Source organism: Centruroides vittatus, unplaced genomic scaffold, assembly GCF_030686945.1.
Source record: "Centruroides vittatus isolate TY-2023 unplaced genomic scaffold, ASM3068694v2 contig_738, whole genome shotgun sequence".
Lineage (NCBI taxonomy): Eukaryota > Metazoa > Arthropoda > Arachnida > Scorpiones > Buthidae > Centruroides > Centruroides vittatus.
In genome coordinates this window covers 1-110668 of record NW_027122474.1, presented here as the reverse complement: position 1 = coordinate 110668, position 110668 = coordinate 1, and the positions used below count along the sequence as shown (strand labels likewise).

The 110668-nt window shown below is 31.6% G+C and overlaps 3 protein-coding genes across 3 annotated transcripts; 2 read left to right on the top strand and 1 right to left on the bottom strand.

Moving 5' to 3' along the window:
• The first annotated feature begins 362 nt into the window (after positions 1-362).
• Positions 363-16812, top strand: LOC136980912 (TP53-regulated inhibitor of apoptosis 1-like). The gene is made up of 3 exons (XM_067277112.1): positions 363-585; positions 6588-6670; positions 16580-16812. The coding sequence occupies exons 1-3, from the start codon at positions 442-444 to the stop codon at positions 16617-16619; spliced, it is 267 nt and encodes an 88-aa protein (XP_067133213.1). The 5' UTR covers positions 363-441; the 3' UTR covers positions 16620-16812.
• A 1807-nt stretch (positions 16813-18619) lies between these two features.
• On the top strand, positions 18620-68945 carry LOC136980966 (calcium/calmodulin-dependent protein kinase kinase 1). Its single transcript, XM_067277167.1, is given in 18 exon segments — positions 18620-18922; positions 32705-32774; positions 51028-51106; positions 55572-56193; positions 57385-57438; positions 57513-57564; positions 59896-60017; positions 60088-60124; positions 60198-60219; positions 60289-60382; positions 60384-60521; positions 60588-60687; positions 61118-61143; positions 61225-61352; positions 61417-61504; positions 65975-66103; positions 68303-68439; positions 68513-68945. Coding segments are annotated over 18 exon segments (2025 nt in total). The 5' UTR covers positions 18620-18883; the 3' UTR covers positions 68601-68945.
• An 851-nt stretch (positions 68946-69796) lies between these two features.
• On the bottom strand, positions 69797-106584 carry LOC136980969 (elongation factor Tu-like). Its single transcript, XM_067277169.1, has 11 exons — positions 106491-106584; positions 99461-99507; positions 92538-92724; positions 86995-87161; positions 82523-82627; positions 79926-80087; positions 79268-79400; positions 73562-73666; positions 71959-72110; positions 70141-70286; positions 69797-70063 (listed from the first exon to the last, which is right to left on the bottom strand). Exons 1-11 carry the CDS (start codon positions 106519-106521, stop codon positions 69877-69879), a joined length of 1422 nt encoding a protein of 473 aa, XP_067133270.1. The 5' UTR covers positions 106522-106584; the 3' UTR covers positions 69797-69876.
• Positions 106585-110668: the final 4084 nt, after the last annotated feature.

The following is a 110668-nucleotide window of genomic DNA, read 5'->3' as shown; positions in this document are numbered from 1 at the left end:
CAACTGTGCGCATTTATAGTAATATTCAGATTTCTTTTTTCTAAATTTTCCAATATAATGAACTTTTTACTTGTGATTTTAGAAAAAATTTCTCAAGTTTTTGTTAAATTTCGCCTCTATTAATATTTAATTACTATTATTTAACACTACGTGCATTTGATAAAATTTTCTATTATATATAGTATATGATATAAATATTACCGGTATAAGTTTATTAAAATATCCATTTGCATTAAAATAAATTTATATACAAATATTTAAAAATTAAATTTTTTATTTCTTTATATTAATAGAAAAAATAAAATTTTTATTACATAAAAATGTTTGTAATATTTTCACAACAGAGAGCGCTTTTGGCAAGATGGCGAATGATGTAAGGGAATGAACACGAGTGGTTTCTTTTAATAAGTCAATGATTGGAAATATTAAATGTGAAGCACGATGAACAGTGTAAGCAGCGAATGTGGAGAATTGAAGCGACAGTATGATTCTTGTTTTAATTCGTGGTTTGTTGATAAATTCCTGAAAGGAGAGAAAAATGATTCTTGTTCTGCATTATTCAAACTTTACCAAGATTGCGTCAAGGTATTCTTATTATTTAACATTTTGTTGTTATTAATTTATCAAGCATTCTTTGTATTTAAGAATAAATTTAAATATATGCACTTAGATTTGATACTAAAGAGCACGACATACAGCTTCGCCTGGTATTATGGGCCTTTGAGGCCCTTAGCCGCAATCCTTCTCCATCTCGTTCGGTCTCTGCCTGTCTCTGCCAATCTTTGATTCCGAGGTCTTCTTCAATGACCCATCTTTTCACCTTTTTCTGGGATGGCCTCTTGGTCTCTTCCCTTTCCCTTACAGTGGAACCCTCATGATGCTGTTGCTATTGTAGGTAGCTTACGACATGGCCTAGCCACTGTGATCTTCTGGCTTTAATCACTTGTGTGATCATGGGCTTGTCGTAGGTTGTCGGCAGTTCCTGGTTTGTTCTCCTCCATATTGGTTCTCTGTTGACCGTAATACCATTATCATCATAGTCTTCCGAGGAGTCAATCTTCTCATAACTAGAGACGACAGGATCTTGTATGTCACCTAGAGTAGGAAAATTGCCCTGTAGTTTTTACACTCCATTTTATCTCCTTTCTTATGGATGTGGATTACGACTGCTTCCTTCCATTCCATTGGCATTCTTCAGTGTCTCCAGATCTGCAGAATCAGATTATGGATTGTTTTTGCAAGCTGCTGCCCACCATATTTGATGAGCTTGGGTTTGATATTGCCAGTCCTTGCAGCTTTGTGATTATGGAAATTTTGTATGATAACCTGAATTTCACTCTGAGTAAGTTCTTTAACTTCTGATTGGTCAGTGTGTTTTGGGAGAAATGTATGGGGTCTGGACAGTTCAGGAGATCCTGGAAATATTCTTTCTATCCTTTGGAAACTTCCTGTTGGCTAATAACCTCCCACATGTATCCTTGATGACCAGGGGTTTTGGTCAATATGTGTTGTATAGAGTGTTAATGTCTCCGAAAAAGTCTCTCACTTTTTGCTTCTTATGATTATTCTCTGCTTCCTCAATGAAATCTGTGAGAAACTTTCTATTCTGCTGTCTAATAGTCATCTTAGAATGTTTTGTTGCCTTATCATATTGGTATTTAATGAGTTTGTCCAGCCAATTCATTCTTGCTTTTTTTTTATTTACCACTTCCACATATATGCTGTTAAACTATGGTTTCCTTGGCCTGTATACTCTAGGTAAGGTTTTTATGGCCATTTCTAAGATGGATGTATGCATGCATTTCTTTCTAGGCTTGGTCCCTTTCCATCTCTTCCATCATGTTCAGTTCTAGAGCCTTTTCTATTTCTTTCTGGTATTGTTGCCTGGTGTCATTAGCTTTGAGTTTATGTACTGTACATCGTATGAAAAATGATGGTTTTACTTGTCCTTTGTCATTACCTGGAGTTTCACTTTCATGCTGGCTTTCAACAGGAAGTGATCTTTTCCTGCTTCTGCTCCTCTGAGACTACGTATGTTTTTTATGCTATTACGATATCTCCAGTTAATGAGTATATGATCTATTTGGTTCCTTTTGCCATCTGGGGATACCCATGTCTGTTTGTGAATGGCTTTTCTAGGGAAATTAGCTATGGATTATCAGATCTCTAGTGCTGGCTAGGTTGATAAGTCGCTCTCTATTATCATTGGTTGTCTCATGCAGGCTTTCCTTTCCTATGGTGGGTTGGAAGTGCCACTCTTTCACTCTGCCTATTTTAGCATTAAGGTCCCCAAGAAGCATCATATTATGTCATGCATTGGAACTCCTGCCAGTGTGTTCTCCAGCTCCTCAAAGAATTTGTCTTTGTTTCCTCTGTTGCAAACTTCTGTGGGAGCCTGGGTGTTGACCAGTGTGATATTGAACCACCAGCCTCTCATTCTGAGCTTGGAAAGCCTCTCAGAAGCATTCAAATGCCAAAATCGAGTCCCATATATGCTTAGCTACAATGAAACCTGTGCCTAGTTCATATCTCGTATTTCCTCCATACAGGATCATGTTCTCCAAGGGGATTTTGCTGTCCCCACCCATTGTTTCTTGAATGACTGTAATGACTTATGAAGGCAATAGGAGAACTACAGAGATCTTATATCTCTGTAGTTCTCCTATTACCTTCATAAGTGCTCCTGCTCTATAAAGGCTTCTTACATTCCAATGTTCAGTCCATTTTTCCAGTTCAATTGTTGATTCCCTTTAAAGGCTGTCTGGTTGTTTTCTTGTGGATGTTTTATAACCATCCTGTTTTTTATATGGTGGGGTTGTTAGCCCCATGCAAACCCCCCAACCTGGAGGACCAGTGTATCTCTCTTTGTCTTTTCTCTCTCCTTTGACCTTTCCGGCATGGGAGACCCTACCATAGACCCTGAAGGCTATGCTGGCGGTAGCATAGCCCTCAGGGTCATTGAGAAATGCAAGCCCCACCACCACAACAAAGGTGGACATACAATGGTGGAGACGACATACAGCAGCTTGATTAAATTAATATGTATCAGTTAATTTGTCAATTACAGTAGCAATATATACACTTACAATATAAACATAATTTTTTTTTATCTTTAGTGATTTTTTTTGTATTGTGATCTAAGATAGATACAAATGCAGCTCTGATGCCGTTGGGACCATAATCGAGTAGTAGACTATGTCTATAAGAGTAAAAAGAGTCAAAGATTGTCATAGTTGTGCTGATGGTCTATATGTGATCCTTCGTGAGATAATATCCCCCAAATCCTACTTGTTAAACACAGATAGGCTTAACAGAGAGCCTAGTGTGCCTTTTATTGCACTCTGGAAGTAGTCTCTGAAATGGAATTTCTTGTTTGTGTACTTTTAGCTGTCTCTAGTCAAGTGGAAAACAGTTGAATTTTAGCATTGTTTTGAGAAATAGTTCCAGATTATTTTCACATATATTTTATTCCATTTTTGATAGTCTTCAAAACTACAGATAGACTGATTTTGGGGATCTTATGAAGGATCACATATAGATTGTTGGTTCCTTTTGACTTTTTACTGCTATGGTCGTGCTGTACAGCTCTGATAAGTTTCCCACTGCTTCACTCAGAGCTGTATTTGTATCCTAAGATATATATGTTTGTTTGATGTCTTTATTTTTGTCATGTGCATGACAAAAATAAACTGTTTTTTTTTTTTATGACCTAGATATTTGAGTCTATTTTAACTCTCATGAATTAGAATAAAATGTAAGTGGAAAAATGCATATGTGTAATAAAAATCATCTATGACATTTGATTAATAATTTATATAATTATTTTAATTGATAACTTTGTGAAATACATTGCAATGTTTTTCTTGACTTTTCAGTTTTTTTAAATTGAATTTAGTCACTTATAGTATGTGAATATTGAAAGCTATTTATATCTTTGTTTTTTAATTGTGCTATTATCACTTTATTTAATATTTAATCAATATTTTGAAATACAGTGGGTAATCTGTTAACGCAGTGGTCCCCATCCCCTGATCCGCAGACCAGTACCGGTCCGTGGATCATATGGTACCGGGCCGCCCAAGGAACATTAAATTATTTCCATTTTATTTACTGTGGTGTATTTCTCTCGGGTTTGTGCGACTTTCAATGGACGGGGAGCTGAGAGACGTCACCTAAAACCGTGAGTTAAAATGTTACACCAAAAAATGAATATAAAGTGATTTAACTGTATTTTATTTTGAAGGCATGTTTAAATACAATTAAATTAAAATTATTAAATCAAAACAATCTAAAATATAAACAATCAAACAATCATAATAAACAATCAGCAGGCTCCGGAAAAATTATCAAATGTTGACCGGTCCGCGGCAATAAAAACGTTGGGGACCACTGGGTTAACGAACATAATCCATTCCAAGACAATGTTCGCTATTTGAATTGTTCATTAACTGATTATCAATTTACCATAGATTTGATTTTAATGGGAATTTGATTAATTCGTTCTGGAATCCCAAAAAATAATATTAATAAATTATATACTTTCTTACTATGTTTATTTATATTTAATAATAATACATACATACACAGTCTTGCATTTTCATCAGTCTTTTTTTTTTTTTTTTCTTTTTTGTTGATCATTAAAGAATCTGTCCAATATCGATTGCTTTGCTCTTTGCATTCTTCAGGATATTTTGGAAGTAATTAATAGTATTGTCCTTATAGAGATCCCCAAGCCTATTAACCTCAATCTGGTTTGGATGCTGTTCTAAGACCATTGTTCTGACTAGGGTTTCTTATTTCCTGGTCTTTTGCTTGTCCCGGGATTTCGGGAAAAAGGTGAACTGTTTCCTGGAATATGATTAATTATTTTTAAAATATAAAAAATATTTTGAAATCAAATGATATACCATATATTACTGCAGATAAGACGATTTTTGGATAAGACAAGGCATAAATTTTCATCAAAGTTTTATAGTTTTAGCATATATCTGTTCTATAAGACGACCCCCAAACTATCAACAGCTTATGAATTTAGTTTAGATCAGCAATCATCATCTAGATAATAATACTGTATAGAGTATATGGAATTATGTCCTATTCGTAATTTTTCGAATGAACAAATTTTATTTTCTTGCATCTGGCAGCACTGCCTTGCGATTGTTGCAAACATTGGCACTGATTTGGGCATTCGGGCACCTTGACTATTGACAAAAATGTCGTATGGGCTATTCTATTTTGTGGACATACCCTACTCTACTAATTATCTCTCTACTAAAATAATTATGGTTTGTCCATTTTTTCCTCAGTAGCTCAATAAACATAACTTTTAATATTTATTTTGTTCTAGTATTTTTTTTATTGTTACATAATTCAATCTAATTTTTTTGTATCTGTCCTATAAGCAGACCCCAGATTTTGGGAGCCTTTTCTTACGATTAACTATCGTCTTACTGCAGAAATATACGGTAATTATTTTTTATTTTTAAAAGTAATTTAATATGTTAAATTAATATGTTAAACTCCTAAAGGTTCACAGGAAATTTATCAATATAGAACTTTTTAATTAATAGCACCGAGTCATTAAAAACATATGCGAGTTTTAAGTTATTACTATGTTTAAAAGTTAACATCATGCTTAGGTGTATAGGTGTTTATCATCTAGTTTTTTTAACATGTTAGAGTTGCACAAGATAAAGGTAGGTTTCCATTAATTCTTATTATAAAAAAAATATTTGTTTTTTTACAATTAATAGGTTTATATAAGAAATTGTTATGCAGAAAAAATGAATTAGAAATGAATCATATACACTTTGATATGTCAATAGATTCTATCAACATTTTTAACATACTGTATTTTGCTATTTCAGTCAGGTTTCTAATTATTAACAACAATATGTAGACTTCGTGGACCTAAACAGTGCATTTTTTAAACATAATTTGGAAAATTTTACATTTAAATAAAAGTATTTTTGAATTCTTTTCTCATGATCAAAGAAAATGTTTATAATACAAAATTTATATACTGTTGAAAATTCTGTAATGAATCATACACTCTTGAAATGATCTATGCACTAACTTTCTGTTTTAGTTTTAGAGTAAAACCAGGGAGATGCCTAGTCGGGAGAGATACCTAGAGGTTGTTTATTCAAGAGTATTCAAGTTTTTTCTACTGAGTATTAAGTCAGTAGAATAAGTCACTAGTCACTTTAGTGGTGACTAGTGACTTTAGTGGTGACTATGCTTAACGCTTTTGTGTTTCATTATTTGTCGAATGGTTATTCTGCTGATATTTTTGTTAAAAATAAGTTTATCGTCGCTCTATAAACTTTATTGCAACATTCACATTTATACAAAAGGTTTTGAAATTCGAATATATTTATGTGATATTTCTGTTTTATGTGAACATAGGGTTAGTTGGTTATGTTGTAGTTGATGCCAGAGGCTCTCCCGATAATTTTAGTCTAAAATATAGAAATAAGCATCTAACCCCATATGGTTTGAATGAGATGCCTAGTGGATTTAAAGGAGAGATGCATATTTTCTCTGAAATATTATATTACAAACTTAATTAAATTTATTAATTTTAGATGCCTACAGAATACAAAAGAAGGGAAACTGATGCCAATAGAGGAAAATGGGCCAAAAAAAGATTGTTCTTCCAGCTGAAAGAGTACGTATACTAATCGTCTAAATTACTATCAAGCAAGCAAAGAATTTAATATTCAATATTGTACTCTTCGCAAAAGACTTTGAAGATAGTAATTTAGCAAAGCATGGATCAAATTCAATGTTAATACAGTACAGTATCTATTACAGAGTATAATGAGTGTGAAAATACAAAAAGTGCAAAATGTTGGTTAAATTAAGTGTTAAATAAAATAGGTATCTCATCCTTAAGCATTGGGCAACTCCTGGAGGTAGATTCCCAAAGAGGATAAGTATCATTTCATTGCTACCACTCTGTTACATCAAGATTTTATTTAACTTTGTTCACCTTTATTAAAAGATAACCCTTAGCTGTATACACGTTATATATTTATTTCTTCCGGAACTCATGATTAAGTGAGTTATATGCGTCGATAAAAACTATGGGCATCTCACCCAGTTTTATCTTATATGAGTCTGCAGGCCCTTGTACTGTACATCCACTCTTCACTAAATGATCGAGTTCCATTTCTACAACTAGGTCATTAAACAAAGAGCTTAGTCATTTTTATTTATTCTAGATAAAAGTCTAAAGGAAACTCCAATTTGATAACTTAGTTTTAATTTACATCTCTGACATATTATAGAAAATAAAAATACAAGCAGCACAAATTATAAAAATGAGGTGCCAAAAAATTAAAGTTTATTCAATTCATTAAAAAAACTCGGACTAATATTTCAGCTATCAAATCCTTCAAATTGGATGCACAATAAAGTACAAATTTGTAAATGACATACTGTAAGTAGTCTTGGAGATTGCGAACGTTTCGTGTAGTGGATACTGACCGACTGCGGAAGCTAGACTAAGATTAAGAAGGATTTCCAGTGCTGAAGAGCTTGTCATTAAGTCCAAGAGGTCATTAAGAGGCTATACTTGTACTTAATCTGTGTTAATGATCAAAGTTCTTCAATACCTTACTAAGATAATACATTTGGGTGATGTGAGGCACCCTTGTTTTTTAAATCATGAATTATAAGTAATTATTTTTCTACTATTTTTTTTACAATTTATACTTTACACTTGATTCAGTCTTTAATAAAAATAAAAGCTTTATTTCTGTATTGAAATAAATAAAAGTTAAAATGTCAATAAATTTCAGCAAAATAATGTTATGAAATTAGGTGAAACCTGCTTTATAACTTTGATGAAATTCTATTTCTTTTTCTTTGATGAACTTTACTGTGAAATTATATGTAACCTGCTTGTAACCTACAAGTGATTTAAACTACTTGCGATCCTCCATTTGCCTCTACTGCTAGCAAAAACTACTAGTATGTTTACTTGTGATCCCTGCACAACTCAAAACATGCTAGACTTTGATAGAGCATAGAAAAAACTACAGTAGAACCTTGATTATCCGGACCTCTATTATCCGGATTCTCGATTATCCGGATTGTTCAAAATAAACCAAAATTGTACGAATTTGACAATTTGCACTTGGCGAATTGCGACACTATTTATGTACGTACGTGATGGAATGTATGGAACAAAATTTCGAAAAGACCATTAGTAAATTCCATTAACAGTAGAAAGTGGTATAGGAGACATTGCGAAAGCAATAGCACAAATTTCAATGTGTGTTGAATGTGACGAAGATGATGTAACCGAGTGGTTAAATTGCGATGCAAACGATCCTGGATTCCAAATTTTGAATGATGAGGAAATAATTAAAGAAATATCTGCCTAAGATGAACAAGATCGAGAAGACAAAGTGATTTGCGAAGTAAGAGATATCGGTTCTACATATTCTGAAGCTTTTCGGTGCTTAGATGTCGCCATGAAGTGGTTTGAGAGCTAAGAAGAGTGTAACTCAGGACAACTTATATGTCTTAAAAGTATTCGCGATTTAGCAGCTTCAAAAAGAACAGCTAGCTTTAAACAAAAATCGTTAATTGAATTTCTTAATAAAAAAGAATTTAATATTGAAGCTATGTGTAAATCTAGACAAATAAAAATTATTCATACTATATGCACTGTCAATTATTTTTTTCGATTATCCGGATTTTTCCTTATCCGGACTACCTTCATCCCCAATTAGTCCGGATAATAGAGGTTCTACTGTATAATGAAATGCAAAATAATAAGTGAGACAGACACGTCTTTTTGAAGAAGGACTTCTTTCTTCGAGGCCGTCCTTGGCTTGTGAAATCTCCATTGAAAAGCTATACAGGCATAAGAGTGAACACTAGTGGTACATATAAAATTTTCAGTGCAGGCACATTTCGTATTTCACAAATTTACCCTTAAGCATTTTTTCACTTCTACCAATTTCATATCTGTTATAAATTTAACTTAGAGTTTATATTAAAATACATTAAAATGTGGCAAACTGTTCACAATTAAACAACTATATATGGATTGATGAGGCACTATATTTATGTCATAAGTTTAGAGCTGTAGTTTTAATTTGTATTGTACTTGACGTATACAGTATATTGTAACAATTGACAGAATAACTTATGCAGGCAATGGCAATGTTATTAACATAGGCAAATCTCTTGAAAAAATATTGCTGTATAAATACTAAACAATTTATAAGTAAACCTTTTAAAAAATATTTTGTTCTACAGTTGTCAAATACAGATTTAATTGTAAGTTTAAATATGATTAGTTTTCTTAGAGTAACAATGTGGTAGTAGATAAGTAAATTTAAAATTATGAAAAGTAACTGTCTTTGCTACTCTTTCTGTCTATGACAGGTTGAGTCCTGTGTTAAATATTTTAACTTTTGACGGTCAATATTCTTTTATAACTGTTTGTTCTGGGGTTTTCTTTGTTTTAATTCTTGCATTCAAAGCTTGATGTCATGATCTATTCGAAATCATGCGAATAATTTATCCAAAAAAAACTACAATTATCTTGAGCCATTTGTAATTTTTCCATTATAATCCAATCCATTCCTAACTCGTTTTAATTTCTTTTATATTCTGTATAACTTATTTTATGAATTTCACTTGGATATTTCATTTTAAATACCATAAATACTTGCTCATCTGTTTTTTATTTATGAACCAAGACATTGTATCATATGTAGTGGTGTATATAACTATGGTATTAGAGAGCTTAAGTTCTAAATCCTTAGAGAGTTTATTCGACTTTCAAATTGAACAGGCAAACTCTATTATGGAATCTGTTGATTCACTAGAAATAATTAAGTATAGATTTGCAATTGGTTGAACTCGATAAATTAACTATTGAAAGTTTGAATGTCGAATAAACTCTCTAAGGAATTAGAGCTTAAACTCTCTAATATCATAGTTATATCTGTCATTACCCATGGTATAGTGTCTTAGTTCATAAATAAAAACAGATTAGCAAGGATTGATGGCATTTGAAATGAGATATCCAAGTGAAATTCATAGAATAAGTTATACAGAATATAAAAGAAATTAAAACAAGTTAGGAATGGATTGGATTATGTAATATTACAAATTTTAATAATACAATAATTAAACTACAAAGTAAGGCGATCACAAGAACAGATGACTTCCACGTCCGTTACACACATGTCCGGTCTAAAAAAGTGGTGACCTTTCTCTCCTCTCTCCCCTGTCCAAGCTTTTCCTTCCCCTTCGTGACCCCTCAGTTCTCCGAATTCTTGACCATCGCAGATGTGGAGTTAAAGGGGAGGGGTGCTAATGAATAGCAGATTTTAAACTCTGCTTACACCCCCCTTCTTAGCCTTGTCATCACCCCTGTGATGATACAATTTTATATTGGTAAGGTGAGCTATCTTTTTAGTTCCATTTTCCGTTCTATACATCACATTTTTAGGAATGTTGTCGTAGTATATTATTTTATCGATACGATACGGTCCTTTAATGTTCGGATGTTTTCCCCTCATACCACTCTGAACTAAAATCCAGGATCCAACTTTAATATTTACCAATGGTCCTGCATGCTTCCTATCATAATATTTTTTGATAGATTCTCTATATTTCTTTCGTTGTTCCTCGGTACGCTCCTTTTCATACGATTGTAAATCTGTAATTCCGAATTCGCTGTCAGCTTCCAGCTTAACAACTGTTCGTTGCCATTTGAATAATGGAGAGCAACCTAAAAAAGAGTTGTAGCTTCGGTTTTCGTGGCAAACTGCAGCATCCAAGCAATTTTTCCACCCACCTTTGAAATCTGGATAACAATTAAGGAATTTCTTGAGATCCCGTATCTTTCTCTCACACACTCCGTTCCCGGCAGCATGATAAGGTGATGTGGTTTTTAATGTGATATTCCTGTCTCTGGCCCATTGCTTGAAACTGTCCGATTTAAAGGTAGATCCGCAATCGCTGATGATAGTAGTTACATTATTGAATAATGGTAAATTATCCAAATAACGGATGACACTACGCACATCCTCCTTCATAGCTTTAGCATAAGTTATCCGTGTAGCTTCGTCTATGACCACTAGAAATGATTTAGTCATTCTTACCCCTTCACTGCGTTTCTGAAGCTCCGCAAAATCAATGTGTACTGTATTGAAGGGTATTTTCGATTGTGGGGGCAAATAGAGTTGGTCTTGACGGGGTCGGTATTTAAACTTGACGGATTGACATATCGGACAGGTCTGCACGTAACGTTGGATACTTTGTCTCATGTTAGGCCACCAGAACCGTGCCCTTAACTTGTAATAAGTCCTCCAAAACCCATCATGACCCCCACTGTCCGGATCGTCATGATACCGCTTCATAATGCTGTTTTGAATATTTTTCGGGACAATCAACCGGCCATTCTTGGTTTTTTTCCACTTGTGTTTGTCGATTTGGTGGACTGGCCTCGATTTCACGCGGGGATCATTATGATCTGTGACTAGACAATGATCCGATTTTGTCTGAGGGATCGGTAAACCCTTCCTTACTCGTTTTTTGGACCATTATCAATTTCATTCACGGAGGTAAAACTTCGGTTATCATGAATATTATTCCTTTTTTCAATTTTCCTCGGTACAGAGTTTTTTGTAGGTACCAATTTGCTCAATCCAACACGTAAGTTTTCTTTGTCGTTTAAATTGTGTTGAAGAAGAATAGCTTGCATATCCGCCGGTAGTCCACGTATTACCATGGTGATAAAGCTTTGTTCCCCAATATCCGGATATGCAAGTTGAATACGCCGTTGTTTTTCAAAATAATATTCCAATAGTGAACCACCACGATATTCCCACATATCCGCTAATATGGAAAGTTGGATCCGATTCTGTCCGAACGCACTAAGAAAAGAGTTTTTCCATTCCTCCCAATTATCACCGACCTTATCTAATACTCGAGAATTGTACCATTTCACGGCAATTCCTTCCAAATAATTTCGAAGGTTACGAATCTTTTGTTCGTCTGTAATCCAATTGTGAGATGCACACGCGTGTTCGTATGAAATTATCCAAACACGCGCTTCCTCCGATTTTCCATCATATTTTTCTATGTTGATCGTATCGCGAGATGAATTTAATGACATTTTTTTGATGGTTTGCCGAAAAGAGTTCATAATCTTCAACGTCTCGGCTTGTTGGCTCATGTACAGCTTTTGCAACTGAACCATTTGCGCCAACACATCCGACTTCGGGTCAGACGAACTGTCCGAGGCGACCGATCGTATTAAAGTTTTGTTAAGATAGAGCTCACCTTCTGTCTCCGATAATGAAATAGATAGTGTTCGATAATTCGTCATCGTCTGGATAGCAGTTTGAAAAACCGACGAGGTCGAAATTGCGGGATGATTTTCGATTCCTTGAAATTCTTGGTCGATTTCTGTCCATTCGTCTTCCCCTTCTAGTTGATATCGGGAGATAATGTAGGAGTCTTCGGTCTTCTGAACCAAAAATTTAAAAAGCATGATTCTACTATATAAATACAGCTGGGTACTGAAATCCTGTCGACTGCGCCAATTTGTAATATTACAAATTTTAATAATACAATAATTAAACTACAAAGTAAGGCGATCACAAGAACAGATGACTTCCACGTCCGTTACACACATGTCCGGTCTAAAAAAGTGGTGACCTTTCTCTCCTCTCTCCCCTGTCCAAGCTTTTCCTTCCCCTTCGTGACCCCTCAGTTCTCCGAATTCTTGACCATCGCAGATGTGGAGTTAAAGGGGAGGGGTGCTAATGAATAGCAGATTTTAAACTCTGCTTACAGATTATAACAGACAACTCAGGAAGACGACTGCTGTAGTGTGTTTTGAGCATATTATTAGCATTAATACGAGTAGATAATGACATCAAGCTCTGAATACAAGAATTAAAACAAAGTAAATAAAATCCGTGAATAAACAGTTACAAAAGAATTTTGAACACAAAATATTTTACAGTTTATCTATCTATGTGCATCTGGCACACATGGCACAGATGAACCTTATTATTGTAATAAAGCCATTTCATTTGATTAAGCTATAATAGAACCATTGAATATCATTATAAAATATGAATGGACGGTGGTGAAATAAATGCCATAAAATGAAACCTAAAAAATAAGTCCTGAAATTACAGAAACACTACCATTCAGTATATTCTGTAAATGAAAATAGTATAAAAATTGAAACTACTACTTTTCACCAAATGTGATTGTTTACATTAAAAGTTAAATAGACTAGGATTTGAAACTGATAGAAATTTCGGCTGTGTTTGGAAATATAACAAAAATATATACAAAAAAACTTAATAGTTAAAAAGATATAGCCTCTGAAACGAAAATTTAAATAATTTTAAATAAGTTTCAAAAGCTACTATATTCGAAATAGTAATCTATTTACATACTGGAATCTAGTTCATGTCAAGTAATAACTATTAATTACACCACTCGGGTGCACAATTTTATAATAGCTTCGATCGAGATTTGTTTCTATGTCCAAGACCTAAGGCAATCACTCGCATTGCGATAGTTTAGGAGAAATTTTTAACATCAACCGCCAATTATAAACAGTGGTGATTAATAAATCTGTTATTGTAAAGTTCCAAACTGTGATTAACTCATGACTGAATGGCGTTTATTTCTACTTTTGTCAAACTTTTACACATTCTGTGAGACAGTTCCAAACAACATACAAATGTTTTTTCGATCGAGAATATGAAGTAATATGCTTACAAAATTCTTATATTTGTTAAATGATAACAAATTTTTTTGTTCTTACAGTTTTTATTTTCGGTAAATAAATAGAAAACATAAATGTGAAGAAAAATTCAGATTTTCTTGTGAAATCAAAACAATAGTCTGTCTTTTCTTTTGCTTCTTTTCCACAAATGAAACAAATACGATTTCTCATATCTAACTGAAATAACTAAAAACGATTTTATTCCTAAAATTCCACTGCCAAAATTAATTTAACAATTGCGCTTCTCGATAAGAAAAACAGACATGGTGCATTCACTCTGTGTCTTTTGCCACGTGCTTCACCAATGTGCAGAAATTTTATTTTCCAAATTTAAAGATGCTACCCGAGTAGATAATGATATAATCGATTTAATGACGAAGTATCTTCATCAACATTGGATATTTTCCCATCTGTTTACACCTGTGCTTTTGCCGCGGGCATTTTTTTATGATTTTGGTTTATTTAGATCATAGATCTTTATTTTTGAGCTGATGAGTGACACAAATAAGTATTGAGAAAAAAACCATTAACAATTCTCAAAAGAAAATATAAAAAACTGTCTTTAGTTAGCTATTGTTTTAATTGAAATTATTGTGGACCTGCACAGTATAGTAATTACATGTAACATAATGAATAGGTATTAAATAAATGCATATACGTTATATGGTGTAACGTTTTAATTCCTTTATATATATTTCTATTATATTTGAATGGAAATAATTAAAAACATATTTTTCCAATTAATGGAATATTTAGGTGCATATTCCATATATTCACATTATCTGAAATCCCCAAAACTAAGGAAATAAGTATCGTATTTATTTGTAACTATTTACATTTATGCTTAATTTTTATCACGAATTTTTGGATGGGATTTTGAAATTAAATTAATTTTTAAAATTTATTACCGTATTTTACGGACTATAAGACGAATTTTTTTCTTTGAAAAATTGCCTCCAAAATTCAGGTGTGTCTTATAGTCCGTAGCATCTTATATGTATTTTATATGTATTTTTTTAAAAAAAAATGCTTAAAAATTAAAGTGCGTCTTATAGTCTGTAGCGTCTTATAGTCCGTAAAATATGATATTACTTAAAGCGTGAAATTTTAGTATGCATTACCTATATAAAGAAAAAAATCGTAATTAAAATAGTGTTTTTTATTTATTAGATAATAGCTTTCAAAGCGAATCAACATAATACTGTATTGTATTTGTAAATGCCGAATGCAAGAAGTTAGCATGGCGGCACTCAAAAAGCACGCGCCATTATCACATGGTTTCCTTTAGCCGAATTATAAATGAGAAATTTTCAATGTGTTTTCTTTCTTATAGCTTTTCGTGTAATGTGTTTAGACTCAATAACTCGGAAAATATGTTTTAATAAAAAATAATAAAAGTTTAATATTTTCTAGGGATATTTTTTTAATGCTATGAAAGTTAAACCTTACCCAACTGCCATTCTGGATGAGACGGGGGTTAATTTCAAAATTTCAAATGGAACCGCTCAATTTTTTATATATATTTTTGGATTTTCTATTACAAAATGATAAACTTATGGAGAACATTTTTTTCAAAACAATGATAATTTAAAAAATTACGATCGTGTATTTTCATACGTTTTGAAGGATTACGATTTAATTAATAAAAAGCAACTTTTTTTATGTGCTAATTAATATCTATTTATTTTTTTCTATTAACAAATGCTCAAAGACGTGGCTGTTTTCATCTAATCATTTCAGTAATGAGCAACAAAGTTTTCCCGAACGGACTGCGACACATCTAGTGTTATTTTAGAACTGCCAGCGCTTATTCTTTATATCTTGAATATTGTCATTGAGTTCTTAGTTTTATACAATTCCTTGAAAATAGAGGCCAAAGTCATTGTGTATATATAATAATTAATTTCGAGTTTAGAAACAAGTTCCAGTTATAGTCTTATACATTTTTATAAACTTAAATAATTTGAATATTTCTCATCAATCATAAAAAAAAAATGTTAGTGATTGCTTCATCTGTGAAAATCAGGTCATGTCATTAATGTCATCATTACTTACTTTGACATTTTTAATTTACTAAATGACACACTCATATCTGAGTTAGTTTTTCTTTAGTTAAAAATATTTTTAGAATCTTTTTGAATTCTAAAAAATATTTTTGAGATATCTGAATAATGATTTTTCACTTGTAAGACCTAGAGTAAATGTCCAAATTGACAAATTATTTATTTAAGTTTTATTATGTTATAATTTTAATCAATGCATGAGCAGTTAATATATTAAACATAGCCAAATCAGTTTCTGCATATGATGATTTTTCTTCAGAAAAACAAAAATACTTGAATTTATTAAATTCTCTCATTTTTCTTAAATTTAAACATAAATTAGACTGATTGTTACATGATAGGCAGAAGAATTTCTATTTTTATTATGGATTTATTGATGCTGTATTCCATTTGATTAGAATCAATTAAAACTAACTACATTTCATTTTCAGTTTTAAAGTCTTATCAGAAATACCTTGTTGTTATAATGAGCAAAGTTTTAATAAAGATTAAAATCTGGAGTAATGATAAGGGATTAAACAAAGTAAATACGTGAGTGCATTAATCGATAAGCTATCACAAGAAATGTTTGCAGAAGCTGTAGTTAATATTTAAATGTGGGATAAACTAAATAAGGTCAATAAGTATGCTATGCATTTCTTTAAATTAAAAATGTTATAAAATAAATAAATACATAAATTTTAATATCTACAAAAATCAAAATTATCTGACTTGTTTTTTTCTTTTCCAGAAAGCGATTCAAGAACAGAAGATTGAATTGTGGGAAATAGAACAAGACATATTAGGAACTGAAAAAGAAAAAAAGGCAAAATCAGAAAGAGGTGACAAGAATTCATGATTAAAACCTTTATGTAATTAAAAATGGACCATAACAACAAATTCTATCAGATCACTTAAATTGCCTTTCATTTATTCAAAAGAAGAATGTGATAATTAAATCAATTATGTTAAACATTTTTAAAATTTCAGTTTATTTATATCTAACATAAGTACTTAATTAATTCATTTTAATTAAATGAATCTTTACAACTCAGTATAAAATATCATCATATAAAATCACTTCATTTTATTAACTTTTTTTTTTGTGAAATTCTTTTATCTTTTGTTAAATTTTGATGCACAATTTTACTGTGTTACTGGGAACAATCAATAAATTTTGTCTTGAAATTTGATAAAACTAAAGTTTGAAGTTATTAAAATAAAACTTAAAATATATCAGAAAAATTTTTCTTTTCTTATAGCATAATTCTTTAAAAAATTTTGTATTATACCTAGTTTAAATTTTATAGATATAATTATTATGTATATATAATTTTATTAATAATGTACAAATAAGACAAAATGTATATTATATATCAAATAAATTTTTTTTATTTTGATCAAAACAATAGTATGAAGAATTAACAAATTAAAACATTATCTGAGTAGCATTTATTAAAATTTTAATTGGATGATTTATTTATGTACAATATTCAGTTACAGAGTAACAAATTAGCTGTATATATGACAAATTAATTAATATTTAATTCCTGTTGGCCTGGTATAGAAATTCAAATTAAATATTTTATTAGAATTATGTGACTAGTAAACCATTATAATTAATTATATTGGAAAAGAATTTTTTATATTATTATAACAATACCTGTTGTTTTGCATGCTTTTGGAATATTTGAGTGAATAGAAACATTACAGATTTGATAATATTTAATTAGCTTTTATTATAATGTAATTCTTCGACTGGTATTATTAACAATTTCAATAGATGACTGTCGAGTTTTATAGTGTTTTTAGTTATTATTTGCATAATAATAGTTTTTCTGAATATTATAGTAATATAATAATGATGATAAACTTTATTAGAAAAGAGAGTACAAGTTCCATTTCAAAGGGGAAGATAAATAAATAAACAAATTAAAAACAATTATTAGGCACAACTGATATTTATCATCAATAATGCTTTGCAACATCATAAGATACTAACAATATTGTTGTAGTTTTAAGTAGGAAACAAAAATTGTTCAGTCAAACGTATACTTGATTTAAATAGTCTGTGTTTTTTATATATTTGCTGTTTTATTAAACAGAATAATATTTGACAATTTTTTTTTTCTCATTTATCAGATTTTCATACATTATAGATCTGTATTGCTTTATAAGTAACAACATTTATGAAATACGTCAGAAATGGTAAGACGTCAAAGCCACACTTTCAAATTAACCATAGCAATGCCTGTCAGAATTTAAATATTCAAAATTGAGGAAGAGAGATGGTAGTACATTAAAAAATTTAAAATATCTAGTCTAATCAATATTTAAATGTATCAAATAGAAAAACTTTCATTTTCTCCACATAAATTTATTTTTCCAAAGATAATTCTGTAAATATATTAAGATTTTATGTATATAGCAATAATTTTTGTCTAATGTTCTAAATATACCACTTTTATGCTGCAATAAATCAACTCTCTCTCTCTATAAAAATTAAAAATTTAATATGAAAAGTTTTAAAAACTGATAACCAAATATATAAATATTTAAGAAACTATTTTAATATTAAAGTTTTAGAATTTTGCAAAAATAAAAATATTGATGATGAAAGTTTTTTTTTTTTTAAACAAAATAGAAGGGGGGAGGGGAAAAATCTAATAAAATTTTGACATGTAACGATTTAGTAAGTTTTACTTATTTGCAATATTTTTTTTCTTATCTGCCATATTTATTCAATTTTTAGCAACGAAACGAAACTCATAAAATTAATTATCATCGGGGAACCATTTTGTAAACTTAATTCGATTTAACACGTATTATAAATTTACTTTTTTCAATGGGTAACACGAGCCTTGGGAGAAATAAGTTGATACTAAAGCAAAAAGTTATGAAAACCATTTTGTGATATGAAACTTCCGTAAGCGAAGAGTGGGGAAGGAAACAGGCAGATGGAGGTAGCGCTGCTAAATGGACTGCTAACTTATGGATAGAGATAGGAGTTGTATGTCGTGACCATCTCACACCATCTCGTCAATGCTAGCGGCAGATGTTCCTATGTTTACCGTCATTTTTCTGTTTTACTAAGGTGAGTTATTTTATATCATAAAATATATAAAAGTTTAAAATGATTTATTGTAAGAATTATGTAAATAATTGATCTATCTGAAATTATTTATTTGCGCAAGTTTTACAAATGTTTAACTATTAAAATTGATTTTAATGTATAAACAAACATGAAGTTAAAGATTTAAATATTTAGTTTATATATAAATTAAAATTACAAGATGATTAATATTTAAAGAAGCTTGATTAATTTTCATTAATAATTAAGACAGCCCTGTTAACTTTAAAGACAATACTTTTAAATGAGCGCCTTTATTGTATTATAATACAATTTACATAGATTTACGTAATGTATAATAATAATAATAATATTATTTTTTTAATATTTAAAGATAGCTCTAATTTCATCTTGGTTCCAAACTGACATATATAAGATGGTATCGATCGATTCAAAGGAATTTCTATCGCTCCATAGCTAAAAGCCTTAATAAGTTCAGCTGGTAGATATTTAATATCTGGCATGACATACTCCCTTCTACTCACTAATTGTATTTGCACATCTGCTGCTTTTGGTGCAAAATTTTGACACTTCTAAATATTTCAGAACTTTTAAGGTCAACACACACAAAATTTCGACTAATACTATATTCATTGACTCCCCTACCCTCTATTGTTTGGGGTGTTCTTCTTTACACCTGTCAGGTTTGCTTCAACAGGTAACACGTTCCAAGTCACGAGTTAATATTTGAATTTCCTTTACAGTATGTCATTTTATCCTATTATATTGAGCTTATCGAGTTTATATTCAAAGAATAAACTTGCATTTTTTTTAGCATTATCGACATATTTCGTCCTCCCGTGAACAGTATTTCTATTCACTTTTTACGTAGAAAAATCAATTTATTAATCATATATACGTATATAAATATATTAAGAGTACTTTTAGATAAAGATAATAACCGTATAACGCGCAATTACTCTAAAAACTTGAGCTATATTTTTATTTTATTCCCTCTTTTCCGTTATACAAATAGACAATTCAAATATTTGAAAACGACATCTGAAACTCCTCAGCAGCGAATTTTATAGTTTATAAAAGATGACACATCATTTCTTTCTTGGAAAAAATCATTTAAATCCATAAAATTCGACTTAAATATATTCTAAGTCGAATGCCTAGTAAAGTGTCATGTGACAATAAGAAAAAGAGAAAAAATACATATAAAAGCTCTAAAAATATCTACATACGTTGTATTTTCTAAATTTACAAAAGCTGCTATCATCCTATAAAACTTTTATATGGAAAAAAGAAAACAAAATTGGAAAATCCTTACAACGTTTTAAATTTTTTTTTTAAAAAAAAGTACGATTTTCATATGGAAATAGCTAAAAACGTTCTTAGAGGCTTAAAAATCCTGTTTTTCTTAGTTTAATAGTTATATCGCCAATAGTTATCGAATTTGTTATAAAAAGGAAATATGTTATCGGAGTTGTTATTGGATATTGATATCGATTTATAAGCTCTCTCCTTTCCTCAATAAAATAAAAAAAGAATACATATGTTGGAAGAAATATATATATATAGAGAGAAATTGTATGTATGAGTGTGTATATATTTTTGAAATTTAAGCATTTTTTTTTTCCTGCGGTAAATTTTCGTATTATACAAGGTTTTTATTTATTTTTTACTTTATAGTTTGTTGAATAAACATTGCTGTTTATTTTCTTAATTAAGGAAAGGAAAATATTTTTAATTAATAATATACAAAATAATAAAATTCGAATTGATGTCCGCAAAAAATAAAAATTGCTGGAAGTGGGTGTTACACACGTTCAGAAGAATGATTTTTCAGTACCATACTGGAGGTTATACAATGTTTTTGAATTTTTTTTTAAATTGAATAAATATTTTAAATTATATTAAACACATTTTAATTTACTTATATGTCTTTATATTAATTACATTTATAAATCTTGTTTAAGATGAATGGCGGGTGAAGCTTTATAATTTTTTATTTTTTCCAGTGAATAAAAGACTGTTTTCTTTGTTGTTTTTATAAAAAAAATATATGTTTTTGAAAATTCTAAAAAATAAATTATTGTTGAAAAAATGTGCTAAACATGTTTAAATTTTCATTTTTTAATATTCTTGTTGTGTAAAGTATTCAAAATTTATAATAAAATTTGAAATTTTAAAGAGTTTTTGAATGTATTTGTAGATATTTCGTTGTTTAAGTTCATTTATAATTTTTTTTAATGAAAAGAAAGAATATAAATTTCATAAAACTGTAGATTTATCGTTAATCATGTTATTTTATTTCATATTCAGAAGAAATTTCCAGCAACGTGAATATGTGCAATTCCTAAACGACATTTCATTAAACAAAAGCGCATAAATGTGTATGAGTTATTTGTTATATTAAACATCTTTTATTAATAAAATATTTCAAAATATTAATAACTCATTGTTCCTCAATTTGAAAAGAAATATTTGTTTGATTATTTTCAAGTTCTTGAAATTTTAATTATTCAAATGCAGTTACATCTGTGATTTACTACATTCTTTTGAATACTTATCAACTTCTATACCTTACGGAGTAGACAAAAAACATCGCACCAGCTGATTCTGCAATATTTGACGGTTTAGGTTAGGAATCCTCAAACTTTGTCTGCCGACTTGTTCAAAGATTCCTCGATTTTTTATCGACTTTCCTCATTTTATTTTAACTTATCTTATACAGTTACTAATAATAAAAATAAGTTAATCCGAGCTGCTATTAATCCATCCATCCATTTTTGTAGAAAAGATCTATTTGGTGTTTAAATTTAAATTATCCTGAACTGTCACATACATAATCCATTGGACTAACAATTGTTAATGAACCGCTTTCAATCGATTTCCGACTAATTTTCTGCCCCTGAAAATGCCTTATCGATCTCGTCCACTTTGGGGATACCTGGTATAGATAATCGATAGTAATTTTTTCGAAATCGTAGTCGCCGTGCATTCCGATCCCTTTCTCGTAGGGCTAAATCTTACCGTGGCTCCTATGAAAAATAACGTAAAGTTTAAGTTTCAAAGTCGCAAAGCACCAAAGACACCAAAGCAGAGAAGTCTGGTACAATTTCCCCACCAATGTTTATGACGTGTCCAGCCGCTTCCTCTTTGAATATTTTAACCCATCAAAAAGATTTTGTACTAATTTTGAGTCGCTTTACGACTTTTTAATTTAAACTGTGCCGCATCTTTTTTAAAAGCGGAGAGAAGACTTAGGGTCAGTTTACGCACAACAGTGACGTGCTGGCACAGTGCAGTAAGCATCGATAAATATCATACATAGCCAATCAGAATTTCATGTACGATACTTGTATTGACAGAATACAGATCACGTGTCGTAGATGAAACTCTGATTGGCTATGTGTGATATTTATCGATGTTTATGCACCAAACGGTCACTGTGCCGGCACGTCACTGTTGTGTGTAAATCGACTCTTAGCCCCGTGAGAAAAGTGGTCAGGAGTGTAGGAAACTACGTCATCGAATAGCCCACTACCGATTACTTATACTCTCGAATACTTGTATTCAACTAATACGTAGCAGAAGCCAAATAAGCTTGGTGCGATGTTTTGTCAACAGTGTATAGTGCTGAAAAAATTACATTGTTGAAGCCATTCAATTACTTCTTTGACTAAACCTGATGATATGACACAAGAACAATGAAAATGATCAAAATTAATCACTTGTTCTTGTTGACTGAACATGATTTCAGGCAGCCCTCGGCTTACACTACGTTCTCGGACACACATTACTTTTTACAATAGCGGACATCTCGGAATCACTACTGTGTTCCGAGCAAGAGGTCAAAACAGTTTGTCCTTGCATTAGGGCGTGCGTCAACGTGTTGTGTGTTTTGCCAATTTATTTGTTTATGTTTAAATATGTCGTTCTTATAAATCGATAAACGGAGAGATTGCAGTGTTGATACGAACAAAAAGAAATTAAGGACTCAAAATTCATACGATCGAGACAAAGAAATAAATAAACGTTCTGAAAACGATGAATCTTTTGCTTCAATTGGACGTTTGTACGGTGTAAACAGATCTACGATATAGTCAGTTTTGAAAAATAAGAGTAAAATTAAGGAATACGTTCAAAATTGTGGAAATATATCTTCAAAGATTGTTTACGAAAGACACAGCATGTTATAGAAATCTTTATCAAGAAAAGAAAGAGTGGTATTCAACAAATTCTCGATAAGTTTATAAAGAAAACACTCGAAAGCACTTAAACACGCCTCGTTAACTTATATATACATGTTGATAAATAAATACTTTAAAACACAGTTTTTTGTGCATATTTTTTTAGATCCCTCTACTTTCGAACATTTGACATTTGCGCACACTTTCAGGAACCATTTATGTGCGAAAGTCGAAGGCCGCTTGTATATCTTAAATGTGATATTTTTAAATTAAACAATACAACAAAGTCGTAAAGTTGAAAAAATTGATCATCAGCTTCTCATCCATCTTTAGCAACATCTCAGTTAATTAAAAAAATAAAAAAGGAATTAATACTGCATAATGAGTTCTTTATAAAATTATCCCTAAGCATTGAGTGACCAGAATGTTAAAACAGAATTCAAATTTCTTGATTTAGCAAAACAAAACTCTTCTCCATGAACTAACATTAAAAACATTTGTATAATGATGCAACAAGAACTTCACACTTGTCATAAATATTTTGCTGATTATATTTGAAAAACTACTTTACTATTGAATATTAATTCTTTTCATCTCTATGTCCTTACTGTTTTACATTTCTATGTCTATATTGTCTACTTGGATCTTGTTTATTAATAGGACTTAATGCTGGTGAAGTTGCTGATTAGCAATGAGAGATCTTAGTCAAAAGTCAAAGCGAATTATCTCCTCCCTTTGCTAATCAGCAACTTCACCTGCATTAAGTCCTATTAATAAACAAGATCCAAGTAGACAATATAAACACAGAAAATATGTTTGCATCTTGTACTACAATATAATAAATATAATGTTATGCAATTAAAAAAGTGATGAACACATGGTTGTTGAGAGGAGATAGTTTGGGATTTAGTGTTAGGATTCACTATGGGCCTGGTGTCGCTCATAGTGGCTCCTAATACTATAAGTATTAAAGATTTTTTGTTAGTAAAATGAAGACTGTCCCTTATTAATAAAGAGACATTCTCAATGCATTTCATTTGTTTAAAAAAGGACTGCATTTGCCATTTTTTAAACCAGAGGCCCCATACCGAGTTTTTGACGCCTGCTTATAATTGGTAGTACTGTTGTACTTAGTGTATCATTAGTGTTTTCAATTTTTCCTTGTGATTGTGTATGATCATATTCATCTACAAGATTTGCCATCTATTTATTTACTGGAAGACAAATAAATACTCGGAACTGGTAAAAAAATAATAATAATAAACTGCAATGTGCCAAAAGCAATTATCCCGAGATACATTTTAAAATAAAATACCTAAAATGTTTCTGCTTTTGACAAGCCAAATAAGAATTCCACAATCTGTTAATGTAATTTCATATAAAATTAAACTTCCCATTTGTCTCAAGGCTTCTTCAGATCGTTTTGAACAAAAGGCTTCGGACTAATGACAAAACGTATTAAATGAGAACAGAAATACCAACAAAATGGACCAAAGATACTACGTTAATGAAATACTCCATCAATACATTAATCCCATTTAAATTACGATCATTACAATGGTTATAACAGCTATTAATGCTGAAAGTAAATTCAAACCCAAAAATTAGAAAGCAACAATAAAAATCACAACTACCGAATATCCCAAACTTTTCAACGTATCGACCACATTGTTAAATTAAATATTCATAAAAGATGGGTAATGCTTTAAGGAAATACTTTAGCAGTTGAAGTACATTTCTTAATCCCAGTTTGAGGTGGAGTTTAAAGTTATTAAAAAGTAATTAATCGAGGCCTTTTCCTTGTTTTATAGATATAGATAACATTAAATGACTCAAATGCCATTAGAGTTGGTGTGCAGTTGTACTGCAGAGTGTCTAACTTATAATTAAAGTATACCACTTTAGATCATTCTGGAGACAAAACCGTCAGACACACGAAATATTTTAGTCACGTTTATCTCGACACGGGGAAAATTATGCACAATTATGGTTTCAAAAATAATCAGTTTTCGTCGATGGTGGTCTATAACGGCGTCACTGTCGCAGCGGCAGCAAAAAACTGTTCAACATGCTTTTTGTCACTTTATCATATTGCGATCGAGTTATCACATCAGCAACATCCGAGTGAAACATGTCAGAATTAATGAGACTTATTTTCCTTTTAATTTGCCCCTTTATTTCTGGTAAATACGCAACTCCGCCTATATAAACTCTGCTTTTCAAATAGCCCCCTAAACAGAAGTTACAAGGTGTGAGATGAGATGAACGAGCAGTCCATTGCATTGTAAAAGACTGACTGAGCACCCTTTCATCACAATGGATATTGCACCATCTTGCATAAACGTGATGTTACTCGAACGTTCTCTCTTCTGTAGTTTACTGCTCCTTGTTAAATTCGGCAGTGCAACAGCTGTGCCGAAGCGGAAGCATCCGAGTAGTAAGTTTACAACAAAAAATTCTACAGCGATGACGAAACAACATGGCGTCTGTACAGTTTAAATAACTCGTCGAAGTGAGATTATAAGCAATGTTAATAGATGTAAAAGTACTCTTTTCCCAGTAACGAAAGATAATGACATTTAACTAAAATGCAAAAGTATTTTAAGAGTAAAGAAAGTTTTTAGCATGTTCTTATATCGCAGCTGTTGTGACGCTGCTGCAGTGGCGTAGCGTAGTGGGGGCGGCAGGGGCGGCAAAATTTTCCTCCGCCCTGGGCGGCTGACACCCACGCTACGCCACTGCGCTGCTGCCAACAGCAAGGTCTATATAAGAAGGTCAGGACACGCGTACTGGAGCCACCATTTTGGGCCTTTTCGAGTCGCATGTTTAAAACGAACTTGTACGAGCAGTCAGTTTTATACGACATCAATTAAACTAAAATTGCATAAATTAGTTTAATTGATGTCGTATAAAACTGACTGCTCGTACAAGTTTGTTTTAAACATGCGACTCGAAAAGGCCCAAAATGGTGGCTCCAGTACGCGTGTCCTGACCTTCTTATATAGTCCTTGGCCAACAGTGGCGCCGTTATAGACACCTAGCGGCGAAATTTGTAACTAATTTTGAAAATGTCTATGGTTTTCCGTGTCCAGATAGATCGATAAAATTTTCTAGGTATGTTTATCTATCTCTAAAGTGCTTTACCGTACGTTAATTATAGACACCATGTGTCAAAATTATCAAACAAAAAGTAATCACTAGGTGGCGAAATACCAATTTTTCAAAATTTAAATTAATTTTAATAAGTTCGTATTTTAAAAATTTGTTTTATTCTTATTTTTGTCATTTTTATTTCTTTTCCGGCAATTTCCGATAACAGTTTTAAATTGAATCGCGTAAATATAGACAAAATGAATTGTTGAAATGTGCGAAACATTTTTCTAAAAAAAAAAAAAAACAATTCAGTTAAATTTAAGCTTAATAAAATTGTTTAGATTGAAACGAAAAGGATCGAGAATAAAATCAATGTACATTACAAATAAAGAAAAATTGGACGTTTATATGAGATAGAAAATAGCCTTCGTTAGAAAAATTGAAGTTTACTTTAAAGTTAAGCTTTCGCAATGGAAGAGAATAGAAATACTGTAATTGTAAACTAAAACAAAAGAACAGATATTTATTATTTGAAGGCACTTGATAGAGAGTTTAATTTAACTTCATTGATAGAAAAGGGAGAAAAACGGTCTTAAAAAAAAAAAATTCGAGAAATTGCAATTTCTGTTAACAGATGGCATCATTCGTGCAACTACAATAATTGTATTATTTTTTTATAATTAACGTTAAACAAAAGTAAAATTTTATTTATTGTGAAAAATATTCTATTTTGGAATTTTTATTAATTTAATTATCGTAAACAATTTTTTATCAATTTGACTTTAAAAAAAAACTACATAAAACTGATCTAATAAAGAAAAGACGTAATTTATGAGGAAAAAAAGATATTTTCGTTATTATTCAATTATGGTCGACTATAATAAGATTAATGAGGAATGGATTACAGGTTTTATAGCCTTATCTGGCTGTAAAAGTTGTAAAATATTCGAATTACTCGAAAATTATATTTTATAACGTGAAGAAGACAATTTTAAGAATTTTATAGATGTAATTGACGTCATTATAGTAATGACCAATGATAGACGAGGATTATTAGAAATTGTTGCAGTCTGATTGGTTTATGAACTAATTACGTCAGATATGAGTATAAGCGTGTAATTTTTTTTGTTGTTAGTAACAAGAAAAGTTTACTAATTAAGACTTTAAAATAATTTAACTTTAACATTATTATTTATTTACATTTTCAATTAGTTTCGTTTTAAACCGAATTAGTTGGAATATTGTAATTAATTAATTGTTAATTGTTATTAATAAAAAATGAAAGGAATATAATAAATCGCATTATTTTAAAAGATTTCTTTATGAAATAATTATAAAGAAATAAGTTTGTAATTATTATTTAATTTATTAAGGTTTAATCACCTCATACATGCAAGTATTAATTATTTGTTTGAACAATAGGACTTTATAAGAATAAAATTTTTAAAAATCTTTGAATAAATCTTTAAATAAAATTTTAATTTTTAAATACTTTTCAGTTTTCAATTTTTTCCCTTTTTTAAATAAATATTTAATAATAATTTTAAAATAAATAATTAATAAAATATGTTTAAAAATTCTGCTGATTTATTCTTACATTTTAAAATCTTAACCACGTATGCTTTGTTTTATAAATACATATTTTATTAATAAAATATTATGTAAACAATATGGAATTTTTAAAAAATTATTTCCAACAATTTAAATTTAACATTTTGATGAAGATATTCTTGTAATTAAGACTTCAAAATTAATTTATTAATGAGGAATTTGTCCAGAAATTTGAATTTTAAGTTGGCATATGTTTAGAATTTAATTAATGCTCTTCTAATAGATATTAATGTATTTAAACAATACCCATTATTAGATGAATTAATTTATAAATTTTCCTTTTAATTCTTATTATCATTCAAACCTCTTTAAATTATTGAAATTTATATTGCCATTCGAACAGCGTTTATATTAATAAATAAGAAAGTCAAGCATTATAATTTTAAGTAGATTTTCCTATTAAATAATAACTTAGGATGTGTAATAATTTAACGATAAAATATTCGATTACAAGTGTATACTTTAAGATAAACAAATAGTTAAATGATGTATTGAAAATTACGTCAGATATTTTTAAAATAAAAATTACTTTAAAACGAAGAAAATATTATTAAAAAAAGTAATTTAAATTTATTTTTTATTGGCGCCATCTGTACTCAGAAATCTCAAATAAAAGATGAAATATTTCGTATAAATAAATGAAAATTGCTAAAAATTTTCCGAATATGAATAATTAAATTGTTGCCGTCGTGCTTGCTACTCAGTGTGGCATTAATTTCTTATGATAGGTTCCTCGAAAGCTGTAAATGATGTCACGCGCTATGACATCAAAAGGAAGGGATGAAAAAATGTCTGGTGACAGGAAACCAGTTTTTGAGTGTCATATCGAAAATATATATATATATATATATATACATGATTTTTATTCATTCATAACAAAATGATTATTTTTTTAATATATAAACCATGTCGAAATTTCTTAGATATTTTTGGATGAAATTTTTATGTGAAGGAATTATTGATTTATTGTATAACTTTCAAGAACTCATGAAAAATATGACATATTGTTCTTCTGGAGATTTTGAAAGATAAGATATACTGCTTTTAGGAATTTTCAAAACTAGTGACACAGCACACCGCTCTCGAATTTTATTTTATTTTATTCTCATCCTACGACAATACTAACTTCAAGGGTTTTTGAAGGTTACATTAATATACGGTGTTACGTTTGAATACTGTCGAAAATTAGAGCAAACTTTTCAGGAAATACTTAAATGATATCTTCGAAAAGTTGTTCTTTTAGAATTTCCCGAATGTTTTTGAATTATGCTAGAGAAACGACACGGGTTGCAAAGATTTTTGATGGGTGCAACACGAGCTTCTAAGATTTTTCAGGGCACAATATGACTTTCATAGGTTTTTGAACTGGGCAATATAACTATTGGAAAATTGCATTATGTAATTCGAAAAAAAAAACATATTGTATCTTCAAAAATCTTTAAAATTCATGCTGCGCGTATGAAAAAAAAAATCTTTGTAAGTAATTTTCAGGGCAATTTCAACGATACAAAATAACGATTTATTGATTTTTTTAAAGGTATGATATATTGTGTTTATGCTGCTTCATTCAAAAATTACTAAACAGTTTTTTTTTTCTTTTCTTTTTTTTTAAAAAGTTACAATACATCACGTCAAAGAAGAGAGAGTTTAAAAATTGGTAACAACGTATGGCGCCATTTTATGAATAAATAAAGTGTAGACTCAATAAAAATTCCATTAAAATATTTTTATTTTTTTCCTGCTATCTAAAATTGATTTTTCTCGTAATTGATTCTCAATACGAAAAATCACATTATCGTAGAAAAGATGTATAGCATTCATGGTTTTTAAAGAAAGAAAAGTGGGGTAAGCAATAACTATTCTTCAATCGGTAATGCACGAGGCAGCAAACTAACAACCCTTATAAGTCTGTAATTTTTATTCGAAGGACATCAACCGAACTTTTTAGAAAGTTATTATTAAGTTTATAAAATAGTTATACCAATTTGATTTCCTTATTTTCCTTCTTTATTGCTCTTTGAATGTAATCACGCAACCCAAATCTCTAACTAAACGAATTTCTCTTCCCTGTTTTTCTTCGTGGTTTTAGTATAAAATTAATTTATATAATAAATTATCATGTGGAGAAAATTGCTATATATATTTTTTAATAAGGAACAAAGGTTTAACGAGTTTTCCTAAATTAAATTTTGATGGAAAAATATATAAAATATGCCATAAATGTCTGGATGATAAAGTAAAGTATGCTTAAATCAGTTTATTCATTTATTTATCAGAGATTTTAGTTGATTTAATTTGAAAATCGATATTAATATATTAAAGAATTCAGGAAAATTATATCAAAGAAATGTAAACAAAATAATGTAAATATTCTGACAGTTGATTCGTTTAATATAAAATTCAATTTTTTTTAAATGAAATTTTGATAAAATTAATCAATAAAACTGTCTAAATATGACAAGAATATCTGCATTTCATATAACTTTTGCATATATATATTTAGTTTAATTTTTGGGGATTTTAATTTATTACATATTTTACGTTATTATTTCCTCCGGAATGGAGACACTGTCTCAGAAATCTGTCACCACAATTTGAATTTCATCATACCGAAATAGTTATTAAGTTAAAGGAAAGATATCACACAGCGAATTCTTTTTTCTTTTCTCTTCGTAAATTGAACATTTGATCAAATTTCAATTCTAGAAACAAATGTTATTTCCATTAAAATATTTCACGTGTGTGGTAATTCAAGAATCTACCATAATTTAAAAAATACTCGAAAGATTCCCGAACTGATGTTTTTTTAATGCAAATTCAATTTAATTAAATTTATTGAAGTGTCGAAAAAATTATTTGTCTTCAAAATTGAATCTTTTGATGGTTTAAAACTAGCGAAAGATTCGGCTAGCCATTTTAAACGATGAAATAAAAAGAAGTATCTACGTTGACGATCTCAAATTTACTGTATATAAATATATTTGCCATTGCATTCAGATAATTTTGTAGTGTGATATAGAAGATTCTGTACTAATCTAAATTTAATAAAGTTTATTAATATACGCGTAAAGTACGTCACGAAATTTACACTTAATATATTAGTTCCTTAATCTTTATTGCGTATAGAATCAAGACCTGAGAGATGAGATGGACCCAGAGCATTCATGATTATAGAATTCCATTCCCCTCCAAAATCTATAAAAATGTATGGATAAATCGATAAAAAACAGATTTTTTTTTAATAATTTAAAAATGATATCTAAAGCAATTTTAATTTATACGCCATGTTTCTTAGAAACTTAAATTTTGAAGACTGAGTCTAGGGTCCGATTCAAATGGCTCCATACTCAGAGGTTCTACTGACTCTTTCTTCCGGAGCCTCTACAGATGTGAAATATTACAATTAAATTTAGTTTTAATTTATAATACAGAGGAAAAATTATTAAATCGTTATTTTTCGTGTCAAAGAGTTACCGAGCGGATAAAAACACCGAACACATGTCACGGATTCGAACCTCACCAACGGATTAGCCACGCGGAGTTTCCGGGGTTTCTTCACGTGTTTAACACCTAAATAAGGGGTCACTTTATGTAATAAACAGGGCTCCTATTTAGGTGTTGCGTTGCCTTATTCCAACAGTCCAATCCATCATTTTCTAACTCGATTACACCGAAAGTTCATAAATAAAACATATCTAATCAGCATTATACACCAAAATCGAAACATTTTAGTCTCTGATGTATCCACTAACAAAGTTTTGTGTGTTTGATATCAAACATATCCTTGTTAGAAGAAATTAATAAATAAATAATCCACGTTGACCTAATCATGTCGACATTGAGAAAGTAAGATACGTCCGCTACGATAAAATATTGCGATATTTCGATTTATATTTTAGTTTTCTCCTCCATATTTTATCATTTCGATTCCATGTTTTAGCAAGCGTAGCAAGTCTTTTGTCATTTCCTTGATTATTTTAAATGGTTTTATTACTATTAAATTTAGTGGAGCATGAAAGTTTTCGGACAGCACTCGTGTTCTTTCAATGATTGATGAAAGTAAGCCACCATATTAACCGTGTCAAACATTAATATGGCGATAACGTAGATTAATCTCCGAAAACGGTAGTTTTAACATTAGCATCATTTGGGAGGATCACTTTGGGTGGTATTTTAACACAGTTAAAGAGATCCGTAAAGTTAATACTAGGAGCTGTATATATATTTTTTTATTTTATAATATTGGGTTATCGTCAAAAGTTGTGAAGTGAGTAAATATGCTTCTCGAGAAGTAAAGTATAAATATATAACCGCTGAAGTACGTCCAAGAGGAGGATAACTCTGAGAAATCTCAAAGTAAATAGGGGACACTTCAGAAAAAATCAGAAGAGAAAAATGTTTTCTGTCGGATCAACTTACAAAATATGACATTGTTGTGTACAGTATCAAAAGTTATAGATTTGTAAAATAAAAATAAAAGGAGGGGGAGGTTAAAGAAAATAAAACAAATATTTATGCGTATTAGAATATAAATATATAAAAAATTATAGCTTTTATATTTATTATTTACAAGTTGGAATGGTATAAAATTCAAATATAAACATCAGAATAAAATATAAGAACTGCATTATATGAAAATAATGCTCTTATATTTATATATTCTAAGTATTAACGAAAAGAAATTGAATTTTATTTATTTATTTTTTAATACAAAATAAAAATTAAAATAAGTAAACATAAAAAATAGAATTCGAAAAACATTTTTCAAATTTAAATTAGTTTCTTTTTTATTTTAAAAATACATTAAATATATTTTTAAAATGTTTCTTGTTAATACAATGAAATTAATTTTCATAATAATAATAATAATAATAATAATAATATAATTTTAATTTTTCAGATCAATTTGGTTAAAAATGAAAGAGAATTAAAGATATTTTATAATTTAAGAAGACCAAAAATGGGTGGAAGTGAGTGTTTATTTTCAATTTATTTTTAATATACAGGTATTACAAATATCAATAATACCTGTATTATTGATATTTGTATCGTATGAATTAAATATCAATAATATTTAATTCATACGATTTATTAATTATAATTTGTATCAATTTGTAATTATTACGTGTATCAATTACTTCAGCAGTATTTAAAAAATTTGATAAACTTCTTAACCTTATTATTGTTATATTTATCGTTTATGTAACAGCAAAAATATTATAAAAACTTATTAATTTGTCAGCGGCTAGTGAATTTAATCTCTTGATTTAAAAATTAAAAAAAACCAAGCGAAATTCTACAAGAGTATTAAATTACAATCGAGTATCGAATATCATTAAATTGTATTCATAATTTTTAAAGTTGTATAATAATCTAATTTACTTAAACGTCTTTAAACATAAAATTTGAATTTTTTTCCTTAATTATATCATTAAATTTCGTTGACATTTAAGAGAAATGGCGATAATTCCGTCCAATCGATTGAATTCGCAAATATGGAGCCGTATTTACAAACTCTACTCCATTGAGCGGAGTAATTATTCGTGTATACATATGTATACATTATACATATTAGTGAGGATTTAATAAGGATCAACTGCTATTTACATGTGATAATGTGTACTTAATTGATTTTCTATTATATCTGATAGGGCATTTAAACTATTGTTCGGTGCCTTGAAGATTTTGTGCAAAATATCACGCGATTCGTCGTTTCGGGTGAGCAAATCTCCATTTTCTTTTCTTTTCAAGCTAGAATGAGGATTTTTTCAGCACTTTTTACGAATTTCTTACCAATAAAAATATTTATTTGTATATTTTTTTCTTATATATTTACATACATTACGCTTAATGGATCATACATCTGGATAAGAATAAATTTATATTTAAATTGAATATAAGCTCTTTTTAATGGATCTTTTTGTCTGATAAAATAAATTTGTTTCGATATAATGAAAAAAATCTATAAAAATAATTAAATATGTAAAAAGTCGAGAAATTTTCAATTTAAATTTTAAAATTTCGAAATTGGCCAATCAGCAACGAATTCCCCTATCGTACTGTTATTTTTCTGTACTTCAAACGAAATAGTAAATTTATTATTTATTATTAATCTACTACATGACTGGTATAGTGATTGATTAATGATAAGTTTGTTATTTATGATCATCTTTCTTTTGAACATTTGTAATCGGACTATTTAAAATTAATTTAAATACAGTATTTTTTATTTTTTATTTTAGCGCTCCCTGTCGGCAATTGTAGATTTAATTTTAAAAATAAAATATTTAGTAATTATAATGTAAACAGGAATATTAAAAATACAAGAATTTAAAGTAGAAAATAATTATATTCTGTCATTGTTTTAAATTTATTATTTATAGAATACGAAAGTAATTATCCGATACACCCACTAAACTTCTAAGAAATATATATAGGCCTATATATATGGACGATTTTCATTGGTTGTAAATTTTCATACTCTCTAATCTCTACCATAAACCTGTTTAAAATTTATTTTAATACTTTTTATTCGATAATTAGTAATAAATTGTATTTAGAAACTTTTTATAATATTAAATTGCTGGGTTTTGGAATTTCTTCTGCTAATACACTTAACTCCTTAATAAGTCGTGATTTCTCTTAATTGGAAGTTTGTGAACACACAACTCTGACCAAACCCACAAATCACCAACAGTTTCCTATTGTTACTATAAGTTATGAGATTTAAAAAAAGACATTTTGATTAATAAATTTTAAAAAATCACGTTTAATGTCAAATTTTTGACACAGTTTTAGTAAATCGAGAAGAAATTGGCAAGATTTAACTCGGTATCTATCGCAAGTCCCACTTTTCTCGTCGACACAGAGTTTAAAGTTACAAAAAGTGATGAATCAAACAATATATGTACTCATTAAAACGCTTAAAATCGAATTTATCGAATGAAATTCATAAGCGGTATTTTATTATAATGGATCAAAACACAAATCGTAATTGCGCGAACGAATCAAAAAATAATTTTATCGACTATCGAACAAAGCCGGCATTTTCGAATATTTAAATCGCTGCGATCACGTGACGAATCGGCGTTAAGGAACGTCGTCGCCCGCCGTTCACCCCTCTACGACGAGTGGTTCGTTCCACTACTGGCCGGCGTAAAGGGAAGCGTATACTCTCAAACCGCGTGCATGTTCAACAGCCAAGGATGTCGCCACCCGTTTACAGAGTAGACTATCGAAGCAATTGTTTCGGCCAATCGGATTTGTGTATTTAATCGCCGACGGTTCGATTGGTTAACGGAAATATGAAATTTTAAATTGTTATCCTCGTTAGCAGATGTCGACTTATGATCTGGGTGAGTTATTTTATGCAAATTCTTTAGTATTTAACTAATTGCTTAATGATTATATTTAAAATATAAATAAAACATCATTTCTACGAAAAATACGTTCAAAAAATAGAAAAAAATAATCAATAAATGTTTCGGTTGTGTTGTAACTTTTTGAAATTTAAAAATTTTTAAATTTATAATGCATTTATATGTATAATGAAAGTAAAGTTATGAAGGACCTTGGCCCGGTTATGTGTGTTTTATCTAAGTGGAGATCTGGCGATTGTTTGTTTTTGCGAAAAATTCGAGCGAGTTTTCGCGTTACAGATACGTTATTCTCGAGAACGATGCATCACGGTATAGGCAAAATAAAAAAACGAATTCCTACACACAAATCATCATTCCACACACAAAAAATCCTCGCGCCGGTTGTGCAAACTAATCGAAAAATTGGAAAAATGCAAGAATTTCTAGTGCATTTCAGTTCTTTTAATGAGATGTCAATGTTGACTTAGTCTACCTTCCGAATGATATATTTCATCTATTATATGCTTTATTTTATTTTTAAAAAATACACAGGCGAAGTTAATTTATTGATTTCCGTCAAGATAAGAAGATTTTCTACATTTTATAAATCTTATTTCTAATTTAATTAAATAGCGGCAATCTCCTTCAGGATTTTTCTAAGCTTGCCCGAAAGATAAGCAATAAGTGAATAAGACTACACGTTTTTTTTTTTTTTTTTAATCCAGCTTAACAAAATATAGTCGAAAATAATATATTAAATCACCACGTGTTTTGTCCCATGGAAGAATTTAGGGTTCATGTTACCCTTGGTGCCAAGATGGCGGCTCGTCTCTGATTCCAGCAAGGAAACAGTGGGACGCACGTTCTAACCTATTCTAATAATTTGGTTTGCTAATAATTATGGTAATTTATTAGAATAGGTTAGAACGTGCGTCTCACTGTTTCCTTGCTGGAATCAGAGACGAGCCGCCATCTTGGCACCAAGGGTAACATTACCCAAATTGTTAAAATCAAATATTTCTGACTTTTGAGCAATTAAATAGCCGATTGGCAAATAAAAACAAATTAAATTTATTATCTTATTAAAATAAATCCTCCTTTAAAAAGTTCGTTTTATTACATCGAAAATCTTTATGGCTTTTACCTATATTTTCTATTGATTTAAAAAAATTTTTTGTTTGTTTTATAAAAGGTAAAACAAAGGTTCTTTCTTAAAAGGTAAATAATAATTATATATTTTAATAATAGAGATTATAATAGAGGGATATTTTAATGACCTCATTGTTACTAAGCATACTTTTCAGTTTACTGTGATGAATTTCTTTTATTGTTAATAATAATGTTAAATGCTATAAAATGTATACTTTATATATAAATATAAACATTTTATAGGCTTATATTTGGCTAAAGTACATATGTACTGTACAATGTACTGTACATACACACACACACATTTTTCTTCTAACATTATTTTTATCTCTGCTTCTGTTATTAGTTATATTATTATTATTTTATTAGCAGAAACCAATGATATTTTCAGATTAACTGTCTTATTAGAAGCAGTTTTCCATTATCAGAGGCATTTGTGGAATGTTTTTTTTTTTTTTTGCTGTCGCGATAATTATAAAAATATCACATTGTATCTTGTTAACTAGATCAATAATGCTATTAGAAAATTCTCTCTTACTAATTTTCCCTTTAAGTTTCTTGTGGATTAAGGGAATTTTCCCTTAATATATTCTTTAGTAAATAAAATTAATTAACACGCTGCATATTTTAGGTGTAACGACACTACCGTAGAAAGTATTATTACTGCGGTAACGAGCTTTAAAATAATTATTATATTTATAAATAGTTGAAATTAAAAATTTATTTTCTAGACGATAACTCAAGAAAAGTTTAATTATAATTTTAAAGGAAATTGTGAAATAAATTTATATATTATACGTGAAGTTTAGTAACTGATAAGTTTTCCTACCAGGAATTTCTACAATATTTACGTTTAGCAATCTATAACCGACCGGTATTTATCTTAGTTTCATTTCAGAAAATAAGAGATTAAACTCGACTATATCGAGGTATAGGTGCTATATTTACTGTGTCAATAGTAAGGAGTACAATGACATCAATTTATAAAGAAAATTTTTCTAAGGAAGAGTAACTTCCCTTTTCCTTACAAAGGAAATAAACTCGCTAATTCCGTGTTCAAAAAATTTATCGCGAATTCGATCTGCATAGAATATGCAGGATTTCTTCTTATTATTATTATTATTTTTTTACCCTTTTTTTCCCTTCTTTTTATTCGCTTTTTAGCCAGGAGCGAATGTAAAACCCCGGGAGAAAAATCGATGGAACAGGCAAAATTCACAATAGAGAAATACGCGGACATTCGAAGAACGTGGTAATTTAAATCTTTCGACTTTGATTGAAGGCGAATTGAAAAAGAAGAAGAAGAAAAAAAAATAAAAATAAAAAACCATTTTCCCGAAGAGACAGAATCGTTTTCTTTAAAACGATTTATATAGATATATATATGCAAAATCCTCCATTGTTAAAAGATACCGGCGTTCAATTTTACACGTCTCCAGACAAGTCTTTAGTACAAAGAGTCGCTCGATTTATTAAGTTTCGAATACCATTTTCGCGTTCGGGGAGCGAATGTTACGTTGTGTCGGATGTCCTCTTTATATTGGACAGAACGAACGGGGGCTTAAGATCTCCCCGGTGACATCACACGCACAAACACACATTTAAATTTACTTGTTCCAACTTCAAAACGCTGTCTTTTAAAAAAATTTTCGATTGCAAACGTAGTTTATTCGACCATCCGCAATATAATCCTCGTGTTTATTTTAATTAATCAAAATATTTTAAATTTTTGAGTGGGCGCCCCTTTGAATTCTTACGGTTTCTACTGCTATTCTTTATATATAGCCTATATATACTCTAGATTTCGGAATAGTAAGTCCGTTGTGGATTACTATCGATTGAATGCGGAATCTTTCTTTCTCTTTTGATCTCGAATTTTATTATCGTGTCGTCAAAGAATCGAATGTTGGAAGAGAGTCACATTTTTATTTACGACTTAAGAGAGGAGTTGCTTGTTTTATGTAATAAGTAAGCTTAGGAAGGAAGTAATTGAGTTTTTTTTAGGTACATTTTTATTGGTACTCTGTACTACGAGAAAGTTACAACGATGACGTTTTATAATACTTCTCTTCATTGGATAGAAGAAACCGTACGGTGCCGGTTTTATATCGATTTTAAAAAAAAAAGTGAAACGACGTATTACGAAACATTATCGAATTTACGAGTTAATAAAAAAGATTTTTAATGTCCGTTGAGAAATAAAAGTGTACGGGACGATTCAAAGAGAAGTATGATTCGGCATTGAAGAATACTTCTCTTATTTTATCCTGCTCTAAAGAAATTCCAGTCGATCGAGCTCCAATGCCGAATTTATGCCGAATTACCAAAGAACTTTAGAGAATAAATAACGTTTACTGTGAATTTACAGCTCCAACATGGCGGTTCTGTAATTGTTTATGCGCTGCAACGAGACTGCCTTATATTGTTCTGCGTAATTTAAGTTAGTATGCCATTCTGTAAATGGGATCAGTTGTGTTTTATTGTAAACTACGTTATTATTATCTCTGATACAGTGTTTCTGTTGTAAAGCCACCGATAACTATAGTCATAAAGGCCTTTTGTAATGCGCCGTTTGATCCGATGTAGTTAGTATTCTGAATTGTATCGTTGACATACTGAAGTACTAAGATACGTTGAATGTATAAGGATTTACTACAATTAGGAACTATATAAAAGCATTAAAAATTAAATTTTTGCGATAAGACAGCGAAATTTTTTAAGACAAGTAAAATCTTCTTTGATTGATAATTAGATTAGGAAGCTCGATCGTGATTTTGGTTTATAAATAAATAATTTTAATAGGTTAAATTTTCTATTTATTCGGAAAATACTAAATGCGTAGAGAATATAAATCCATAAAATAGGAAACGTCAGCATGAATAAGTAATAACTTAAGAGTTTTTGATTCGGATTCTTAGTTTAATAGTTTAATATATATATATATATATATATATATATACACGTAGAATGTTCTACTCGGAGATTAAGAATATTTTTATAAATATTTAAACTCGATGTAAGTAGCCAGACTTACTTTTTTTTTATATAATTCATAAGGTGATAAATAAAAAATAAAGTTAACTTTTCTATTTTATCCATTGTAGTTTCCTCCCTTCTAATTTAAAACCTCCAAAGACAGTTTTCTAATTAAGATCGAATTGGTTGAAAAGATAGTGATTCCTCTTTTCCGGTTTAATTAATGACGATGGCATCTTCGTCACCTTTTTCCTCTTTATCCGTCAAATCTCTGGTGATTCCTGATTTAATGAACAGTATTAGAAAAGATCCTTTTTTTCTTCTTTAAATAAAGAATTTCTCGCTTAGTTTTAACTAAAAGGTGTTTTTGATAGTAAATAACGGCTATAGAAGTCTTCGGATCTCTTTTAAATTCTCCCGAAAGCTTTCTTCAAATCGTGCAAAAGGGAACCGTGAAAAGAAACTATGCATGAAGAATGTGAAAGAAGGGAGTCTTCTACGAATCATAACTTGCAGAATCTCCACGATAAAACGTAGAAAAGGTCATTTAAATAAAAAAAAATAATAATAATAATAAGTAAAGTTTTTAAAAATTAATTATCTTTAACATCGATTCATAAAGAATAAACGACAAGTGAAATTCGGTACCCTTATGTGTCGCGTAATCGAGGTTGTAGTAGTGTATTGTCTTCTTCAATTTCCATCAATCTTCAATCATTGTCTCACGGGACTTCGTTTGTCGTTTCTAAAGTGATAAATTTAGAAACTTCTCGATCTTTAACAATAAGAATGTAGTGGAAATCCGCTGTTGGATCACTGTAAACTGCACGTTTGGATCTCTAAAGACTCCACCGAGATCGGTGTTACTCTAAAAGATCGGTTAAATTTCCGAACGAAAGACTTACAACTCGCTGGGGAAGGGTTAGAAACGCGCACCGAAGAGCAAAATTACCTTAACTGGCATTTTTTAAATTCGTTACACCGCATCTTTAACTATTGTATTACGTTTTCCGGATGGCGGCAACGCCGCGACGTTCCGAAAGGAGTCTTAAATAGATGAAAATAAGGTTGTTGAACCCGAATCGGTAGTGTGTACGAAGTTGCGAAATCTCCTATTTAAAATACAGGGATTTATAACTTTACGTCGGGGGGAGGGTTTGCCTTTTATCCTTAACATATTAGTGGCTCCGTTGGGAAGATATTTTAAGTTTCACAAATATGGAGAAAACGTGGAGGAGAACTTAATAAACAGACTACTTCGAAGTTAAATTAGAATGACCTTTTAACAAAATTGAGCTAGGAAAATTCCGATTAACTAATCGTTCACGTGATGTTGTGCGTCACGTATAAGACACAAAAATAACTCGGAGAATTTAAAGAGAAGAATAAGAAGAAATAAAAAGGAAAAGAATGGAAATAACAAGGGATTATTTTCAACCATTTTTATTTTGCTTTAATATATATATATATCTTTCCTATTTAATTAATGACGATCGAGACAAACTTCCACTGTATGTATGTATCAGAAAATGCTCTTATCTCGTATGAGTTTTCCTCTTCGTAACTTTTTTTTTTTAAGTTTTATGATTTATTTTGATATTAAAAATCTATACCGTAACTCTATATCTTTAGTGTAATTACGAAACATTATTTTTTTTTAATATTAATTAATTAACGAAGGGAATGCGTAACGTTTCTCGAACAGCTGACTAACTTTTAACTGGGTAAACTCTTCCTTCTTTTTTCCTCCATCTAAACTATCTAAAACACATCATTACTGGAGGAGAAGCATCATTTGGCCCGATCAAACTATTTTAAAACCATTTAGGTGCTACAAAACGACTTCAGAATAGAAGTTTTTTTTTTTTTTTTTTTTCTAGTGGACATCTTCGTTGTTTTTAGAAGCATTTATCGATAGATTGGGTGGAGAAGAAAGATTTCTTCACCGCGAATTTAAGTGAAAAGTTTCGACCCGTGTAAAGTGCGCGTTGGAGCATGTTGCATCTCAATCCCCGTTAAGCTCTCGTAGTGACACGCCTCTTAATGAAACCATTCATTTTTCTCACCCCAAAATCGATTTTTTTTTCTCCCCTTCACCTCATAAATAATTCAAAAGTAATTAGCGACTAGATCTTACTTTTATTAGGAAATATGTACTGTGTAAGTTATAAATATATTTATATATTCACACCTTAAAAAATAATAATAATCTAATGTTTAGTTAGTACAGTAGCACGAAAGATTAAGTCCTGTTTTTTTTTTTTTTATATAAGTAATTTTAGGAAGAATTTTTGTTATTTTTAGAGTAAAGAAAGTCGTGAGATTCGAGTAAATCTTTAATTTAATCGTTACTTTTGTTTTTTTTTAAATAATAATCAAAATATACGTGCATTTTAAATGTAAAATTCAGAAAAGTAAATTTTTTTTGCTAGTAAAATGCATGAAATAATCCTTCATTTTCTTTCTTTTATATATATATATATATTTGTGCAATTAAATCTTCTCTGATTAAACTTGATCGATATTACGTCGTATCTGATTTTATTTTAATAAAAAAGAATGGAAAAAAAGTAACACTTAAGCACGCAAATCATTTAAAAAAATGCAATTTCGCAACGAATACATTTTGTAACTGAACGACGACGAATTGCTTTGGAATAAAAATAATTCCCCAATGTTAAATATTAGATTAACGTTTAAAAATGTGGGTTTTCTTCTTCTTTTTTTCAATTGTTGCTGTAGTAGCATTACAATCATCTTTAACAATTTAGCCTGTTAGAACGTTATAATAGTATTTTAATTACTATTCCGGCGATAACGAAATGATTTAAATACGTGTTTTTGCCGTTGGAAATATCGAAATTTCGAGTCAGAAATAACCGAAACTATAGTAACAGCTTAAATACTGCATCAAGCAATTACTTAGTTTCGATTAGCGACATCGTGGCATTCGATGCGGGAGTAGAGAAATGCCACTTATTTGTCGTAACGAATGCCCGAACACTGCCTTTGTTAATGCGTTTTAAAAATGGAAATTTTATCGCTAGTCGTTCTTCGACACTAAAAATAAATGGCTAAAGATTATCTTGGTGCTTTTACAGAAATTCTTACTCCTACAGTAGCGTACTTAACTTATAAATAGGATGCGGTAAAGTTCACAAACAGGCCGATTGATTGATCGAATGCTGTCAATTTTAATTATTTCCGCAGCGATAAACACGCAAAAATCGGTTCACTTTATCAATACCGTCGTGACAAATCGGAGATTACTCCTTTTTTTCCCTTCTTTCCCCACAAAATTCCATTGATAATCGCGTAAAGTTATCAATCTCCGATTGTGTAGTCATAACTGGCAGACCACGTCCAATTAGTACAGAGTCTTTCTCGCGGATTGTTGCTACAATAGAGCTTTTTGTTCTCGAACAGTACTTAAAATTACTGACGGGGAGAAGAATAATAAAAGTAAAAAATCGCTATTATTTAATAATGGAACTACGTGGGTCGTTACGCTTATTACTGTAACAGCATCATCATTGTTTAAGCTTAAAAAATAATAATAAAATTGTTTTTTTAAGGTAATTTGAAGATAGGAAACCACAAAATGTACCTTAATCTCGACATTAAATAAAAATTGTAAACTAAACTAGGGAGGTAATTCTTAGAAAATTTATTGGAATGTTCCTTGTTACTGCTACGATAACAGGGACATTGAGAGGGAATGTTGGGGATTTTTCCCCGAATTCGATTAAAATTTAGGAACCCGTACGTATAAAATTAACGTTAAGGCTCCTGTTTATTAATAAAGTAATATTCTATTTTAAAAAAGGGGCAAAAGGGGCCCGCACTGCCCCCAGGCCCCGTACCAAGCTTCGAATGTCCTCGAACAGTAAACAAACTTAAACACGAGAATTGAAAAATACAGAAAGCTGTAATTAAATTATCGCCGGTGTGTTCGGTAATGGATTAATGTCATCACACCGCCGGTTTATGACGTAATTTAACGTAATGTTAATTAACGAACGATGTGATGCGGCTACCGAGATAAAGCGTTACTTCATTTATGAGGTAATTTATCTTTTATTTTCGATTTTTTTTTCAAATTTATTACAGACACTTTCTCTAGATAAACGCATTAAAGAGGATTACACGGGTTATAATCCCGTATACAGGTATTATCAGGAACGGGACCTTTGTCGCCCTAGGAGAAAGTTTGTACTACTTCACGCTGTTCCACTTTCGTTGTTGGGTTCGGATCGATTTTGGTAGCACAGTTGACCTCATTCGAAACAGAACAGCTACCTCGTCATACACGGACAAACCTTCTGATAATTAGGACTCGTAATGTAACCCCGTAAATCCTTAGCTAATCCTAGGGATTAAATTACACTGCTAAAGAGGCGATTATCCCTAACCAGGTAGGATAGACACTTCTGTACTATAATTAGCTAAGATTTCATTTAATTAACTTATATATTTTACGAGATATATCTAAAAAATTATATATATATATATATATATTGTGATTTATTGTGCAATTATTTCGTCAAACTGTTGACATAATTGGGTTTAACTAGGAGATGTGGAGGGATGAAGACTACACTCGACCTTGCATCTTCTAAAAAAGAATGCTTCCGGCATTACGTTGTTTGAATCTTGATCGTTTGTCCTGATTTGGTCGTCTCTTTTTCAGGGAGGTTAACATATATTTATTGCTGCTTTACGTCTTTATTAACGTGGCCAAATTTACTGCTATAGTAGTGTTGCCCCCCTCTGTAAGACGAAACGAAAAATCCCCCCAACTATCCTACTACTGGCTTTTCTTCTTATTAAGGGCTGATTTTTTATGCTACTGCAGTCGTATAAACTTACAAATATAATTGTTTAACTAGATTATCAAGTTACATAATAATCCCAACCGATAGACGTGAGTTAAAGTTATAAAATGAAGGTAACAAATGCTATTTATGGTACTAGTTTGTCCAGTTTAGTCGCTACTACTACATTAATAAACGAGAATTTAGGGAATATCATTTGTTTTAATTGTTCCCATTAATTTAGTAACTCGTAAATCAATGTAAGTACTATTATTTTCTTAATATTTAGCGTTTAATAAATGACGTATGGTATTATTATAATACCGTTTTAATTAATAACTTTTTCTTTTATTCTGTAGCAGAAAACTCATTACACTCGAATTAATTGGTTTAGATGTTAATAGAGCAATATTCATTCACTTAATGGAAGGTTATTTAGATGATGCGGCTGACATTTTTGAGTGCTTACTATTATGGTAACAAGCGGAGGAGGGGAGGGCCATGCTTATAAAATATACATAATTACATGCCAAACAGCTTTTAAAAAATTCCTAATTATCATTAATTACTTAAAGGAAGTGTGCTTTAAAAAATTTGTTACCCTAGAAGCGCGTGATCACCACGATAATTCGACTCTTTTAATACATCAATGCTGCCATAACAATAACCTTGTCGTTGTTGTTATAATAGCAAACAATAAGGAAGAGATAAATTAATTCGACTAGAGAAAACACGATAAATCTGTTTAGATTTTTCCTTATACTAATTGTTAAGTCACGTGTTTTTTAATATCCTGCTAGCAAAAAAAAAAAAAACAAAACGGAGGAGAAACCTTCGAGAAATTTGATTGATAGATTATTACGGTTCAAAGGTCGCGCGGCTGCGGTCAACAGAACTATATTAGCCGTTTTAATTAACCGAAAATGGCAAGTTAATTGCGTAAAGATAATTGATACCGAAAACAGACAGACAAACAGGCAGACGGATTGCGCTTTTTTGTATTAGTACTACCAGATGCATAAGGAAATAAAAGAAGTTTAAGAGGAAAAATAGGGGAATAACAATCGATTGAACGTTGGACGAATGCCAATTTTCATCGGGGTATTCCCCCCCCCGTCTCTTTCAATTTACGGCATCGGCCACGTCACGTGACTCTGGAAATAATAATAATAATAATCACTTATTAAGGGTTTTAGATTCTCTTAAATATTCGCTAAATTCCCCAATTTATCTTCGCTACAGTAGAAGGAATCTATTGATTTACGATATTAGTCGAGGCGTGTTTACGTAGGCTATATCAGAGTTTACTCGGTAGGTATTGTTAAAACAATGCGATATTTTTGAGATTTGACAATGTAAACAAGGCCCATTCAATTCTCCAAAGGTTAAAAGGAAAACAAAAAGCCTGGAAACAACACTTGGCAAACCTCCAAATGTCGCCAAATAAAATGGTTGATGTTACGTCAGTACTTGGCTTCTCACCTCCCTGTAGTAAACTATGTTAATGTTTTACGTGTTTTCTCCTTTGATCTATAGTCTAGCGAATTGTTTCTATATACTTATACATTAAATTATGGAAAGTTTATTTATTTCTTTTAAAGAAAACTTAGATTATTTGACCAGAATAATTCGCTGTTAGGTCTGTCTTACAAACAATACGTGAAGGAGAAACGGGAGATAAATAAAAGTGGAAGAGAAACAGATTAGTCCGATAAACAGGAGAGGAAAATGGATTGCCTACCGAATAGATACGGAAGGAAAAAAAAAATCTAAATGGAAATAGAAGAAAAGGAGCATTTACCAGACAGATAGGAAGAAACAAACATTACTAAATGGATACAGGAGAAAGGAGCGCTAACCGACGGAGATAGGCACGTTTCGGGAGGTGTTTTTCCCGAATAAGTATAAGATAAAAGTTTAGTAAATTGCCAGAAAATAAAAAATAAAAAAAAGATATACATTACTATTAAAAGAATTAAATTAAAATTTTATTAAAGACGGAGGAGGATTGTTTAACAAGAGGAAGAAGGGCGTAGCTAACTAAATATAGGTAAGAAAACAAGGAACAGTATAGTAAACAGATGGAATAACAGGAAATTTGACTAATCAAAATAAGAAAAAAATGAATGTATTAATGTTGAGTAATATTAGAAATGAATATTTTAGAAGTAAAAAGGAATACCCTGATTAAATACACGTGGGAGGAGACGGTGTACTTTTACAAGCAATTCGAAAAAAAAAAAAAAACACAGAAGAAACAGGAGAATTGAAATAAAAAACAAGAGCGAATTTTAATCATTAATTAATCAAATTTTTATGTAGTTTGATTTAGTTTTTGTGGCTAGAAATTAAACAGGAAGAAAAATCGAAGACAATTGATTTATACGCAGCTTATACATACTTGTACCGTATAAGATAATTAGATTACCATAACCCAATAAATTTTCCTTTCTTTAGAATTATTTAATGAATAGTTTAATAACGTTACGCTTCACTTAACCGGTTTACTAAAATATAATTGGAAGGGAAATTTTCCATCTCCTACGATCCACGTAGATACAGAGAGAGAGAGAGGATTTCTTTGAGTCTTGTATCCAGAAAGAATAGGAAAATATAAAACGATTTTTAGGAATTATTGGCGCGGATAGAAAATGAGAGGATCGGATTAGGCTATCTTCACTCTATTTTACCGTAAAGGAAATATATTTTTGATTCAATTTCGTAGAGCAGAAATTCTCTGCAATTTATTTTCCTTAAATCTAAATCCTGGTATGTACAGTACATATTTAAAGGTCTTGTATAATTAATGAATCCTTCTCTTCGTTAATCCATTAGATCCGTAAACAAACGAAAGCGTTAATCCGTTAATATTTTCATCTGTTTATAAATTCTCACTTTCCAATTATACAAATACCTTCTAGTAATGCAATATTATGCTTTTTTTTTTCGCATTATACTAGAATGTCTCGTTCTATCTTCACGTTATTATTTCCCCCTTATTCTCTTTGACTACACTACATCTTTTTCTGCGTGTGTGTTTTCCTTCTCCCATATCGTCCTCTTCCTCCTCTTCATCTCATCCCTTTTACTCACCATTACGTATTCGTCTCTTCATAATTTCTATGTAATCTTCTTCAATTTAGATAGAACACTCTCTGTCCATCTCGGGTAATTCATCAAGATACTCTTTTCTTAAATCTCTCTCATAACTTTCTGTTTATACATATATTTTGTCGTGTCTTTGCCATCGATTTTTTTTTTCTTAAATATCTGTTTTAATAGAATATTCGTTCTTAAATCGGTTATTGATAAGAATATCCCACTAATCTGCTTAACGGAATATTTTTCTTTTACTTCTACTTAACGCCGCCGCCGCCATTTTTATTTTTTATTTCACTTCTACTCAATAGATTTATAGATTAGTCCACTACTATTTGAAAACGTTTCGTTTTATCTCTGTCAGACAGCGTATACTTTTTTCCCTCCTCGACATCCGTTTTGTGAAATGTTATCTTTGTTTTCTTTTTTAGCCGAGTTCCTTTTCCTATCCGAGATCTTTACCATTTTAAAACTAAAGGTCTTGGTTCCTAGGTGCGGACACTACGCACCGGCGACAGCTAATTTCATTTCACGATTGGAGAACTTCGGTAATTTATTATTAATCACCTTAGTTATTAATAATTCCGACTACTGTGCATCGAATCTGGTGCACCCGACGGATTACTTTGGATGAACGGGTGAAAGATCATTCACCCGTTTCTTGCAGCAAACCATCGAAGAATATTCCGGTGTATTATAGGTAACGCTCGAAACTTTTCATCATAAAAGAATCGCATAAACTATCTAATGGATTCGTGTGCGAGTGTGATAATCCCGAAGTAACGTGTCTCTAAACATCGATATCGGGACGAGAAACTCGAGGAAACGTCAATAAAAATCGATTTTCTGTAAGTACACAAGGTAGAATTTTTACGTTGTTTACTTTCTTCGACTGTTTATTACTGTTTGTGTTATTTTAAAGTATAGATATTCGCATTCACCCCGCACAACATTATTATAGACACTTTTTTTTTCTTTTTTAAGAAGTACTTTCGAATCGAATCTGCAGCGAAAGTTTCTCCTCTCGGATGGAACTTTGTTGACAATGAAGTGATGGCGCGGAAACGATAACTAAATAAACTTTAATCGAATTGTTTACCGAGTAATTTCGGTTAGATGTTATCGACGGCACAGAAAAGAAGTTAAATTCTTAAGAAAAATAATGGTAAAAAGGAATCTCTCTATACGTGGAATCTCTGAAGGAACACTATTCCACACCTGCTCTATTCCTCCGAAGGAACACCGCTCCTACATTTTCTGTACTACTGTTTATTATTTAAAAATTGTTTGTTTACTTCTTAATTTATTATTATAGTTACGTATACGTATTTTAAAATTGCGCCACGTTTCGTGTACAGGAAATTTCTAGCTAAGGCGTATAGGATATCGATCCGAAGGCCAAAGTGTTCATTAAAGAGATTACTACTTCAGATTCGTGTCCAGGAAAGATTCGTTTAATCTTTTTGATTCACTAACGAAGGAAGAAGTTGCAATCGTTGCTTTGCTCGATCACGTAACGACTACGAATGCAATTACGAAGAGAGAGGAGTTTGTACACGGCTTCGCTCGTTACGCTTAATTGAAATGTTTTCAAGACGGAGCATAAATTTCGGATTTTTTAACATAGAAACTAAGTCATACATTTAGTTTCTACGAAACTCGTACTAATTTTTACTCTTACTTCCAGTAATTTATCTTATTTTTTAAAAGTAACAGCGAGTTAGTGTCCTAAACTATCGATAAGTATAATAAAATCGTCCACTCTACAATTGAAATTTTAGAGATGCATTCGGTAAATATTTTCCATTTTTTGCAAGAGGAAAGGTCTTCCAATTTCTTTATTGTTTCTTTTCTTATAGAAGAGAGTAATATCATTATATTTGGATAACCATCATAAAACTTTCAAATGATGCGGAGGAGGAGGAGGAGGAGGAGGAGGATGTTTCAAAAACGCAGTTGTAGACGGAGTGGGAGCACAAATATCGAGGATGTGGGACGAAGATAGGCTACATTTCACGACGAGAAACACTAATAGACAAATAAAGAAAGTAATAAAAATCTATCGCTTACTTGACTTATTAAGTTTAGAAGTGCCGAAGCGTTACCACTCGGTAAGATATTGCGACCGCGATGATCCTTTCTAGAAAATTGCGAGAGAGAAAACAAAATAATTTGCTATCGAAGCGTATTAAATTCTTAATAACTAGAAACGGATACCACGAAATCACTTAACATTAAAAGCTTTACTTTTTGTGTGTGTGTGTGTGTGTAGACAATGTAAAGTGTATCGATTTAACCGAAACTGGAGAAGACTTAGAGTCGCGGGATGCGAAAATAAATATGTAAATATTGAAGTAGGGAAGTTTAACACGGGTTTTAACAATGGCGGAAGTTGGGCACAAAACCCGAATTCAATTCATTTAGGAAGAGCGACAGACGTTTGGCATTCTGCACGCATTCGTAAATTGTTTACTCCACTCATTAAACGGGCACACACGGAAGTGGAATGTACTGTACAAAACATCGATTAAAACGTATAAAAGGAAGAGGGTACATCTGTATATCTACTACCGGATCGTTGCTATAGTAACAAAATTCGATATTCCCAAACACCTGTAGGACTATTATATAATTTATATATATATATATATTGTATACAATTCTACAGTTATGACAATAATATTTATTAAATAAAATATCGATTGTTAGTTTATAAAACTCGAATTTTAATTACGTTTACGCATCTTAATTGTAGTTTGGAATTTTTAATTTAATTCCCATTAATCGGATTTAATTCCCCTTCCAAGGGATGGATACTCGGTGGCGATGTTACTTTATTTACAATTGCTCCGGTTATTAAAGGAGATTTAATATTGTTTAATAAGGCAAAAATAAAGTCGAGTGGATTTTTCTGTGTTGCGAGATTTAATTGGCTCGTAGCCGATAAATTAAGAAGTTGGACGAGTTTCAATAGGAGAAGGGTGCGGATGAAACAATTAGTGGCTTTTACGAATAATAACGTAAAAGGGTTCTAAGGGAGTGAATTTATTTAAAAGAATTATATTATATAAACTTGGAATTAAGAGAGATGGGAATGGATAATGAGGAAGGAAGAGGTAGGAAATTTAAGAGGAGGAGGAGGAGGAAAAGAAATAAAAATTCCGGGACTGAAAGGAATTAAGGAAAATCTATAAGGAAATTGGAGATGTTAAGTACATATTTGTATATTTTTCTCTTCTTTTAACCGAACAGAAGGGAAACTATAAGAAGCTTCGTACGTATACGCGCGCTTTATTGGTTTATTTATTCTTTTTAAATAAAGCAACTCGGTAGAGAATGTTCTACCTTCGATTGTAACGATCTTCCTCCGCAAAGTTTTAGTATATTTCTAGAAAGTAAATTGGAAAAAGTCCGGATAAATTGACTGGATTTGATGCACGCACGATACATATTTCTGTATACAACTAAATCACAATTTGAAATTACTCCCTACCATAACAAGAGCATATAATAATAATAAGGGTATAAAACTAGGCAAATCTCTTCTTCTACGTCATTTATAACACACTCTTTTTTTAAAATAAATGTAAATGCAGTACGGAGGTTACGACAGACCTCGGGCTTCTGCGAGTCACGTGACGGGAGAGATAAACGTCACGTGACGGCGGCCGAGTCGAAACCTTTGCACATGTGGCGACGTATCGCGAAGCTCGATAGAACCGGGGAGTAGTAGATAGCGATAGATGCCGTGTGGTTACCAAACACCACTTTTTTGGTAACCAACAATTATTATTATTATTATTTTTATCCGTTCGGTATTGTTACAGCCGCAAGTTGCCTGTGTCAGACGTGGACGGACGTGGAGAATAGGAAAGTCAAAGCGCCAAAAATAGGAGAATTTCATAGGTGAGTAGGGTCTTCTTCTGTTAACCGATTTCAAACAAATTTAATTAACTCGATGCTTTTATCAGTTCGATTCCTTCCGTAGATTTTAATGCAGCTAAAACCCTAAAATCATCTTTGGTGTGGTCTAAAACACCACACAGTGGTCGGGAAGTGTTACGTAATTAAATTAGTCGTAATCTACACGTTAAACTTTCTTCCCCGTTGACAATCCGTCGACAAAAGTAAAGCGTGTCACTCCCCTCTTTTTTTAACACGTACTTTTCTCCCACCCTTTTGACAAATGTCCTTGCAGTTTAACCGGGCGATAGATTGATAATGGATTGACATCTACTCCTTTTCTCCTTGTCTTTATATCGGGTAACGGGTAGTGTGTGTATATTTAGGTCTAAATATCTATAACTATGTCCCAATAACTACAAAAAGACGTTTACTTGTAACAATTAATAGAGATTTTTCGACATCTTGCCGCCTGTCTCTAGTCTCCAATAATCTTTTCATTGATCTTTTTTTCTATACTGTCGGTCATTGGGTACTTTCTTAATCTCTTTTTAGGGAGTTAGCTTACTTTTTGCCTCCAGTTTTTCCCCCGTTTGTTCCTTCGTAAACCCATTTGTGCTCTCTTTGTATACAGAATCTTGCGTGTGTAGTCTCTTTGTAAGAGGATCCTTTAGGGAAAACGCCAAAGGACTTCGGGTTTTCCCGAAGGAATAGATTAAGGAAATTCGTGTTTCCTTTATTCCTTAATGTTTTTTCATTACCTTAATTTACTCATTAGGTTTTTTATACACGAATTAGGCTGGAAAAGTATTACGGCATCAATTACAGGAAATTAAAAACGTAGAAAACTTCCCTGTTGTAAGTAACATCAGCTCAAACAATGCAATTTTACCTTTGTTTTTTTAAACTTCTAAATTACTGGAAACATTATAACTATTATCGAGTTTTCCTTACAATAAAAAGAATTTAAAGGAAGATTGATCATTCTTTTCCACGATTTCCTAAAAGAATTTTTTAATATTCTGTATAATAACAATAATAATAATTCTACAAGGGAATTTACATTCGCACCGCGTACACGCGTAAATAAATTGAAGGAATCGTACAAAATATTAAATAACTTATTATTATTATTATTATTATTATTTTAATATTAAATTTTACAAATACAATGTAATATTTTGAATATTTCTCTGCATCTATCATACTTTAATGCATAAAGAAAAATTTTACGATCGTTTAACTACGAATTTCTGTAATATTTTTATTTAATTATCTTAAATAGCATCTTGTTTACTGTTTTAAATATCAGTCACAAATGTTTTAATTCCCATTCTCAAAAAAATTCAATATTATTATTATTATTATTATCATTTTTTTAAAAGAAGTTACAGAAGAAATTACATTTTCCAGCTATTGTTATTGTTATTATAACAACAATTACTTAAATATTTAATGTATATATATAGTTCCAGAGGTATTTTATAATTAATTCCGAGATATTTTGAAGTGGAAGATCATTTTTTTGACATGTTTTTAGAAGGAAAAAAAAGTATTGTGTGCAGTTTTTCTTAACAAGAAAGCTACAAGAGTAATAACTTGTAAATACTCCATTCACACACAGCTGTTAAGAATTACAAGAAAATGGCAGAAGTTCGGCAATTTCCGTGGAAGATTAGACGAGAAAATTGCTACAAAAACCTTTTAAAAAATCCACGTTTTTGTATAAAAATACGGAAGATCTTTGCGTAATTTACTTCATTTCCTTATATATATATATATGTTTTTCTTGCAGAGGCGTGAAATTAATTAATTGCATTGTATATTACGATATACCCAGTGGTGATATTCGGCGGGTTCGCACAGGTTCGGCCGAACCCGTTGTTAAAATTTTCAGTTTCCCGAACCTTGTTAAACACACGGAACATTTCTCAGTGGGTTTGTTTTTTTTTTTTTTTTTTTTTTTTTTTTTAAATATATTAAAATATGCGTATTATACTCTACTAAACTAGAGCCTTATACCCCGTTCGTACCGAGCATTTCAATCTAGATTGTGAGCAAGGTCAGGGAGTATGTCTTGGTGCGATCTCTCTCGATCGTTTCAATCGAGGTTTAATCGCGATCGATTCAAGAGAGTTCTTGATCCAGTCATAAGAGAGATCCCAGAATGGCACGCGCGCGAGATAATACAAGATGGCTGTCGAACACGTGTCGGGCTATGGACAGCGAAAAAAAAAAGTATAATGTATCTCGAGAGATGATGACACGTGTGTATTTCCAGAAGCGTCATTTCGCGGTAAAGATTACCCCTGCTTAAAAAAAAAGGTCGACAGCCCTAAAATATTATCGTTACCTGCCCTTCACCCATGGCTCGTTACGTTCCAAGTACGCCACTGATTGTTCGATATACGGTTGCAAGAAAAGGTGTTGTATTTATTATTTCTATTCAAAACTTCCATTTCATTTGTCGGTGATTGTCAGGGAAAAATTTTCTGCTAGCGAACCCCTTGTTAAATTTTTCGAATATCACCACTGGATATACCGAATAATACATGTTGATACAATAGCGTATTTATATAATAATAATAATAATAATAATAAAAGTAGAGCGAGTTGGTTTTTGCGCGCTTGTTTACATCGATTTTACAATTTCCTCTTCTTCAATTTATTTATTTTTTCTGGTATTTACGGTTTAAATGGCGAAGATGATGTATTTACGTACAAGTAAAATGTTCGTAGTTTAATATATATGTATATAAATGCCGTTTTATGCCTGAGACGAAAAGCGCTCTTTTCCGGAATATTAATGACAAGAAATAAAAAGTAAAGAGAGAGAACTTTCCATTTTTCTGATGATTTTTCCTGCGGAAAAACAGAACTTTTTTTTTTGTTTTTTACGAATATTTAAAGTAGCGAAATCGTAAATCTTCTTCCTGTTTACTCGCGATGAGTACTGAAACTACAGAATATAGCTTAATACAGTATACGTGGGTCGATTTATTCGGGCCCCCTCGGTTTTTCGGGGTCTTACACACTCCCGAGATGTCTAGAACCTCTTAGTGGTAATCGTAACTGTTCATATACGTTCGGGTAGGTATACTAAGGGCCTCAAAAAAGATCTATCTTTTCGCCGGGCCCTTTGTGCTCCTACCCTTCCATTTTCGAAGTCTCTAGTATATTAGAACATAAAAGAAAAGCTTAAATAGTTGGTTCCGATTTATAACGAGGTGGTGTAAATTTGAGGCCTGGCCGGTCCCCCCGCCATAAGGCCCGAGTTTAATAATAATATAGTAATAGTATTAGGTGGAATTAATCACTTATTGGAAGAGTGGGAGAAGAGATTGATTTGTTTATCGGACATTAACTAAAATGATCCGGTGACAATGATCGATGCCGAGATAATTAGGTTTTCACTTAGCAAAACAATGCAAATCATTTATTCCCCGATTTATTTTATAGTTGAAATTTTGTCGGGAAAACGTTCATTTAAATAATTAAAATTTACTTCGTCAAATTTTCAAAACTTTTCCAGCTCAAATTTAGAGTAAATCGGAGTAAACAATTCGCTTCCTTTCTGTTTTTTCCTCCTTTAGTTTTCATTAAATAATATGGATTTTTTTTCCTTTCCATTCCCTGCGAAAGTCCTTTCTTTTAATGTGGCACATTCCTCTTCTAATTGAAGATTAGTGAAGATTTATAACTTGCATCTGAAGTGAACGATTTGTTTCCATTAAAAATTCTGTGGAAGATTTTTTTTTTTTTTTAAATAATTATTCTCCATTTTGCTTTTGTTATTTAAGGTAATACGGAAAAAATTATTCGGGAGAAATTTAATTATTTTCTAGAATCCATTTTCTTGCAGCCGATTCGCGACGTTGTTAGAAAGCTTATCTCTTACTGGGTCATTTCTAACGGAATTAAGCCACTGAAATATTTATATGGAGAACTTTGCCGCTTTTCAGCAATATAATAAAGATTTTTTCTTGGAAGTTTTGATGAAATATTTATGAAATAACTAAGATTTTGGTTTCCATAACTTAGTTTTGGATTGTTATACGAAGGAGAGCAATTGTTATCTGGATGGCGTTTATGCGGCGGCTTTCCAGAAATATTTAATAATATATTGCTGGAAATCATCTCGGTTTTTTATGTTGTTGTAAAGCTTTTACTACTAAACAATAATAATAATGCAACAATGCACGCCATATTTTTCAGGTTTAATTAGGGGCCGGTCCTTTATCTAATGCGTTTCCGGTAAACGACCATTAATATAAATACTTTACGAAATTTTAATGACAAAACTTTCATTCAAAATTACTCTTTTCCATCGATTGGGGGTTTTAGTAAACGAATCGCGTGCCGTAAACAATTAAAATACACAGTAGCAAAGATCAATACAGAGGAACAGGATGTATAACGTTTTTTTTTTGTTGTTGTTATTGTTTAATAAGTTTCTTCTTTTGTCCAGAAGGAAGTGCGTAACAGAGTCGAGAGAAGATACAGAACTGGCGTACGGACAGAATGCATATCCGAAATTGGAAACGGCTATGCCAAGAATCGCCGATAGTAGAGATGATGACGAAGACGACGATGATAAAGAACAAAAGAACTCTGTCCCCCGCCAGGACGATCGAGAGAATGGAACGGGAGGAGGGGGTTCGGATCGGGTGCCACTCGATCGGTGTTCTGTAAACGAAAACGCTCGATCGGAAGGCGATCTGGTTCGGTCCGTCGACGAGTTAACGCTGGACACGAAATGGAAGAGGATACCCAGAAAGACGTCACTTCCCGTCCACGTGGAAAACGAAAAAGACGGAGAGGAAGAATTGTGGGGTGCACTTAGAACGTTTACTAAATGCGCACGATCCAGACTACCCAGAATAACTTACAGCCAGTCCCAAGACAGCCATATGGTGTACTGCAGTCACGAAAGGCCGATTTATCCTTCTTTACCCTTTTCCCCTTTCTGTTCCCCCAGCTCTTCCCCCCACCTTCGACGCCATACTCGCGAATGTCGTCGAGTGTCAATCGAAGCTCATCATAATTACTTGCAGCTCAATCAATATCGTTTGAAAGGTGAAATTGGTTTGGTAAGTTAATTTGTCTACCTTTTTTTTCTTTTCGGTTATTAACCCGGTGTGATTTACTAAAATATAAAATATTCGTTTCGTTTCTAATTAACATTTTACTTTATTTATACGCAATTTCCCTTCACACCGTGCAAATGTGGGTGCTCCGGCTCCTTAACGCGCGCCCCGACGTTAATCAATCGGCCATTATGTCGATATCGCGTGTCCGATCTTCAAAAATTGTTATATTTGGGTGGATAATTTCGAAACTTCGGCAACCATCCAGTGTTATCGACCTAGAGTAACTGGAAACCTCACACTATCAACAGTAGTGTAATTGTGTCATAACCACGTCGGCGGAGGAGGAAGAATAATATATCTGATGACTCGTCCGAGAGGACATTGTTCTTAATGAATTGAATACAATTTGTTAAATTCCTGTAGCTACTGTTAATTATCGTCATTTAAGCGAATTGTCTGGAGAGACTCGATACGTATATTATGACATACACAGCAATAAACACGCTCGTTATTGTGTACCAAAAATAAATTTCAAAACGTCGGCATTCTGCAGTCAATTATACATGCCAAATTTGTTACGTCAGCTAACGAGACATTCTTCGCCTTCTGTTAAACACGAGAATAATTCGAAATTAAATTTTATTTATTTATTTATTTATTACACCTCGAAACGCGGAAGGCTACAAATTGCAATGGCTTTGGGCCTGCCAATTACTTCTAAACCTAATTAGGCTCTGTAAATATATAACTTTTATGCCGTTTGACTCGGTAGATGATGATGATAATACGTCGATTATATAATTATATATTCTTTTGAGTGTTTGTGTTTATGAAGTCGGGACGTTTAAACGCGTGCGTGTCCACAAAGCGAGTAACAATTTGAAGTTTTTAATGGCGATGGTAAAAAATTCTTCTCGCGGTCACGCCCGATAAATTTAAAGACGTGTTTAACATTTTACGAGGGCGAAGGGGTGGTAATTAAAAGCGCCTCACCCGAAACGACTTAATTGTCCTCTGTGGAAGAGGAGGAATTTTCGTTTAATTTGTAAGGAACTATCGGCCAACCGAACCCGCCCAGTGTAGACGCACGGGCGACCACACCCAAATACAGTTTATCATTCAATATTGCATTAAACGAATAATATTACATAAAGCAATATAATAATCATCCGCATCGATTTGGTCTTTCAGGGATCCTACGGAATCGTCAAATTGGCGTACAACGAGGACGACGATAGCCATTATGTAAGTGTAAAAACTACATCGTTGAAGATGGCAGGGAGAAATATTTTAAAAAAATAACAACAATTTTCAATTAGGCAATGAAGATTTTATCGAAAAAGAAACTGATGAAGAGAGCCGGAATGTTCGGTGAGTGTGTTTCCTCCCCTCTTTCTTTATAAGAACCAGGAATGCTCGAACTCCGTGGAGGAGTTTAAGTGTACTTCATACACTTGGCGTTACAATGTCGTAAAGGGGAGGGGAGGGAGGGAAAAAACGCATAAATAAACGATGATACAGACGTTGGAGTGGCACAATCACTCGACATCGGAGATGGCAAAATCGATGAAGCATCGAGCTAGAACGTTAATGATTATATCTCATCTGGGTAATATTTAGAGTCGCAACTCGTGTATTTCGTAGTGGACGATTATTCTCCGTTGCCGCAGTTAGGGGAATTGTGTGCCACTCTGGCACGATACGAAGAGTGATAGATGAGAGTACCTTATAGAAAGTGGGCGCCGCATACTTCACTTTCCATCCCTTTAACCTTGAGAGGGAAAAAATTGGAATCGATAGCGCGTGAATTTCCGTATCTAAATTAACTCGTTTGGTAATTAAAAAAAAAAGGATTTAGGAAGTAATTAATGCGATATTCGCGTGCGCCGTCGATGCGGCATGTACGCGTTACGTCATTCCTTTTATTTTCACGTACGATTATTCCGCATCTTTCCATTAGAAAATGTAAATGAGGCGCGAATAATATCGCTGGCGACACGCGCTCGGAAGGAACGTTGATTATTAAGGACCCGCACGTGCGTGACCGTGACAAAAGAGGAATAGGATGTTTTTCTTTAACGTGTGGGTGGAATCGGCAATTAGTTTTAAATTCGGAAATTACGATGCGGCCGAGGACGTTGTTACGTTAATATATACCTTATATAATATAGGGTATACTTAATATATATATATTTTTTCTTTTTCCCTGGTCCGTCTGGCGAACTAGCGACTTCGGAGAGTTTAAATGGATAAAATGGTGACTCGTTGGCGCTTTAAAATTCCGGTTCCGAAAAGGTTCCAATTATTTCGGAGACGAAGAGCGTGTCAAATCGTCTTTCACGCTGACGTGATGCGGAATTTCGAGTGGTGTTAATATGGGATACAAGATAATTTTATGGGAGGTTAAAGTTAGGTTTATCTGTAATTGGGCTGTAATTTTTAAATTACAGACTTAGATTGCCACTCTCGTCCGTCACAAATATTGAAGTCGTAATATCACTAGAAAAGCGTTAAAAGCACATAAAATCATATTAAAATTTGTACATTTACAGTAAATGTTAATATAACCATCATAAATCCTAGAGAACGAAACGTGAAAACATCTGTGTTTCTGTGTCGTCGTCTTATTTAGCGGTCTTTAAGTGTTCGTTATTGGCAAGTAAATTCGACTTACGTCGCCTCTCCCGGAACCGATTTCAGACGTAAGGCGAGGTATACCTGTATACGAATCGGAAGTCACGTGATTTTTTTAAAAATTGCAGCCCGGCATTGTGACGATATTAGGGGTTGTCCGTATTTTTCTTGAAATTTTTACACCTCCTCCCCTTTTCGGACGTCCAACAAAACTCGACCTCTTTAAAGCCTCGTCACTTTATGAATGACGAATACCCTAAGTAGAAACGAAATATACGAGACATTTTAAAATAAATATAACAAAATGCGTAAACTATATAATGATTAAGACGAGGGGAGGGGAAGACATCCGCCGAAACTCAACCTCCCCCTCCAGTGCTGACGTCATTTATCACCATAAGTAATCGTTATTTATTAAAATTTTCGTGAGAGGGGAAAAAGGAGTAGGTTCGAACCCATTATAATTCAAATTTCATTTGCTTTTTACGTTTCCCACATATTACGCGAGATTTCCTTCTCGGCACCGAAGTAACGATCCAAATTATTATTATTTTGGGTCATATCTCGGACGGTAACACAGGCCACACTTTCGATAACACTACAATTCACTCGCTTTCCATTTTCCGTGATGTTTAACGGCAATTTCTGTCGATTTGTGACGCTATTGTTTAACTGGGTATTGTCTCCCCGGTGTCGGAAATACTCGTCCTTCAAAAATCTTTTCTTTTTCTCGTTCGATACGGCGAGTGATGGGAGCCACGCGTCGTTCTTCTCGTTACTTTAACGACCAGTACAAAGTCTAAGAAAAGCATGTGTTTAATCCGTGTGTAAATCCCATCTCGTGACGCACGTCTCGATTATTCAGTTTGTTTAGGTAGTAATGCGGTGTTTATATTCACAGGCTCCTTTCTACAAGAGAGTTTGTGTATAGGGAACTCCTTTCTCTTTATATATTTATATAAAGATGTATAAAATATGTGAAGTGGGACGAGATAAAGACGTTATTCGATACGTCGGCGGAGAATGTAATAAAGCGAAAGTAATAATTTACATTTTAACTCTCCGAAGGTCGCCTTCCTCCTCCCAGAGACGGAAAAAGGAAGAGCATCACAAATCCCATAGAGCAAGTGTACAGAGAAATCGCCATTCTTAAGAAGTTGAATCACCCCAACGTTGTGAACTTAATAGAGGTATATTTTATTAATACTTTATCCATAAACTCTGTAGATTCTCACCCTACCCTGTCTATTATACTTTCAGGTTTTAAATGATCCCGACGAGGATAATTTATACATGGGTAAGAATAGCCACGTTATGCGCAATTAATTTAAAACACGAGAGAGTTAAATTATTATTTTAAATATTTACAGTGTTTGAGTTATTAGAAAAGGGGTAAGTATGTTAATGGCAGGACGCCTTTAATGTTTACGAATTATTGGTTCCTCCGTTTTGTTCGGACAGGCCGGTGGTAGAAATCCCGACAGACAATCCGTTACAGGAGATGCAGGCGTGGCAATATTTCAGAGATGTGGTTTTGGGATAGAATATTGTAAGTGTTGTTTATGCATACGAGTTAGTAAACACATTCTTTTGTCATTTATTTTTTCTTTGTCCCTGTAGTACACTGTCAGAAGATAGTACACAGAGACATCAAGCCTTCGAATCTTCTCCTGAATGACAATGGTAGAGTTCAGGTAGTCCCCGCTTCTTTGGAATAGGTTATTCTTAAAAATTTTTCAGTAATGCCATGGAATTTTCAGATTTCGGATTTCGGCGTGTGTAATCAGTTCGAAGGAATGGACGCCCTGCTCTCGGACACCGCCGGGACGCCCGCCTTTGTGGCACCCGAAGCACTGAAAGGTAGCATCTCTCTTTCTTGTAAACTAAAGAAGAGTCGGAGATTAGCATTAAAAATCCACGGGACGGTTCGTTTAATCTTTACAAATATTTAACCTTCGCTTCTCCCGAAATAATAATCGATACATTTATTAAATTACGCTCGAGGAGAGAGAGTTTTGGATATTACAAAGTCAAATAAATAATCGAAACGTCCCTCGGAGCTATGTTTATAATTCCGATAAAGTACAAACTTTATCCAATGTAATTTATTCTCGCTAATTAGATCTGTCCTTTCTTCTAATTAAATAGGGAGAACTATTGGTTTTATTTTTTTGGAATCAAGTGATCAATATCAAAATCACTTTAATCCTAAATTAATGATTTTATAAATGAATAGATCAAGTATTTGAAAATCAATATGTTGACTTTTTAAAAAAAATTTTCATTTCAGAGAACCTGGACACATACAGTGGAAAGGTAGGCTTTTAAAGTTTGGCTAATTTAAACAAAATTGTGAAATGTCACCAAACTAAAACAACATTTCGTTCTGATCCTCAGGCTTTAGATATATGGCAGATGGGAGTGACGTTATATTCTTTTGTTTACGGCCAAGTGCCTTTTCACGACGATAACATATTAAATCTTTATAATAAAATTAAGAACGATCCGCTCGGGTTTCCCGACAAGTAAGCCGTTTTTGTTATTAAACGATCCGATAAAAGTGTTACTTATTTTAAAAATTACATACAGGCCTGCGATAAGCAATAATCTAAAAGATCTTCTGAAACGTATGCTAGAAAAGGAACCCGAGAAAAGGATTAAGTTATCGGAGATAAAGGTAACATTATTTGTTTTGCTTGCTATAAAATAAATTTCTTAGAGTAAATGATTAAAAATATATATAAAAAGACCAAAACATTATATCAAATATGAGCTGATAATACTGTAATAGTAATTTTATCAGTTTTTTTCTTGTTATTGAATGGTTAGAATTGCATCACAACAGGCTTATTTACTGCATAAACATTGATCTGACTGGTTACAACATATTACCAAAATTACGTTAATGTACTGTACATTATACTGTACTGTTGTCGCATTGAAAAATATATATATATAAAAACAAAAATGCAAATGGACATAGAATTTGTGTCTACTTGTGTATCTGTGCACTGTGTGCTATCCAAACTGTTTTCATTCTGCTAGCAAGCGGGGGCAGGGGGGCAGAGGGGCAGCTGCCCTCCCCTAGAAATTTGAAAAAATTATTTAAATGCTAAGTTTTAATTAAAATAATCTTCTTAGGCTTCTTGTAAGTTAAAAAAAGTGTTTTAATTAAGATATTTCTTTTCCGGTACATAGTAAATGATTAAAACTTTATGAATCGTTTTTATTTTACCTATATACAATTCATATCCTCTATCAATTTACATCATCTTGCCTCCCCTGGCCCATTGGCTGGCGTTGTCCTTGTCTGCTAGTAATGTTCCAGCCAAAAACAAAAACATACATAATATATATTAATTTGACAAATTTTTAAAGATATGATACACATACATACTACATTTATGTAATTTTTCTAGTCATTTTTGACTTAATTATAAAGCAAACTCCATTTAACCCAAACAACCCAGTACAATAATTAATTTGGATTGGCGAGTGCACTGTATTGCTAGATATTCTTACGTTGGTAAGGTATTTTCTCTTCTGTACACAATGCTTGGCCAAAAGTATTCCAACATGAATAAAATGCAATGCGACAATGCGATTTACCATTAAATCATGTTTGTTTACATTTTTTTAAAATTTTGCCAAATCAATGGTTAATATATATATATACTGTAAAGATTGTTTTTAATTTCAAATTGTGAAAGAAAGACACAAATCACTGGAAAAAAGTATCAGACATAGAATAATAATAATATTAACATTTTTCATTATTTAGTTGGACCTTTTATATCCCTGATAACATTTAATTCTCATGGGAATGGACTTTTCCAAGTTATTGCACATACTTAGATAATTTCAAACCAACTGTCATACAGAACAGTCTTTGATTTCAGTTTCATTGTTGGCTTCTTTTCATCAAGCTTTTTCAGAATGGCCCAAATGTTCTCAATAATAATCAAATATGAGCTACTGGCTGGCCAAGAAAGGGATTTATGGAAGCACATTGCAAAAAGACTATGATTCGTCGATCTTGATGGCAAGAAGCATTATCCTGCTGAAACACCAAACTGTTTGTGTATGGAAAGGTGAAAGGCTTCTAAAACTTCTTCATACACTTCAGCATTCATTATGCTCTTCAATATAAACTTATTTCTGGTTCCTGTTTGAAATGTAGCCCCCAAATCATGAAACTGGTTGGAAATTTTGTTTTGCTTATCAAACTGTCATTTTTAAATTTTTCATGCAAGTGCCTCCAGACAGATTTCCTTATGTCATTCCCGCAATTAATGCAAATTTGGCTTTCGCCCGAGAATACACTGGCCCATTGCAAGCAGTATTATTTGTTGTTTTGTCAGATATGGTTTTGTTTTCACTTTGCAAAAAGAGAATTCCATTTTGTTTTGCTCTGTTGTGAACAGTACGATCATATATATGTATTTGGTACTTTCTGCATTCAGTTGTTTTGAAGATGCTCTTCTCATGAACATGAGAATTTTTCTCAGAGCAATCTTTCCTTTTAAATGTTCTGTCCTGAATAATTTCTCTTTTAATCTTTGTAGTTTTTGGTGTTTTTTAAAAAACATTCAGTCCAGTAAAAAATTTAATACATCAGCAAATGTTGATTTATTAAATTTCTAATGCAACCACACGATGTATTTAAACCTGAAGGAGGTCTCAGATGGAGATCAAAAACATTTGTTGATGTATTAAATTTCCTTACTGGACTGAATGTAGGTTTTTAGTCTGTTTAATATTGATATGCTGTCCAGTGGAAGAAAGCACGCTTTGTAATCTTTTTTTTTTCATATAATAGACCAGTGATTCTCAAACTTTTTCGATCCACTGCCCCCTTTGTTCCATAAAGTTATACCCAACACCTCCTAATCCCTAAGCTCTTGTGTGAGAAAGGATTGGAAATATTCTTAGGAAAATTTTCTATGAATCTCACACTTTGTGTCCTTACCGTACATTGTTCTCAACATCTGGAAACCATTAAACGCAATGTTTCCTCTTATCCATTTAACAGAGGAAAGTGAACAGCTGTCAGTGACCCCAACTTTTGCCTTTGATCACCATTCAGTACCCTGTCTCCAGTGCCCCCCTAGATTTACTCACCACCCACAAGAAGGCATTATCGCCCACTTTGAGAAACGCTGTAATAGACTGTTGAAAGAGAAATTCCAATAATTTTTGCAAATTTACTCTGAATTTTCTTAATTAGTCTTCTGATGTCAGAATGATATTCTGCAACTTGAGTCCTGAGGGTACAGAAGTATTCATAAAATGTTTAAACTGTTTGTATGCACCATTTGACATTTTGCATAAGTGAATTCAATATTTCATAGCTTGTTTTAATACTTTCTCCTAGTGATTTGTACGTTCAAAAACTTTTCTCCAATACTTTACATTTTGGCATAATTTTTCTCCTGTGTGTGAATAAAAAACAATTGTAGAGACTAGTGTGTGTGTATATATATATATAAAACCATATCCATTAATATTATAGCTTTTCTTCTTCTTTTTTAATAAATGCAGTTTTAATAGGAAATTGTATTCAAACATGAACAACACACACTGCAATTTGTCAGGGGTTGTAGGTTCATCCAGAAATACCAGAAATATTTCTTAACATCTTACATATTTACCGTATTCTACATTTTTCATTTTTATATATTTATTCCATAGTTGCTTATTGTATAGTTAGGCCAATTGTTATAAAATACTATTCATATATTTTTTAATTATTTCCATCATTACATACCTTCTATTACAAATCGTGAATATTTTGTATCTATGTTATACAATTAATGAACTTATAGGAAATATCTTGTGCTATCTGGCTACACTTGATAGTATCAGGAAATTAATAAAGATTTACTTGATGATATTCTCAACAATATTTCAGCTAACTTAAATATGGAACCAGTAACAATGAAACAAATGAAAGATAAATCTTCAACATTTTAAAATATGTAACATTAAAAACATGACAGTGACAACAATGTAACACTGACATTAAATTAATTTTAGAAACTTCTGCTATTAAGTAAAATTTATAGAAATATTTTTATTACAATTACTTTATATAGGAGTGTTATTTTTATTCTAAGCTTCATAACAAATGCTTTGAAAATTCTTTACTGTTTTAAAAAATAGAACCAAATTAAAAAAATAAATAGGCAAGTTTATTTCTTTTCTAAAGAATATTCGGAACTTAATTATATATGTATTAAGCCAGAAACAGGTGTAAAATCAAGTGACAGAAATAGACAATGCTATTTTATATACATATGGTACATTCTTTTTTTTGTACAGAACAGTTTAATATAGAGGAGGGAGGAATAATTCCAACCACAAAACACACACATTGTCTTTGCACATGTATTACATAAACAGAATAGTTGTCACTAATAATTTTAGATGATAGTCTAAAAGAAAACAAGGTCCCCTATACAATGAAGATAGTTGAGAAGATATTGATTAAGGGACAATTTGGGAGGAGGCTGTTTTGTGGGTCTCCTCAATGCTAGATTTAACTCCAAATGGGGCATTTCCAAGAGTTGTAATAAGTGCCATTGACTTTCATAATTTTTGTAAGCAAGAAATTTTTATGCAACTGAGCACATTTCACATACACAATCTGCTCTGAAAATTTTATTGAAATCCATTCATTGATCGCACAATAATGAATTTTATTCCTTAAATTCTGTGTGTTACTTTGATCTTTATACATTGGAAATAATTTAAAACAAGCATCCCCTTGGATTACTACTACTAATGTGAGTTGCTATACTGCCCATACTCTGCTAAAAACACGAATACTTGACAAGTTCATTTTCTGATATATCAAGTATTAAAACATTCTCACAAACACTGCAGCCATTTAGTCAAAGAGCATAAAGTACCAATGTAACAATATGATGATACTAATTTAAGTTGGTATAAGAAACTTTTTAAGTACTAAAATTTTCTGTCAACAAAAGAAACAGGATAAAGCAATTTTCTACTTTTTTTCTGTTTCCATTCACAGTAATGCTGTAGCCTATTTATACATGTGTTTCTGGTTTAGTCTATAAAATGGTTACTTAATTCTTTTTTCCTCTCGTGGGCAACAAATTTCATTCTTGTTTATTATAATTAGACTCATACTTGGGTGACACAAGACGGCTTGTGTCCTCTACCTTCGCAAGAAGAGAACTGCGTCGTGGTCGAAGTTACTCAAGAAGAGATAGACCAATGCGTTCGCTCGATTCCTAAACTGGATACTCTGGTGAGACAAGTTTTGTTATTGTTTTCTTTCATAAATTTCTTTAAAACTGCAATATGAAACAGTAACAGTAACAGCATGAAAAGCAGAAACACGGTTTAATTAGTCAATTATAGTGATATATGCAACAAAAATTACAAAATTTGGAAAAAATTCTTTTTCTTCAAAAGTTATAATTAAACTTTTACTTTTCTTTTATATATGATATTTACATATGCATTTTGCTAGCAAAATCTTAATGATTTTTGAATATTAAACTTACACTAGAACTCATTATCATTTAAAGTCGTCTACGTGGACGTTATTTATTAATAGGACCTTGTACTGGTGTATTGGCACAGTAATGAGAGTTAATTCAGTAAAATTTCTTTATTTTATCACCTGTAGTAGCAATATCCGTACACATTTTACACGTGTTTCGGGCTAGCATGCCCCTCATCAGCAGTATTACCACTATGTATGTGAATACATATCTCAATTCTGAGTATGAATAGATGTTTTTCGTTTTACAATTACAGAGATTGTGTAAATACGTATTTCGACTTAATACGTGAAACACGTGTAAAATGTGTACGGATATTGCTACTACAGGTGATAAAATAAAGAAATTTTACTGAATTAACTCTCATTACTGTGCCAATACACCAGTACAAGGTCCTATTAATAAATAACGTCCACGTAGACGACTTTAAATGATAATAAATTGTAAGGACAGTAAGGCTTTTCTAATTACACTAGAACTGTTCATTCACTAATGTACAATATTTATAATGAATATTTCTCTGAAAAAGATGGCAGGTATGTTTTGTGGAATGATGACAGAATATCCTGAATACTAATGTCCTTATATAATAGCAGAAAAAAAAGTCAGATACAATATACTTTCAAGTTACTGAGAGACTGTACAGTCCATTTTACAAAATCAACTCACTATTAAAAACTTTTGTACAAATGTAAATCCTCTCATTAATTTTAATGAAGGAAATTAATCCTTACAATGCTTATTTTGCTTTTTATAAATCTTAAGATTTTTTTTTTTAAAACAAAATAAGCAAGCAAGTTAGTAACCTTTTATACAATGCTTTGCTATTTATCATTGAAAACGAAAATACTTCTTTCATTAATTTGAACATTTGGGCAATTTTGCTTGCTAAAAGTAATGGCAGCCTTCAATAGTCGTGGCTTTGCTGGAACATCTTAGTCTTCATATGAGGACCAAGATGTTTACTGTTTCAGAAAGATTGGCAATAAAATACTTTTGTCATGCATTTTGAGCATATCAAAATAGGTCAGACTGATGAGGGGCTACTGTGTATGGCTAAGTTTAAAAATTATACCTTTCACTTTTTTTGGCAAAAATCTTACTTTTTATCCTTGAAAATCATACACCTGCAAATTTTGTATTTCACGATTTATTATGGAAGTGTGGTATATTTTGGTAAGGAGAATTACTTACCACAATGTTAATCTCTACATTTTTATAAATATTCAAACACAATGTATTTAAATTTAAAAAACTGCTAATTTATGTAATGAGAATTTTTAAAAATTTCATAGTCAACTTGCCTTAAATCAAACACATTTTGCCAGAATTTGTTATACTGAACTGTAAATTATCCTCAAACCCCAAGAAATATAACCCTATTTCCAATAATGGTTGCTTTTCACACCTTGACATGATCAATAAAATGTAATACGTAATGTTCCATTTTGAGTATAATGGATTTTCTTCTCCTAATAAGCAAAATCCAGAGTTAAATACATGTACAAACATCATGGTATAAATTTGCTAACTTTCCTGCCAATGTCCTACAGGAAAGTAGCGCACTGATTATTGGCAGAAAGCTACTTCTGGTTGTTATACTCAATGTGCTGAAAAGTGGTATCAAAACAAACAAAGATGAATGAGTTTTTTTTTTTTAACAAATTGTGAAGTCAAGTGAAGTGAAAATGAGTATATGTGCTGTACTTTGCCTCTTTTTGTGCCATATAGTTTTCATCAGCTTTGTACATTATGCATACAACAATCTCGTAACATATGCATTCTACAGAATAAAAGATAGAAATACCTGTACTTGAAATTACCCTCTTATATACAGGGGTAACAGATATTTTTCTGGGTATGTGGGTGATCTGTTAAAACAAGATCTACTGAAAATTTTAATATATATATATATATTTTTGTATATATACTTTTGATAGATTCTAGTTAAAAGTATGCTGAAGAAGCATTCATTTGGTCATCCTTTCCGAGAGAGTCCAATCTTCAATCGAGGACTCTTGCATAAGACTGGAAGGTCAAATTCAGCTCCTTCTGCATATGGATTGTTACTTGAAAGGTGAAACATTTGAACAATTTTTACAAGTACTTTACTTAAGCATGTTTTGTTAACACATTTTATATTTTGATAGGAAAGTGTCGGGAGAAATTACTCTTCCCAGTCTGAGCGAAACCAGCCCCATCAGTCCTGGAGAAAGATTTGAGGTTGATGGAAGTTAATTTTTTGTCCCAATTTTATACGAAAAGGGACCATTCAGACTAAATATATGGGCAGCTTAATTTTCTCTATTAACAGATGCACTCATTACATTGTATATACATACATTTATGTATATTTTCAGCGATATAATGTGCCAAGCCAGAGATGCAAGAACATTTTATCAGTGATTATTTGTGATTCTTCAAATGCACGAACAGCAATATTCAATTTTAATAGAAATGGGATAATTCCTTCAAAAAAAAAAAAAAAAAAAAAAATAGCATTCCATCATGTGAAGCTATGCAGAAACTGAATTTATGGTGCCATTTCAAATTAATTTCTTTCAATGCCTGAATAGATTATAAGGTGAAAACAAATCTCAAAGGAATATTCCCATTTCTAACTAGTAAACTTTAATTTCCCAACCTAATTGCCCAATCTGTAATAACTGTGCCTTTTCTAATCCTAATCCTTGAGAAAAGATAATAATTAGAATGTACGAGCATGGAAATTGAATATGTATGGTGGCAGCGCTGTGAAAAATCAAATGAAGGCAATAATATCTTTAAGATGTTCATAAATTTTACAAACTTTATGCACTTTTAGCACAATTATATATTTATATATGATATATCATTTACGCTGCCCAACATTTTTTTTTTAACACGTGCTTTACAACTTGTGCCTCCAATTTTGTCTGCTCATATTCATAACTGTAAAAAAAATTTGTGCTTTTTACATAACTACACAACTTTAACGATTCCATCTAACTTAACTGGTTTAAACCAAATTTTAATTTTCTGTGAACAGTGTGTGATTTAATATTAATACATTTACCATAAATGATGTAGATGCTAGCAATATTTTTTTCAGATGCTGACAAACAATATGTAATTTTTTAACAAATTATCTATGTTTAGCATTATTTCACTACAGAATGTGAAAAATTATCTTGCTAGTATCAATATCATGTAATTATTGTATATATTTTTCCAGCTTTTTTTGTGCCAAATGTTTTATTATCAAATTTGTGGTCTCATGTACATAATTTTTATCTATCATCTCAAATTTTTACCATTTCCTATCCTAATTATGATACATAAAGTTTTCACAATATATTATACTTGTTAGAATTCAAATTAATATTGCTTTGTATACATTTAAATTTTGCATATTTGCTCACAAAATAAAAAAAAAAAAATTAAACAAGAAACAGTTGTACTCAATTAAGAAAAACTACATGTAATTTTTATTTTAAAGAATACTAAATTTCTTTTATACTTTGCACATAGATGTTTATTTTGCATTTTCGAGTTCTTTCATTCTTTTTTTCTTTGATTTTTGAAGATCGGCTTTTTCTTCGTGTGTTAAGGAAGGTAATAATTTAGTAATGACTCCCGTGCCAAGTGTACGTTTACCAGCACGCAAGGTGAATTTTTGACCTTGCTCCATTACCATAGATTTATATAATCTTAATTCTACCCTAAATAAAAAATTCAGCCAATAAAAAATTTGTCTAGCTGATTTTGTCAATATTTATAATAATAAAATTCTACTTACGAAGCATCTTCGCCAGGCATCACCATCTCTTTATCCCTTAAGTAGATACCTGTTGTGCAGTCCCATGTTCTTGAATACATATGAGGCTTAGAATATGGCAAAATTGGGTTTTCTTGTCCACCTTCATCCTTATTCAATACATAGATCTACAGAACAAGACAAATGTAAAACACCCTCTTTTTTTTTTTATCAAGAAGCTGAGCATAATGAAAGATCTGATGATTCAAGGAATGTTTTGAACTGTTATGGAAACCTTGTATGATGATAAGCTGAATAATAATAGTATTTTTTACTCAAATCTTATTGTTTCTTGATACTTTAAAACAGGAGTGGGCAATATTTTTCTTTGTAAGGGCCACATTTAAAATTTTTGAACTGATGTGGGCTGTACATGGAGAAAAAGGGGGCAAACACAATTATTATGTTTATACTTTATTCATATTTGATTAAAAATTATTTGATTTTTGTCACTGATGTGAACATAATATTTTGGAAAATATTTGGTTGAATATTAGTCATTGCTAGTTTTAGTTTTCATATGACTCTGTTAGTAAAAAGTAAAACAAGAAATTAAGTTGTAGAAAATAACAACAGAATATTTGCTGCATACTTCCTTAAATTGGGAAATTGATTTATTTATCAATATTTTGTGCAATGCGGGCCACACAAAGTATTAATGCAGGCTGCCAGTCACCCATTCCTTCTTTGAAGTTACATGAAATGGATTTGTTGATTTTATTTTTTTAAATTAACATTTGGCAGTCATCAAAGCAATATAAAAATTAAACTGTAGTCAGCAATCTGTTACAGATGTCACCTACAATTAGTCTTGTAAAATGAAGTGTTATTAACAAAAGCCAGAAACCATTTCATTCAAATTGCATAATATAGGTAAAAAATTTTTCAGTTTATTCAGGTTAACAGCTAAATTCTAATTCTGTAACTTCTGGACTCAGAGTATAGACTAACTAGATACTGTATTTTTTAATTTTTTTTTACAATTTTTGGTGTTTCATTGTTTGGAAGGTAGCTGTGACAATATAAGAAACAATTATATGTATTTTTGTAATATAATATCAGACTTAATCTTTTTGAAATTTTGTGACATTCAATGAGAACCATTGCTCTAGAAGAATTAACTCATTCCCAGGTGTAAAAATAGACAACTATTATTTGCATAAAAACATGAAACAATAAAGCTGTTCAGTTAGAATAAATCTGTCACAAAAAAAAAAAAAAAAAAAAAAAAATTTTAATACAGTAGACTTCCAATTATCCAACCACAAGTATTCATTAACATACTGTAATTTGATATTCTCTCTAATTTGTTAAATCTACAGTGTATACCATACATACCTAATATTACTATCCTAATTCAATAACAGTTGGGGGCAGTAAAAGATCACATTTATTTATTGAAATATTTAATTGAAAATATTACTGGAAGTTAAGTAGATTTCATTCATAGCTGAGGAATTATATTTATTTAAATAAAATAGAAATGTATCTAGAAAATGAAATCAATTCATTGTTCTTTTGGGGTCTATTAGTGTTACTTCTAAATGAAGTTCCTAAAGATTGATTATGCAAAATATGATAATATTTAACTATAGTATTAAATAATAGATGAAGAAAGCACTTATATGTTTGTTTGACAATCCTTCAGCAAATATTTTAATTTATATCAAGATCTAATTAACTGAATTAAAATAACTACATTTTGAATTTTAAGTTAGTTAATTTATGTTCATAAAACTGACAGTTAAAAACCCACTAAATATACAGGATATATTAAAAATTTTCCAATTTATAACATACCTGTGCTTCGCAATGGTTACAAGATGTACAAGTACCAGGTTTACTCAGAATCATACCACGTCTAACATCATCTCTCTTAATTCCACGGATCAATGCTCCTAATTGATCTCCTGCTTGTGCTTCATCCAAAGTTTTATGGTATGTTTCAATACCTAATACATATTTTAAAACATAGTACAATCCACAAAATTGTAAAAGCTACATTATATATCTAGATTTTTCTATATTTACAATGATGATAATTTCCTGCATGTAGAAGCATTTTAATATTCATTACATATCATATTGCCCTATTAGAAGTCTATCTTTATCTTTTTATCCCTTTTTTGGTTGAATTGACCTAACAGAAGCCCTTTTATTGTATCACATTTTTGTATTGAGAAATTGGTATTTTAATATATAGTACAATGCATTCTAAGGAAATTCAAACTTCGTTTCTTTTCTTTCGTGGTGGCGGGAGAAAGTGCGTCGGCACGGGCTCGGCCCGTAAAGGTCCACCGTATCGCCCGCGCCTCTCCCATCGGCTAGCGTCCCGACTGAATCCCCCCGCCTTTCGACTTTCGAGGGCCCACCCGTTTACCTCGAAGTGGTTTCACGTACTTATCGTTGCCGCGGCTAGGGGGGATTCTGACTTAGATTCTGTGCTTGGTCGAGCGGCCAGTGGTGCGAAGCTACCATCCGTGGGATTATGACTGAACGCCTCTGAGTCAGAATCCCCCCTAGCTGCGGCAATGATAAGTACGTGAAACCGCTTCGAGGTAAACGGGTGGGCCCTCGAAAGTCGAAAGGCGGGGGGATTCAGTCGGGACGCTAGCCGACGGGAGAGGCGCGGGCGATACGGCGGACCTTTACGGGCCGAGCCCGCGCCGCGACTCCCGGCGTGCCGACGCACTTTCTCCCGCCCAGTAGTACGCCGCGACCGGTGGAGTCACTTCTAAGCGTCAGTCGTAAGGGCTGGTGGCTGAAGGTGGCCGGCTTTCCTCTCCTCGGAGGGATCGCCGGTGTTATATCTGTCCGCCCCGGACGTGTCGCTCCACCGAGGCACGACACCAACCGAATAAAAAGGATGAAAAATTCGCCCAGTGTTTAAGTTTACGTCACTACATTGTGTCTTCGAAAGAAAAGAAACAAAAAGAAAATACAAAACACGGTTTCCTCAAGATAGAAATTCAAACTTTTTTTTAATACTAATGACTACATTTAGCATCAATTAGGGAAAAGGCATTGTAGAACTATTTATAGCTCCAGCAGTTACTGAATTTGCTGTAACTTTTCCATAAAGGAGAGGAGAGAATTGCAATCCAATATTTTTTATCAATTTGTATTATAGCTATATCTATATATATAGGATAAGATTAACAGTATCAGTAACAAAGTTTTTAAAATGTGCTTTATGTGTAGTTTCTTCTTATAATAATATATAGACTTTTTTCATCTTTATTTATTTATTTTGAAAAAATTTTAACAACCAAGGGAACTTCTAATAGGGACAATACAGTTCATAATCTTTAAATATCCTGATTAAATCTAATATAATAAATTAAATAATACTAATTTAAATATATACTTATTATTGAATTTTTATTTAAAAATATTTACTAACCTGTAATTGTCGTTTTTACAACTTTATCATAACCCATAATTTCACATTCCATACCCTTTTTAGCTATGCCTCTTTCAACACGTCCAGTCACTACAGTACCTCTTCCTAGAAAAATTTGTTTAGTAAAAGCTCAATTTAAAAAAATTTAGATCAATGTGCTTGGAATACAGTTAAATTTTAAAGATAGGATGGATAAGCTAAATTATAACAAACAATTATGATAGTATTTGTCATTTATAGAAATTAAAGGGAAAAAAAACTTTAGAAACTAAACAAGAAAAGTTCAGCTTCTAATCTTGTTTAATAATGAAAATTAGATCATGATCTTTAGGAGAAAATAATAAAATACAACAAACAAGAACTTTAAATTTAAAGTACTTATTAATATATAAACCAATTTAAGGTCATCTACAGAAAATTTATAAAACAATTTTGCTAGTTTACATAACCAAAGTTCATATAATATTTACATACTGAGAGAAACAGTGTAACATGATTAAACAAAAGGTTTGGAGATTAAAAATGTCTGCTGGACATTAACTTTCATGTTTTCAGTACTTTTACATCTTTAGGCTATATTAATTTGAATACAAAGATGAAATATTTTATATAAATGCTGGCAACTTTATAAGCACTTGACTATAGTTGCAGAATAAGCTCACTATATATTAATATTATATTTTTATCAACTATCATCTTTTTAATTGCAGATAATTAACAACTTATAATTAGAAAACGTAAAAAATGGATGAATTTATATTATGTTTTTTTAAATGTGAATTTGTTTACTATGTACACTGCATTACTACAAACACAACAAACTACTTCAAACAACCTTTACTCTGCAGTTAAATTATTTCTTTACTCTAACATTTTCGGTTAGCTTTACTAACCCTCTTCAGGATTGACAAAAAAACAGTTATTTCGAAGAATACGTTCAAAAAACTCTTTACAATTTAGAATGCTTTTAAACTTTCCAGCTGCGCAATCTCAGATCATTCTTTCACAGCTGCATACCGGCCGCTCTCCAAGCGGATGGGATTCGATACGATTCTTTAAAATTAATGCTTTGCCCTTTTTCATTATACTTGTTAATACACCGTGCCTCCGTATATTTAAGTTGCCTTATATTTGCCACTTTCTGTAAATTTTTGCATCGTCCCAGTTGATAGACACCTCGTCTGGATCCGCTATCGCATAGTTGGCTAATGCCATAACTGGTTGCCTGCATCTTAATTTCTTTTATGTTCCTCTATCCTTACCGCCAGCGATCTCTTCGTGGCCCCCATATAATACAGCTCTGTATTTCGCCTTTTATCCTGCACTGGTATTCAGTAAACCCCTGGAATTTTCATTCTGTCTATGGGCGCTTTGTCGTTCCGTAGCAACTGAAATACAGTAGGGTTCCTCCTGTATGCTATTTTTTTTATTCTTCTCTGTTCTTATTCTTCTATATATGTTGCTTAATTGAGCTCTATATTCCATTATGGTAAATTCTCCCTTTTTCTTTACGCTTGTTATTACCTTTCTCTATTTCTTGCACCAACCATTTTATTTTGGTACTCTTTATTCCTATACTTTCTGCTATTTTCTTGATGTACTTTACCTCCCTTCTTGTGTCTTGCATCCTGCTACAATGCGTGTATGCTCTTCTAAGCAGTGCTCTGAAGACTGCCAACTTGTAGTTTGTTGGGTCATGGGAAGTCCATGGTATCATCTCTGGAATGTACGATGGTTTACGATACTCTTTAGTAGCTATTTTTCCTTCTTCCTCCACTTCTATATCTATGTCAAGGAAATGTATTTTTCTATGGCTCTGCTGTTCTATTTCTAGCTCCAGCCCGAAGATGATGTTTATATCTCGACTAAATTTTTCCACGTCTGGCTTCTCCTTCCATATAATACATACATCATCTACATATCTTGCATACAGCAATATTTTTCCTTCATATTTGTGCAATTTGCTACTTTCCAGAGATCTTACTACTAATTTGCATAATAACCCTGACACAGGGCTACCCATTGGTACGCCCCTATGCTGCTTGTATGTAGTATCTTCAAACTTGAAGAACGATGAAAAAGTGGCTAAGTGCGCCAATTCTAATATTTGCCTTCTTACTTTTGCTGCATTTTCCACCTTCTCTAATAAAAAATCCCTCAAGTGACAAAAACATAGCTCCAACTTTACTGATGGGTACATTGCCTTAAAATCGAACACTGTCATGTAGCTTTTATCGCTTAATTTCAATTGCTTTAACTTCTGTATTACCTCTACTGCCTGAATTACGCTATACTGATGTGCAGGCTTGTTTATCATAATAAATTCTTTGAGCTTCTTTTCTAGCATTATCGTAGGAACACAGCATTTATCTACCACCGGCCTTATGCTTTTTCCTGGTTTATGGGTCTTTGCAAACCCGAATAGTCTTGGAACGGCCAGGGAGGATATGATAATCTTCATCATTCGCAGTTGCCTAGCCAAAGTTGTCTTACTAAACCATTTTACTCTTGCTTGCATCTGGTCTATGATCTTTGGGTGCGTTACTTTGCTGCATACCGGCCGCTATGCAGCTGTGAAAGAATGATCTGAGATTGCACAGCCGGAAAGTTTAAAAGCACTCTAAATTGTAAAGAGTTTTTCAAACGTATTTTTTGTCAATCTTGAAGAGGGTTAGTAAAGCTAACCAAAAACGTTAGAGTAAAGGAATAATTTAACTGCAGAGTAAAGATTGTTTGAAGTAGTTTGTTGTGTGAATTTGTTTTTTATTGAATTTTATTACTTTGAGTTATTTAAAAAGTTGAATTAATAAATTAAAATCTTGTTTGATGTCACACCTCTGGAACTTTATAGTCAATTATATAAGCCAAAGATAGTTACTGAAAGAACTTGAAAACATTTGTTTAAATAAAAAATATCTGTTGGACATTAGAAATAACTACAGGTAACCCCCGTATAACACGGGAGTTATGTTCCAAAAAATTGCCATGTTATGCGAATCTGTGTTATACGAAACAAAGAACTGGTGCGAAAAGGGGGGTTAGGTTCCAAAAATTAAAAACATGCTGTTAAATCCTTCTTTAAATCAGATTTATGATTCACAAAAAGCCGATGAAGGCATTGGGGCATACAAAATTACAAATAAAAATAATAATATACTGAATATTATACTGTAAAAATATAAAATAATTTATATTGTTAATTTAAATAATTGCTAGGGGTGCCCCTAGTGGCCATTTTTGGCATACAGTGATAGAATCCAGTTTTTCAGCTTTATATAGTAGATTTTTTTATGGGTAAAATGCTTATTTAAGTAAATATTTTACCAGAGATTATTCATCCTATATGATGATCTCAGCATGAGAATCATCAACTGGTAACAGTTTTTAATACATTTCATGTTGTACGAGGGTTTTACCTAATTCCCAAACTATGTTAGAGTGAACCCATGCTATAAAAGCACTGTGTTATTCGGGGGATGTTCCCAATTCTCGAACCATGTTAGAGTGAATCCGTGCTATAGAAATGCCGTGTTATATGGGGGTTACCTGTATTATCCAAATATTTATTTCCCAGTGTATCCGTTTTGCTTCATTTCTCTAATAATTAATTTCTAAATTAATTTATCAAGGAGTTTATTCTCTAAAATCAACATAATTCTAAACAATAAGAATCAAAATTTGAGAAAAATACTAAATGCGTATTTTTTGATCATATCAAAACATTTCACTGTATTGTTAGACTAAATATGTTTTATTATACAGTTTTTAATTTTCAAATTTTCAAAATACAATAGAACTCTGATTAACTAAATGTCCAATTATCTTGTAACAGCACTGTGTTGGCTACATTGGCAATGCCCAAGTCAGGACTGACACCACCTGTGAATTTAGGTACACAGTAACCTTCTGAATAATTATCTCATGAGCAGTTGCATATGAGGGAATGAATGGGCTTAAGATGGAGGAGGGAGTTGAGAGACTGCACATCAGAAATAACACATTACACTATGTATTTAACCATAAAACAACAAATATTTATTTTTCAAGAGAAAAATCACAAGAAAAATGAAATAGAGGGAGAGCCTAAACCTTTATGCACACCTATATGAGTGTGTGTTTACAACTGCATACACAGGTTGATAAATACCTGCATCTGTAATGTTTAACAATCACTTGGATGTCCTGAAGGCTTGTTATGAGGAGTCTTGAATCCAAAGTCCAGAATATGTAATATCCACAACAATTGTTCATAGCTCAGAATGGCTAAGGTCCAGTGGAAATGGCAGGAAATCAGTAAGATCAGTAGTGGAGTGTGATGGATATAAGCAAACACTTCAACATTTAAACGGGCAGGTGAACTCTCTCTTGATCTTCCTTCCCCTCTAGTTTTATTTGGGGTTATTTCCCCTGCTTTTCTGATGACCATATGGTCATGACCATGATGAAGGTCATGCAGGGAGCTGGTGATTAGTCCAATCCCCAATTTTTTTGTGAGACTTCCTTCAATGAGTAGTAGTATTGGAATGTGTCACCCACAAACAAAGTGTTATTGGTTATTGGTAGGAAAATCTTGCAAATTTCCTCCATTGAATTTGCTAATTTGACTTAAATAAAATTATTTTAATCTTATTTAATTTTTGTTCAAAAAAGAGGAAGACTATCAAAATTACAAAAATACTAGCCCAGGTTCTCATAATCTGAACCAATACTTGCCCTCCTTTCTCTCTTCCCCACTGACATCACACTGCAATTCTCTTATGTTTGCTGTGAATGCAACTCTGATCATACCTATGAGTTTGCAAAAATGGAAATGTATTGTTGTTACCATGGCAGAAAATGTTGAGATTATCAATGTCAGTGTACTGTTTCAGATAGTGTAAAAAATGGTGACAATACTGCAGTTTGCCTTTGCTATGGAAAGTAGTTTGCTGTGACAGATTTAAATGATCAGTAAGGATGCTACTTGAACTTGATAAATAAATACAGTACATGTACAATACTATGCTGCTATCTTGTAATTTCACTCTTCATATGTTAGTTCACTTATCTGAAGTTTCAACTATCCCAAACACCTACAGAATGAATCTATTTAGATAACCAGAGTTCTACTGTATGCATTGTACAAATAAGAATTATAATTTCATAAGCAGAATTTATTACAAGAATATAAGTATATAATTATTTACACTGTTGTGACACTATCATACCAGCATAATGATATAATTAAATAGTAAGTTTTTGAAAATGTTATATTGGAATTTTTATACATGCGATAAAGAAGAAAATTTAGGCATTTTGAACTATTTAGAAATATTGTGTAATAAACTATCACTTATTCTCTAATTTCATTTAGGAAATTTTATATCCTTTGTATTTAGTTTTAAGATTTTTCGCTCTACCATGACTGAAATGAAATAACCAATACACAAGTCATGTGTATTGGTTATTTCATTATGACAATCATCTCTGACTTGTATTAAGTTCACATCTTTTGAATAAAATTGTATTTTCAACATCTGAAAAATTATTAACATTGTTATTTAATTTTCTAAACTTTCACAACAAAATTTTAAACAATGCTATTATGTACCTTTGTAAATAAAATAATGTTGCATAAATTCATATTAATTGATGACAATTTGCCATTTAATAACTATTATAAAATTATTTTTCATTTAAAAATATATTCAAATAAACAGAACTTACCCACAATAGAATAAACATGTTCAATTGGAAGAAGAAATGGCTTGTCTAAATCTCTAACTGGTGTAGGTACGTAGTCATCAACAACATCTAATAATTTTAATATTGAATTTTTACCAAGTTCCTCATTCTTTCCCTGTTTAAATCAAAAATTATTAGTATTATCTTTCCTTTTTATAATTAAAATATCAAATTATTAAACATTATAAATTATAATGTTGTAATACATTAGCTAAATTTTATATGTTATGATATAAGATTATTGTTTATATATCATTTGGTAGAGTAGACCAAATGCCAATAACATTCTACTTTGCAATGCTAAGAACATTTAAATGAATTTTTTTTGTCTTACCATTTATTATTATTATTGTTTAGTTATTTAATATATAAATTATATATAATTAATGCTGTTTACAAAGAATTATTTAAATCACAACAAATAAGTAAAGATCATCCAGGGACATTGTAAAATTCTAGGGATGGATCACTGAAGATATAGCATAAAATAGTTGTTATTTTAAATTGAAAAATGAATAGATTGCTAAAATTTTCTTAAAATATTACCTTGTTCATTTATAGAAATAATATTTTAATTTGTAAGAAAGCGAAAACCATTAACAAAATACTGCAAAGTTTTAAATTAAATTTTGACACTTACTTCTAGGGCATTTAATGCAGATCCAATCACTACTGGAACTTCATCCCCTTTATATCCCAATTCTGACATTAATTCTCTTAGTTCAATTTCAACCAATTCCAAAGTTTCAGTGTCTGTTGCATCAGCTTTGTTAATAAAAACAACAATATGCTCTACTCCTATCTACAAATATAACATTTTTCTTTTTTTCAGTTTAAGAATAAAAATTTTCTAACTTAAATTATGTTATTCAATTGTAACAATATTATAATTTAAGAAATTTTAAGTCATAAAATAAGTTTACAACAATAAAAATTATAAATTAATAAAATATGCAATAATAAATTTTAATATACAGAAGAAAAATGTAAATATGTTGTATTTAAGAGATATTTTAAAGCTCTAAAACTTTATATAAAATATTATACAAATACTACTTCAAAATACATTTTCTTATAAGTAAATAAATAACTTACTTGAAAATACTTATACAAATATCCTCTTTTCTCATAACCTCTCACACACATTTTGTTATATATATTCAGAAAATTTATTCTAAGAGTTACTCCCCATTAACCAGTCCTCTCAAAAATTCCGTAATTTATTTTCTTATCAATATACTGTGTTAAATTTTTAAGATTTACTATATCAAGTAAACATTAATTCAAAACGAAAACAACTTCATAATGAAACACGGTGAATATTAATAATTTTGCATAAACTTTATTAATAAAATAAGGAAAATATTTATTCAGATTATTTGTATTTCACTTTATAAACATAAAAATTTAGTCCAAATAAATTTTGTATTTAAAAGATGTCATATAGAATTTTATTTTCAAGAAAATAATCTTGAAAATAAAATTCTATACAACTTATACACAGTAAAATGAACAGAGTAATTCCTTTTAAGTTATTCTTCACATAGTTTACTATATATTTTATGTCCTTCATTTCATGACCATAGAGAATATAAATGTTAAATATGATGACTACCATGAAAGTTATAAAAGAAAAATGGAATTTTTTTTTACAAATCTCTAAGTTTTATTATTATACTTATAGTTATCTTAATAAATCATTAAAATGAAAATAAACTTTCATGTATAAACCTAGTATGTAAAATTTTTATTAAATTGTTATTATAGTAAAACCTTACTAAGTTTGAACTGCATTAACAACAACCAAGCACTAAGGGAACATATTATGTAGAGTTTTCTATATAATGTGGTCTTGTTAAATCAAAACTGTTGGTACTCTTAATTCATACCTATTTTTCTATGTATCCCAACCCTTTCTTACATCTGTTATGTTCATTTTCTCTTATATTCCATATGAATACAGACAATTAAGATAAACACTACAGTTCCATGCCAAATGCAACATCACATTATAATTTCATGTCACATCTTTTTACTGATATAGTATGTTACTGTTGTTTTGTGATTGGACACAAAGGAGCACCTTGACAATGCACTCAAGTGTGCCATAAATTATTACAAAAGTGTGTACAGGTTTTGTGAATAAATTCTTGAGAAATGTCTTGATAAAGTGAAATTTAAGGCTACAGAAAATTTTGAGAAAATTGGGTATTAAACTTGTTAACTCTGACTTAACAAGTTTCACTGTATATAGAGAGCAATCTTTCAATAAACATAATATAAATCATGTACAAAATGAAGATTTATTACCCAAATAATCCAAAAAGTACTCCAAAATAAATATGTTTAACAAACTTTGTACAGTTTATTTCTGCATAAATTCTGAAATAAATGCTTTTTCCTAAATAATTCAATATGGAGTTTTTATAATTTTACAATATTCAATTTTCAAAAAAAGAGCAAAGAATAACTCAAAATTATACAGTACTTATAAAAAGGGAATGTGGCAATATATTAGATAGCACAGGAAAATGTAGAGCTTGTATCAGAAATCATTTATTATCCTAATAAAATCAAATTGAGTTGGTCAGAGAAAATTTCAGAAAATGTTTAAAGCCCAGTAGGCTTCTAACAGGGACATTCGTTATCTGATAATTTTGGAAAAATTCCATTATCATCCCATTAAAGACACCAGATTTGTTTTTTTGATAATTTCTGAGAATAAAGTGCTTAATTCTAATAATAAATACAAAAAATTATAACTTTATTTGAAGTGTAAATGATTCTTGAAACTTGAAAGATCATGTATGATTGGATTTTAACTAAATTAGTCAATGCAGTAATAATATTTTACAAAAGGCTGTTACAATAATAAATACAATGGTTATAAAACACAAATGATATACAAAAGAAAAATTACATTGATAACTTTTATTAATAAAAAAATTAGAAGCTGAAAAAAATAAAATAAAATATATTAGTAATGCACGAAACAGTTAGCATAAACATATTATTATAAACTCAAAAATAAAATGAAAATTTCCACTTTTAATAAATTATTAAAAGTGGGCTACATCTATTTTTAAAAGTGAAAATGGATGGCAACAAAGACGAGAGAAGTTTAATAGTTTGTTTATGTAATTATTAGGAAAAGTTTACTGACTTTGATACTATGAAGAATGTACTGTACAATATATTACATTTTTATCTATGCTAAAGAAAACATAAAAGCAGTACCTGCTTTGCTAAAATCAAGTGTTCTCTTGTTTGTGGCATTGCACCATCTGTGGCAGCAACAACCAAAATTGCACCATCCATCTGAGCAGTACCTGTTATCATATTCTGTAAATAAAAATTTTATATTGTAATAAAGTTTAATAAATAACATTATAAATATTGTTAATTGTAAACTTGGAATGTTGAAGTAGAAGTTTTCTTAAAAAGGAGGGGGACTAAAAAAGTGCTCCTAAAAATGTATAAAAGTAAACCCATCACATTTTATTTTGCATAAAAGTATACATGGAACATGTAAAACTCAAGGAAATGATAGACAATTCAAATCAGTCACTTTTGAAATACAATTCATCAGTTTCGCAGTTTACAAACAGAAAAGCATTCTACTTGCAAACACACAGTCATTCTATATTCATCATTATGATCAGCTCAGACTACACAAGGAAAGTAAATCTTTCATCTGCAAAAAAGATCTCTCAATATCAACAGATAAGAGCATATCTGGTTTCCACTAAAAACTCCAGGTTTTGTGACTGAGGAGATTCAAGAATTATATTTTGAATATCCAGATTTTGGCTCGGGGAATATTCCAATTTTTCTAATCGAATCCATTCATCCATCCATCTGGTTTTTAGCATGTTTAAAAGTCAATTGCTTCTCAGATCACTTTCCTCAAGCTTAGAAACTGAACTGCACAGGAACTTATATGAATAAACTTGTATGAGTGTATAGTTCCTTTAATATGGCTTCTTGTTTCAACAGATTCTTAGGTTTCATTGTGGCCATTGAAGACTTTTCATCTAGTTTATCAATGAATACTTCTATGGATAAAAGATTTTCAACATAAAAAACATGGCACCTGAATCCATGTGCCATACCTGGTAATCACAAAGCTTATGGGAGTGTAAAGAGCAATCTGTGACTGAATTTACCCATTCAAGACCATGTCCAAGTATACTTGTTTGCATAGTAGTACATTTTTTAACTGATAGATAACATCAATTCTGACAGAATTTTGACATATCTGATGAGGTCATGAGCTGACTGACTGACCAGTCTTCTTGCCTCTGTCATGATCTTTTAATATTTTTTCTGCACAGACTCAGTTAGCATAAACAACTAAGTTGGAGCTTGTAGCAAGAGTTGATTCTAAAATGGTGATTCCAAATAGAAAATTTAATTTGTAATAAAAAATTAAATTCTTTTATTTATACAGATCAGTTATTAATGACATGAGTGATTTTTCATTTAGTTAAAGAATTAATGAAGTATTAATTATAATTATTAAATTTAATAAGAGATGCCTCCTAATGTATACCTCTACGCCAAATCACTTGACATTTAATTAATAATTAGTAGCATTAATATAACCTGATGTAATCTGACAACCATGTAAGGTTGCCGACCGGTGGTGATGGGGGCTCGAAAACCAACTCCTCAGCACCAGTGTAATTTTGGGCGAAAATTCCACTTCACTGACACCGGTGTGAGGTTGCCGTCTCTTAGGTGGAAATAGTTAATCCTGCATCAGGATGAACCTAAGGGAAGTTTGCATGTGAGCTGTGATGGAGGAGGCAAATGATGACAAGTGTTTTCACAAAAGAAAGCCATTTATTTGGTAACATTTATGCTTATATTGACACTTGACAATTTCACTTCTTTATAGTCCTTCGGAGTGAAGAGAACTTCGAACTAGGTCGTAGCTCCAGGGTGGACGAGATGGAATCACTGGGCGATGCTGCTGATTGGTGAGATGGTGTTGCGGCATCCTAGGTGATAGCACAACACAACTTAGTAGTCACAACTTTTTGCTTAATCCAGAGGAGACCATCCTTTGATCTAGAAGTTCTGATTTTTAGTTTTTCTCCCACTGTTCGTATTTCCGATTGGCCCCTTGTCCCATTCTTCACCCCAATTGGTCTCTCTTTTGTTTCCAGGTGAAAACCGAAACAAACTTGGGTCATGGAAAGGTCCAATTCGAGGTGTCTATTCAACACCTTTTTATCAACTATGCTCGGAAATTGTTGATAAAACCATAAGACTCACGCTCATAATTTAACCCTTGTTTGTGATTTCTGCCGTCTTGGAACTTTAATGATCATACACGATGTTTCTCTATCCATCAAATCTTTCCCCTTTTCCGAAATTGTTTTCCTATATTGACTATTTATGATGCTTGAGTCAGAGTTCTACCATTCAGTTTGACATTGACAGATCGTTTAACACGTGTTGGAGTCATCCTGGAACTCATTTATATTTTGTGTTGCATTGTTTAGATCAAGGGTTTTCTCTCTCTCTCTCTCTTTTATATAATCTATCATTATAATTTAAACACACGAATTCTGCAATTTACACGATTTTGGATTTCATCTAGGACCTCACAATCATTTGGTAAACTTCACATAAATATTATAAGACACAAGGTGATGTTTTGAGCCTTTTCTTTGGCCAAAAGTTGCAGCTTTTATGTTGTAAAAAATGGTAGCTATTCATTGCTTCATTGACAATATATACCAATGATAAAATAACTTGAATATTTTGAAAAGTATTTTAAGACAGTTTGTCAAAATGGGAAAAAAATTTTATAACTAATTACACACAGTTATGTTATTAAGCAATAAAGGTAAATAAATTTAATTCCTTCCTAATAAAAGCCACTCTGATATATCTATACTCAAACAAGTTATTACATTTTAAACATATATCAATACAGTCAAACCTCGGTTTTCAAACTTAATTCATTCCTAAAAGTTGTTCAAAAACCAATTTGTTCTAAAACTGAAATAAATTAATCCACTCCTGATCCCCAACAAAGTCCTTTTTGTTTTTTTACCTTTCTAGATGTTTTTCATGCATAAAAATGCCACAAATGCAATAATATTTTATATAATATATTATCATCCATATGTATATCTACAGTGGAACCTCGCTTAATGAGCACAATTCATTCCAGAATCCAATGCAAAACAATTTTTCCGATATAAATTAATGTAAAATACGATAATGCATTCTACCTCCCAAAAAAATACTCAAATACTTTATGTATAACGTTTATTCAAAGAAAATTATACAATATACCTTGTTAAGGAGCATGAATCATCATCATCTTTTCTTGTAGTGCAGAATGAACCAACCTGAAATGTGAATTTGATTTGCAGAAAAAAAAAAAAAAACAAAAACATCAGATAATATGTCTGATAAATATGCCAAATTCTTGGGCTATGTGAAGGCTATAATTAAATATTAGCAATTAATTAATTTGACTAAACGTAGGCAGTTTTGCTGCTATCTCAGATTAAATTTAATACAAGATGGTAGCAAAACTGCCTACCTCTAGTAAAATTAAACAATTTCTAATATTTAATTATAGCCCAAGAATTTGGCATATTGTTTGGCACATTTATTATATAACGGGCTGTGGTTATTGATGTTATATGTAATATGTGTGAACACAAGTTTGGAAAAATATGTTATCACAAGTGACACTAAGATGCTAGCAGAATGAGTGCTAAACACAAACTGATGGAGCATGCGAACAATCCAAGACAGCCCTTCTCGTCACTCATTAGGCAAAACGTCGCTCGTTAAGCAAGTCAATTTTTACAAATTTGTCTTGCTCGTTAAGTGAGGTTCCACTGTATATCTATTCTATACATATATTAAAAGTAAAATGTTCAGTCACTGCCAACCAAAACCAACACTTGAACAAAGTGCTATAAATAGAGACTCAACTCTGACTGACTGCATGAAATACTTTCTGAAATATTGTTTCAATTGATTTGTTTTCAATTTTAATTTAAATTAATTAATTAAGATTTTATTTTTGAGTTCAGTTTCAATGTAGTTTCAGAGTTTTAATTACTATTTTCATATTTAATTATTATTTTTAGTTTTAATTAACTAGTTACCTAGTATTAATAAATATTAATTATTATTATTATAATATATATTATAATATTAATAAATTTTTTGTTTTTTAATTTAACATGAGCATATTTAAACACAAACTCTTGAATGCCTTTTATATTACATCAATGTCAATTAACATGATTTTTATTAATTAATTTGATTTAAATTCAATTGCTGAATGTATCAAAAAATGGAAATAGTATCTTTCTTGTATGTACATTGAAATTAATTTAAATAGTATCATCATCAATGATTTGTACATGATGTCTAATGATGCGAGGTGATCTCGGTGTCAATAACTTCTGAGTTGGTAGTCCTGTCAGTGATTAGTTCGGCTGTTGACTTTCTTTAACGTAGGAAGTATAGGAAGTTGACCATCAATCGCCTTCTAATCTGGCTGGCTCTTGCTGGGTAGCTTGTTTGGCAACCAAATTATCTTTTGGCAACTAGGGCAAATATGAGTTCAAAATTTTGTTCTTAAACTGAATTGTTCAAAACCCAAGGTTTGACTGTATCATGTTTAACACATAATAATAATAATAATAATAATAAATATATAGATTTACTTTTATGTAATCTGCATGACCAGGGCAATCTGTATGACTGTAATGGCGAACGTCAGTGGCATATTCTACGTGGGCAACGTTAATAGTAATTCCACGAGCCCTTTCTTCAGGTGCATTATCAATGTCTTCATATTTATGTAATTTTGCCATTTTCTTTTCAGCTAAAACTATTTAATGAAAAAACGATATATAAATTAAATTAATACATTTATTATAGATAGTAAATAAATCAATGAAATAAAGTGAATAATATGTTATTTATAATAAACTATTTTTTTTTATAACAGTGTCAATTTGAGATATAATCCCAATTTAAAAATTTACCATTTAGGAAATCCTTGTTATAAAATTTGTAATCCATGTTTTAGCAATAAAAATGTTATTCATTTTATGAAAAGGTCATCAATTTCTATATCGAATTTATTGCTAAAAATCCATTTAAAAATAAAATATGTTCTATTACAATATTGCCCAAACTTTTTCAGCTAAAAACCTCCTTAACAATTCAATTTTGTTCCACAATTTCTATCAACTTAAAATCTCAAACACCTTAGATCAAAGGAAGCGGCATGTATATCACTACTTTGGAAGAACACCGGCACAACTCAAAAAAGTGCGATTTTTTTGATTATGTCATAATCAAAATGTAGTAAATTTTGATGTGTAAAAGTGTCATAAAAGTAACTTGCATATATGGCCACTAGGAAGCAGTTATGTGAGTGTTGAATAAGTGATAAGTGATATTCAGTTAAATCTTTGAATGGGATTTTCTCAAAACTAGTTATTTTGAGTTGTGCCGGTTTTCTTCCAAAGTAGCAATATATGAAGGATGGAATGCAGGCTTAACAAATATACAATAGTGAAATTTACACTAGTGTATCTAAGAAATAGATGGTATTTCTTGCTATTTTGTTCCAGACAACTAATCCTTTAAACTAAGTATAAATATATTGTAATTCACTTTGCTGTCAATAAATTTTAGTTTAAGATCATCCTTGTCATCTTTCAATGAAGTGCACAAATTAATTTTGTAATTTTAACTTAAGTTAAAAAATTAATTTGTGAATTTCTTAATCTAAACTTTCAAATCTGCCAAAATTAATAAAGATACACAAAAAACATTTTTAATAATAAAGAAATTATTTCATAAAGGAAGCTAAATTCAGTTTCAAATGCATTCCCCAGTAAGAAACATTATTCTAGCTTTAATTTAAACATAAAAATTTTATTTTTAAAAAATAGTCTAAAATATCAAAAGAATGGAAAAAATAATCTATATACAACATTTATTTTGAAACAAATCTATTTAGTTGAAACTTATTGAATTAAAATAATATTTCGATATAGAAATTGGTGATATTTTCATCAAATGAACAACATTTATTGCTAAAACATGTTATTTATAGTAAACTAGCTGTGTTACCTGCCATTGACAGGAGATACTTATTTTGTGAAATTATATTTACTTACCTAAAGAGTAAATCCGCAGAGAATTGTTTGTTACAGATTCATAATATTCCTATAAAAGATGTGGAATATTTTCTAAACAAACTTATTGAATAACCTCCTAAAATACAACATTTTGTGTTTTATTATCAGAGGCACAAATGAACAGAGATTTGCAGCTAATAACATGTGAGCATGCAACTAGAGTTGGCCATGTGAAAACCAACTGCTTCTGAGGTCAAGTCCTGCAACTCTCAGGACTTGACCTTGTGACTTGTTAATGGTCATTGCAAAGTATAAACTGACTGGAAATTGTAGGTGTTTAAATTCAAATAGGTAGTTTGTCAGGATTAATGATATGCTATTAAATGAGATATCTATCCTTAAATTAAATGTTGACATAAAATTTCTTTCAAGTATTTCAGTGGCACTAAAACTTGTCATTTGAAGACACTATTGTAAGCCCTAATGTTCTTTAGGAAATGTTTAGTGTCAGGATAGGTCCCATTTAATAGTAATAGAAGAGGTGTGGGGCAAGAACAACATTCAGTTTAACCTTGCCAGAAGAACAGCAAATCCCCTGTGATTCATTCTTCCACTTCAGAACCCACATACTTTATCCATAGATCCAATATTAGCTGATGATAAATAGTCTAAAAGACTGTCATAAATGAAGACACTTCAAAGCTTTTTGTGCCAAGGAATCATAGTATGCCTTGTACACTCAGAGGCACTCTCAGACTCACAGAGCAACTTGCCTTTCTCTCTGAGAACTAAGCCTAGCTTGTCTTGAAAACAGATTCTCTGACTCTCTAGACCAGGGGTCGCCAAACTTTTTCGATCGTCGACCCCCTACAACTTTTCGAAACCTCACATCGACCCTCACCAAAAAGTTTGTGTTACAAGCAAAAAAGAAAAAAAGCTCTATTTTAATATATATATTTTTAATTTTACATTTATTGTATACATGTTAATAATAATTTTTGTAGCTGATAATCAATGAGACGGATAACCTTGATGATCTTTAGCAAGATTAGCAATATTCAGTTAAAAATTTGTAAGTTTTAGTCTTTTCATCGACCCCAAATAATGTTTTATCGACCCCTGGGGGTCGATATCAACCTCTTTGGCAACCCCTGCCCTAGACAGTCTTACCTGTTTACTCTTCTTTGAAGATCGGCCAAGGCTTTGTCATTTCCAAGTAGGCATAATCTTTGCTCACACAAATATAGTTAGACCTAATGAATCACGAACACAGTACATAACAGTTCAAAAAACCCGCCATGTGTACAGTACATGTACTGCCATCTAGCATGATGACATCACTTTTTTAATGCCTCAAAGATTTTGCTAATTAAATAATTATTTTTCAATGTCAGTTCTTCAAATATAATAGTAAACTTCAATAATACATCTTTCTTATAGATAATCCCTTGACAGGAAGTACTAATTCATGTGTTGCCATTTAGTGAAAAGAGAGATAAATAGAAATTTGTTACAGTTTAATTTAATTAATGTAGGATTTTGAGACGATGTGTATCTATAAACCTTCTCCTAAACCAACAAATTCAAAATATGAAGTTTGATTAAAACACGTTCAGGCATTTTTCCATGATGCAGCAACAAACATTTTGACTGCTACAGTTTTATTTATATAGATTATATTATATATAAGTAGAGTATAATAGTAGAGATAATAAATAGTATAAATTCAATAACATAATAAATATTTCATAATCAAGAATGGGAAGTTTTTAGTTATTTCAATATTTTTGTAAATAGTAAGAGCATGTAGCCTAAAAAATTTGCACAAATTTCAAAGTTGTTTAAAATTCAAGTGAGATAATCAGGACCATGATTGGCTGCAATTCAAACTTTAACCCGTTCCATTAATCTCTGGAAATGGTCAGCTTGGAAGTGGTGACATTTAATTTTGATTCTGTCCAACTCCTTTGCAGATCCAGCTTCCCAACCATTATCTCAAACTTTTTGATTGGTACCAAAATCTCTCAATTAGCCTCCCATGGAGCCAACATTTGGAATGTTGGCTCCATAAGAAATTCTGTAATGGCCCAACTTGGCAATTGTGTCATGAGTATAATGGGTAGTGGTCATGTCTGGCCAGAAGGCATATCTTTGGTCAGAGTAGTATTTCTTTAGGAAGGGTACTAGCCTCTTCTGAATGCATTTGTTGTCATACACTTCTTTGGTGATGAAGCTGTGAAGGAGCAATGAAAAACTGTGAATGTCCCTTTGGACTGACTGCCAACAAAACCAGAAGCTTTGACAAAAACTTGGTGTCATTTGAATTTGATTTTAGGATCCACATCTAGCACTTTGGATTGTTACCAGCACATTCACTTCTGTCAAAAATGAAATAGGACTCATCATCCATAACCACATCAGACTGACACCTTCAAGACTTCATCATGCAGATTCAGAGGGTTTTTTTTGGGTAGCAAGCTGCTTTGTCATGTATTTTGTAGCAGACTTTTGCTTCTTGAAAGTAATATGTCATTCCTTCAGAATCCAGAGAACATGTCCATGTGAAATTCTGAATTTTCTTCCTAATTTTCTATGTATTTGTCCAATTTTTCCCAAGGCAGTACTCCCATTTTTTTTCAGACACTTCCTGTTGTTCTTTCTGTAGGTTTTCCTTGTTCTACCCTTGAAATGATGCTATAAATCATACTGGAACTCCTATTGCAGAGAAATGTTTAACTGTATAAAATTTTTCATTTTCATAATTTTCAGTATAAAATCTGCCAATTACATTTCTTCAATCAAATCAATTTTTAAAATGGAACATTACTTATATAAACTTTTTTGCTAAATGGAATCAAGAACACACTAGGAAGAATATTTGCTGCCTTGTGTACATATATAAATTATTTAAAATTACCAGAAAATGCTATTAAAATTTGTGTAATTTTTTTAAGATACATGCCTATAAAAGAATTCATAAAGAATACAAGAATATTTCTTTGCATTAATAATTTTGTGAAAAATTATATCTTGTTCTACATGACATTTCTTTGCATTTAAACAGCCATAGACATTTACATGCCACTTTATACAGTAAGAACCCACGTAACGTGGGGGATGTGCTCCTACATGACAAAGCACTAAACAAAACAGCGTTAAACGAGGTCATTGTAACAGAGTAAATACGGATAGGGGAACAGATGACCAAAAATAAACAAATTTTATTTTAAGTTCTTTTTATATTAATTTGTATAATAATATATGTTAAATAGCACATAAACGTATGCACACAGAAATTAAAGTTCATTTTTTGTGATGAAGGTCCTGACTTTCTGAAATTCTTGTTTTTTTTTTTTTTTTGCAATAAAGTTGTGAAGTTTCATTTGTCGCTTTTTTTCTTTCTTTAAGCAAATGTCGATAACAGAAGATCACATCCAAAATGCCTCGGTTTACTTTTGCACTCCTTTCAAAATTGGGATCATTCACTACAATTTGATCAACCATTTCGGTTATCATTACCAAACTTTTACTAAGGAAATCTGTAGAGAAATTTTTTGGGTTCTTCGTTTTCAGATCTATTTTCCAGTTCTGCATGAATTCCTTGTTCTGCTAGTTCTTGAAGGTTGTCATTGGTAAGGCTTTCACCAGAAACCTGCAGTAACTCCTCAATATCCTGCTCGTCTACACCTCCCTAGTCCTGCTGTATTGATTAGGTTGAGTTTGGTCAAGCTAACGATACAGCGATAGGCTCTTCTCATTGAGAATTCTTAGATACCTTCAGCCATAACTTCTTCCATACTTCGTTTGTGCATTTATCAGTTAATTCTTGCCAAGCGAAGCCGATATTACTTATGGCATCAATGATGTTATATTTTTTCCAAAACAAACATGGATTTAAAGAAAGTACACCTTTAAGCCACCTTTTTCTGATAGGTTCATGCTCGTAAATAATTGTATTATATATGAATCAATGAAATGCTGCGATAATTTAAATCAGCATAAATTTTGAGCTTTTCTAAGGCTTCGAGCAGACCACGTTATATCAAATCAGTGTTAAGCGGGATCTTACTGTATCTTCAAATATAACAATTATTCCAAACTTCTAAAATTACCTTTTGTGATAGCTGCTGTCAATGTAGTTTTCCCATGATCGACATGACCAATTGTTCCAATATTACAATGAGGTTTATCTCTCTGGTAAGTCTTCTTTGCTGCAGGTGAAGTTGCAGCTACTGCTGCTAACCTCTGACTGCTTGAGAAATTTTGAATTCCATTGTGCCCAAACAGTAATCGACTTACCTAGAAAAAGAAATTAACACAATGCATTACAAAAAATTAATATTAATAAAATACAGACAATAAAATATATAAAAAGGTTGCTAACTTTTTCATTATTATAAATAAAGTTACAGTTTTTTATTTTTATGAACAAATTAAAAATAAATATAAAGCATTATTTTTTATTTCTCTAAATAGGTTTCCTGTTATGGAAAATAAATTGCAATTGCACTGAAATATCAATTTATTTATTAAAAATGTAAACACAGTCTTATTTATATGATTTTGAAATAATGTGTTCTTATAATTTATTCAATTTTAACATGTTGACTGACAAATACAAATTTTCTTGTAGTTGACAATTGAACAACACGTACCATCTACGAAATAACTCTTATAATATTGTCTGTTGTGTTTTGCCAGATATGACTATTCCCATAGTAAGTAGTTATTATAAATGACTAGTGGGAGTCTGGAATGAGAATGACACATCGACTGGGTGTTATCAAACAAACTATAAGAGAGTTTAAAATGGGATATAAGTTTTCTGTTTTGATTACCAGATACAAATATTTTTGTAATAAATATACAGTAGAGCATCGATTATCCGACCCCCGATTAACCGTCTTATTGGTTAACCGACCGTGTTCTAGTCGGCAAATTCAAATGTCCGCTAGTGATGTGGCGCTACAATATTTGGTTATGTCTTGGATACTTTAATATTATTTTTGTTAAATTTTTGCATGTTTTAGCTGGCAGCACTGGCTCGACCATGAAAGGGAGGCTAGTATTTAAACCAGGCCTAATACACTATACTAATAATGTATTTTTTCATACTTTTCGGTTATCCAACTTTTCAGTTATCCGACCAACCCCAGTCCCCAATTGAGTCGGATAATCGATGCTCTACTGTATTACCAAAATGGCTAATTTGTGCCTGGAGTATGAATGACAAATCAGTTTGGTGTCATATAAGAAATAGTTTATTGAAAAAAAATATTTATTTATATTACCCAAATTATTGCTCTTATATCTTATTACACCATATAAAAATTAAAACAATGCATTGTGCACTCATTTCGGATGAAAAAACTTACATAACATGACCAGAAATCTGAAGTGTTACATTTTCTTCTAGCATTTCTTGGAATTCTCTGTGTTACATAAGTGTTAGTGCATTATCAATTCTGCAATTCATTATGACATAGCAGATTAGACTATACAAGTAATATACAAAATTATATTTTATTAAGAATATTTAACAACATATATGTTTTACACATTGTATGAAAGAATATACAAGAAAAAACAGAACAAAATAACATTCAAGCAATCTCAGTTTTCTAGCCATCTTCAGGAAATACTTAGAACATGGAAGCCATTACCATGGCAATGCATTCTGAAAAAGCATCTAAACTGCAAAAAGTTTACATGAGAGCCTTATAGTATTTTTTCAGTGCAGCTTGCATATTGAAAAAGATACAAAATAATAATGGCCAAACCCATAAAAAATTGGGGAAAAAAACATTCTTAGTACTCACAAGATGAAAAGAGCAAAAAATTGTCAATTATGGGTACATTCGTAAAGTCATACAAGTTAAACAAGAATGACATCATTGTTATTCAGGCCCACCAGTGGCCAAGTAGTCTTCGTTCCCTGAACACTGGGAGTTTGGTCGTGGGTTTGTGCCTCGCTCGAATGGGCTGGCCATGTGGAGTATTCTGGGTTTTCTCCACATCTGTAACGCCTAAATATGGGGCCAGTTTCCCTTAAAAAGACCTCCTGAAAGGCATCCCCCCAAGCAGATCGCCAAAGTGTTGCATTGCCATAACTAAACAAACATCATTGTTATTCTTACTTTCGTTAGACTACAACAAAAATGACTGTTTCTAAAATCAAAGTTATGAATGTTGCTAGTGAAGTCTTTTCTGAAATAGTTTTCTTAGATTGCTTCAAGTGGACAGTTATTTGTATCATTTTATCTTTTATCCACAGTTTAAACATTCAAGTAAATTTAGAAACATTGATATTGCTGGATGCCATTTTCTTCACAAAGTAAACTAATTCTTTCCTTTGTGAATTTCTTTAGAATTTTATTTGAAACATCATCAACATCAAGCCTGTGCATTGAAGTGGAATTTGTACTTTATGCAGACCCATTAGTAATGAGTTTAACTCGTTCGACTTTATAAATGTATCCCATGTCACATTAAACCAATATTAATTGAAAATGAAAGAATTTTATCTATCTTTGAAGGATTCCTAACAAAATTAAGAACTTCTTTGCTGATAAATCAACCTGTGTTTTTGATTTTTAAAAGGTTGTTTAAAGAAATACAAAGATAACTCATTTAGCTTTAAACATTGTTTGCACCTAAAGCTTTACTTATGTCCATTAGTTGAGCAGAAAATGTCAGATGCTTGAATGTGATAGGTGGTTAGGAATCTGGAATTGAAGAATCCGTTAGAATTTCTTCCAATACTTTATCCTGACAGCCGGATGGCCGAAGCGATAAAGGTGGCAGCCTACCGCTCTGGGGACCTGGGATCGAATCCGAACGGGTCGAATAATCCCCAGGAATTTTTTGGGGGGTGGTCCGTTCGGATATGTCGGGCCTCGTCCCTCACCACCCGGTCGCCCCATTGTGGGCCTGGCCGAACCCATAATGGGCCTACTAAAAGAGGCCCTCTTAGTGCCCACAGGGCGGAAAAAGTTTAAAAAAAAAAAAAAAAAAAAAAAAAACTTTATCCTGAGGTTGTAAGCAAGTCTTTCTTGAATAAATTGTAATAACCAAAAACAAGGTTAAGGAGGAATCCAAAAATCTTTAGACTAGTTTATTTGTGTTCCTCACTAGACTTAGCTTAGGTATTTTGGTGTTTTATTGTGTACTACAGGGGTCTTCAACCTGGGTTCCGCAGAACCCTAGGGTTCCCTGGAACGTTGACAGGGGTTCCACAAGTGATCACTATTTGCTCAGCCAAAATGCAAGTAAAATGGAAATCATCTATACAAGGAATTTTTCACGTAGGAACGGGGTAGTGGACTGTCTTATTAAAATATTAGATTAATATAATATTTAAGTAAAAATTACAATATTAATTAATATAAATTGATATAAAAAGGCAGTTGATTTTAAAAAATAAATATTTTATGGATAAAATAAAATCTTGAAATTCAGTAAAAGTCACGTGCTTCAAATACACCAATCAAGACGCATGATATCACATATTAGTTCTGTTAATCTCTTTCTGTCTGTTAAATCATGTACAAGCATACAAGTGAGTATTTATTTTGTTTTTATATCATAATTGATAACACTTATTATTTATTTACAATTTAATTAGACTACCGTAGCAATAATGGATATGTGGTTGAAAACTGGTAAGCTTCATTCCATGGATACAGGAACTAGTTTTGCTACTACTGTTAAAAATGAACCACATGTTAGTACCAAAAAGTCATCTGGTGATTTGGTTTTACCCATTTGTAAAAAGCGGAAGTATAATGAAGAATACATAAAATTTGGTTTTACATGGATCAGTGATGAAAATGAACCAAAAGGGTTATGCGTTGAATGTGAACATGTGATGCACAACGGCAGTTTAAATCCTGCAAAATTGAAAAGACATTTGGAAACAAATCATCCAACTTTACAAAATAAAAATGTTCAGTATTTTAAAAGAAAATGTAATGATTTAAGTGGTTTTCTCCACTGAGTTACTGTCGAGAAATGAGCTTTGTAATGTTAAACCTACTGAAGAGGCCTGGTAAAGGCGAAATGCATTTAGGAGCATTGTTAAAGTAATAAATGATATTTTTTCTCTGCGAATTAATTTCGTTTTAACTTTTTATTAACTTTAAGATTTTTTAAGTTCATTTTATAAATGTTTTGAGAAAAATTTTTTAGTTATATTTGAGATCTATAAGTCGGAATAGAAGGGAAATAATTTTCCGTATACTTTTAACAAGTAAATTTTAAAAAATAGATTCTGACTCCATCGCTTTGATAATTATTTTAAAATGTAATGAGTTGAAGAATAGAAAAAAGACCTTTATGAACTTTGTTACAAATGATAATGATAATGTTTCGGAAGCATCGTATCGTGTCAATTATCGTATTGCTCAACAGGGTGAAGCTTACACAATCACAGAAAAATTAAGCCATGTGTAAAAGATGTAGTTACTATCATGATTGGGGAAGAACACGTTAAATTAGTTGATTGTATCCCACTTTCGGATACTACAATTTCAAGGCGTGTTAAAGATATGTTATCTAATTTTTGTGAAAATGAGCTCATAAGATGTTTGCAAGCTTCTGAACATGGATTTACTATTCAACTTGACGAAACTACAGATATAGCTGGATTAGCGATCTTGCTCGTTATTGTGAGATATATCCATGGAACGGCTGATCAAGAAGAAGACATGCTAATTTGCAAAAGTCTGGCAAGCAGAACAACTGTGGAAGAAATTTTTAATTTGATAGATTCATATTTCAAAAAGCAAGATATATCTTGGGATTTATGTCATCAAGTATGTACCGATGGAGCCAAGGCAATTAGTAAAGTGAACGGCACAGTTGCATGCATGAAACAAAAACATCCTCACATGAGAAGTACTCATTGTTGTCTTTATTGACAAGCTCTTGCAGTGAAGCAAATGCCAGAAGAGCTAAAAGACGTACTTAATGATTGTGTTAAAATTATAAATTTTATCAAATCAAGGTCATTAAATTCAAGAGTTTACATAAACACTACTGTTGCACACAGATGTCCATTGGTTATCTCATGGAAAAGTATTAGCAAGATTTTGCAAATTAAAAGATGAAATAAGAATTTCCTTATCTGAACATGCACCTCAATTAGCTCAAAAATTAAATGATGCAGTTTGGATTCAGAAAATGATATATCTAGCAGATATTTTTACCTATTTAAATGAGCTCAACACATTGCTCCAAGGAACAAATATCAATATTTTCAAGGTACAAAGTAAAATTGATGCTACTCTTTTAAAATTGAAATTTTGGGCAGATTGCATTTTGAAAGGAAATATTGAATGCTTTCCTAATTTGTACAATATTTTAGTAGACAGTAACGCTAATCTCGATAAAAATGTAAAAAATAATTTGGTCCAACATTTATCAGATCTGCAAAAAACATTTCTTGAATATTTTTCTGTTCAAAAAGAAATCTTGGATTCAAAATCCTTTTCAAGACTGTGACACCTCTGAACTCCCAATAAAAGAAAGAGAACAACAAATTTACATATCGACCAACATTCAATTGAAACTAAAATTCAATCAAATTGATATTATGCATTTTTGGATTGACATTAGAAATGAATATCCTGAAATTGCCAAAAGGGCTGTGAAACATCTAATGTCATTTGTATCAACCTACATATGTGAAAAATCTTTCTGTTTGTATGCTGCCACAAAAACAAAATACAGAAACAGATTGGATACTGAAGATGACATTAGGTTGCAGATTTCAACAATTATTCCCGATGTAAAAATGCTTTGCGGTAAAAAACAAACACAGACGAGTCATTAAAAGAATTTTCTTTTTATTAATTTGTTATAATATAAAATATTGTTCCTTTTGTTAATTATTCATAAAATGTATTCTAGAAAATAAAATAAAACCTGATTTGTTACCTCACTATTCATTGTCTTATTAAGATGTTTGTATTAAGATTAAATAAAGATACAAGAATAATTTTGCAAATTTGAGTAGAAAAAAGCTTTGATAAACTATTTTATCTGCTACTTAAACATGAGGTTCCTTCAAGAAAACCATGAGCTCAAAGGGTTCCTAAAAGTGTAAAAGGTTGAAGACCTTTGGTGTACTATAACACCAAGTTTGAGCTAAGTAGTGTTGTATTGTGATAAGCTATGCTGTAAGCTTTATAAAAAGATTGTGCTAGCCCTAATGAGAGCTAGGGTTAACCTCTACTTCTTGCAGGAATGTAGAAAGAATTGCATGTTCCCATGTCTATATTTCATATATGTTTACCAACTGGGTGTGAAGCACTACTGCCAAAGGTTAGAAGATTATGTATGAAGAGAGAGGCTAAACTTATCAATGTGATTGCTTTAGAGAACCATTTATTTAAACAGGATGGTAACACCCTGAAAGTAGCAAATAAAGTCATCATGATTCAAGAAAGACTTGCTTACAATCTCAGTATGAAGTATTGGAAGAAATTCTTTGATTCCAGACTCCAATGTCTATCGATACACCTGAAATCCTGATTGTAGATTGGGTTGGTAGTGGGATGTCTCACCACTGGACTTCCTTGTTTATGTTCTAAAGAAAGGGCTTACAGTGCCCAGATAAAAGTATTAATATGAAATATGTTTTAATGAAATATATATCATCTGACAAACTTGCAAGCATGTTACGTGTTGCATTAATACAGAAATAACCACAATTATTAAAATAAAAATTAATATGGTGAATTAAGTAAAATAAATACAAACTTAAAATATAGAATTCTGTGATCACTGCTGAAATACAGACATTGATAAATCAACTTAATTTTATGAAGTGGCACCAAGCTTTCATATAAAGTTATTAAGCTTTCATGTCAACTGTCAAACCAAACTTAACTTATTCTTTTCCTACTTGGCTATACAAAATATTACTCATTTACAAATACTCATTAAAAGATTATTATGAATTTTAAGTATTATTGAATATTATAAATATATTTTAATAAAATCTAAATTACGATTCATAATAATTTTAGCTTACTTTATTTTCATTTCTTGCAGTTATTTTCACAATAGAATGTTTCAAACCTTAAAAAAAAAAAAATAAATATAATAATTATGTTTAATTCAAAAAAGCTATAATTATTTTTATTTATTCAAAAATTCAAAATAACAAGATTTTATACTTTTCAAATAAATCAATGTTAGCATATCCAACGCTACACCTGAAACAATGATCAGCAGTTCTGAAATAAATATATTATATTAAGAGCTTTATCCTGATTGCCTTCAGCAGCCTAACTCCAACCTTTATATACACCATGTCAGGGTAAAGAAATAGCTGCCTGAGTACCAAATAGGCTGTGGATGCTGAGTCATCTCTAGTCAACATAGTGAGTAATCAGTATGCTTATGTCTAAATTAACAATTCTGGACATAAAGATCAAGTGGAGGTCTGGAGTGTAACTAGCAATGCATCCACACCGTAAGCAGCAGCATGACTACTTAACTTAATTGTTATACTGTATTTCTTATACCCTAATAAATTTTGGACTAATAAAAAGTAACTAATGTCACTCTTTTATTGAATAAATTGTCATATTTTTTGTGCACATATTGAGACTTTGAATAAGTTCTCACTGTTTTTTCATGAAAATTGATGCTTTATTTAAAAAAAGTCATAAAAAACATGTCACTGAAAGTATCGTCCATTGCTAGCCACTAATTTCTCCCATTGTTCTGGCAGCATTTGAATTTCACTTCAAAAAAACAACACATCTTTTAAGGCTATCCACGAATCAACCCATTTTTTGACATGAATGGAAGTGCTGCTCAGCTAGGCCATGTGCCATTGATCGGAACAAGAGATAATTGGGAGGGACAATGTCTGGTAAATACAGCGGGTGGGATAGGACTTCCCATTTAAGTGTTTCCAAGTAGGTTTTCACTGGTTGTGCAACATATGGCCAAGCGTTGTGATGCTGCAAAATCACTTTGTCGTGTCTCTGCTCATATAGCAGCCATTTTTCCTTCAATGCTTGGCTCAAACGTATCAACTGTAGTTGATAGCAATCTCCCGTGATGGTTTCATTCAGTTTGAACAGCTCATAATAAATTACACCCAGCCGATCCCACGAAATGCAGAGCAGAAGCTTCAAACCACGAATATTCGGCTTTGCCAATGATGTTGATGCATGGCCAGGATTACCCCACGATCTTCTATGCTTAGGGTTATCGTAATGTATCCACTTTTCATCGCCAGTCACAATACAATGCAAAAAAACCTTTCCTTTTCTGCTGTTGAAGCAGCTGTTCACATGTGAAAAGAGGCTGTTCGACATCTCTTGGCTTCAACTCGTATGGCACCCAATGTCCTTGCTTTTGAATCATTCCTAATACTTTCAAACATTTCGAAACTGTTGTGTGAGCAACTCCTAATGATTCTGCAATTTCAGCTAGCATCTGACACAAGTTATCATGAAGTAAAGCCTCCAATTCTTCGTCTTCAAACTTTTTTGGTATACCAGAGCGTTCTTTACCTTCAACATCAAAATCATTATTTTTGAAGCATCTAAACCAATCTCTGCACGTTGTTTCCGACAGCATGGGCACCGTAAGTCTAAACAAGAATTCTGTGCTTCAGCTGCAGATTTTTTTTTTGAATAAAATAGTGCAATGAAATTCCCTGCACATACTCCTTTTTTGGGCACAAAACTCAACATGTTTAACACTATGGAAAAAAAAAGTTGTTTACACCTCGGTGAAATGACATATATAGGTTCAAGCCCCACCCCGGGTCAGTTATTTTCTTACAGAAGGTTTTAAATTATTTATTAAATCATTAAAATTATAATTATTAATTTAGATAAGAGATGGCACCTAATGCTTACCTCTAGTACCAAATTTATTTGTATTAATTATTTGATTATAGCCATATTACAGCCCAAATATTTAGGTAATCGTTGGATGATTATATAACTCATCGGGCTTTGAGATGTGTATTATACTTATAACAACACACAATAATCTTACAAAATGTTTACAAATAACTCTTAATGATTTTTTTCTTTTGTAAACTTGTTCTTCCTTTGGGATAACAACACATCTAGATTTTTTTCTCTGACTCTACTGACTTCTCAGTTATTAGACTGTCATATCCAGCGACAGATTTTCTCTTTCAGGCAAAATGGCAGATTGGTAATTGACATTTGTCTAATCATATGAGTTTTCATAAGAATCATACTACATTGCACAAGATTTCTCATAGAATCTCCTATGCAAATTTTCTTCGATACAACAAGTCATTTGTATTTCTCTTGTAAATAATCTGAGCATTTATTGCACGAATATTCAACAGGCTAAAGAATATAGTATGAGGCCAGCAATTGTTTACTCTGGAAACAGAATATTTTAAATTTAGACAAGCCACAACATCCATACATCCAATGGTGAGGTTGTAGAAAGTAATTACTTCAGGGGCCGTATTTTTGTCATCATCTCTTGTCTTTCATCTCTCACAAGCCGGTTGCTGATTGGCTAATCATTTGTTTACGTCTCGAGAGATCATCGCGTCTCTCCAAACATGATTCTGGACAACTTTTTCTCTTGAAGATTCTCTCGTTTCTCAGAGACAAGCAGTTAGTTGTCTTTCAACCCGTCTTTTGTTTCAATTTCGTTATATCCAATATGGACGACTGGATGCTACTCATGCTGTACAAATGTATTAGAGAACGTTCTCTATCTCGGAAAAGAATATTTTAAGAGAGAAAATGCTTCTGATTTTTTTCCAGTGTCTACTTGGAAATGCCACTGATTCCAATTTTTTTTTGCTTATCCTACATCAATTACTGAACTATTGAATATGATGTTAATCTTACTTAGATAGTTAAGGAGAAATTAGATAGTAATATTTCAAAAAATATCTAAGTATGCATGCTTTTGTAACTTAGATTATTAAAATTTTTATTTCTTAAGAGATTAATTGACATTACAATCTGTAAAAACGTTATAAAACAAAAAACAACTTTGTCAAAATTACATGCTTTATTTGAACTTGTGCTTTCCTTACCACATGATCTATAATTATGTGCTCTGCATTTTTGAAAATTTTACAATTTCATTGGTTAAAACTCTATACTGTGTTGCATGCCCAGATAACCCGAACGTATATAATCAACTTAGTAGAATCATGATGTCATCAACAAAGACGAGATCGTTAAAACTGACCAGAATCGCCACTGTCTCAGAGACGAATTTCGTCTCTCGTTTTGACATCATTCATCCTTGAAAGAAGAGACGAGAGATAAGTGACCAGAATATGATCCCAGGTTTTCATGCCTCATCAGAGTTGGGATGAATGCTATTGTCACTATGCATGGTGGATATCATCAATACATTGTTCTTCTGTTTCTTTTTTGTAACATAATAATAATAAGGCAATTGTTAAGCAGTTTCTCTCTAAATGTAAACATGCCGTTGCTTACTGGCCTGTTTTTCAGTGACATAAACTCAGTAGGTATCTCTCTTATTCTTCTGGAGAGTTCCAACTAATGTGAACTAGTAATTGGTATACAGATCATTAGCAACTGGTACAGAAGTGAAGTAACTGTGGTCAAATTCCTTCCAGCATTGTTAACTGGTTGTATCATTTGCAAAATCACACTCTGCATCATTACGAATTTGATATGGTCTAGAACAGGGGGTCACCAAACTTTTTTCACAGCAAGCCAGATAACTGAGAGAATAACGAGTGTGGGTCGCATAACCATTTTGTTCAATACAGCACACTGAACACACAAAAAATAAAGACAACCAACATATTTATTTACCAATACACAAACATGATCGCTGCAGCAAGTTCATAATCGCTTTTGTTAGAAACTTCATTGCAGGTATCGGTACTTACAGAAACCGGATGTATACAAAAAGCGCTCTGATATCCAAAGTCACCAAATTTTTTATTTCCCTGATTTATCTAAAAACTAGCAAGTAGGCCTGGTGCTGCTTGGGCAAAAGTAATGATAGCGAAGATTAAGATTATTACATTATAGTCACAAAAAAAAGGAATAATTTCATCAACAAACTAAGTTTTTCTAAAGAAAGGTCGAATTTGAAAATCGAATGTTCTAATATTGTTCGATTTTCACGATGTGTTCTGATTATATCCTTCGATTTTCATCCAATGTTCTAAAGAAGAAAGGTCGAGAAAAACCGAACTAATCTGTTTAAATTTGAAAATCGAATATGTTCCAACATATTACTCTTTTTCTTTTTTTTCCAGCACCCGTAAATCTTGCACGTTGCTTTCTCTTGTTCTCCATTGTTACTTAACACTTTGGAACTTATATCTGGTACCCTAACTGTGCACCAAATTTCAACTTTCAACACCTAACCATTTTAGCGAATATTAAGATTATTACGTTATAGTCAACCTTACCCGTTTTCACAGAATGCAAGAATTGGGTCCTCCCTGTTTCCAGACTAATTACAGAATTTTTATAGGTCTAAAAATATGTTCGATTTCAAAAAAACTGCATCTGTGTCTTGCACTTCGCTTTCTCTTAACACTTCCATCATTGATGGAAGTGTTAAGACTTAATCCTGTCCCTCTCCCCCGGGGAAGAATTTCGAAAAATCCCTTCTCAGCATGCGTTCTCGTGACGTACCCTAACTGTGTACCAAATTTCAACTTTCAACTCCTAACCGTTTGGGCTCTGCGCTGATTATTATTATTATTATTATTAACTCGTCTCAATTATATATATATATATATACATTACATTACTGTCAGGTGGAAACATCAGACTGAACCAATTTTGGCATTTTTACTTACACTTATTTTAATTTTTTTTTACATAGTAAGTTTATCTACAAGCTATATAAATAATTATATTTTAGCTCATTTGTGGCACAGTACAGTGGCAGGCTGGATGAACTGACCTCATGGGCCAGATCCAGCCTGCAAGCCATAGTTTGGTCTAGATGATTGCTTTGCTACATAAACTTCCATATTAGGATTTAAAATGTTCTGGCATTGTAAAATGCATATATTTTTATGCCATACTTTGCAGCTTTATTTACAATATATAGCCTGAATTTGTGTCTATCTCTGAATGTTTCTAGCATCTTGTCTGGTCTTGTGTATGCACTTGCAGTGTAACTGTTTGTGCAGATACTCATAAATTCATCAGAAATTTCTCTAACTGGGACCAGATTATTTTCTGCCTTTCTTTCAACTCAAAGTTCTATTGTCAAACCTAACAGCTTGAAGAAGAGTGTGAAATATATTTTTAATTGTCTATTTGGACATTACTCATTAGTAAGACTATGTCCTACTAATGAGTAATGTCCAAGTAGACAATTAAAAGTAAATTAGAAGTAAGGACAGTGAGGCATTTATAATTAATTAAGTGTGTGAAATCTTTGTTGACTTATTGATGCAATAAAGAAATCAGGTGCAGTTCCATCTGAGGCCCACAGCTCATCTGTATTTAGATGATATGATTTCTTCACATCAGTAAGGTAAAACATACATAGGAAAGCTGACATTTCCTCAAGATCAGTGCATGGACAGTCTTGTGTATTATGTGAATAAACAGTTGCCATTTTATCTATCTCTTGATTTGTGTATTTAACTATACAAGAAATTACATTATCTGGAAAAAATACTTCCAATAATCTAAAATAGTTTTATATTCTTGGCTCTACCTTTTACATCTCGTAGCTGTCACAACTGAAAAGGAGTCTTGGCTAAAGGTACTTTATCCTTGAATTATTTTAAGTATCCCTACCATGATACATTTCATGATTTACACATCCAGAGTCTGTAGGATTCTCATTGTCGGGATTATTATAAGATTTGCTCCATTGCTGAATAAAGTTCTTCATACTCGGATTCAGCAACTGTTTCAGAATCAAAACAAGATATGGGAACATCATGTTATTCTAATCAAGTCAATATTTGTTCGTCGGATAACATTTTCTAACTGGAAAAGGCCACTATAGACTAATGTTTGAGAAAAAAACATAGATATTGCCACATTCATAGAACTAATTTTCGCAATTCATCTATTGTTTTGTCACTTCCCCTCTTTTACAAAATAACTTCTGTTAGCCGGAGACTGGCAAGACATGTTCTGTAACACAAATGGTCGCATCTTTAGAAAAAGCCTAACAATGCACTGATAAAAATAAAACCCCAATCAGCATGTTTAAAGTGATTGCAAACACTTCATTCATCTAAAAATGACAAATATAGACATAGGCCTAGTAGTGGTAAGATTGCAGATGTAAATAACTGTTGAAACCTCAATAAAGCTATAGAGCATTCCTAGCCCATAGGAACAAAGTCAAAGAAACCATACCTCTACATGTGACCTTTCATGAGATATAGTCCCCCAAAATCAGCCTACTTCCAGGCACAATTGGGAGTCACATTGCACATCCACTAAGCCCATTGCATGTTTAATAGACAATCCAGCACAGAAGTCAGACATTCTAATGATATTAATTGGTAAAGAATAAAGGAAAGTCCAACATGTGACCCTGTGCGAGATCTTTACCCCCAGATGCGGAACTCCAACAGCAGCAGTTCCAATCACCATCCTGCTCGTGGACATCGTGCTTGCAACCGAGTTACATTATAAGCACGGCAACCAGTATCTATAACAAATAACAAACGCATTAACTTCTAATGACCAATGTTCTGGCAAGTTTTTACATCAAACCAGTACTTCTGACTATCCTCCACGCTCCGTGTTAGTTAAGGCTTGCTTTCACTTGCCTCGACAGATGCTCCGTACGTAGTCGCATGCTTCGGTGCAAGCGATATCGAGCCCCTCAAGACAAGTTCCAATACCTCTAAACTGTATAACATCAATTACTCCGCGAACAATCAAGTGGACTACTCAAAGCCGGCTTAATTACGTGGGCAAAATAATAAAATGCGATGGTCTTTGCGGATCGCGCCTGGAAGTAGGCTGGGTAAACACGTTTAATCCTAAACTAGAAATAACATACAAAATTAGATGTTTATATGCTTTAAAAGGCATTACAACCATTCGATTTTTTACCTGAATTTCCTAACAATTTCCAAATAATCATGGTTATTATTCTTGTAATTTACTATACGACCGTCTCACCATCAGTTTAGTTGGCACACTGTTGCCAACTGTTACGTTTATTGAATTTTTAGACAAAATTATATAAAATTTTATTATTTTATTCTCACAAAGTTAATGATATAACATCAAATCTATGTAATGTTTTTATAATTATAAAATAATTACATTTTATTTTTAAAATTCTGAATAGAATTTTAAAACAATATTTTTGCATAGTACAGTACTGTATTATGAATTTATGACGTGTAGATACTATATTTATATTATTAATTGAGTATGAATTATTGAAAATCATACGTTAATATAGTGAAAATGTACAAAAATTAAACTAAATATCGAAGAGGTTGTACGTGTTTGGCCTGTCCCTTACCATCCGACTGCCTGACAAATCTATAATATAAATGAAATAAAGGGTCTCAGAGCGAAAATAAATATTTTTACTTTAGCTTTTTCTGTGCTAAAGGCACAAATAGGGCCCTTTTCTGTGTGTATTGAGAGTTTAGCCAGGCGTACAACGAGGGCAATAGGAACAGCGAGGACCGAGATCCTGTATTAACCAACCTGAGAAAATTTCTTCTAAGCCGATCCAAACTCGAACCAAGTTCTCCATTATGGCAAGCTGGTCTCGGTCGTCCGGTGGTCACAGCGAAAAAATTCTCGTCGCAATTCTTTCTTAACTCGAATTAATAATCTTGACAAAAAATTCCGTCAACAAACAGTAATGATTTTAAGGAAGATGCTAGGTAAGAATGTCTTGCAAATCCGATACTTGATAATTGCACAAGATCTAAGATCCTAGCTTTTATTGGATTCCAAATACTGGACGAATCTAATATCGATAATCACCACAGAGCAAATATTGCATAAAGACGGCTCGACAGCCGTCTACAATGGATCAAAGTCAAAATCCAAGATCGATGTTCATTGAGGTAATCATTTGTATGTTGTAGTGTAAGCAAATTTTCAAACAATTTATTAAATTGTTTGGCAGTTTGCTTACACTACAACATACAATTTGGCATTTATTCCTGCAGTTTCAGAATTCGTTTTTTTTTCATTGTACTCCTTCATTACGAGTCTACTACAATAACTTATGAGTCATAAGTTATGACTACAAGTTACTGTATTTTGCAAATTCAATTTTAGTGTATATATTTTGCTTTTAAAGAAATCCGTTTATCTACACCAACTTCTTTGATTGACAGTAGTAGTGAGAGTAAATCTTGCATTTCATTGCTTTATAATTTATAATTTCCTTTATTTTACAGGTTACTGTTGAGCTTTCGACAATAAATTTTATTAGTATAATTTTACATTCTTTTGATTATTTGAGGCTCGTTTCTCACACAGCCCACCTTATAACTTTTGTAACATTAATATACAGTCAAACCTGTCTATAACGGAACCCCTAAGAACCGAACAACTTTTCCGTAATATATACAGGTAACCTACTATACGTATCTCTTGATTAATGCGATTAATAATTTCTTCCCGCAATTTCTCTTCAACGGCTTTTGGGACCCGTACGTTTTGTATCTTTTAGTTCAAAATTTCCCGAACGAAACTTTCAAAACCCTATTTGACACATTCGGAGTTTAGAAGCATCTTTCCCACACATGGTACGAGTATTTTTTACTGTCTGTATAGCGTGATATCCTTTACGAAACTTATTACGTATGCTTTTTAAGTTTCGGTTATGTCCGATGTGCATTTTATCTGATTTTATTCAAACGAAATATGATGTAAAAAAGTTTAAAATAAGCTTTCAGAATAAAGAATATAATCTCACATCGGGAATAATGTGTTAAATTTCACAGCTTATAATTACATTACATATTTATATTAAGTAAAATCAGCTGTTAATAAAAATACGCAAGAACTTTTTCCGATAAAATAACTGTAATACAGTTGTCATATTTTGCTATTCTGTATTGCGTATATGTATTTTTTTTACTTTTTTAAAAATGATTTATACATGCTAGGCTTGTAAACTTCTTGTTAAATTTGTGTTAAATTGGATAAACATACCAATTTTTCCGTTATACGGCCTGATTTTCCTTTTCGTTTCCGCTTTAGACAGGTTAATCATTAGACATGCGCAGTGTGCGCCTGCATGTGATATAATTTACTAAACGATAAGCACGCTGTGGTTGTAGATTACAGTTTAAATGATAATATTGATGCTGCGGCTGCATAAAAAATTATCTATTGTATACTGTATATTCAATACAAATGGTAAATCCTATCAACATTCCTTCCGTAGCTGTTTTTTTTTTTTTTTTTTTTTTGTGGACCGAATAAAATACCTGTACAGTAAAACCTGCGTAAAGCAGAATCGCATGGTACCGAATATTTTTTCCTGTTTGCTAGGTTTCCGTTTTGAACAGGTTATTTTTTAACATAGAAAATCGTTCCGTTTCGAAGAATTTTTTCTATTGAGGTTTGTTTCCTTTATTCGGGTTCCGTTTTAGACAGGTTTTACTGTAATCTCTGTAGTGTAGGTAAATATTTTAACTTTAATATAACCAGAAGAAAGAAATACTTATAAAATCCAGAATTGGACAATTAATTACTGCAAAAATATGGAATTTCCACTGCACAATTCGAAATTCCCATTACACACATTGTGTCTAGTTGCACGTTAGTAGCGCTGGTGCAAAACATATTCTGAATAGGCATAATCTAAAAACTAGGTTTCTTCATACAATTTCATTATCATTTTCAATTAATTATCGATTTCATTAACATATCAAACATTAACAAATATGTAATACAATTTTTATAAACCGTACTAATTTCATATGCATAAACCTTTTTTCCCAATTTTTGTGACCTAAAATTTTTACTCCATCCCTCGAATTGTCGCGACCCTTAGTTTAAGAAATTGTTTGAAATTGAAAGGACCCTTAGTTTGTCCAATGTCAAAAAAACCCTCAGTTTTGGACAGCTCAATAGTTGAAAACTACTCTGTAATAAAATGTAGTACCTATATTTTGTACAAATAAAATCGTAATGGCATTTCGACAGAACGTTTATTTGTACAAATTTTCTTTGCACATCGATCAGTCGGTCTAAAAGTACAGTTCAGCAGTTAGCAGTCTCGAAGTATGAAAAAGGTGTTCCCCATAATCAGTGCCAGATTAAACAATCAGAGGCCCCTGGGCACAAATACGGTGGGGCCCCCTTTAAGAGTAGGCAAATTTGATGATTTAGAAAATTTACACAAAAAACTGGTCTTTCAATTAGATTTCAACTAGGAAGTTGTAAATTTCATTTAAAAATAAGGTTATTTTAAACATACATATATTGTATTGTGTAAAACTAATTATTTTAATTTAACTGAAAAATACCTATGTGAAATTTTCCCCCGAAATTTTCCGATGTTTCATAGGTTTTTTCCCGGGTTTGGTTTTCTCTGCCTGTGGCCCTCATGATTAGGCCACACTAGGCTGTCGCGGTAATAAAAAAAAAAATTATATTTAAACATAGTTTTGTGGGGGCCCTGGGCACCGGCCCCAAATGCCCTTATGTAAATCCGGCCCTGCTCATAATCGAGAATATACAGTAGTAGTCAATCTAAGGATACCGGTACGTTCGTAAAGTCAAACGAGTTAAACGCGCAACTAAACAGTCGTTTATAAAGAACAAATTCCACTCAATGCGCATGCTCGATGTTGGTGACGAGTCGTCACTGACGACTCGTGTCTTTAAATTGTGGATTAAAAGATGAAATGATACAAATAACTGTCTGCCTGAAGCAATTTAAGAAAAATATTTCGGATAAGACTGCACTAGCAACATTCATATCTTCGATTTTAGAAACAGCTATTTTGTTGTAAACGAATCGAACGTAACGTCTAACAAAACTAGAAGAAACGATGACGTCATTCTCGTTTAACTCGTTCGACTTTAGAACATACGTACCCAAAAAAAAATTTCCGAACATTTAGTAGCTCTCTAGCGGAGAAAGACACGAAATATCAATGAGAAGGCGATACGTATAAAAATAGAGATTGCGAATTGAGATTTGGGAGGGTGATTGCAGATTTCTTCTATAATCAACAGTGGCGTGCCGTGACATTTGATGACAGGCAAGCTGTGTTTCTGTAAGAAGCCGACTTCCAGAG

What these genes read in the sequence shown, in the direction of transcription:
- LOC136980969 (XM_067277169.1), bottom strand. Translation starts at nt 106,521, where the DNA reads ATGATTATTTGGAAATTGTTAGGAAATTCAG. An exon ending in GAAATTGTTAGGAAATTCAG is followed by an intron (nt 99,508 to 106,490) that starts GTAAAAAATCGA and finishes TTTTTTTTTAAG; the next exon opens with GTTTGAAACATTCTATTGTG. An exon ending in ACATGTTTATTCTATTGTGG is followed by an intron (nt 73,667 to 79,267) that starts GTAAGTTCTGTT and finishes AAATTTTTCTAG; the next exon opens with GAAGAGGTACTGTAGTGACT.
- LOC136980912 (XM_067277112.1), top strand. Translation starts at nt 442, where the DNA reads ATGAACAGTGTAAGCAGCGAATGTGGAGAATTGAAGCGACAGTATGAT. An exon ending in TTTACCAAGATTGCGTCAAG is followed by an intron (nt 586 to 6,587) that starts GTATTCTTATTA and finishes TATTAATTTTAG; the next exon opens with ATGCCTACAGAATACAAAAG. An exon ending in TTGTTCTTCCAGCTGAAAGA is followed by an intron (nt 6,671 to 16,579) that starts GTACGTATACTA and finishes TTTCTTTTCCAG; the next exon opens with AAAGCGATTCAAGAACAGAA.